Source organism: Oncorhynchus masou, chromosome 32 (genome assembly GCF_036934945.1).
Source record: "Oncorhynchus masou masou isolate Uvic2021 chromosome 32, UVic_Omas_1.1, whole genome shotgun sequence".
Taxonomy (NCBI): domain Eukaryota; kingdom Metazoa; phylum Chordata; class Actinopteri; order Salmoniformes; family Salmonidae; genus Oncorhynchus; species Oncorhynchus masou.
The window spans coordinates 33,289,916-33,409,098 of record NC_088243.1 but is presented as its reverse complement, the minus strand read 5'-3'; the positions used below and the strand labels follow the sequence as shown (position 1 = coordinate 33,409,098).

The 119,183-nt window shown below is 41.9% G+C and overlaps 5 protein-coding genes and 1 pseudogene across 7 annotated transcripts; 3 read left to right on the top strand and 3 right to left on the bottom strand.

Annotated features, from left to right (window-relative positions):
• Positions 1–12,741: 12,741 nt before the first annotated feature.
• LOC135525975 (histone deacetylase 1) lies at positions 12,742–24,706 on the bottom strand. The gene is made up of 13 exons (XM_064953964.1): positions 24,566–24,706; positions 23,782–23,894; positions 23,535–23,652; positions 23,296–23,370; positions 20,247–20,385; positions 19,956–20,097; positions 17,144–17,236; positions 16,771–17,020; positions 16,489–16,597; positions 15,200–15,330; positions 13,750–13,938; positions 13,603–13,657; positions 12,742–13,498 (listed from the first exon to the last, which is right to left on the bottom strand). The coding sequence occupies exons 1-13, from the start codon at positions 24,615–24,617 to the stop codon at positions 13,471–13,473; spliced, it is 1,494 nt and encodes a 497-aa protein (XP_064810036.1). The 5' UTR covers positions 24,618–24,706; the 3' UTR covers positions 12,742–13,470.
• A 118-nt stretch (positions 24,707–24,824) lies between these two features.
• Positions 24,825–41,506, bottom strand: LOC135525974 (proto-oncogene tyrosine-protein kinase LCK-like). The gene is made up of 12 exons (XM_064953963.1): positions 41,083–41,506; positions 38,975–39,084; positions 35,930–35,990; positions 35,729–35,819; positions 35,458–35,559; positions 35,010–35,263; positions 34,644–34,796; positions 32,887–33,066; positions 28,105–28,181; positions 26,051–26,204; positions 25,740–25,871; positions 24,825–25,521 (listed from the first exon to the last, which is right to left on the bottom strand). Exons 2-12 carry the CDS (start codon positions 39,077–39,079, stop codon positions 25,319–25,321), a joined length of 1,512 nt encoding a protein of 503 aa, XP_064810035.1. The 5' UTR covers positions 39,080–39,084; positions 41,083–41,506; the 3' UTR covers positions 24,825–25,318.
• Positions 41,507–57,402: 15,896 nt separating this feature from the next.
• Positions 57,403–62,044, bottom strand: LOC135525973 (protein FAM167A-like). The gene is made up of 2 exons (XM_064953962.1): positions 61,556–62,044; positions 57,403–60,969 (listed from the first exon to the last, which is right to left on the bottom strand). Exons 1-2 carry the CDS (start codon positions 61,922–61,924, stop codon positions 60,706–60,708), a joined length of 633 nt encoding a protein of 210 aa, XP_064810034.1. The 5' UTR covers positions 61,925–62,044; the 3' UTR covers positions 57,403–60,705.
• Positions 62,045–68,997: 6,953 nt separating this feature from the next.
• On the top strand, positions 68,998–80,817 carry LOC135527198 (myotubularin-related protein 9-like; annotated as a pseudogene).
• Positions 80,818–87,199: 6,382 nt separating this feature from the next.
• Positions 87,200–91,402, top strand: LOC135526976 (L-threonine 3-dehydrogenase, mitochondrial-like). The gene is made up of 8 exons (XM_064955645.1): positions 87,200–87,392; positions 87,909–87,951; positions 88,148–88,218; positions 88,385–88,534; positions 88,653–88,825; positions 89,325–89,415; positions 89,515–89,784; positions 90,170–91,402. Exons 1-8 carry the CDS (start codon positions 87,200–87,202, stop codon positions 90,313–90,315), a joined length of 1,137 nt encoding a protein of 378 aa, XP_064811717.1. The 3' UTR covers positions 90,316–91,402.
• Positions 91,403–94,398: 2,996 nt separating this feature from the next.
• Positions 94,399–115,326, top strand: LOC135525972 (serine/arginine repetitive matrix protein 1-like). 3 transcript variants are annotated; one of them, XM_064953960.1, is made up of 16 exons: positions 94,399–94,530; positions 96,165–96,254; positions 96,730–96,852; positions 99,898–100,068; positions 102,032–102,117; positions 102,212–102,451; positions 102,576–102,890; positions 103,021–103,265; positions 110,891–110,971; positions 111,089–111,157; positions 111,357–111,498; positions 111,628–111,708; positions 111,829–112,293; positions 113,515–113,701; positions 113,951–114,136; positions 114,373–115,326. In XM_064953960.1, exons 1-16 carry the CDS (start codon positions 94,510–94,512, stop codon positions 114,382–114,384), a joined length of 2,514 nt encoding a protein of 837 aa, XP_064810032.1. In that variant the 5' UTR covers positions 94,399–94,509; the 3' UTR covers positions 114,385–115,326. The 3 variants fall into 3 exon arrangements, with proteins under 3 accessions (XP_064810032.1, XP_064810031.1, XP_064810033.1); XM_064953959.1 differs by having other exon boundaries at positions 114,366–115,326; XM_064953961.1 differs by lacking the exons at positions 94,399–94,530; positions 96,165–96,254; positions 96,730–96,852 and adding an exon at positions 97,107–97,227 and having other exon boundaries at positions 114,366–115,326.
• Positions 115,327–119,183: the final 3,857 nt, after the last annotated feature.

Below are 119,183 nucleotides of genomic sequence, written 5' to 3'. Positions count from 1 at the left end.
TGTCCAGCTACCTAAAGAAAAAAGAAATAAAAGAAATACAGTTCTGAATGAAAAACCATTCAGTGGAAAAAAAGTTACACTAACTAAAGGATACAAGTGGAATGAATAAATAAAATCGAACCTGTCAAAACTACAAATGACCTCATCAGATCCAGGAGGGACAACACCAGGTTCCGCTGCCCAGCCCTCAGCCTCTTCACTGGGAACCTCTCCTCCATGCCAAAACTCCTGATCCCTGGTTCCTTCAGTCTAGGCCACCTATCTTCATAAATCTGTGTCTGAAAGCTGTCAGCGGCTTGGGACAACTGGAGCTTAGTGTGGACCACAAACTGGGAGTCTGTTGCTTTGGTCACCAACTTTTCAGTCTGCTGGCTCCAGACCCCATCAATGGCAGAATTCAATAGAAGCTATCTAAGAGAAGACAATACATTAAAATAAGCCTGAAACATGAATGGACTGTCAAGTCCTAGAAGATTACTATACAGCCATGATAGTATAATCACATTAAGACAAGTAAAATCATAGATACGGACCAATGAGTAAGTTCTTATTCAGAGCCTTTACACCTGGAGCCACAGCAGCTGCACACAACATCCCCACTAAGCTTCTCTCATCTGTAACAGATTGGCCACCCATTAAAGCTACATGTTATAGAATAAATCAATGCTTCCCTAGCCCATGCCCAGATACCTTGATTTGATCTTGTTGCAAGACTTAGCATCTGGAGACACCATGATTAGAGATGATCACACTGCAGTGCACATAGGTCTAGGAAGGACAGATTAATTCAGAATGGAGTCTAATGTGGACAGAGAACTTATTGTCCTATGGGCAGGCCTGGTGGACACATACCTGGAGGTGGATGAGCTGCCCTCTTTGATAGATACTGGTTTCAGATGCATTGGTCCAGAATGCTGCAAGTTCCATGCGAACATTATATTTGTAAAGAGATTAGTAAAAAAAAAAGTGTCAATTTCACAGTGTCCCCTTTATCATGATTCACAGTTCATCACATTCATAGCATGTAGACTCCAGTCTAGTGAGCTGGTGTTGAAACAAGTGTAGTGGGACTCACCTCAGACCTGAGATAGAACAATATTGTAATTAAGCAACATACAACACCCACATTACTTAAACACAAATGTAGAAGCTTTGAAACAAACCTGTGGCATGAAGGTATCGACAGTACAAAAGCAGACAGCCACCAGGTGGGAGTTCCTAGGGTTTAAGTGGAGGACATTGGAATAGGTCTCAAATCCATTGTATGTAGTATGTTATACACGTCTTGAAATCATGAAACTGTCATGACGTTGGCTTATTGGTGAGGTTTTCCCCCTTTCCTCTCTCTACTCTACAGATGTGACTCTTGGAAAGCCCTTTGTTAACATAGAGTCTGTTAACATCAAAAGATTGGTGAACAGAACCATATTTCGGTAATCCAACCAGTTGAAAATATGTGTTGGTACTTAAAGAATATGATATCAGATCAGTTGTCATCTGAAACATTATTACTGATGATAAGATGACATAAACTGTATCTTGGAAAGTCTACACATTAGTAGTTATCAGTTTCACATGGAATTGTTGTGCAATTTAAATGTTTAAATATGAAACTATTTGTGAACAGATGAAATGTAATTTTAGCTTCTAAATGAGAGAATTGGTTTTCATAAGTGAACTGGGCTCAACTCAGTGGCCCCGCCCATGTGAACAGACATTGGCTGTGAACTATGAAACACGCCCTTCTCTCCCTACTACATAAGCCCTTTACAAAAAAAATAAAATAAATTGTGTTCCCGAGGACTTGAGGACAATGGTCCATACGTTAAAAGGGCTAATATCAAAATACAGTACTAAGCCAACTTCAGCATGAGCTTAAAGTATGGCAGCTTGGTAGGAACTTTGAACTCTTATTCACTAAAGAAGTGATACCTCCTAGCCGTTGAGTGAGCAGCAGCAGCTGTAAACGTGGGCTAGGAAAGGAAAAACAAAGTATCTATTCTATCAAACACACAACGGTACTACAACGCCTCCGTTCTACCAGACATTCTTCAGAGGACAGGAAGATTTCTGTTGGGCAACACGGCCTTCCATCTACGACCAACCTATTGAAGCACAGCTCAGAGTAAATATTTCTTGCATTTTCCTTTTCCAAATGGGCGGTTATTTAGAATGCATAATATTCTGTATTTACGATAGCATAGCTTTACAAGGTCCGATCAGAGACCAAATTTCTTTGTTCCTCAGTCTTCCCGTGCTTTCATTCAAAACCCAACCCCCTTTCTTTGTGTAACCAGCTGTCATATCTGTTCCGTCCGCTAGGGACGTTTTCTTTTATGACATAATTAGTAATCAATGTATGACCCATCCGGTGTATGTGTAATTCTGTGTGATTGTTTAGGTTTTTAGTAAATAAATAATTAAACCAAATTTTGTATTGCTGATTCAACTTGTTAGCCAGGGTTTGTGAAGATAACCAAGAATTCTACGACTTCAGATGAGACTAAATAAGGTGATGATTAAGATTTGACTGCAAAAGATTGCCAGGTCTTTAAGAGTTTATTCGGAAGATAACAGCTCTATAAACATTATTTCATGGTGCCTCGACTTTCTAGTTAATTACATTTACATGATTAGTTCAATCAGGTAATATTAATTACAGAGAAATTATTTTATAGAATAGCATGTCATATCACTTAATCCGGTATAGCAAAGACACAACAACACATTTTATTGAAAAGTATAGTTGTCAGAACAGCATTTGGGATACGCTACTCACATCTCAGTTCCACACTGGGTGAGTTTATAAGTGAAGACAAATGCACTCCCATGAGCTCCCTTGCTCTGGTACCCTACACCAAACATGAACTCCTCACCACAACACCACTGATCTACCTGCAGGGTTAGCTGTGTTCCACTGCATGTTAACTGATTTCTGGGGAGATTAACACATGGAGGTAGTTCTGCACGCATGCGGAAGTTCAGCACCCCAGTGAGCCAAGAACTGTATATGGTGTCATAGGGGGATATCATTATATATGGTACTAGCAGAGAAAATCACTGCCTTGTCTTCTACAGCTAGACAAATCCCTATGGTAAATCACAGGCATACCACAACTGCTCCCATCCTGCTCTATCACAACCACACTAAGCCACTCTCCAATCTGACCTGTAGCACTGGTAAAGGCCCAGTGAATCAAGGACTCTCTGATGGCTCTATTTGTTGGCAGGTTGGCAAAGCACAGGTGTTGATAATCATTAATCAATGTGCTATCAGTAAGTGTACGCATGTGCACAGCATTTTAAGTTTGGAACCTATAAAATCAATGAGAGATGATATTTGCAAATGAATTGCTTACTGGCTGGTTGGTTACACTCAATTGTAATAATTAGTCTGATTGTGTGGTCTTTTACATTACTTCATACATACATACATACATACATACATACATACATACATACATACATACATACATACATACATACATACATACGTACATACGTACGTACATACGTACATACGTACATACGTACGTACGTACGTTGCACCATTGTTTTCCCACCAAAGAAAAGATGGCACTTCCTGAATGTGGTGTCATTGTAGGAAGGGTTATTATATTAAATGGAGAATTACAGCAAACTAACAACGTGGACAGTGATATCAGGGCCACACAGAAAATCTTAAATAAAAAATAAATACAACCGTGAAAAACGTTATTGATGAGAGAATTTAACTAGGACTATAAAATAATGAAAGATTGAATATTTTATGGCTTATTTTTTGTGGAAGTTGATGAATAACACCCAGGGTCATAGCAAAACCACCTACATCCAAAAGAGTTTAAAAAATGCATAAAATTCCCATTCAAGGTCCATATTTTTTTGTTTTTAAGGTAAAGGACACCTGACCTTATTTAAAGCTTTTTCGGAATCCATATTTACACCACATAAAAAAGTTATATTTCCTGGGGACAGAAAAGGCACAACCGCAAACTTGGAATGACTCAATTATGAATGACCCATATTCGATGAGGTTACAGCGCATACAAAACGCCACAATGGAACGTATGGATTCCAAAAATGCAGAAAATATATATTGTGGTGGCACCTTCAGAGAAGTACTTGGGGGTACGAGATTTGACTCCGGAAGAGTCACAGCGTGTGTTGAGTGGTATCTCAGGCTGTTGGCCTGAGGTAGGATCAGATAGATTTAACCCTATGGCAACATTTTGTATAAACTAAGCTGTAACTTCGAGTATGGAAACATAGTTATCACATATCTTATGTCACAAACTGTAGCTAGGCGAAGTGTAGCATCCTCATGCTGATGCACAGGCAACAATTGTCTATAATATTGACAAGATGGTCGACTGATCGCACTTAACAATGGAAATACATGTCCCCAAGGGCGAAAGGCAGGCGGGGGGAAGCGAGATCAGGTGGGAACCAATGATCTTCTGAAGAAAACATATCAATACGCTTGTAACAATCTAAGCATTATTAAACTTCTATTCACTCAAATAAGCCTCACCTATCAAAATAGCAACTAATTTTTATCTTTAATTTGACACACTCTCATTACCCCCCATACAAAAACTCCTCATTTGCAAAGGTCGCGTTCCCCTGCTCAGATGTTGCATGTATCAACCAATGGTTGAGTGCCACGTCATTGAACTGTGTCATCGACTAACGGAATGTTATAACTTACAGTACCAGTCAAAAGTTGAGGGGTTTCATTTTTACTTTTTTCTACACTGTAGAATAATAGAAGACATCAAAACTCTGAAATAACACACATGGAATCATGTAAATCAAATGTTATTAGTCACATAAGCCGAATAGAACAGGTAGACCTTACAGTGAAATGCTTACTTACGAGCCCCTAACCAACAAAGCAGTTTAAAAATAACAAAAAAATACGGATTAGAAATACAAGTAACAAGTAATTAATGAGCAGCAGTAAAATAACAATAGCTAGACTATATACAGGGGGGTACCTATCAATGTGTGGCGGAACCGGTTAGTTGAGGTAATAAGTACATGTGGGTAGAGTTATTAAAGTGACTATGCATAGATGATAACAGAGAGTTGCAGCGGCGTAAAAGAGGGGGGCGGGGGGAGGGGCAATGCAAATAATCTGGGAAGCCATTTGATTAGGTGTACAAGAGTCTTATGGCTTGGTGCTCCGGTACCTCTTGCCGTGAAGTAGCTGAGAGAACAGTCTATGATTAGGGTGGCTGGAGTCTTTGACAATTTTTAGGGCCTTCATCTGGCACCGTCTGGTATAGAGGTCCTGGATGGCAGGAAGCTTGGCCCCAGGGATGTACTGTGAAGATGCTGGAGGAATCTATATCCACAGTAAAACGAGTCCTATATTGACATAACCTGAAAGGCCGCTCAGCAAGGAAGAAGCCACTGCTCCAAAACTGCCATAAAAAAGCTAGACTACGGTTTGCAACTGCACATGGGGACAAAGATTGTACTTTTTGGAGAAATGTTCTCTGGTCTGATGAAACAAAAAATAGAACTGATTGGCCATAATGACCATCGTTATGTTTGGAAGAAAAAGGGGGAGGAATGGGCCAAAATTCACCCAACTTATTGTGGGAAGCTTGTGGAAGGCTACCCAAAACGTTTTACCCAAGTTAAGCAATTTCAAGGCAATGCTACCAAATACTAATTGAGTGTAAGTAAGCTTCTGACCCACTGGGAATGTGATGAAAGAAATAAAAGCTTAAATAAATCACTGTACTATTATTCTGACATTTCACATTCTTAAAATATAGTGGTGATCCTAACTGACCTGAGACAAGGAATTTTTACTAGGATTAAATGTCAGGAATTGTGAAAAACTGAGTTTTAATGTATTTGGCTAAGGTGTATGTAAACTTCCGACTTCAACTGTACATAGTGTGGTCTACAGCTTATCGTGAGATACTATACCTCAGGCTTGAGATTTCCTTAGATATCGTGCACCAGCTGTTATTTACAAAAATACATAGCCCGCCACCCCTTGTCTTACCAGATGTCACGGTTCTATCCTACCGGTACAGCGTATAACCAGCCAGCTGTATGTTGATAGTGTAGTCGTTCAGCCACGACTCCGTGACGCATTTGATATTACAGTTTTGAATGTCCCGTTGGTAGTTTAATCTTGCGCGTAGGTCATCTATTTTATTCTCCAACGATTGCACGTTTGCTAGCAGAATGGAAGTAAGTGGGGGTTTATTTGATCACCTACGAATTCTCAGAAGGCAGCCCACCCTTTGGCCCCTTTTTCTCCACCACCTTTTCACGCAAATCACGGGGATCTGGGCCTGTTCCCGAGAAAGCAGTATATCGTTCGCGTCGGGCTCATCAGACTCGTTAGAAGGCAACAAAAACTATTCTGCCAGTCCGTGGTGAGTAATCGCAGTCCTAATGTCCAGAGTTTATTTTTAGTCATAAGAGACGGTAGCGGCATCATTATGTACAAAATAAGTTTTCAAAAACGAGAAAAAAAAACATTGGTTGGGGACATGTAAAAACATCTACCTCCTTCGAAAGTGGCCACCCTTTGCCTTGACAGCTTTGCACACTATTGGCATTCTCTCAACCACCTGGAATGCTTTTTTGGAATGCTTTTCCAGCAGTCTTGAAGGAGTTCCCGCATTTGTTGGCTGCTTTTCCTTCCTTCTGCAGTCCAATTCATCACAAACCATCTCAATTGGGGTGAGGTCGGGTGATTGTGGAGGCAAGTTCATCTGATGCATAACTCTCCTTCTTGGTCAAATAACCCTTACACAGCCTGGAGGTTTGTTAGGTCATTGTCCTGTTGAAAAACAAATGATTGTTCCACTAAGCCCAAACCAGATGGGATGGCATATCACTGCAGAATGCTGTGATAGCCATGTTGGTTAAGTGTGCTTTGAATTCTAAATAAATCACAGACAGTGTCAGCAGCAAAGCACCCCCACACCATCACACCTCCTCCTCCATGCTTCACGGTGAGAACCATGCAAGCAGATATCATCCGTTCACCTACTCTGCGTCTCACAAAACACTGAGGTTGCAACTAAAAATCTCACATTTGGACTCATCAGACCAAAGGACAGATTTCCACCGGTCCAATGTCCATTGCTTGTGTTTCTTGGCCCAAGCAAGTCTCTTCTTATTATTGGTGTCCTTTAGTAGTGGTTTCTTTGCAGCAATTCAACCATGAAAGCCTGATTTCACAGTCTCCTCAAAACAGTTGATGTTGAGATGTGTCACTTGAACTCTCATGCATTTATTTAGGCTGCAATTTCTGAGGCTGGTAACTAATAAATGTATCCTCTGCAGCAGAGGTAACTCTGGGTTTTCCTTTCTTATGGCGGTCCCCATGAGAGCCAGTTTCATCAGTGCTTGATGGTTTTTGCGACTGCACTTGAAGAAACTTTTTAAAGTTCTCTACATTTTCCTTGACCTTCATTTCTTAAAGTAATGATGGGCTGTCGTTTCTCTTTGCTTATTTGAGCTGTTCTTGCCATTGTATGGGCATGGTCTTTTACCAAATAGAGCCATCTTCTGCATATCACCCCTACCTTGTCACAACACAACTGATTGGCTCAAATGTATTAAATTTACTTTTAAAAAGGCACACCTGTTAATTGAAATGCATTCCAGGCAACTACCTCATGAAGCTGGTTGAGAGAATGCCAAGGGTGTGCAAAGCTGTCATCAAGGCAAATGGTGGCTACTTTGAAAAATCTCATATATTTAGATTTGTTGAACACCTTTTTTGGTTACTACATGATTCCATTTGTTATTTCATAGTTTTGTTGTCTTCACAAATATTCTACAATGTTGAAAATAGTAAATAAAATAAAGAAAAACCTTTGAATGAGTAGGTGTGTCCAAACTTTTGACAGGTACTGTGTGTGTGTGTGTGTGTGTATCTATACAGTGGGGCAAAAAAAGTATTTAGTCAGCCACCAATTGTGCAAGAGGCCTGTAATTTTCATCATAGGTACACTTCAACTATGACAGACAAAATGAGAAAAAAAATCCAGAAAATCACATTGTAGGATTTTTAATGAATATAATTTGCAAATTATGGGGGAAAATAAGTATTTGGTCAATAACAAAAGTTTATCTCAACACTTTGTTATATACCCTTTGTTGGCAATGACCGAGGTCAAACGTTTTCTGTAAGTCTTCACAAGGTTTTCACACACTGTTGCTGGTATTTTGGCCCATTCCTCCATGCAGATCTCCTCTAGAACAGTGATGTTTTGGGGCTGTTGCTGGGCAACACGGACTTTCAACTCCCTCCAAAGATTTTCTATGGGGTTGAGATCTGGAGACTGGCAAGGCCACTCCAGGACCTTGAAATGCTTCTTACGAAGCCACTCCTTCATTGCCCGGGCGGTGTGTTTGGGATCATTGTCATGCTGAAAGACCCAGCCACGTTTCATCTTCAATGCCCTTGCTGATGGAAGGAGGTTTTCACTCAAAATCTCACGATACATGGCCCCATTCATTCTTTCCTTCACACGGATCAGTCGTCCTGGTCCCTTTGCAGAAAAACAGCCCCAAAGCATGATGTTTCCACCCCCATGCTTCACAGTAGGTATGGTGTTCTTTGGATGCAACTCAGCATCCTTTGTCCTCCAAACACGACGAGTTGAGTTTTTACCAAAAAGTTCTATTTTGGTTTCATCTGACCATATGACACTCTCCCAATATTCTTCTAGATCATCCAAATGCTCTCTAGCAAACTTCAGACGGGCCTGGACATGTACTGGCTTAAGCAGGGGGACACGTCTGGCACTGCAGGATTTGAGTCCCTGGCGGCGTAGTGTGTTACTGATGGCAGGCTTTGTTACTTTGGTCCCAGCTCTCTGCAGGTCATTCACTAGGTCCCCCCGTGTGGATCTGGGATTTTTGCTCACCGTTCTTGTGATCATTTTGACCCCACAGGGTGAGATCTTGCGTGGAGCCCCAGATCGAGGGAGATTATCAGTGGTCTTGTATGTCTTCCATTTCCTAATAATTGCTCCCACAGTTGATTTCTTCAAACCAAACTGCTTACCTATTGCAGATTTGGTCTTCCCAGCCTGGTGCAGGTCTACAATTTTGTTTCTGGTGTCCTTTGACAGCTCTTTGGTCTTGGCCATAGTGGAGTTTGGAGTGTGACTGTTTGAGGTTGTGGACAGGTGTATTTTATACTGATAACAAGTTCAAACAGGTGCCATTAATACAGGTAACATGTGAAGGACAGAGGAGCCTCTTAAAGAAGAAGTTACAGGTCTGTGAGAGCCAGAAATCTTGCTTGTTTGTAGGTGACCAAATACTTATTTTCCACCATAATTTGCAAATAAATTCATTAAAAATCCTACAATGTGATTTTCTGGATTTTTTTTCTCATTTTGTCTGTCGTAGTTGAAGTGTACCTATGATGAAAATTATAGGCCTCTCTCATCTTTTTAAGTGGGAGAACTTGTGTATATATAGATTAGGGTCGAATACATTTATTTCTATTGACTGATATCCTTATATGAACTGTAACTTAAAATCTTTGAAATTGTTTCAGGTTGCATTTATATTTTTGTACAGTACAAAAAATCTTGGTAAACAGGATTTATAAACTGGGTGGTTCGAGCCCTGAATGCTGATTGGCTGACAGCTGTAGTATGTCAGACCACATATCACGGTATGATTGTTTTTTGCTGTTCTAATTACATTGGTAACCAGTTTAATAGCAATAAGGCACCTTGTGGGTTTGTCGTATATGGCCAATAAACCACAGCTAAAGGGCTGTATCCAGGCACTCCGTATTGCGTATTGACTAAAAACAGCCCTTTGCCATGGTATATTGGCCATATACCACACTCCTTCGGGTCTTACTGCTTAAATACAGTACACCTGGTACATTTTTGCCTACCCGTCACAATAGCTTTTTTGTTAATTGGCCCCTGCCCTCTTGCTGATGTGGGTGCTGTTGGTGGGCAGTTTTGTGTCAGGTCTTTTGGCAACCACCTCCACTGTGGGGTTATCCATTTCCATGGTTAAGGCCGTTATGAGTGGAGGTCAGGGCCTGCTGAAGCATTACAAGGTCCCTGATGCCATTGGCTACTCTAGCATTACCAAGAAGTGCCCCTTTGATCCCACAAGGATATACGTAAGTACTTTAATAAAAGGCTAGTAGACGAGATACACTTGTGTGAATATATTGAAGTTTAAAAAATGGAAGAGCTGAATTGATTGAACAGATTCTGTAAGTAGTGAGGTTATTAGTTTACATGCAAAGGTGTCTGCATACATAGGTTCAGTTTGCACCTAGAATAACTTGGCTTGGCAAAATAAGTGAACGTCTGCGATCGCATACGCAGTGTGCGCAATTTTACATCTAAATAAGATTTTTTTTTACATGAAAATGAGTCGTCTCTCGTTGAATGACAACAAACAATTAATTAAAGAATACCATCCATAGTTCCCACTCCTACTAGTGGTACTGTTGACCAATCACCGTTGAATGGGCGTAAACTTTGGCTACTGAACTTTGACTTGCCTGAATAAAAAAATAATGTGCATGAAGAGCCAAAAGAAAACCCTGGTGAACACCAAAACATACAAAAACGTCACAAAATTGTCATACTATATGCGCAAACTGTTTCGCCTGGGAAGCATGCGACAGGCTTTACACTATTCGACTAAAATACCATACTCACACCTTTGTTCCTCACTAGTGAATTACTATTATTCTGCGGGTGCCTCTCATCTTTATGTCTGTGGTGGAAGTGCTTCTCTCAGGCCAGCTGTTTCATTACCTGCACCTCCTTCCTCCACACGTGCAGGAGACCCAGGAAGATGGCCTACCCTCCTGGCATTGACTAACTACCCTCACATGAATGAGGAGTTATCTGACCTGAAGACATGTAATAGCTCACAGAGCTAGAGCTGAAGCCTAGGTGTGAGTCTCTGGTGTGGGCTAATGCGGCCTTGAGGCGTGTGTATAATTGGTTTGTATCCAGGTCGGTCACAAAGTCCTGCCTTCACTTACAAACGACAATGCAAAACGTTTCACTGACATTGCTGATCAGAGGTGTATTCATTAGTCGGATTCCATTCATTTTAATTTGATGGTTTCCACGTGTTGCCATTCCAATCCGATAGTCCGAAGTGTTTGGCACAAGCTATACATCAACAAATAATCGGTTCTTCCATGCTCTAAAGTGAAGTCCACATAGTTCCTTCCAACTTCTTGTCTTTTTTTTTAAAGAGAGACACGACTTGAAGCACCTTTGGCAGTGATTACAGCTTCAAGTCTTCTTGGGTATGACGCTACAAGCATGGCTCACCTGTATTTGGGGAGTTTCTCCCATTCTTCTCTGCAGTTTGATGGGGAACAGAGATCCACAGCTATTTTCAGGTCTCTCTAGAGATGTTCGATCGGGATCAAGTCCGAGCCACTCAAGGACATTGAGAGTTGTCCTGAAGCCACTCCTGTGTTTTTGCTGTGTGCTTAGGGTCGTTGTCCTGTTGGAAGGTGTAACTTTGCCCCCAGTCGGAGGTCCTGAGCAGGTTTCCATCAAGGCTCTCGACTTTGCTCCATTCATCTTCCCCCTCAATCCTTTCTAGTCTCCCAGTCCCTGAAAAACATCCCCACAGCATGCTGCTGCCCCCACCATGCTTCACCGTAAAGATGGTATTGGCCAGGTGATGAGCGGTGCCTGTTTTCCTCCAGACGTGACTCTTGGCATTCAGGCCAGAGTTCAGCCTTGGTTTCATCAGGCCAGAGAATCTTTTTTTCTCATGGTCCAAGAGTTCTTTAGGCAAACTCCAACCTGGCTGTTATGTGCCTTTTACTGAGGAGTGGCTTCCGTCTGGTCACTCTACCATGAAGGCCTAATTGGTGGAGTGCTGCAGAGGTGGTTGTCCTTCTCCACAGAGGAACTCCGGAGCTCTGTCAGAATGTCCATCGGGTTATTGTTCATCTCCCTGACCAAGGCCCTTCTCCCCCGATTGGCCAGCTCTAGGTGTCTTGGTGGTTCCAAACGTCTATTTAAGAATAATGGAGGCCACTGTTCTTGGGGACCTTCAATGCTGCACATTTTTTGGTACCATTCCCCCAGATCTGTGCCTCAACACAATCCAGTCTCGGAGCTCTACGGACAATTCCGTTGACCTCATGGCTTGGTTTTTGCTCTGATATGCACCGACAACTGTGGGACCTTATATAGACAGGTGTGCCTTTCCAAATCATGTCCAATCAATTGAATTTACCACAGGTGGACTCCAAGTTATGGAAACAGGATGCACCTGAGCTCAATTTCAAGTCTCATAGCAAAGGGTCTAAATACAAAAAACAATCAAATTCTGAAAATAAGTTCTGTCATTATGCGGTATTGTGTTTGAGGAAAACTTTAATTTTAGAATAAGGCTTTAATGTATCAAAGTGAATGGGCCTGAATACTTTCCAAACGCACTGTGTATACTTTTGTATATATAGTGAATGTTAACTTAAACTACTCTGCCATGTAAAATGAGCAACAGCCATGCTGGTAACTAGCAAACTGCACCTGATGTTTTTGAGTTAACATGACATTAAAGTATATTTCTGGAGATGAATAAGACCAGTACATTTTCATTGTTTTTTTATTGGTTTCTAAAAGTAGTCAAAGATTGTGTGGTCCTTCATATTTGTATGAAGTTTACAAGAACTCCAGAAAACAAAAATCCATTTCAATTTTGCAGAATAAAATCACATCCACACAACACTGAATGTGTCCATTTTTGCTTGGCCAACTTTACTAAAAATGTTGTGGCATTACCAAAATACCTTTGAACATCCCGTTCCAAGTGAAAAATCTAGGAACGCTGTTTTCATTGAAATGTGGGGATGACATGGTTCCTAAACAGTCACTGGTACTAAACAATAACCTCTGAAAATACCAAACTACAATACATGGATGGAAGTCATTCACGATTGTTTTGTTTTATCACATACTGTTGGAGCAGCATTCTATATTGTTAATCTGGGTAATACAGAATGAATACATCTTTTGAGAAGTGGACCTAATTGTCATGCTTCAACTACATTTCCGAACGCACATAACAGTGGGACTAAATACACGAGTGGATTAAATAAATTAAATCCAAAAGATATAAAAAGCGTAATACTTCGTGCTAGGCCTTTAATATAGACTACAGAAATGTTTGAGTAAAGAGAAGCGGGATAGGTTTTCATAGGATAAAAATATTCAACAAAATGGGCCTAAGCATACAGAAAACAGTACTTACAAATAAATCACTCCATTTGAATTTCAGTCCTTGAACAGAAACATTTATATGTTCTAGAAAAGACATTTAGCCCATTCCAATTTGAAGGAGCAGGATCTGTCATTAAAATGTATAGTCCTTCAGGGATATTCTTTGTAGCAGCCAGGAAAGGTCACTGCTCTGAAAAATAAAACCGGTAGGATCGTTTTAAAGAGAGCTAGGAGCTCCTCACGGTGTCTTGGACTCCTCTTTTGGCCTGTTGGATAAACAGGGAAAATGACTTAGATTTCTTACAAACTTATTTAATGATGACTATTTGATACGACAAGTTTAAAATGCAGGTTTGAAATGTTTGCTCACCCCTTTGTGGAGGTGTCCATTTTCTCCTCATCTGGCACCTTTTCTTCTTTAACTTCTATAATAACAAAGCAACAACAAATAATCATCCTCGCATGTTCAATGGGACCATGTTATGTCTGATATAGAACGAAGTAATGATTTTGATACCTTTCTTCTCATCAGCTTTCTTTTCGTCACCTGCTTTCTTCTCCTCACCCTCTTTGTCTTCCTCAGTCTTGGTCCTCTTGGCCTTCTTGAAGCTGGCTGCATTTCTGCGTCCGCCCCCTTGACCCTCAGCCTCGTCCTCAGAGTCGGAGAACTCCTCGTCACATGCTATCCTCTTATCGTGGGCACGGACTGCACAAAAGCAGAAAACAGGAGTGTAAGCATCTCCGTGCGTGTGTGACATTAACTCACACCAACTGCATACGCCGGGCAGATTACGTATGATACTCACCAAAAATATAAACATGTAAAGTGTTGGTCCCATGTTTCATGAGATGAAATATAAATCACATTGTCTATACGCACAAATCGCCTTTCACGGATTTTGTGCACAAATGTGTTTCTCCCTTCCCTGTTAGTGAGCATTTCTCCTTTGCCAAGATAATCCCTCCACCTGACAGGTGTGGCATATCAACAAGCTGATTAAACAGCATGATCATTACACTGGTGCACCTTGTACTGGGGACAAGGCCCCACCAAAACACGCAATCGAGTCAACACAATGACACAGATGTCAAGTTGAGGGTGCATGCAATTGGCATGCTGACTGCAGGAATGTCCACATCTCTCTACTAAGCCGCCTCTAATGTAGTTTTAGAGAATTTGGTAGTACGTGCAACTGGCCTCACCACATGTAACCATGCCAACCCAGGACCCCCCATTTGGCTTCATCACCAGACCTGTGTGCGAGCGGTTTGCCGATGTCAGCATTGTGAACAGTGTCCCATGGTGGCGGTGGGGTTATAGGATGGGCAGACATAAGCTACAGACAAATACAAGACTGCATTTTATCAATAGCAATTTGAATGCACAGAGCTACGTTGACGAGATCCTGAGGCCCATTCATCCTCCCTCATCACCTCATGTTTCAGCATGATAATACACAGCCCCATGTCACAAGGATCTGTACACAATTCCTGGAAGCTGAAAATGTCATGTCACCCATTGAGCATGTTTGGGATACTTTGGGCCAACAGGTACAACAGCCTGTTCCATTCCTAACAATGTTCAGCAAATTCACACAGCCATTAGAGGTGTGGGACAACATTTCGATAGTTGATCAGGCTGATTGTGGCCTATGTGAAGGAGATTTTCACACCGCATGAGGCAAATGGTGGTCACATCAGATACTGACTGGTTCTGTGATCCACGCCCCTACCTTAAACAACAAAAAAAACAGGATATCTGTGCTCAACAGATGCAAATCCGTATTCCCAGTCATGCGAAATCCATACATTTGAGCCGAATGCATGCATTTCAATTGAAGGATTTCCTTCTATGAACTGTAAAATCTTAGAAATTGTTGCATGCGATTACATTTTTATTTGGTGTATTTGCAAACTGGGCAAAGAAGATGTTTTTGCTATGAATCATATCTCAATACAAAACTTACTGGAGATGCGTTTGTTAGGGTCTTCCTCCTCCTCGTCTCCACTGTCCTCCTGCACAGCATCTTCTGGGATGGCCTGCATCTGAACACCCGGGGCATGGGGCAGCATGCGCAGGTTCTCAAACAGACGCTGCCTGAAGGGACACACATCATTTAGTTTAATGTCACTTGTATATCTCAACACAATTATAATAGTGCCAAAAATACACTCATGACACATCAAGGATCAAATGTATAACACAAGTGCAGTAATATGACCTTTTTGGTAAGTGAAATTACCTGATTAACAAATAACTACACAACCAAAAGTATGTGGACATCTCTTCAAATTAGTGGATTCGGCCATTTCAGCCACACCCGTTGCTGACGGGTGTATAAAATCAACACAGCCATGAAATCTCCATAGACAAACATTGGCAGAAGAATGGCCTTCCTGAAGAGCTTAGTGACATTCAACGTGGCACCATCATAGGATGCCACGTCCCCAACAAGTCAGTTTGTCAAATTTCTGCCTTGCTTGTGCTGCCCCGGGCAACTGTAAGTGCCGTTATTGTGAAGTGGAAATATCTTGGAACAACTCAGTCGCGAAGTGGTAGGCCACAAGCTAACAGAACCGGACCAGAGTCCTGAAGCATGTAAAAATCTGCCCTTATTTGCAACACTCACTACCAAGGTCCAAACCGCCTCTGGAAGCATCAGCACAAGAACAGTTAGTCGGGAGCGTCGTGAAATGGGTTTCTATGGCCGAGCAGCTGCCCACAAGCATGATGCCAAGCGTCGTCTGGAGTGGTGGAAAGATCACTGCCATTGGACTCTGGAGCAGTGGAAACGTTCTCCAGAGTGATGAATCACGCTCCATCTGGCAGTCCGAAGGACAAATCTGGGTTTGGCAGATTCCAGGAGAACGCTACCTGCCCCAATTCATAGTGCCAACTGTAAAGTTTGGTGGCGGAGGAATAATGGTCTGAGCTAGGCCCCTTAGTTCCAGTCAAGGGAAATCTTAACGCTACAGCATACAATGACATTCTAGATGATTCTGTGCTTCCAACTTTGTGACAACAGTTTGAGAAAGGCCCTTTCCTGTTTCAGCATGACAATGCCCCCGTGCACAAAGCGAGGTCCACAAAGAAATGGTTTGTCGAGATTGGCCATGTAGTGTAGCTTATATAACGGTTATATCTATCTATACTAAGAACCAAACTAGAGATGTTACTTCATCATGAAGGGGAAAAAATTCTAACGATGTACAGTAGGACTAAAGAGCACAGTAAAAGGTGTGGTCAAGGACTCACTTGATCTTCTCCAGGTAGTCGTTGGTGTTCTGGTTGGTCATGTTAGAGGGGCTGATGTGCAGTTTGAAGTCCGGCCCAAAGTACTCAAAGTAATCATTGTATGGAAGCTCTGTGGAGAAACACCAATGTGTTATCAACACAGTGGGCAGTGGCATGTCTGCTTTAGCAGAACCTATCCTTAAAACACTCATGCTCCTCTGACCTGTCAAAAGCAACTGTCAAAGATAGTCACACTAGAAAGTAAAAAGTACACAAATCAGATGGTGCAGCAGGAGAGCTCACCATTGGGTATGGCGCTGTCCAGGGCCACGGCTGTCTCATAGGTCCAGCAGCGGGCCACGTTCCGGATGGTGTAGCCTCCACCACCCAGCATCAGCAGGGGCAGGTTGAAGCTCTTCATGTACTCCACACACTTAGCATGGCCTTTGATGGTGAGGTTAAAGCAGCCAAGCCTGTCTCCTGAGAGGGAGTCGGCTCCACACTGAAGAACCACTGCACTAGGCTGGTACATCTCCATCACCTTAGCCATGATCTACACACAGATATAAAAGTACACGATATTGTTGGCTAAATGGAAACAGGGTCTATCTACATGGTCTATTTGAGTTACAGGGAGGAAAGATTAAACACTAAAGAAAAGAAATGTATGACTTACAGGTTTGAATATGGCTTCGTAAGACTCGTCGTCTATACCATCTCTCAGAGGATAATTCACAGCATAGTACTTGCCCTTCCCAGCGCCAATATCCTTGAGGAGAAACAAGTCAGTCAACTACAAATGTGGACAGTTAATTGACCATTAAGATGAATGAGAACATATATTTTACAGTAACAACCTGCGGAAGAGTTACAGGGGGAGGAGACCAACGTCAACCAATAAAGCATACAGGAAACTACAAGCAACAGGCCATGAAATTGGAATTCAAAGTATCCTTTGGATGCCATTTAATAAACAATGCTTTTTGCAATGCTTAAAAAGCCAGATCAATGCCAGTGGGCTGGACAGACCAGAATATTGTGACCATTACCATGAATACAAAAGGTTCCAAAGAAACCCCCTAGGATTGAGGTCAAGAGAAATGTTTGAACATTTAATCGTGAGCTTTTTCTAAATTATTTGGCTGCTGTAACCTGGGAGCTGATTTATCTAGAGGATGAACTAAATCACGCTACAGAATGTTTTATTGATTTGTTCAGAAGTAAGGGACCATCATCATATAAGAAAGAGTACAGTTGGTGCTCGCCCATCTCCATGGATTGATGAACTGGTGAGGCTTTTTCTCAGACATATAGCGAAAGTCTTAGCAGCCAAGTCAAAATGAGAAATTGATGAACAGAATTATAGAACAGTAAGTAATTATGCAGTTAAATTGAATCGAAATAGTTATTTTACAACAATGCTTTTATTTATTGTAAAAATGCAAAAAAAAGTACGGAACATAGTTAAGGGCTTATCTAGTGTGGAGGTTGACGGAAGAATAACAACAAAACCAGTTGACATTGCTAATCATTTTGCAGATTTTTTTTTTTTACAAAGAATTTATTTACTGAGCAACAATGTAAACATAGCTTGTTTGGAAGAATGTATTGTCCAATGGATTGATGATCATATTATGAGCAACAAGATCTGCGCTTTTAGTCTGCAAACAGTGTCAGTGGAGGAGGTATTAAACCTATTGAAGTCATTACCTGATGGTAAATTTACAGGTTATGGTCTTATGGACAATTTTTTGCTTCGCTGTGCTGCTCCAAAGATTGCAGTTCCACTGAGACACATTTAAATTGGTCACTGGAAAAGGGGATGATTGCAAATGTATGGAAGCATGCGAAACGGTGTCCTATTCCGAAAGACAGCAAAGAACCCATTACTCCTGCCAATAGTCGACCAATTAGTCTACTCCCTACACTCAGTAAGATATTGGAGGGTATTGTGAGTAGACAAATATGGGAGTACATGTAAAAGAATGATCTGATTACAGCCAATCAGCATGGTTCTCTCAAAAACCATTCCACTACATTGGTTGACATGACTGACCAGTGGCTCAATGCGATGGATAATGGCAAGTTTGTGGGTGTACTATTTTTAGATTTCAGTGCAGCATTTGATTTAGTGAATCATGAAATAATTGACTAAATTAACGCATTATGGTTTTAAGGAGGTAGCATTGAATTGGGTACAGTCATATCTAACTGACAGGAAACAGTCCACCTATATCAATGGTTCATTTTCTACCCCGCATGTTAAACTGTGGAATACCGCAGGGCAGCTGCCTTGGGCCACTTCTTTATTTAAAATGTATATACCAACGACCTTCCCTATGCCTTAGCTGAAACTCAGGTACAGCAAGCGTTGGAGAATATCAGGGAGTGGGTTTACCAGAACAAACTTGTTTTAAACACCAAGAAAACCAAAGTTTTGCTGGTCTGTTCCACTAGGAAAAGGCCAAAACAGCAAATCAAAGGATACAATTAAGTTTGGGAGGAGTACAAATTGAAGAAGTGTCAGAAACCAAACTATTGGGCATGCAGCTAGACAGCTGCTTATCATGGTCGTCTCAATTTTTTTATTTTGTCTTTATTTAACTAGGCAAGTTAGTTAAGAACAAATTCTTATTTACAATGACGGCCTATGAACAGTGGGTTAACTACCTGTTCAGGGGCAGAATGACAGATTTGTACCTTGTCAGCTCGGGGGTTTGAATGCTCTAACCACTAGGCTACCCTGCCGCCCCAGTCTATAGAACAAAATGTATTAAAACAGCATGCAAAATCAGAAGGATAGCCAAATATTTACCAAGAAAAGTTCTTAAGCAAATAACACAGGCATTAATTGAGAGTCAGGTGAACTACTTTTCTGTGGTCTGGGGAAATGCATCATCAAGTGAGGTTAGGTGGCTGCAGAATGCACAGAACAAAGCAGCAAGGATTGTTTTAAGGTAGAGATATGGTTCTTCTGTTGCGGCCATGCACAATGTTCTTGGTTGGTCATCAATTGACAAGATAAATTGGATAAAAAAATGTTTATTTTATTTCATAACATACATAATTTAACAGCAAAGTTCTATTCACAACGGTATTCAGTTGGTAAGAGACAGACATTCTGTAAATATTAGGAATAGACCGTCCACCATTTATGCATTACCCAGACAGAAAAGAGAAATAGGCAAAATAACACTTCAATATATAGCAATAAAGAAATTGAATAAATTACCTGCGCAAACCAGAAACCTTTCAATATATAAATTACCATTTTAAAACCATTTAAATATAATATAGAAATGTTGAGGGACTATAGTAGATGAAGAATCAATCTTTTTTAGATTGAGTATTTATTGGGTCATTATGCATGTTTGTAATAGTGTGTTATATGTGAAAATTGGTTTGTATTATAAGTTGTATTTTAATGTTTAAGGACTCTTGGAAGAGTATGGGGACTAAAAGAGATCCAAATCAAATCTTTAACTCACCCTCAGGTCTCCGGTGCCGGGGAAGTACTCTCCATACTTGTGGAAGGACACGGTCATGACCCTGTCTGTGGTGTAAAACGCCTCCTCCACTCCATCTCCATGGTGGATATCAATGTCTATGTACAGGACTCTCTGGTGGTATCTGGGGGAGAAAAGATTCAGCAACAGAATTAATGATACTTCTAAATGTGGTGTACCTATGGGGTCCCAATGTGAAGTTACTATTTAAATTCAGTAGTCTACAATATTTCCTATGTAAACTTGATCAAGTGCTGTGGGACTGTGACTCACTTCAGTAACTCCAGAATGGCGAGCACAATGTCATTCACATAGCAGAAACCTGACGCCTCAGACTTCTTGGCGTGATGGAGTCCTCCGGCCCAGTTAATGGCAATGTCTGTCTGCTGTTTATTCAGCTTCACAGCTCCAGCTATAAACACAGGACAAGAGAAGCCAATCGGAGAATCAGAGCACATGAAACTATAGCTATATTCTGTGTTTTGTCAATTACAAGAAGAGGACAAGTAAGCCAGAAAAATATTCCAACTATCCAGGCAAAATGTGTCATCCAACACCCAATGTGCAAAAGCGATGTCAAAGCTGACATGCATACCTATATAATGAAGGTCCAAGGTGTAATGACGCCACGTAAAATTGAGCTACATGCACAACATAGCATTCCTAAACTAACCCAAAATGTCTGCTGTGTGGATCAAGCAGTCAACAAGTCAAGCAGTCATTTGAAAGAGTAACAAAATATCAGCGAGAATTCAAAATCAGCGAGACAAGGCGAAATCCATTAAAGCCAAGATAATGTAATTCATTCAACCGTTCTCTGTCGTGTGTGATGTTGGCTTTCGCCGACTGGTCAAGCAACGGTTAACACTACCAAGTGCGCTATTTTTCTGGATGTTGCCCTACTGGAGTTACAGTAATAGCGTCACTGCTATGAGCTGCACGACATGCATACTATGGAATGCCATTTGGGTCATTGCTTGTCAAAAAGATAGCACTGTCAAAGCTGTACAAAACAAGCAAACACCGGCCACGAATGATATGTTTACAAAACCGGGTAGGTAATAAAGCATAATTTGTTCGACCTCAACTTGAGGTGGCTAGCTTTAGTTTGGAACCTAGCTAGCACCAATACAACCAGTTTGAAAACAATGACCAGTAGAAACTGCAGTCATTTTCATTATTCTTAACAATGACTTAGGAATCCTTGAGTAAGTATTGTTGTTGGCTTATTGAAATTCAGTTCATGAAAATAAATAGCTAGCCAGCTACTTAACCCTGTTGCCCAAAGCTAACGTTATAAGCAGCCAGCTAGCTTAATCTGGCTAGTGAGGCTCGACCGGACTATGTGTTGTGAAAATGGCCACAATAAGGATTTGCCACAATAGCGGAATTTGCAGTTTGCCTTAAAAAAAAAGTATATGAGGCCTTCTGGGTGGCGCAGTGGTCTAAGGCACTTTGCAGTGCTAGCTGTGCACCAGAGACTCTGGGTTCGACTCCAGGCTCTGTCGCAGCCAGCCGCGACCGGGAGGCGCAAAATTGGCCTAGCGTCGTTCGGGTTAGGCCGGCAAGGATATCCTTGTCTCATCGCGCACTAGTGACTCCGGTGGCGGGGCACAGTGCATGCTGACCAGGTCGCTTAGGTGTACGGTGTTTCCTTCGACACATTGGTAGTGAAACCGATTGTTGTTTTGCTATGTTTTTGGGGAAGAACATTGTTTGCATCCATGAGCTAGCTAGCTTTTGTTTTATGACCAGCACGGTAGGTACGCATCGATGAATCGTTTTGACATATGTAATTCAAGTGATAGTGTAATAGCCATGTAAAAAAAAAAAATGTGTAAAATTATGTGATGTGCAGTCCAAATCAGGTCCTGATTGGCCAAATGCCCTCTTTTGACACGCAAAGACCCAAGCTGGGTTCCATAGGAATCCTGGTTGAGAATGAAACAGCACAGCAAGTAGGTGAAAGAAATAGGTTTTGATTATGTTTTACTGGTAATGAGGACATACGTAAATGCCAACAAAATATATTTTTGGTCAGTGTGGTGCGTGTGTAACCTTTAACTTGGCAAGTCAGTTAAGAACAAATTCTTATTTACAATGACGGCCTACCCTGGACGACGCTGGGCCAATTGTGCGCCACCCCATGGAACTCCCAATCACAGCCGGATGTGATACTGCCTGGATTCGAACCAGGGACTGTAGTGACGGCTCTTGCACTGAGTTGCAGTGCCTTAGATTGCTGCGCCCATGTGTTAACTATTTAACTGTACGAGAATGCTTAAAAGGCATTAAGTTGTAAATACTGGTTATCGGTATCAGTTTTTTTTTGGCAAAGAAAATATTGGATATCGGTCAAAAATGTAATATCGGTGCATCACTAGTTCAACACGCTCCTTTCTTTAGCCACCAATGGATCACAGTGTATCAATGTGTCCATATGGCAGAGGCTGGTGATCTCACATTAGTTTAAGTGACACTTTTAATTCAGACTTTTCTGATTAACCACGGGACAATGCTTTTGAGAAACAAACTTGGTTATTGAAATGAAACAGTTCCACGAAAATGTGCATATGAAAATCATAACTGGCACACAAATCAGTAGGAGTGGTAGGATAAACTGGAAGCTTCCCAACTTGAAACCCACACACCATCTATGATGTCTTTATAAAATAATTGCCTCCATCTTGTCATGGTCAGATTCTGGCTACTTTGAAGTAAGGTGAGACATGCCTCATAAGAAAAAAAACATTTAGGTTTCAAACAATTAAGTACGTTTTTAAAATGCATACTGCCTCCAGCTCACATTGTAAAGTGGTGGGTGACTTGGTGATATCCTGTTGGCTGCACTTGAATGGGAGGCCTGCTTCAATTACCAGGTGAGATTATTATCATTATATATTTTTTTAAATAGCCCTTTTAAATCATGCACTAAAACTGTTAACATGCAATTGCATTTATAATTGTGCAATTACTGAGTTTATAAAAAGCATGTGCAAGTCCAGCAGTAAGTGGCTGAGGAGCTGCATCAGAAAGGCTCTGTATGCTGTGCGCCTGTGATAGAGGCAATAAAGATGTGACGACAAACAATACACCCGCCAATTTAATTCCACTTAAGTATGCATATTAACCTATAGACCACTAAGGAAATGGTCATATGCATTTCCATCAACGATTGAAAGCATTATTTTGCAATTGGATATTTTTTGGCCAGCAACAGTGTTATTTAAAACAAAAAAGTAAAAAAAAAAATTGGGGCCAAAAGCTGGTACTTGCGGCTAACAGAAACCGTGCTACACATGAACATGACAGATTAACTTACCAACAGAGCCTCCTGTTGAAAGCTGGCAGAACTCAAACAAGCCATCAAACACAGGGCAATCCTCTCCAACGTTAACTGTGTGGCAATTACAGAAAATGTGTTAATTACAATCCATGACAGCAGCAAAAACAATGACAAAGCTTTACGAGATGTTTTCCCAAAGAAATCTGTGACTTTTCATGGGCTACATCTAAAATGTATAAGTATATTGAGACATGACATCTCTGCCCCAAACTCACATCTCTGCATCTGTTTGCTGTACTCTGACATGTTGTCTGGCCGAATGGAACGCAAGAACTTGATGTAGTCGTCACTGTGGTACTTGGTCATCTCCTCGCCATTGGCTTTGTGAGGTCGCTGTACAGAGCCATGGAGAAGACCAATTAATGACACCTTAAAAACCAGGCACTACATTTTCAATTGGGAACTATTGCGCATGCAGGCTTTCTGCTGCGCTTACAAATCGTTTCAAGGTTTTCAACATACGTATATCTCCATCTTTCTGTAGAGACCATAGTTCAGCAAGAGGTTGTGTGTCATGCGGATACGGTGTGGCTTCATGGGGTGGCCCTGGCCATAGTAGTAATTCCCAACATCACCTTTGAATGAAGAGAGGAAAATAGTGACCATAAGCAGACATCCAATTAATGCATCATCCTAGCTTGTTGTTCAGTACAGCATAGTCTGGCTAACGTAGCAATAAAACTTTTGCGTTGATTAATAGTAACAATTCGGACCACGACATATGCACAGCCGCAGATAATGGACGGCCACTAACGTGCAAACAATCTGGCCAATGCAACGGAACTGGGTGCATTTTTTTTTATAGAGACTCGCTATGATGGTAGCAAGCTTAATACGCCCAGGAAGTGAAATAGGTTAACGTTAACTAATAGTAGCTAACGTTGCTAGCCATCTTCGTGGTTTGTGGATTCCAATGCTTGCATAGCTAGCTAATGGGTCCTGCCAATGTGTTCTCCCTTTGTCCAAGCTAGCAAGCTAATCGACGACGTGGACAAGTAACTTGGACGTTACTACACACATTGGATGATAATGTGGTATTAGTGAACATTTTCTGAACGATCAATTTAACCTTAAGATTTTGAAAATGCCTCGCTCTTGCACAAAGGGAATCCGCACGTTTGCACATCGGAGCTAGATAACGTTAGCTAATGTTAGCTGGCTGATCTAACCACAAATTGAACCATTTGCACCAGTCTAACAAAGCACATTGTACAATTAGTCAATGTGTAGGCAAATCAGTACTTACCATCATAATAGTAGCAAACTTTTTTCTTTGTTCCTTGAGAACTCAGCGCCATTTTACCTTATTTTACAGCACAGACTACAATTAGCGAAAAGCGGCAGCTGTACTTCGGAAAACGGATGGATACAATCCGATAATTTGTAGAACGTCACTTGAACCAATCAAGTAGTAGTTTACAATGTCGAGGGGCGTTGCAAACAGATCCCGCCACAATAAGTACTGTTTTGGATTCCAGATTGGGAAACATTTTTTACTTTTGCCATTTATTTGTTTAGAGTCTTTTCTGTGTTTTATATCACTTTTTATTGCATGATCATCATCGACATCTCATATGCATTTCGGGTAAGAAGATGTATCAATGGCACCATAGATACATGAACAGAGTAGGTCTTACATTTGTGTTTTTTGTAAGGGCATCATCATCCATGGATTTATAGTCCTCAAACGCTTAGAAAAAAAATATACAAATAGAAAAATCGAAACAGTACAAATCGAACATAAAACATGAAATGACAAAGGAATGCAAAGTATATAAAAGTACAGTGGTATCTTCCCTCAGCTTAAAAAAATGTCACACTATAAATGCTTTAATTACATCCTACAAATGTTTAGGTGTGTATTGAAAGTAGATCAGGTATGGTTCTCAGATAGACAGTATCAAAAGCATATATGTTGGGACCATATCTCTCTGTGTCTTAACAGTTGGAGTTAATGTCCTTAATGACCTCTCCTCTCCATTCCCCATGTCTGTCTGTCTTATGGCTGTTCCTGGTACTGCCGCTCTGTGGCTGTGAAGAAGTCCTCCAGAACGCTTTTCAGGTACTCAAAGGTTGGCCGGTTCTCTGGGCTCTCCTTCCAGCACAGGTCCATGATGTTGTACAGACCCTCAGGGCAGTTCTCAGGTCGGGGCATCCGGTAGCCTTTCTCCAGGTTTTGGATCACCTCTGGGTTACTCATTCCTGACAGTGGGAAGAGACAAGAGATGGGGATGCAGCCTTGTTAATAATGTGGCCAATGTGTTGGGGTTTTGTGGGCAACACCTTTGTAGAGAGTATGTGATGTTTGTGGATTATACAGGTGCTATGTGGAGAATGTGTGTATGTGAAGTCTACATGCATTGCATATGAAATAGACATGTATAATATTGGATTATTGTGGCGGTGCATCAGTGAAATACCTGGATATGGGATACGGCCATACGTCACTATCTCTGTCAAGAGGATCCCAAACGACCACACATCTGACTTGATGGAAAAGGTTCCATAGTTTATAGCTTCAGGTGCTGTCCATTTTATGGGGAATTTAGCACCTGATAAGGAAAAGTGAAATGGGTTTAATTTTGGGTTCATGTTCATTTCAAAAGCACCCAATGGATTCTACATGAACACTTGGTGGGGCTATAGTATATAGAGTGCATGGCTTTGCAGAAAGCGCTTAGAACATTCAAGCACATCCATTTTTTTCTAGTTTAAAGGAAAGTCATGCTACCCTCTCTGGCTGTGTACTCGTTGTCCTCAATGAGTCTTGCGAGTCCAAAGTCAGCGATCTTACAGATGAGCTCATCAGACACCAGGATGTTTGCTGCTCGCAGGTCCCTATGGATGTAGTTCTTCTCTTCAATGTAGGCCATTCCCTCAGCCACCTGCAGGAGGCAGTACATCATAAAGAATTAATCGTACTTGTTTAAAAAATATATATATATAATTTCACCTTTATTTAACCAGGTAGGCCAGTTGAGAACAAGTTCTCATTTACAACTGCAACCTGGACAAGATAAAGCAAAGCAGTGCGACACAAACAACAACCCAGAGTTACACATGGAATAAGCAAACGTACAGTCAATAACACAATAGAAAAAAATAATGTCTATATACAGTGTGTGGAAATGGCGTGAGGAGGTAAGGCAATAAATAGGCCATAGTAGCGAAGTAATTACAATTTAGCAAATTAACACTGGAGTGATAGATGTGCAGATGATGATGTGCAAGTAGAAATACTGGTGTGTAAATAAGTAAATAAAAACAATATGGGGATGAGGTAGATAGATTGGATGGGCTATTTTACAGATGGGCTGTGTACAGCTGTATTAGTCGTATAGGGTACACATGGTATACACTGTCCAATGAAATGCTTACTTCCTTCTCGACAATGTTACAACAATAAGAAATAACAAAAGATAAGAATAGGAACATAAAGTAACTGGCTCAGTAGAATAGAATACACATTTTGGCACAAGTATAATACAGGAAGGCACAATTTATGAAGGATACATACTGTGCGTGTTCGTGTGTGTATAAGAGACAGACAGGGCAGCGGTAGATTCCTGTGACAAGGAGGTTCCCACTTCCCCAGGTCAGATCTCTGCTTCTCACCTCAGTGCTCCACACAGTTTTCACCGGCAGGTTATGAACCCCTAACAACCAGCTCTCTTTCCGGCCCACCCTAATGCCCCAGCTGTGCTATCTACATCGCTTTTGTGTGTGTCAATGTGCGTATGTGTGTGTGTGTGTGTGTGTGTGTGTGTGTGTGTGTGGTTATGCAGACATTAGTGCATATTTCAGATGTAAGAATCTCACAGATATGTGTCATGTGGCCCCGAATCCCTTGGCAGAAAACCGAGAGGTGCGCATGTGATATGAACTTCATATCATCATTACGCATCACTCTGGAAGTAAAACAAATCTTAATTTTCACTCATTAGCTCTAGGGGTCAATGTTGTTTCAGTGTTCTTACTATCGACATGCTTAGCAATGTATGGTGCTGAATGTCGTTCAGTGTTCTAGCCATTACTCAGGAACATACTTTTGCCGTAATACGTTCACAGTGCATTCATAGAGTAGGCTGTTCCTTTGCCACAGGCGGCTTTGACAGCTTTGTTAGTTGAAATAACTTTGTTAGTTGTAACCCCATTACACATCCATGTGGTTCAATGTCTCATTACTAAATGAGAGTTATATAATTTAACCACAATATTACGTTAGTGGAGCCCAATTAGATAAGATGTTGGTGTAATTAGATGTTAGATGTTCTCCCATCTTTGGCCCGATATTTGGCCCCATCTTTGGCCGTAAACTACTTCTAAGTAAGTTGTTCTTCTAGAACGAGAGGCTCAAACAGCAATACAACTGCTTTTTTGATCTTATGAAGCTTGGTGCAAGTGTGATTTAGAGTAGGCTGTAGGTTTGTTTTATTATGGAATATGCATTATGTCTCTCAGGTATCGGGATATCTGTCACTTTGATTTGTGTTACACCTATAGCATTGCACTGTGATAGGGGTGACCAACTCAGTGGTGTTGATTTGAGACAAGGTGTATAGACTTATGGTTGTTAGTAAACCTCACACAGTGGTCTCCATTGTTACCGGGAGATTATAGTTAGCCTCATAATAGCAAGAGCTGTTTCCTGTAGACGAGGGACATACAGAGAATAGAAACTGAAAGAGCGAATGGAGGGGAAAGAGTGAGAGAGAATTTTGGAGACAGACACTCGTTAAAAGTGTAGAGAGCTATTGGGATTGATGTAAAGAGCAGGGAACTTGCCTGAGAGGCCATATCTATGAGGGTGTTGATGGCTATGTTGGATCCCTCAGACGACTTGAGAAAATCTACCAGAGCGCCTGTAACAAAATGTGATCAAGTTATTAAAATTACATATGTTTTGAGTGGCATTACATCAGATCTCCTTTGTTTAATTCTAAACAGATGTTACCAGTCACCAGCACTTAATGCAATATTGATGGAGGTGGAATTATTTTAAGATACAAATACTTTTAAGTCAGAAAACTCTATGTTCAGTGAAAGGTTTTGTGAGAAAGATTAATGACACTGCCATTAAAACTACATTTAGATATGTCTCAGACATAAATAACTGGCCTTAGACCCAGAATAGATGTTTAAATTAGGAAAATAACATTCTCAGGAAGTGCGTTCACCTTCAGTCAACGTGATGCATGGCCTCTATTCGACAGGCCATGGCTCCTCCGTCTCTACATTGTGTTTGATTAAAACCGAACAATACCTCAGCCAGCCAAGGCAAGCAGCAGGAAATGCGTTAAGAAAAGAAGATTGACTCTTCCAGGAAAGAAGGGCAACAGGCTCGTGTGCTTTAGTAAAGAAGGACCCCTTTGATGTCTGTGCGCCAAAGGAACGGTATAAGCCAAGGTTGTGAGGAAAGTTAAGCATGCCACACCTGTTATTTTCCAGTTGTATTGTCTTCAATGATAAAAAACGAGTGACAAATTGAGAGGATGGGAACATCAAGCCTTCCTTTCTAGTGACAACAGAGGCAACAATTGTGTCTGTGCATGTGAATCACAAACAAAGAAACAGTTCATGTTAAGGCACTGTTGGTGCTCTACAGGCCTCTCATAGAGGACAATACAAAGGCTCTCCATTCACTGGCTCAGAGCACTTACATACTGAAGCTGTTGTTGCACCAGTGACAGAGCCTTTTCAATGTGCTTTGTTACTGTCCCTCCTAATGTCAGGTCTTGAAAAAGGCAACAACAACCTTTGATGGGAATGTGGGGTCACATTAAAAAACACGCAGGTGACATAGTAACTGTAGTCAGAGATTATGACAAAGGCTTTTGGAGAGAGCATACTGGTATGAAAATAAGTTGTTGTATTAAGCAGGGGCGTAGGCATGGGTGGGACCAGGCCCACCCACTGGGGAGCTAGGCCATCAGATATAATTCATAGCAAGCAGTGCACTGGTTTAGTTAGATTTGATTCATAAATATAACAGAACCAATGATGTATATAAACCCTGGATTGCTGCATTGTTTCACGTCAGATGGCGTCACTCATCCACAACGCTCGTCCCTAAACCATTCTTTATTGTTGGACGTGGAACTCATTTTCAAATTTGAATATTGAACATTCTAAAAATGAAAACAGTTCCTAATTCCTAATCACTGTGCTCTCGTATGACTCTCCGTCGAATAGGAATAATAACTAGCTAGTTAAATTATTACTAATGGTGTGACAGTGATTTCATAGTTTGCAATTGTGATAAAATAAAAAATAAACTGGTGGCTTTTGCCTGCACAAATTCTGTGCAAGGAAGTTGGTCGTCTGTGCAGTGATTTGATCAGCTGTGTAGCTAACTGTTGTAGCTAGCTAGCTTACTGCCTTCACGCACATAAAAAACTTGCTTAGCCTGTTTAAAATGCCCTGAAGTTGTAGAAATGCAGCCCCACAATTAAGAGGAACTGAATGTTATCAGAAATCAGTCTGTAGATAGATCAGCATGTTTCTCCACAATCTTATCGTTGGGTCTGCTGTACACAGCAGCTGACTTGGGAGGCTACTGCAATGACTCGTGGCAAGAACAGTTGCTTCATGAAAACTCATAATAATGTAAGCATTAGCACTACTAGCTACAGCAGCTTGCAAGCTAGCTTTTGTTGGAAGAAAAACATTGTATGTGGAGCACGAAGTAGGTAGCTGGTAGGTTAGCAGCATCGTTTCAGTCAAAGATGATTTCAGTGACTGGTTCAGCAAGCTAGCAAACTAATGTTAATGTTGGACAAATTTATGATAGCTTTCGTGCCCATAGTCAAACTTCAGAAATACTGCTCATTGAAGCAAAATAATCCTTAGCTAGATTTAAAATGGGGCGACTAAGACTTCCTCACCAACAAAACATACACATCATTGACATATTTATTGTTTTAGCTTAGATTAATTCAGACCATTTTGAGGCAGAAATTAGGTTCACAGCAGACGATGTCACCTAGGTAATATTTTCTAATGTTATGGCAGCCCATTGTAGCTGTAATACTTTTGATCTATCCCATTAGCCTTTGCAAGATATGCGACAGAACAGTGCGTGCAGAATCGATGCGCTATCTGATGGAAGACAATGTGGATTGCTGATGCTATGTTTTGGCCATTGAGAGGCTTTGAAGCCACCGGACATATTGGCACTCCCCAGTACAAGCAGTCCTCCATAGGAATGAATGGAATTCTATAGTAGTTTTTGCCTAAAATGACATACCCAAATCTAACTGAAGGCCCTGAAGCAAGGCTATGCATATTCTTGGCACCATTTGAAGGAAACACTTTGAAGTGTGTGGAAATGTGAAAGGAATGTAGGAGAATATAACACAATAGATTTGGTAAACGATAATACAAAGAAAAAAACAACCGTTCTTTTGTATTTTTTTTGTACCATCACCTTTGAAATGCAAGAGAAAGTCCATAATGTATTATTCCAGCCCAGGTGCAATTTAGATTTTGACCATTAGATGACAGCAGTGTATGTGAAAAGTTTTAGACTGATCCAGTGAACCATTGCATTTCTGTTCAAAATATTGTATCAAGACTGCCCAAATATGCCTAATAAAAAAATAATAATAATTTAATGTTCAAAATTGTGCACTCTCCTCAAACAATAGCATGGTATTCTTTCACTGTAAATTTGACAATGCAGTTAGATTAACAAGAGTTTAAGCTTTCTGCCAATATCAGATATGTCTACGTCCTGGGAGATTTTCTTGTTACTTAAAACCTCATGTTAATCGCATTAGCCTACATTAGCTCAACCGTCCCGTGGACGGGACACCGATCCCGAAGAAGTGCATTAAGGTGTCTGTAATAGAATACATGTGGCAAACAAATGTAGACGTTAATAAATGCATTTCTATAGCTTCCCAAATATATTTTACAATAGTGGGCGAGTGCCAAGATGGAGGCACGGTGGCTTCGACACAGTGCCCTATATCAGTCATCTCGTCTTTATATAAATTATTGAACAGAACCGATGACCTCTCATGACATTCACTATCATGGGATGGGTTGCCAAAAATAACTAACTTAAAGCCACACCCCCAATAAGCCACAAATGTGACCGCATTGAGGATATGTCACTGTGCTTCTATAGCTATATACTAGTTAAATAAAGGTCAAATAAAAAATATGCACCATGCCACTGCTTATTTTATTTCTTCATTTAGCAAACAAGACAGCTCACAATCCAGTGCCTTTGTCAGTAAACACACCTATATGTTAGCTTTAATTAGCTTAGAAAATGTAAAATTGTCTTTCAGCCTCATGGCAAAATGTGTAGAATAGAATTAGATGAGCTATAAAACTGCACATTTTCCTCTCTGCCCCAAGGCAAAATGTGTACAATTGCAGGAAGTTAGTTGCCCACCAACATTTTTGCAGGCTCACCCACCAACAAATTTCTAGCTACGCCACTGGTATTAAGACTTGTGTTTTCAATGTCAGCTAGTCTGTGTACAGGGCAGTGCACCTGTAACCATGGTGCCATTTTTTTGGTCTGGCTTTGCTTTGCTACCCTTTTACAGACAGCCTCTCTCTTTCTTGTGTGAAGAGAGAAAGAGAGTCGTCACTGGACAGTGGCTGAATAGCCTAGTCTAACTGGGGGAATAGGGGGGGCTGTGTTGCGGTCTGTCTGTGCTGACACTGGAATGGAGCCACGTGCCCATGGGGGTGGACACAGGTCCCATCACTGAACAATGAGACAGTGAATCACCACTCCCCTATTTGACGTCTCTCGTTTCCAGTCAGAACGGACTTCCCTTTGGTGTGTTGACATTAGAGGCACCGGCTTGTACGGGAAACGAGAGTTAAAGTTCACTTTTGCTGATTTGATTATTTAAATTGAGGAAAGTGCTGCAGGGTCACCAAAATAGGCTGAAAATAGCCTCCAAGAAGATCTGAAGTAGGAGATGTATGGAAAAACAAGGTTAAATTTGTACTGCGTTTCTGCAGAATGAGCATTTCACTAAATAACCGTTAAGCCAGAACTAGGAGTGTTCATCTTATAATTGAATAAGAAAACATTACATTTTAATCTTGCATCTATAATAAAACGCTTTTTTGGACCATTTAACATTGTCAGTGGACTGCAGTATGCCTGGGAAAAGGCTCTGACTCATGAAACGCATTCTGGTAAACACCCAAGCCACTCTTTTGTTATTCTCACTCTTATCAACATGCAAACCCAATAACAGTTTAACATGTTTGATCACGAAAGCCGATGACGATATCCTGGCTGAAAACACTCTTTTGTCTGCTCCAGGTGTTTCTCTAGAATCTCCCTTGATGATTCTATTTTAGCTGTTCACTCTTTCAGCGCCGGGATTGAGAGTCATCTATGTTGACAGGCACAGACATAGGCATAGGCTTGGCGAGCAGCTGTCATGGAATAGAGTACAGTAGAATAGAAGAACAACTGAATAGAATAGGATCAGGGTTATTGACCTTTTGTTTAAGGAGTTGGTCTTACCCTGAAAGACGAGCATTGACCATTGGCCTAATAACAATGTAATCCTAGACAGTGACACCCACCGTTCTCCATGAACTCTGTAATGATGTAGATGGGCTCCTGGGTAACCACGGCAAAGAGGCGGACCAGGCGCGGGTGCTGCAGCTCCTTCATCAGGTTGGCCTCGGCCAGGAAAGCAGCCATGGACATGGTGCCCACCTTCAGGTTCTTAATGGCAACCCGCCTATGGTTGTTGTACAGACCTGCAGCATGGAGGAAGGTCATTGGTGATACAGTAAATATACAGTTTACTGCAGTAATATCACAGTGATTTTACTCAGTAGTGTAGTATACAATGTGTAAGATGGAGTGATTTGAGGACACTCAAGTTTGCAGTAGGTCACAATTTGCCGAGTTATAGCATATGCTGTAATGGTGAGAATGAACTTTATTTGTTATTGAAAGCATTCTTCCCTACTTTTATCTATAACTGAAATAATTTCGAGAAAAGAAATGGTGGTTTGTTTTTTCCAAGTGGATACTTTTTGTTGTTGTCAAACAACAATCACCCCTATGATGTTGGTGTATTCAATCGCTAAGAGAAACAAATACTGTATGTTGCCAAGACCGCATGAAGGAGTGATTTGGAAAATAAAAAAGTCCCACAGCAAAGTCCCGCTTTGTGTTCACACACATGGAGCTGGACAATAGGGAAATCTCCCCCTCCACTGGAAAACTAGTGTGAAGTGATCAGATTACATCAGCAGATATTATCAAAACACTGGAGTTTATTTTTTAATGGTTGATTTTAGGGTCACAGTGGGAGGTGATAGGAAATATTGTAATATGAACTAATATAGAGAGAGCCTCTGGTGAGGCGAGAACTTCAGCCCACCATGCTCACTGGCTCTCTTGCGTAATGCAGCTAATACCTGACATCAATCTCAAACGGGCCCTACCAGCTCAAACAAGCACTGCAGTGATGGCAGTATTTAGGAAATTACACACAATGCACAACTAAAGCCTAAACTAAAGCTGTTCTGGCAGACACAGAGAGAGACAGGACCAATTGAGCAACTGGTTGCTTTATATCAGGTGCATCTATGCAAACCAACACATGCATTGGTAATCTGAAAATATCAACCACTGTGGTTGTGCATTGCCTTCAGAATGTATTCACACATTTTGTTGTATTACAGCCTGACTTTAAATTGATTTTTTTATCTCACCCATCTACACACAATACCCCATAACAACAAAGTGAAAACATGTTTTTAGACATTTTTGCACATTTATTGAAATTGTCAACAAGACAATAACCTAAATAAAACAAAATGCCAAATCTTCACTGGAGTTGCTTACCAAGACGACATTGAATGTTCCTGAATGGGCTAGTTACATTTTTGGATTTAAATCGGCTTGAAAATCTATGGCAAGACATGAAAATGGCTGTCTAGCCATGATCAACAATCAAGTTGACAGCGCTTGAAGATTTTTTTTAAAGAATAGAGGGAAAATATTGTACAATCCAGGTGTGGAAAGCTCTTAGAGATATAAAATTCTCAAAATTCTCACAGGTGTAATCGCCACTAAAAGTGTTTCTACAAAGTATTGACTCAGGTGTGTGAATACTTATGTAAATTATATATTTAATTGCTGTATTTAATTTTCAAATAAATTAGCAAACATTTCTGAAAAAATGTTTTCACTTAGTCATTGTAGGGTATTGTGTGTAGATGGGTGAGAAAACAAATCTATTTAATTAATTTGGAATTCAGGCTGTAACACAACACAATGTTGAATAAGTCAAGGGGTATGAATACTTTCTGAAGGTGCTCACCCATCCAGACTTCTCCAAACTGCCCGGCCCCGAGCCTGCGCTCCATCTTGAGGGACTCTCGGGGGATCTCCCATTCGTCCTGCCACCAGGGTTTCTGGGGCACGCGGGACTGGCACGGCTTCATCAGCCGGGTGCACAGACCGTCCGCCTCACCTGCAGACACATACAACACAGGCAGGGTTAAAGGTTGAATAACGTCAAGTTATACAGTTCACATTTTTGAGAAAGACTGTGCTATGTGCACTATGGATGGTATGATAATGGTATTTGGTACCAAGGCTTTCTGTATTGTTTGGCTGATGTATTGTGTTCTGACTGGAGTCATAGCTCCAGGAGTTCAGACAGGATGTGAGTCATAGCACGCACGTGAGTGATGCTGGACCAGCTCTTTCAGGGAGTTGAAGGATATCTTTGCGGTGATGTAGAAACCACCAGTATCCAAGTTCCGGATTCTGTAGTGCTTGACTGTGTCTCCAGTGTTGGGATCCAAGTCCCTGACAGATAAGGAGAAGGAGCCTTGGGCTGTCTCACTCTCTCTGACCATGAAGGAGCCCTGTGTATTCCCCGGAGCTAGCAGGAGCCTCATGGCATCGTTTCTGGAGAGGTTCTTGAAAAACCATCTGAAGCACAAAAACAGGCATAGAGCTTCAAACATAACCACATCCCTTTCCCTTGAAGGTGGTTGAGTATGGGGAGATGGTTTTGGTTGAGTGAGACGATGTTGGGTAATGTATGTGTGTGCTTCCTGCATGAGTTAAAGTGAAATGAAATGCAGTTATTTGAGTTTGAATTGAATTCAACTGTATTTACTTACGTCTCCATCTCCATTGAGTTCAGGGGGGCAACAAAGTTGTATGGGATGAAGCCCTTCTGACCTGTGATGAGAGACTCTGCCATGAACCACTCCGGGTCATCCCTGGACAGCAGACATAACAGCAACACTTACTCACTATCTCATACTTTTCAAGCACTGGCAATGTGTCATACTCCATCAAACAACTACACACTTTTGCACAACTACACAAATATATCACATCCTCTAAAAAGTCAATTGCATCATACAACCCTCCCATCCCTATTCTTACTTATTGAGGATTTTCAGCTTGTCTCCCTTCTCAAAGCCCAGGTCATCATTGTGGTTTGGTTCATAGCTGTATATGGCAATCACCAGGCTATCTGTACAACCATAACCAGCATGGGTGAGGAAAACATAAACAATAATGATTAGATTTGATCCACCAGCAGAAGGCACATAATTACCCACATATTCATGTATAAGAACATACCTGGTAGAGGGGAAGAGGGAGGCGTGAGATGAGAGGGGTAGGGGATCAGTTGATCTGTGTACTGATGAGACCAAAGCAGGGTCAGTAAAATAACCTGGGTTTCCACTCCTGAATTCAAAGATTCTCATTCAGTGTACAAACTATAGAAGTTCAAGTTGTTACTTGCATGAAAGCAGTAAAGAGAAAAGTCTGGGGGTTTACACTGTCATGATGGGAAATTTGACTTGAGGTAAAAACCATACATTCCTTAAAGTGAGGAACGATATTAAGAGAAGATTTTTAAAGACACCCTAGGTTTTACTTCATGTTTACTTTGTGCTGACACACTGGCCAACAACAACATAGCATTCACATGTGCTATTCTCTACTTCAAATCTACTAGTATATCTCCTGTAATTCGGAGGGAGAAAGTGAAACAGAACATTTAGTGAATGGTTACAGTCCCAATTAATTGCACACACAAAAGCCAACGTCCCCCAAATTATGTAAATTGCCAATTCCCATTGCTAGCTCCCCAGAATCATTGAGAGAGTTTGATTAAGTACAGCGGCCTATGGCCCGTGATGTGAACATGCAAAAGCGGTGAGGGAGGAGTGCCCTTCTCAAATCTAACCGTAATCTGCACTGCTCGGTCATGTTGTCAACAAGGCAGCATCGTTCAGAAACATACAACATCTCGTTTACATACAATATATGTTTGAATTCTCAAACTAGTTTTCATTGGGTCGACAGATAAAGCCTTTTTTAAAATCAAAATCAATCACTTCTGTATGTGAAAACACAGAATCCTACTTGTTACTCCACATGCTTAACCTACATGACATTTGTTTTAAGCCGACTTCGCCGTCAACCAAAACGGGGCACCTCGCTGTCAAAGTGGAATTATGTTTTTAGAAATTTGTACAAATGAATTAAAAAGGAAAAGCTGAGATGTCTTGAGTCAATAAGTATTCAACCTCTTTGTTATGGAAAACCTAAATAAGTTCAGAAGTAAACATTTGCTTAACAAGTCACATAATAAGTTGCATGGACTTACTCTGTGTGCATTAATAGTGTTTTACATGATTTTTTAATGACTACCTAATATCTGTACCCCATGCATTTTCTGTCAGTCTAGCAGTGCATTTCAAACACAGATTCAACCAGAAAGACCAGGGAGGTTTTCCAATGCCTTGCAAAGAAGGGCAGCTGTATTGGTACTGTTAAGTTATTCAATTACACTTTGGATGGTGTATCAATACACCCAGTCAGTGCAAAAATACAGTTGTACTTCCAAACTCAAATACTAACCTAAATGACAGAGTGAAAATAATAAAGAATATTAATCCTGTTTGCAATAAGTTTCTAAAGTAAAACTGCAAAAAATGTGGCAAAAAAATGTACCTTATGTCCTTAATACAAAGCGTTATGTTTGGGGCAAATCCACATAACTGAGTACCACTCTTCATATTTTCAAGCATGGTGATGGCTGCATCATGTTATGGGGATGTTTGCCATCGGCAAGGACTAGGGAGTTTTTTTTTAGGATGAAAAGAAACGGAATAGAGCTAATCATAGGCAAATCCTAGAGGAAAACCTGTCTCAGACACTGAGTGGCCTAATTACAGTTTTGACTTAAATCTTCTTGAAAATCTATGGCAAGTCTTGAAAATGGCTGTCTACCAACTTGACAGAGCTTGAAGAAAATAATAATGTGCAAGTATTGTTCATTCCAGGTGTGCAAAGCTCTTAGGGACTTACCCAGAAAGACTCACAGCAGTAATCACTGCCAAAGGTTATTCTAACGTATTGATTCAGGGGGTTGAATACTTATGTAATATTAAATTATATAAGTGTTTTTTATTTTTATATATACTGTATATATATATTTTTTACAAATGTTTGAATTTTTCTTTCACTTTGACATTACAGAGTATTTTGTGTAAATCATTGACAAAAATTCATTTTAATCCTACTTTGTAACGCAATTGTTTTGGTACAAAGTCAAGGGGTGTAAATACTTTCACAAGGCACTGTATATGTCTGATGCAGAAAGACAAGCGGCAGGTAGCCTAGCAGTTAAGGGTGTTGGGCCAGTAACCAAAAGGTTGCTGGTTCAAATCCCCGAGATGTCTAGGTGAAAAATGTGTCTATGTCCTTGAGCAAGACACTTAACCCTAATTGTTCCTCTATGTCGCCCTGGATATGGTCTGCTAGATGACTCAAATGTAAAAATGAGTTTTGATCAGTCAGGGAAATAAAAGTGCTGAGAACATGTTGGCTCACTATTTAAAAAGAAGATGGAGAACAAGCTATTGGATGAAAATTCTTTTTTTTGGAGCAGGTACAGCCAACTAGCGCTAGCTAACACGACCTAAAAAATGTATACTCAGAGAAAACTATCGATATAATATCGTCCAAAAACAATACTACGATATGATCCTGCTACCCCCCCCCCATCACTAAGTTCAAAACGAATGCTATCAATGCTAACCCGCATTAATAGAGCTCTCTCATTGTTCCGGCCAAACGCCACGCCCACAAACATCGGTTTCTTCTCCGCAATTTGACTCCTTTCCTGATCCCTCTAGAATGTGAATACATTCGGACTGTCTGATTGGTCCCAATATACAATCGGTTGGGCCAGAGCCAGCAGTGTTTTCGAAGTAAGCAATTGGCTTTGATACTCTGATTGGTTAGAGACAATCTAATTGCTGATTACTTTGTTTTCATTGCAAAGATGTTACCACAAACGACTTTCAATGATGGCAGATTCAGACTGAAGTATGTAACGAACGATAGAGCATTGAAATAATTCAGTGCGAGTCATCAGGCAACAATTCCCAAGCATTGACTTGCACTTTTAGGTAGACCGTGGTTGCACAACTTATATTCATTGATATGTCAATTAAATGCATATCGGAGATGTTTGTGTGTTGTTTTCTTTTTTGTGAGACCACGTAAAAATATCACACCCTCTTCTTCGCATTCCACACTACTTCCCCAGCCACGTCGAGACGCTATGCTGCTGTCTACACACGCAAACACACACACACACACACTCACCGGTTTAGCCGACTGGGTGGGAATCGGGCAGTTGCAGTTGTCACACAGTTCGTCTAGGTTCTCTACCCAGTCATCATCATAATCTGAACTACAGTTGCATCCCATTTTACCTGAAACATAGTCAAGAGTTTGTCAGTTTACATCACTACATAATAGAAGAAATTGATTGACAAAGTATGATTTTTTTATGTGCTTGATTGAATCAAAATAGTTGCTGATTGCCCCATACTTAGACTTGGCTCCCAAGAGAGTTGGTGAACTAGATAGCTGTAGCTTATTATATTACCTTCTTTAAAAGTGAAAAGCTGTTCAACCTCAAATCACTTGGAAATGTAAACTCAAATCAATCAAATGAAGAGTGTACATAAACAAATTAATTAACATTAATAAGCATAACTTTTTTTGCCCAGAACATGTATTTTATGTTAACATCCTGTAAACATCTAATATCCCTTAAATCCCCAGCCCTGGAAAAACAACTCAGGATGTCCTGATATGACTAAATCTTTGAAGTGAAAAAATAAAGTAATAATCTTGGCCAGACAAAAAATATGAAATTGTGTCAGGATGTTAACCTACATTATTGTTTCTGTGTAGCTTCACATCAATACACAGCAGCCAGCGGAGTTTAGCAGGATGTCAAAAATCCCCCACCGCAAATTAAAATACTCCAACACATTGGCATGTACGCCTCGTCTCATAGTAGTGTGATGAGGATCTGCATGGGACTAAGAACTAATTCATAGACTGTGCAGCTTGCTGGGATATGACAGACTTACATTGGTGACAGATACAGTGAAGAGAAATGCTTTTGATATAATTCAATGTGACCTTTTTTGTTGAGAAACGAAATTGCTAGACTTTTCACAAAGTGATCTACATTTCGTGTTATAATTATTTGTCTTCATCTGGGAATGAATCATAGTCCAGATTTGTTTTGAGAAAATGTGATTATATTTCAAATAAAACTAATCCAGTTTTAAACCATGCTCTCAGTGCGGATGGAGCGCTCTACCCCTCAGCAGTACAGTATGACCCTGTGTTCTCAGGCCCGCTCCATGCTCCAATCCCATTGGTTGGCTCACGTAACAGGGTCAGTGGGCTAGTTGGAGTCGCCGCATGTCCCGAGGGCACAAATCCGTGAGAAAATCTGACGGGTCCGGAAAAGCCTGACCCCGTTAGCAACAGTCCACCCCTACACTGGGACGGAATGGAGGAGGACGAGAAGGGTCGCTTTTGGGTGACATTTCTCCTGCCTTTGTCTGACAGGCTCTCAGAGAAAGTAATCTAAACAAAGTCAATATTTTCCATTGAGTGAATGCCCTCTTGATTTAATCTCTTAATCATATTCAGCTGCTGAGGGGCTACCCTCATCTCAAGGCCCAGTGTGTGGCTTTGGTTGGTTGGCTTTATTATCATTACATTGTGCTGCATTTGTTGAGGCATTTATGTTTCTTTCACATTAAATGCTATGTGTGGTGTGATCCACCCTGAAAGTCATTATAATGAAGGCTGGAGAAGGGTTACACAGAGGTAGACACTAAACACTGCTCTTTAGGCTATCTTATAGTGGTATGACGAACCTGTATTAATGCATTACATCAACATGATGTCCTTCCATCTGTCAAACTGCTCTGAAAATAGTAGCCCTCTTGAGCGTTTCTGCTTTCATGAAATCATCACATTTTCCAAATGCATATTATGCATACTAAATTACGTGCTATACAGATGGATACTAAATCACAAGGACCTTCGTGGTCACCAGATCCCTTCCTGACAAACAAAAACCTTAAACAATTGTCCGTCAAACTGTAATAAAAGCATAATAACCACAACAATTGCAATTACCAAACCAGATGTTAATTTTCAGCAATCTTTACCTAAATTACCTGTTACCCCCTTGTATTTTGTATTGCCTTTTAAGCTAAATGTAATTTTTTCAGTACATTAAACTTCTTCTCAATATTGACTATAGCCTAAACACTTGTTGACTGCTCATTTACTGTAAAACACAATTGTATACATTGTTGTACATCCTGATTCAAGTTACGATCTCAAAGGGAGACCATGTCAATATAGATGCATTATATAGAAAGTTTAAGACCTACCTCATTAAACTTTAAGCCTAATATAATGCTCTTCAACAGGGTGTCAGCAATGTCACTGGTCTGCAGCCAGAGCAGCTTTATCCATGACTAAGAGACCTAGTCTTCATCAAATATAAATCTTATCAAAAACAGCAACTAGAAATATAACGTTACTTTTGGAGAGAAAATAAGAAACAATAGGATGTTGAGTGAGGTTTTCAGGCCGGGAGTTTTGTATGTGAAGATCTCATCACTTACTCATGCAGTACTTTCAAAACACGCACACACACACACACATACACATGCACGCACGTCCACACACCTCAGTGGAGAGAAAGCCACCCAAAGGGCTTCCTGTCGTTGAAAGGTTGAGGGTTGTTCTGCAGTGGCTCTGACAGGTGCTACCCATGCAGCTGTGTGTTTCACAGGGAACGTTGGCCTCCTCTGTAAATGGGTCAGGACAGTACCTCTCTCCTCGTTCGTGAATACGTGTGAATGTTCCATCAGTCACAATTGGGTAGGATTGGTGAAGTAGAGTCTCAGGCAGCTGATAAGACTCCATTTTGATTCAGATCTTTGTGTCTGTGTATCGCAATGAGACTGATTACGGGGAAACCTGTGTCATCGACATTAAGTTGTAATTGCCAAATGAGTCACCCCCCCCCCCCAATTGACTATGCAGAAAAGTGCTGTCATGTTCATTTTCAAATGGAGAGTGATTCCCTGGGAGTTATTAAACCCATCAATTGTTTGGTTTGTTTAGTCTTAGGAAATCAACAATGACTCACACTCAAGGTCATTTTGTTTATTTTCTAGTCACATCATATTTTCTGTGCTCTGGTCTGGGATGACAGATGTTATTTCAAGTTATTTTGGTCAATGGTGTGGTTTATCACTGATCCACAGAAAGTCAGTTTTGATTAGTTTACTTGGTCACAAAACAATCTGAAAACGGCTTTGATTTTTCACCATTCATTTCTTGGTTGGTATGCTGACAAACATCCACACACCTACACAAACCCTCAGATGATCTCCCATAAATCATTATTTACACACCATCTCTGTGATGTGCACGACTGTGACCACAGCATGGACCTGTTCCACTGTCAAATGACAAAGGTGTAAAAGCATGTGATGAATATGAAGCTCCAGTCACATCCCCCTCTCTTGTAGGGAGTGTTGCGGACCACATAGATCTTTGTTGAGGTGGCAGGCTGCAGCTCTAGACTCTATAGCATGTACTGCCAGGAAGTCAGCCCAAACGTGTACAGGAAGTGCACTGAAGTAGGTGCAAGTGTGACTGCTACAGGAGAGATTAATACACACATTAAACCACTCAAATTAAGGAAACATCGTTTTGTAGTTTTACTTTCAAGTTCTCAGGTGACCTATGTGGCTGGCGTCTTCTCTGTGTGCCGGGTTATCAAAGAGAGAAGCAGATTAGGGCTTTCTATAAAGATGTGTGACATTGGGATCAAAATTTCAAAATGGTTTGGAAAAAAAATCTAATGATTTTCATGCAGCTCCACATTTGTGCTCAGAGGAAAAAAAGTGAATGTATGCAGATTGGAACATAACTCCACCTAGACAACAACATAGTACTAGGACTATACATCCTTTAAGCAGGGTTCCATAAGACATTGGCAAGTCAAATTCAAGGACTTTCAGGAACTTTAGAAAGCACTTCATTGTACTTTTCAAGGATCTCAATGTAATACAATTGTATTAGTTATATAATTGTACACATAGGGCCTAATATAGAACCCCCCCCCCCCAAAGAAGCATGCAAAAAGTTTCAAGAAAGTAGGCCGTTAACACAATAAGAATATTTTTTTAAATGTAGACCTTGTGAATATATTGATAATTCAAATTATTAGTACATTCTAATATGTGAGAATAATGTGGACATTGCCTGACTAAATATATTGGATGCATACATGCCGATTTTCCTGTTGCCTATGTGGCTGACGCAGGGACACATTAGCATTCATCTCACATCGCTGTTTTTATAATGAGAAAGTGATCAAAAAACAGGTAATATTTTTAATGGAAGTGTTTGTATGTAAAGCCATGTTGAAGCCAACAGATGCTGTCTTCTTCCTCATAATAAACGCACATAATTTTACCGCAACAGAGTAGCGCAATACCCTTCAACTGAAGCAGCGGGAAACAAACCAAAGTATCACCATCTCTCACAAAAACATATCACAAATTAAATCACGGTTAATTATAAGGGAGTAGGAGACTTATACAGTGGGGCAAAAAAGTATTTAGTCAGCCACCAACTGTGCAAGTTCTCCCACTTAAAAAGATGAGAGAGGCCTGTAATTTTCATCATAGGTACAAATCAACTATGACAGACAAAATGAGAAAAAGAAAATCCAGAAAATCACATTGTAGGATTTTTAATTTATTTATTTGCAAATTATGGTGGAAAATAAGTATTTGATCACCTACAAACAAGCAAGATTTCTGGCTCTCACAGACCTGTAACTTCTTCTTTAAGAGGCTCCTCTGTCCTCCACTCATTACCTGTATTAATGGCACCTGTTTGAACTTGTTATCAGTATAAAAGACACCTGTCCACAACCTCAAACAGTCACACTCCAAACTCCACTATGGCCAAGACCAAAGAGCTGTCAAAGAGCTGTCAAAAACCAGAAACAAAATTGTAGACCTGCACCAGGCTGGGAAGACTGAATCTGCAATAGGTAAGCAGCTTGGTTTGAAGAAATCAACTGGAAATGGAAGACAATACAAGACCACTGATAATCTCCTTCGATTTGGGGCTCCACGCAAGCTCTCGCCCCGTGGGGTCAAAATGATCACAAGAACGGTGAGCAAAAATCCCAGAACCACACGGGGGGACCTAGTGAATGACCTGCAGAGAGCTGGGACCAAAGTAACAAAGCCTACCATCAGTAACACACTACGCCGCCAGGGACTCAAATCCTGCAGTGCCAGACGTGTCCCCCTGCTTAAGCCAGTACATGTCCAGGCCCGTCTGAAGTTTGCTAGAGAGTATTTGGATGATCCAGAAGAAGATTGGGAGAATGTCATATGGTTAGATGAAACCAAAATATAACTTTTTGGTAAAAACTCAACTTGTCGTGTTTGGAGGACAAAGAATGCTGAGTTGCATCCAAAGAACACCATACCTACTGTGAAGCATGGGGGTGGAAACATCATGCTTTGGGGCTGTTTTTCCGCAAAGGGACCAGGACGACTGATCCGTGTAAAGGAAAGAATGAATGGGGCCATGTATCGTGAGATTTTGAGTGAAAACCTCCTTCCATCAGCAAGGGCATTGAAGATGAAACGTGGCTGGGTCTTTCAGCATGACAATGATCCCAGACACACCGTCCGGGCAACGAAGGAGTGGCTTCGTAAGAAGCATTTCAAGATCCTGGAGTGGCCTAGCCAGTCTCCAGATCTCAGCCCCATAGAAACATCTTTGGAGAGAGTTGAAAGTCCGTGTTGCCCAGCAACAGCCCCAAAACATCACTGCTCTAGAGGAGATCTGCATGGAGGAATGGGCCAAAATACCAGCAACAGTGTGTGAAAACCTTGTGAAGACTAACAGAAAACGTTTGACCTCTGTCATTGCCAACAAAGGGTATTTAACAAAGTATTGAGATAAACTTTTGTTATTGACCAAATACGTATTTACCACCATAGTTTGCAAATAAATTCATAAAAAATCCTACAACGTGATTTTCTGGATTTTTTTTCTAATTTTGTCTGTCATAGTTGAAGTGTACCTATGATGAAAATTACAGGCCTCTCATCTTTTTAAGTGGGAGAACTTGCACAATTGGTGGCTGACTAAATACTTTTTTGCCCCACTGTAAATTGTCTACAATAATTACAAGAACTTCTCAAGCACCAAATTGAGGATTTGATTTTCACGATATGCCTAATCCAGTAGCCTAATGTGTTGTTGTCATATCTAGAATAATTAATAGGAATAGAATTGGGTGTTGCGCAACAGTCTATCCTACACGATTGTGCACACTAGACTCGGTGTCCAGTCCTAGGCACAGAAACATGAACTGATTTCCTTAATAATGCTTTCTCTGTTAAATCTAATGAGACCCTGTTCTAAATCAAGCAGACAACAACATATGATCAACATCAATTTGCTGGGGATATTAGATCCAACCTGGATCCAGGCACAACTGTCTTCACCAGTGTAATGAGTGAGACACCAAAATGTCCTTGACATTTCCTCGTGAACATATTTTTTACAGCACTTTGGCTATCACCACAGCTGTTCATCACTTCACTGTCATTTGGAAAATTCCATCCTCAATCAGATGATGTGTGAAAATATCACACCTTAACTAATCAGATGGATACCAAATGCGCATTCAAAAGGTATTAAGCATACCTAGCCATGGGAAGTAGGGGTGCTGAGGGTGCTGCAGCACCCCCTGAAAAATGTGAATATTTAAAAAATCTCTCTCTCTATATATATATATATATATATATATATATATATATATATATATATATATATATATATAATAAAATAATCACAAAAGTAGTGCACTGGGCCTTTACTAGTCGTGAATAAGCAGGACCTGTTGCCAGGCCAAAAAATTTCTGAGATCTCTATACAAAAAACTTCAACAGCTAGATCCAGGATACTTACAGGGTTCAAGTTCAATGTAATTTAACTGATTACTGCTTAATATATTATATAAATGACAATTTACACTGCCATAATTGCAAGGACAGACAAGTAATGGTTTATGTCACAAGACATGATAAAGGGTTAAACATATAGGTTTTAAATCAACTCGTGAACTTGATTTAATATAGCTATGACCCCCCCCCCCCCAATATTTTAATGTAATGACATGAAAAAAATAGCCAGATTATTATCAATGACTTATCAGCAGCTGGAACAAGTTGTCCAGTGTAGGAAATCCTCACTGGTACCCTCGTTTAGAAAGACCCTCATACAGACACATCATGTACATTTTCAGTTATGAGTAGCAGTTTTCAGAAGAGTAGGAGTCATTGATTCAGTGTAAACATGTTTAATCAGGTTTATGTGGAGACAAGTAAAAGCAGAAATATCAGCCAACAGAGATTGAACTTCACTCAACTTTCAAGAGCAGTGTTCACCAACCGGTTGATCGTGATCGACTGGTCGATCTCCAAGGCATTCCTAGTTGATCGCCAAACATTTCTGTAAAAAAACAACGATAAAGCCTTGTGTTCCCATTTTTATTTCATTTTATAGGGCTGTAGGCGGTAGTTGCAACTGATTCAGCTGCCCTGCTCGCCGGGTAGTCGAACTGTCGCAATTTTTAACCATTTGATGTGTCTGAAGGCACAAACTCTGCCTTCTCGGCCAGTCCAGAGAGCAAATCAAGTGCACTGTAGACTATAGGCCTACCGCTGGCCAATCGGGTGGCTCAGATGACCGTGTCTGCAGTAATGTACTGTAGCAGGCATAAAAGAAAGCTAAGGCAAAGTTGATACTGTGAGATTTCAAAACATTTAATATAGGGCTGTCAAATGATTCAAATAATTAATCGCATTAAATTCTGTAGTTAATCGCGATTAATCACACTTTTTTTGCTCAAATTTGGTGCTAAATTAAGATATTTCAATTTTAAAAAGCAGTTTATTGAGTTATAGGACTGTAAGGACTGAAACACTAAAAATATTCTGTAGCTTTTTGGCAGCTTTCTTCTTTAGTTGCTCTCTCTCTGTTGCTTCATCAGGTTGCTGTGCAGGCCTCTCTTCCTTCAGCAAGTTGCTGACCAAAGCCCAAACCTCACCCCTCTCAGGTCTGGGAAGGCACTTCAGGTCCTTAAACCTTGGGTCGAGTGCTGTGGCGTTCTTCAGTCATGTGAGGTTGGTGTTTTCTCCACTTGCGTTTCTCCAGGTCTGTTGTGAATGTCAGCTTGAATCTTACCATTTAGACAAGGTCATCATCGGAGCTCTCCATCACCTGAAGGAGATGGCAGAAAGCAGGCAACACCACAGAGCAAGACATTTACTTATCTCCTCCCAGAAGTTCAGGCAAGTACCTGCAGTGAAAGATCATTCAAAATCACTTCAGCTTATTGTGAGAAACTTGTTATACACAGACTCTCTCGCTCCCTCTCTCACACACACACACTTTTTCACGCAAAAAATCGTATTGTAACACTAAGAGAGGTAAAATATTACCTGCAGTGCCTCCAACTTCTACAGTTTCTCCAATTCAGCTGTGGTTGGCATGGTGATGTTAGTATTCTGTTGGGCCAGAGAATCTCTGTGTTCACTGTCTGTGCAAACGGTGGTAACTTTGTTTTCAATGTTCCACTGCTTTGCTAGATCCATGAAATGCCCGGTGCACGTTTCAGCATAGTGCCTCTCTTGTCTTCATTAAGGCCAGAGCATGTGAATGCAGTTTCCAGTTTTCATCAATGTGGTGCACAGAACCCCAAGGTAGTTGTGGTTACTGGCTGAAGTCCAGTGCTCTCCCGTGAGAGCAACAGCTGTTGCATGTTTCAACTCCTCCGCTTTCATACAGCTGGGGTATTCTTGTAACGACGGTGGCTCTCGAGGGTAACTCATACGTTGAGTCGTTTGATGCTAGCCGAATGATATCCCCCAAGCATTCATTCCCCACAATGTGGACTGGCCAGCAAGACGAAGCTATTGCTTGTGTCAGCTTGCTGCTCCTTGACTTGTCCATAGGCCTCTCGCGCGCACACTCTTCTCGCTTAACCTGCCAATATTCCTCCATTGCCACTTGTAACGTTACTTGTATTGCTGGCGTCAACAGTATGTTTCGCTTGTAAATGTTAACAAAGACTCAATGTACTTTGTGATAAATCAATTCAGCCTGCAGTAGACGCAAATTACTTTGGTTTTATCCAGAGAGCCATCTGGGAGGGATTTTAAATGTAATTAGCCATTTACCAGCATTCTCCATCATTAATGCATATAATTAGCCAACGTTAGCTAGTAAGGTAATTGTCAAACTAGCCCGTTGGCTGCCAGGGCTTGAATTTGAACTATGGATGATGCAGTGGCTACCCGTCATTCAGAACAGGTAGGTCTCTTTTTGCATGTTATTTTGGCATTAATACCTGTCACATATCCAGGGTTGGGGAGTAACGGATGACATGTAATGCGTTACATGTAAGGGATTACCAAAAACCGGTAACTGTAATCCGTTACATTACTAGCAAAAATATTGGCATCAGATTACAGATACTTTCGAAAAACTAGATGATTACTTTGAGGATTACTTTTTAAAAGGTTGTTGTGAAAACGAATCTTTGACACTTCTCTGTTTTCTCAATGACATTCAAATCAGCATTGAAAAGAGGCGCACATTTAAATGTTTTCCAACCTGAGTGAGTGACCACAAATGTGTTTGATGGATCGCATGAAAAGAGCAGGAATAGGCTTTTGTAGGCTACAGTCCAAGCTATGTCTTCCAATGGTGCGACTGCTGTCGGCATCCAAAGATTATCTGACTTGCATAAACGCTTGTAGGTAAGGATGACAACACTGGTGTAACATACAGCGATACGGATGTCACTTATTATTGATATCTACATAGCGCATTGATTTGAATCACACTGCTGCTCTCTCATTTAGCTATTTGCACCTTATGGATTGTGGTTGTTGTGGATGGCTGTTCACAAATCTGAATGTGTATTTGAACACAATAATGGTTGAATTCAAGACGGTTAAGCTGCCTATCCATCATTGTTTTTGAAACCAGTGGACAGCCAGTGAAAAATGTGCTCTTGCAAAAGCTGCACAGTGCGGTTCCAAGCCTATGGAATAAAAGTGGGGCTTTTATTGCTCAATCTAATTCATGCTGATACAAGAACAATCCATAGGCCTAATGGACACATACTCAAACTTGCACACTTTTGATAGACTTAAAGGGGAACTCTGTAGTTGCTACACCCATTTTTGGACTTATAAATTATATATACAGTACCAGTCAAAAGTTTGGACACACCTACTCATTCAATGATTTTTCTTTATTTTTACTATTTTCTACATTGTAGAATAATAGTGAAGACATCAAAACTATGAAATAACACATAAGGAAAATTTAGTAACCAAAAAAGTATTAAACAAATTCAAATCTATTTCAGATTATTCAAAGTAGCCACTCTTTCTATTAATGACAGCTTTGCACACTCTTGGCATTCTCTCAACCAGCTTACATTTACATTTACATTTAAGTCATTTAGCAGACGCTCTTATCCAGAGCGACTTACAAATTGGTGAATTCACCTTCTGACATCCAGTGGAACAGCCACCTTCACCTGCAATGCTTTTCCAACAGTCTTGAAGGAGTTCCCTCATGCGGAGCACTTATTGGCTGCTTTTCCTTCACTCTGCGGTCCAACTCATCCAAACCATCTCAATTGGGTTGAGGTCAGGTGATTGTGGAGGCCAGGTCATCTGATGCTGGTTAAGTGTGCCTTGAATTCTAAATAAATCACTGACATTGTCACCAGCAAAGCAGCCCCACACCATCACACCTCCTCCTTCATGCTTCATGGTGGGAACCACACATGCAAAGATCATCCGTTCACCAATTCTGCATCTCTCAAAGTAGTGGTTTCTTTGCAGCAGTTCAACCATTAAAGCCTTATTCATGCAGTCTCCTCTGAACAGTTGATGTTGAGATGTGTATGTTACTTGAACTCTGTGAAGCATTTATTTGGACTGCAGGCTAGAAACTCTAATGAACTCATCCTCTGCAGCAGAGGAAACTCTGGGTCTTCCTTTCCTGTGGCGGTCCTCATCAGAGCCAGTTTCATCATAGCACTTGATGTTTTTTTGCGGCTGCACTTGAAGAAACTTTCAAAGTTCTTGAAATGTTCCAGATTGACTGACCTTTGCGTCTTAAAGTAATGATGGACTGTCGTTTGCTTAGTATGGACTTGGTCTTTTACCAAATAGGGCTATCTTCTGCATACCACCCCTACCATGTCACAACACAACTGATTGGCTCAAAAGCATTAAGGAAAGAAATTCCACAAATTAACTTTTAACAAGGCACACCTCCTGCTAATTGAAATGCATTCCAGGTGACTACCTCATGAAGGTGGTTGAGAGAATGCCAAGAGTGTGCAAAGCTGTCATTGCTATTTTGAAGCATCTCAAATTGATTTGTTGAGCACTTTTTTTACAACATGATTCCATATGTGTTATTTCATAGTTTTGATGTCTTCACTATTATTCTACTATGTAGAAAATAGTAAAAATAAAGAAAAACCCTTGAATGAGTGGGTGTGTCCAAACCTTTGACTGGTACTGTATATCCATTGATTCTTGAAGAAAATAACTTATAAATGCCTCATGGGCTTAGTTCAACTGTCATACTCCATGAGAACCCAAAATATAAGCTGTTTTTCTCCAATGTTTGTAAACATTGTAAATGTAAACAACCACTGTATAGCCTCATAACATGGTTAAAACTGTAATTTTGATATCATGGATGGTCAGTCCTTGCATTCATAGCTCTGTCTATTTATGTGAGAGTAGTTACATTTCTCCAGGCCCACGGCTTTTTACCAAAACAGAGGCTGGGCAACCGTTTTGTTATTGTTTCATCTGTGGATTTGCCATTTAAACAGCTGCATGTTATCAAGACATCAAAGTCCTTAGTTTTGGGTTTGTGCTCAGCTAAAAAATGTGGCTAATTTATACTAAGTCCTATTCTTGAAGATCAAGGTGCATAACATTTATTGGAATGACTGGAATTCTGATAGACTTTGTTTTTTAATGTAAAGATATCATTTAATCGTATTATATGTAGTGGAAAGTATTTGCACACACTGTATATAGATGTTTGTATTGTGTTATCGACTGTACATTTGTTTATCCCATGTGTAACTCTGTGTTGTGTTTTTTTGTCACACGGCTTTGCTTTATCTTGGCCAGGTCGCAGTTGTGAATGTTCTCAACTGGCCTACCTGGTTAAATAAAGGTGAAATAAAAAAAATATTTAAAAAAAGCAATGTGTTAGAAGAAGCCGACATAACCAACCCATAAAGTAAAATTGAACATCCATATATGGCCAGCTATGTCAACATTAACATTGATTTATCCTGTAATAGATGTAAATGTTATAGATGTTGTTCAATTGTTGTCGTCTAATGCCTCTTAAGGGGAAAGTAATCTAAAAGTAACGGAATGTAATCAGATTACATTACTGAGTTTGGGTAATCGAAAAGTTACGTGACTGATCACAATTTTGTACAGGTAACTAGTAACTATAACAGATTACATTTAGAAAGTAACCTACCCAACCCTGCACTTATCAGTTTGCAAACAATGTAAAAATATATATAATTGAGTTAATAAAGCCACATACAAACATGGTCTCATTTTTGCTTTCTTGAGTAAGGCAGCTCCAAAATGCAGGTGTTTCGGCCTAGCTCAGTGCTTTCCGTGGAGGTGGGACAGCCAGCGGAAAATAGGGGTTGGTAATGTTCTCTAGTTGTACCATGATTGGCTCAGTGATCTGTCATGGGAACACTACGTCAATGCAAAATCTACAGGTAGTCCATTGGGTGCTGCCATAGAGTTACATTAGAAGTGCCCATCCATGAAGGCTCAAGGTCATTGGCCACAGATAAAATGACGTCAAGTCACGTTATATCTACCGTAGCTTTGATTGGACTGATCATGTCAACGTCATACTTTCAAAATGTTAAGGTCTTCATCATGAATCAAGACGACAATCTACTGGCAAATCCTTTTCCATCCTTGTCATATGAAGAGAAATTATGAAGAGAAATTATAGATAAAACGTATCGGTGCTCATCGGCCATTGGACAATAACATTACACAACAAGTTGGAAATCGCAAATTCAACAATGAGGGGTTTGGAAGGAATCAGTGGCTAACTGGAACCAATATATACAAGCAGTTAGGAAAGCAAAGGCTAGCTTTTTCAAACGGAAATTTCCATCCTGCAGCACAAACTCCAAAAAGTTCTGGGACACTAAAGTCCATGGAGAGTAAGAGCACCTCCTCCCAGCTACCCACTGCACTGAGGCTAAGAAACAGTGTCACCACCGATAAATCAATTTCAATTAGCATTTTTCTACGGCTGGCCATGCTTTCCACCTGGCCACCCCTACCCTGGTCAACAGCCCTGCACCCCCACAGCAACTTTCACAAGCCTCCTCCATTTCTCCTTCACCCAAATCCAGATAGCGGATGTTTTGAAAGAGCTGCAAAATCTGGACCCTACAAATCAGCAGGACTAGACCATCTGGACCCTCTCATTCTAACCTCTCTTTCGTATCGTCTCAGATTCCCAAAGATTGGAAAGCTGCCGCGGTCATCCCCCTCTTCAAAGGGGGAGACACTCTAGACCCAAACTGCTACAGACCTATATCTATCCTACCCTGCCCTTCTAAGGTCTTCGAAAGCCAAGTTCACAAACAGATCACCGACCATTTAGAATCCCACCGTAACTTCTCAACTATGCTTATCATTTATCGCCCTCCAGGTTCCCTCGGAGAGTTCATCAATGAGCTTGATGCCTTGATAAGCTCCTTTCCTGAGGACGGCTCACCTCTCACAGTCCTGGGCGACTTTAACCTCCCCACGTCTACCTTTGACTCATTCCTCTCTGCCTCCTTCTTTCCACTCCTCTCCTCTTTTGACCTCACCCTCTCACCTTCCCCCCCTACTCACAAGGCAGGCAATACGCTCGACCTCATCTTTACTAGATGCTGTTCTTCCACTAACCTCATTGCAACTCCCCTCCAAGTCTCCGACCACTACCTTGTATCCTTTTCCCTCTCGCTCTCATCCAACACTTCCCACACTGCCCCTACTCGGATGGTATTGCGCCGTCCCAACCTTCGCTCTCTCTCCCCCGCTACTCTCTCCTCTTCCATCCTATCATCTCTTCCCTCTGCTCATACCTTCTCCAACCTATCTCCTGATTCTGCCTCCTCAACCCTCCTCTCTTCCCTTTCTGCATCCTTTGACTCTCTATGTCCCCTATCCTCCAGGCCGGCTCGGTCCTCCCCTCCCGCTCCGTGGCTCGATGACTCACTGCGAGCTCACAGAACAGAGCTCCGGGCAGCCGAGCGGAAATGGAGGAAAACTCGCCTCCCTGCGGACCTGGCATCCTTTCACTCCCTCCTCTCTACATTTTCCTCCTCTGTCTCTGCTGCTAAAGCCACTTTCTACCACTCTAAATTCCAAGCATCTGCCTCTAACCCTAGGAAGCTCTTTGCCACCTTCTCCTCCCTCCTGAATCCTCCCCCCTCCCCCCCCTCCTCCCTCTCTGCAGATGACTTCGTCAACCATTTTGAAAAGAAGGTCGACGACATCCGATCCTCGTTGCTAAGTCAAACGACACCGCTGGTTCTGCTCACACTGCCCTACCCTGTACTCTGACCTCTTTCTCCCCTCTCTCTCCAGATGAAATCTCGCTTCTTGTGACGGCCGGCCGCCCAACAACCTGCCCGCTTGACCCTATCCCCTCCTCTCTTCTCCAGACCATTTCCGGAGACCTTCTCCCTTACCTCACCTCGCTCATCAACTCATCCCTGACCGCTGGCTACGTCCCTTCCGTCTTCAAGAGAGCGAGAGTTGCACCCCTTCTGAAAAAACCTACACTCGATCCCTCCGATGTCAACAACTACAGACCAGTATCCCTTCTTTCTTTTCTCTCCAAAACTCTTGAACGTGCCGTCCTTGGCCAGCTCTCCCGCTATCTCTCTCAGAATGACCTTCTTGATCCAAATCAGTCAGGTTTCAAGACTAGTCATTCAACTGAGACTGCTCTTCTCTGTATCACGGAGGCGCTCCGCACTGCTAAAGCTAACTCTCTCTCCTCTGCTCTCATCCTTCTAGACCTATCGGCTGCCTTCGAAATACTGTGAACCATCAGATCCTCCTCTCCACCCTCTCCGAGTTGGGCATCTCCGGCGCGGCCCACGCTTGGATTGCGTCCTACCTGACAGGTCGCTCCTACCAGGTGGCGTGGCGAGAATCTGTCTCCCGCCACGCGCTCTCACCACTGGTGTCCCCCAGGGCTCTGTTCTAGGCCCTCTCCTATTCTCGCTATACACCAAGTCACTTGGCTCTGTCATAACCTCACATGGTCTCTCCTATCATTGCTATGCAGACGACACACAATTAATCTTCTCCTTTCCCCCTTCTGATGACCAGGTGGCGAATCGCATCTCTGCATGTCTGGCAGACATATCAGTGTGGATGACGGATCACCACCTCAAGCTGAACCTCGGCAAGACGGAGCTGCTCTTCCTCCCGGGGAAGGACTGCCCGTTCCATGATCTCGCCATCACGGTTGACAACTCCATTGTGTCCTCCTCCCAGAGCGCTAAGAACCTTGGCGTGATCCTGGACAACACCCTGTCGTTCTCAACCAACATCATGGCGGTGGCCCGTTCCTGTAGGTTCATGCTCTACAACATCCGCAGAGTACGACCCTGCCTCACACAGGAAGCGGCGCAGGTCCTAATCCAGGCACTTGTCATCTCCCGTCTGGATTACTGCAACTCGCTGTTGGCTGGGCTCCCTGCCTGTGCCATTAAACCCCTACAACTCATCCAGAACGCCGCAGCCCGTCTGGTGTTCAACCTTCCCAAGTTCTCTCACGTCACCCCGCTCCTCCGCTCTCTCCACTGGCTTCCAGTTGAAGCTCGCATCCGCTACAAGACCATGGTGCTTGCCTACGGAGCTGTGAGGGGAACGGCACCGCAGTACCTCCAGGCTCTGATCAGGCCCTACACCCAAGCAAGGGCACTGCGTTCATCCACCTCTGGCCTGCTCGCCTCCCTACCACTGAGGAAGTACAGTTCCCGCTCAGCCCAGTCAAAACTGTTCGCTGCTCTGGCCCCCCAATGGTGGAACAAACTCCCTCACGACGCCAGGACAGCGGAGTCAATCACCACCTTCCGGAGACACCTGAAACCCCACCTCTTCAAGGAATACCTAGGATAGGATAAGTAATCCTTCTCACCCCCCCCCCCCTTAATGATTTAGATGCACTATTGTAAAGTGGCTGTTCCACTGGATGTCAGAAGGTGAATTCACCAATTTGTAAGTCGCTCTGGATAAGAGCGTCTGCTAAATGACTTAAATGTAATGTAATGTAATGCAATCTGGTTTCCGAGCTGGTCATGGGTGCACCTCAGCCACGCTCAAGGTCCTAAACGATATCATAACCTCCATCGATAAGAAACAATACTGTGCAGCTGTATTCATAGACCTGGCCAAAGCTTTCGACTCTGTCAATCACCACATTCTTATCAACAGACTCAACAGCCTTCATTTCTCAAATGACTGCCTCGCCTGGTTCACCAACTACTTCTCAGACAGAGTTCAGTGTGTCAAATCAGAGGGCCTGTTGTCCGGACCTCTGGCAGTCGCTATGGGGGTGCCACAGGGTTCAATTCTCAGGTCAACTCTTTTCTCTGTATACATCAATGATGTCGCTCTTGCTGCTGGTGATTCTCTGATCCACCTCTACGCAGACAATGCCATTCTGTATACTTCTGGCCTTTCTTTGGACACTGTGTTAACAAACCTCCAAACGAGCTTCAGTGCCATACAACACTCCTTCCATGGCCTCCAACTGCTCTTAAATGCAAGTAAAACTAAATGCATGCTCTTCAACCGATCGCTACCAGCATCTGCCCGCCCATCCAGCATCACTACTCTGGACGGTTCTGACTTAGAATATGTGGACATCTACTAATACCTAGGTGTCTGGTTAGACTGTAAACTCTCCTTCCAGACTCACTTTAAGCATCTCCAATCCAAAATTAAATCTAGAATCGGCTTCCTATTTCGCAACAAAGCATCCTTCACTCATGCAGCAAAACATACCCTTGTAAAACTAACTATCCTACCGATCCTTGACATCGGCAATGTCATTTACAAAATAGCCTCCAACACTCTACTCAGCAAATTGGATGCAGTCTATCACAGTGCCATCCGTTTTGTCACCAAAGCCCCTTATACTACCCACCACTGCCAGGTTGCAGTTGTAAATGAGAACTTATTCTCAACTAGCCGACCTGGAAAAATAAAGGTGAAATAAAAAATCAAATAAATAAAAACTGCAAGCATTGCAAAGCAATCACTGGGTTTAAGGGTCTCTTTTCCAGACTTAAAGGATAAACATTCAGCATGATGGGCCAGAAAAGGTTGAATACATTTGCTTGTTCAAAACAACTGGAAACTCGGAACTGGGAAATATTAGACTTCAGAGAGTTCAAGACAACTGGGAACTAAAAAAAAAAAAAAAAAAACGAGCTCCAACTGGGAAAATACGTTTTGAATGGTCATCCAACTCGGAATTCCAAGTCGGGAACTCGAGTTCCGATCCTGAAGATCACTGTCGTCATGATTCAACCCTGTTTTTTCCCCCAGAGTTCCCAGTTGTCTTGAAAGCACCATAAATCCAGAGAATGCCAGACTTTAATGAAAAAGTTTGATGACAAAATTTGCCCACGAAGGACCGCCGCACCAACTTCCTGTTCAAGTGAGTACAGCACAACAAGGTGAGTCCAAAAATGTATTGTATGCTGCTGCATAAATTATGTAATATGCCAGGGAGATATGTATATTGTATCCAAGAAAGTAATACTAAGTGCATGTTGTGTAGTAAGCTGTTCGTAGCCCATGTGCCTCTCCCTAATAACATGGTCCCTTTCACACTCCTAACTTCGCCTACTGTTCTGACTTGGTGGTGCACATGTAGCCTATAGGTTGTTTTAGAGAAATGTCATCATCGAATATTGTAAGAGCTTTCATTGTCTGCTTATATGCCCCCTTTATTTATCCTACGGTTCAGAGTTGTTGTACGGGGAGAATATTGTAAGAACGGCCCATGTTCTGAATTCTGTCGCTGTACATTTCAAAAGTGCTGAGCAAATAGTTATATTGACTACGTCCGTCCTAGCATGCTCATTAATGTCTTAATCAAACTGACTGGTTTCCTTTTATCCGCTCATTGTTCCCTTAAGCCATAGTTTGTACATCTCAATTGTCAGTGGAAACCACATTTGTTTAAGCAGGTCAGCCATATCAGTTACGTTTTTTAAAACGGCAGTAAATGAGGCTGAATGAACTGTTTTGATGATAGCCAGGTGTAGCAGTGGCTGAAAAGAAGGCCCTAACACTTTGTGAGCACCGTGTGTCACCGTTATAGTGCAATTAATGTACTGTTTAGGGTTGTGTTGTGGCTTTGCTGGAAGGCATCTAAAACCATTTTTGCAGTTTTCCCCGCCAAGATTTGCATGCTAAAATTGCCACTGTATGGATGGTTCAAGGGGTCAAACTACGAAAATGCACAAATGGTGTGAATTTTTTTAATGACATTACAAATGTAAGCATTAAACACATTATTAATGCATTAACTTTGACAGCCCTAGTTTAAAACCATGACAAGAGAGACTGTCAATGAATACAACAAAGAGATGCTGTTTTTATGAGTTAGCTCATGTTTAAAGTTCTTACTCAGTACTGTCAACACTTTGTATTCAACATTTGTATAAGCCATAAAATGAGCGTTCTTCCTATTTCCACTCCGTGCTAAATAAAAATAAAAAGGGAATTATTTGTATGCTTACTCAGCTGTGCTTCACAAGTAATACAACAACAGGTCTATTACTGGTGTGATCATATAGCCAGGTTTTCTCCAGATGTTACGCTTGGAATTCAGGCCAAATAGTTCCATCTTGATTTCATCAGACCAGAGAATCTTGTTTCTCATGGTCTGAGAGTGGATAACTCCAAGCGGGCTGTCAAGTGCTTTTACTGAGTGGCTTCTGTCTGGCCACTCTACCATAAAGGCCTGATTGGTGGAGTGCTGCAAAAATTATTGTCTTACTGGTAGGTTCTCCCATCTCCACAGAGGAACTCTGGAGCTCTGTCAGAGTGATCATCGGGTTCTTGGTCACCTCCATGATCAAGGCCCTTCTCCCCCGATTGCTCAATTTTGCTGGCAGTCAGCTCTGGGAAGAGTCTTGGTGGTTCCAAACTTCTTCCATTTAAGAATGGAGGCCACTGTGGTCTTGGGGGCCTTCAATACTTCAGAAAAGCTTTGCTAAACTTCCCCAGATCTGTGCCTCAACACAATCCAGTCTCTGAGCTCTAGGGACAATTTCTTCGACCTCGTGGCTTGGTTTTTGCGCTGACAAGCACCTTCAACTGTGTGACATTATATAGACAGGGTTGTGCCTTTCCAAATCATGTTCAATCAATTGAATTTCGCACAGGTGGACTCCAATCAAGTTCTTGAAACACCTCAATGATGATCAATGGAAACAGGATGCACCTGAATACCTGTGTAAATTAGGTATGTTGTTTGTTTTTTTTAATACCTTTGCAAACATATCTAAAAACATCTTTTTGCTTTGTCATTATGGGTGTTGTGTGTAGATTGATGAGGGTTTTTTATTTAATTTAATCCATTTTAGAATAAAGCTGTAATGTAACAAAAATGTGTAAAAAGAAAAGGGGTCTGAATACTTTACAAATGCACTGTATATCCTATAATTAATTACAATGGTTCCATTTGGCCTAGTTATTAGTTATCTCTTGCTCTCACGTCATTCATGAGGTAATCTCAGTGTAAACTAGTATGTCATATCTACCCATTTTGTAGAATAATTGATGACATCTTGACATCTTTATGAATTCATCCATTTATGCTGTACCCCTTAGGGCAGGGATCATCAACTAGATTCAACCGCAAGCAGATATTTTCTTGAGAGGAAGGTATGGGGGCCGGAATAAAATTACTAATAATTTGTAGCCTGCAAATTGAACGCAAGAAGCACAAACAGATGTAATACTTGACTAAAACGTAATATTTTCAAACCTTTGCATATGATCACGTGTCTGTCTATTATGGGTGGAAATACTTGGGAACAGATTTCCCAAATTAAAATCACTTGGAGCTGATTTCCTGTTTTTTTTTTACAGTTCATGTGCAACAATGGGAAAAAAATGTATTTTTTATGGCTCAAAACTTGGGGGCGCAAATAAAATAACCAGTTGGGGAACCCTGCCTTCGGAGTCGTTCTGATAGGATCAGCTTACACCACGGAATGTTTAAGAGACAAACGCCTGATGTAGTTGAAAGAGGAAACTGCGCATTGAAGGTATTTCAGGATGTGAAAGGTTATAGCTGACTGAGCACTCACTGAGGTCTCGCATAATGACTCCGGTCATTTACCCTGTTCTAACCTTTAACTAGGTAAGTCAGTTAAGAACAAATTCTCATTTACAACGACGGCCTACCTTAATGGACAGACAGACAACAATTTTCTTTCTCAAGTGTATTTTCAAGTTTGTTGCAATTTTTTGTGCATTTAAACAAATACATTGAAAAACAAACATCATGAAAACCGCTCTAGTCTGCCTCTAGTCATTTCCCTCATACATTAAATGGATGGCCTTGAGATATTCCTGCATTAGTAAAGTAGAACTCAGTACGTAATCATTAAAAAGCACTTACAAATCTACATTTTGCTTTGTGTATATTCAGCAAACATTTTGTAACATTGATTAACACCCACTAAATCCTGTTCAACATTCACTCCCTCAAATTTCCCCCCAAAATACTTTCAGTTTCTCCTCTCTCTTCCTGAGAACAATATATTTAAAATACATCTAAAACTTTGATACAGTTTTTTACTTGGACAACATTGCAGTAGGACAAGCCTATAATCTACTGTAAAACATAATGACAGCACATTGGGCTGTGGTCTGTCTACAACATCTGGATCATCTAAAGGACAATAAAATGCATGGAGTACTACATAAGGCATTGCCTCCAATAATGTCCTATCACGGAAGCCATGACCCCATGGAGGTCCTTGCTATTTTTGGTCTCAGAAGAAGAGGTGACAGAATGCTGGAATGTGACCTACAGCTTCCTGTGAAGTGTGGACTGGGACTCTGCCAATGCAGAGGGGAGAGAAATGCTTCCCTTTGGGCTGTCAAATGTCCCTGGGGGTGTGACTAGAGTTAAGGTGTCTGTATGAAGAGATACATACTTCCTCCTGGGTTGTGATTAAAGTATGGGACTCGTGTTAATGAGTGTTAGCGCTGTGACCATTTTTTCTTTGTCTGAAGAAAGACAATTCCCCTGTGCAACGCTCAAGAGACATCTCTAGTTACAGTACCACCATGGCAGTCAGGCCTATTCTGTATGTCAGTGGGTCATCATAACTAATTATCTGAATACAGTGCAATTGATCTGACACCATGGCAATCCAAACTCAAACCATATCCATTCCAGAGCCACACCTCATCACTAGCTTCCCTGTCCATCTACTCTGACCTATCAGTCTACACATTCCCTGAGGTGCATTGGAAAGGTGCAGCTTTGCTATGGGTGTATGCCGTGCGCCTACAGGGCTCTACTATGGAGGCCTGTGTCTCTCTCACGTCAGGACTAGGGCACGGATCAGAGGAGTCATTTCCATTTCCTCCCACTTGGCTAATTACAGTCTGCACGCTCTGCCAGCCATTCTTCTTCCCTCTCATGTCATAACAGAAACCTGTGCAGTGGAAAACCCCCGATTACCCTGCATAGATTAGATAGAGGCTTTAATACAGTAAATCAAGCCTCGCAGGGTGGTATATGTTTCAACAGAGGGAGAAGCGTCGGGAGTTGATGTTCATCTTGGTGAGGCCAAGGTGTTTGAGGGGGGTGGACAGAGCAAAGGCAGCCTTCATGGGGATGTCACAGAGCAGGTCGGACTCCTCGCCACACTCCTCCAGCTCGTAGGTGGCGTCGTCCAGCATCTCCTTGTGGCGGTGACACACCTGCTCCACCTTCAGCCGGTGGATCTCCACACGCAGACGGATCAGCTGGCGCGCCAGACGGTTATCCTGGAACCGCATCTCCCTCTGTATGACAAGGAAGGGAAAGAGAGAGGGAAGAGATTAGCAATCAAATATCAATTCAAGCGCTCAATCCCTTGGATTAGGTTTTCGTTATTGATGTGTAAAGACACCAATACATGATCTGTGTAAAAACAAAAAGTGCATTTCTATTTTGGGATTTTTCAGCTCTGAAATTAACAAGGTCCCTGTGGTTTTAGTGTGTTTGCATTGTTTTGGATGGAAAGATAGCACAAAGTCATGCTGTAATCAGAGCTCAACCTGAAAACAGGTTTATTTTTCATAGATGTCTCCATCACATGACACTGGTAGCTGGCACATAGACTCTGCACTATGGCACACTTGCTTCATGAGGATGCACAAACCAGGCAAACCAAACCAGTGAAACTACCTACCTGGTAATTATGTTTGCCAAATAGTCTCATTGTGTCCTATTCAAATCGACTTGAGTGTTTTCATTGTATATCTGATTCTAAAGGACGTTATGCAGAAATATTGCAGCCTTATTAATTTCTAACATGTCCAAGTAAATATAACTGAGTCAGAGTTGGAGAAAAAGAGACAATATCTGCATTAAAATAAGTGCACTCACCAGCTCTTTTCTAAGAAAATCTAACGCATCATCAATGGTATCGAAGCCACAGATGTTGCGGATGGTTAGATCGGAGTTCTCATCCCGCATAATTTCAGGCAAAAACACATATTTCTCTGCAGTCTCTTGACTATTATCTAAACCATTTGGGTTCTCCTTCCAAGGTCGGCTCTGCAAGCGCTCCTGCCATTCAAGGTAGGATGGTCTGCGGGTTTGTAACTTTAGTTTTTCGGTAAGGACTTTCACATTGTTCAAATCCTCAGCGTTTCCCTCTGTATCTCCTTCGCAGTTGTCCTCGCCTCCCAGCTCCTTGAAGTCCATTGCAAGTGCACTAGACGTTTTAAATGGATCTGCGTAAAAAGTCATCATAGAGGCTGCAAAAACTTTTGAATGAGTTATTCTCAGCGCAGGATATGTCCCTTGAGTGTTCAGTCAGTGGGCTTGCCAGTGGATTGGAGTGCACTGGTGTTCCTTACTTTATTTATAGAGTGATAAGGATAAACAAAAGTTACCGCCCCTTATTGAGCGAGGCTGCGAGGGAGAAGAGGTGTAGGCCATGCAAGTGTGCAGCCTCCCTCAAGTATTCATGTGACCACACGTTGGTGAAATAAAGAGTTAGCGGTGTCTACTTATGGCAGCACTCAGGTGCAACTTTTAACATTGGAATGCAAGGATTTGATTTGACATGGCAATGGTTCAAAGGCTTTAAAAAATCCTACTCGAAAATGGCAATGGGATAAAAGGGACATTGATTTATCCATATCTCTGAAACTTGTGAAGTTAAGATGACACCTAGATATATTTTGTATTTACATGGAATGTTTATAATTAAAATATTTTTTATTTGATTCGATTTGAATTATTTTGGTGTTACCAATTCATTTTTATTCGGACAGGTACAGTAGCTATTCATACACATTATGTATCAGTGCATGATCCTGACTGGAACAGCTGACAAACTGTGGTTGTCTTACCGAGCTTGTATGTCGCTCTGGATAAGTGTCTGCTGAATGCAAACGTTAACTCCTCAGAAATAGGATTGGAATGTTTTCATTTAGGGCAATGCCTCCATCTAGTGGTGATGGTCTAACACACGGGGAATCAATTCGACTTGCTCAATTATCAGATGGAAATATGGATGGGCTAGCAAGCAGCTTGCTGCAGGTTTTACACTATATGTGAGTGTAAATATCTACTCTCTGCCACCTACTGTTTGACCTTCAGATGATCCATTTTCTATCAAAGACTAGGTCAACACACTGGGAATGAGAATGGTATTCACAAATGTTGACCAATACAGTGGCTTGCTTTGGATTGGTGACCTGAAGTTACTAGATGAGTAATGTAAACTAACTAGTCTGGGATGGTTCAACAACAGCTTGAAAGAGACAGCAGATTTCACTCATAAAATCTAGTATGATTTTTATACATACTCAACTCCAATGGTCGAATTAAGCAATAAGGCCCAAGGGGGTGTGGTACATGGCCAATATACCAGGGCTAAGAGCTGTTCTTAGGCTGTTCTTCGGCACAGCTCTTTCTAGAGCAACAACTTGAAGATCACTGACGTCATGATTCAACCTTGTTTTTTTCAGAGTTTGCAGTTGTCTTGAAAGCACCATTAATCCAAATAATGCCTGACTTTGATGATAAAATTGGCCCACGAAGGACTGCTGTGCCACCTTCCTATTCAAGTGAGCACACCAAGGTGAGTACAAAAATGTCTTGTATGCTGCTGCATAAATTATGTAATATGCCTGGGAGATACAGTTGAAGTAGAAGTAGATGTCCTAACCGACTTGCCAAAACTATAGTTTGTTAACAAGAAATTTGTGGAGTGGTTAAAAAACAAGTTTAATGACTCCAACCTAAGTGTATGTAAACTTTCGACTTCAACTGTAGATACACCTGTTCTGAAAGGCCCAAGAGTCTGCAACACCACTAAGCAAGGGGCACCACCAAGCAAGCTTCACCATGAAGACCAAGGAGCTCTCCAAACAGGTTAAGGACAAAGTTGTGGAGAAGTACAGATCATGGTTGGGTTATACAAAAATATCCGAAACTTTGAACATCCCACAGAGCACCATTAAATCCTTTATTAAAGAATTTAAGGAATATGGCACCACAACAAACCTGACAAGAGAGGTCCTCCCACCAAAACTCACGTACCAGGAAAGAGGGCATTAATCAGAGAGGCATCAAAGTGACCAAGGAATTAGCCTGAAGGAGCAGCAAAGCTCCACAGTGGAGATTGGAGTATCTGTCCATAGTACCCCTTTAAGTCATACACTCCACAGAGCTGGGCTTTACGGAAGAGTGTCCAGAAAAAAAGCCATTGCTTAAAGAAAATAATAAGCAAACATATGGAAGAAGGTATTATGTTCAGATGATACAAAAATGTAGCATTTTGGCCATCAAGGAAAACGTTGGCACAAACCCAACACCTCTCACCCCCCTAAGAATACCATCCCAGATATTTTAGACTGGGACAGAGGTTCACCTTCCAGCAGGACAATGACCCTAAGCATACTGCTAAAGCAACACTCGAGTGGTTTAAGGGGAAACATTTAAAATTCTTGGAATGGCCTAGTCGAAACCCAGACCTCAATCCAATTGAGAATCTGTGGTATGACTTATATATTGCTGTACACCAGCAGGAACCCATCCAACTTGAAGGAGCTGGAGTAGTTTTGCATTGAAGAATGGGCAACGAATCCCAGTGGCTAGATGGGCCAAGCGTATAGAGACATATCCCAAGAGACTTGCAGCTGTAATTGCTGCAAAAGGTGGTTCTACAAAGTATTGACTTTGGGTGGGTGAATAGTTATGCACGCTCAAGTTTTCTGTTTTTTTGTTTTATTTCTTGTTTGTTTCGCAATAAAAAATATTCTGAATCTTTAAAGTGGTAAGGCGTGTTGTGTACATTAAATGATACAAAACCACAAAAAAAAAATTTTAATACCAGGTTGTAAGGCAACAAAATAGGAAAAATTCCAAGGGGGGTGAATACTTTCGCAAGGCACTGTGAAAAAGAGTCCCCCAAATGTCACGGTATAATTGGTACTCTTACCTTGCTTCAAAGTAGCCTAGCCAAAATCTGACCATAGAAACATTTAGGGAATTACTTTATAGGCCTAAAGACTTCCTCGTGTCATTTCTCTCCTGTTCTATTGGTTTCATATCAACTTTCTTTCTTTGCCCAGAAGCCAAAGGCATAATCCTAGTCTTATTAGCAACCTATCCTAGTTGTTATGTCTTCAGATTTCCATAATAATCTATATTAAGCATTTGGCTGACCAGTGGGCAAAGGCTGGGCACCTACGAAGATGGGTCGGCCCAGGTTTCTGATTAGCTGAGCTGAGGTGGCGTGAATTAACATTCAAAGTAAAGCACACATAAATCAAAGAGAGCGAGACCTGCTCTGACTCTCCGTCAGTCACTAAGTCAGAACAGAAAAACAGAAGGGTATAGTACCGAAAAAGTTAGACAAAAAAGGGCTTTTGAGGCCGAAGCTGCTAAATTTGTGAAATGAACCGACTTACTTGCTAAAAGGTCTGGTTCAGCAGGTCCTAGTGCTGTGTCTGTGAGAAATGACAGATCAGCTACTGTGGCGCAGAAATGGCAGATCAGCTACTGTGGTGCAGAAATGACAGATCAGCTGCTGTGGTGCAGAAATGGCAGATCAGCTGCTGTGGTGCAGAAATGGCAGATCAGCTGCTGTGGTGCAGAAATGGCAGATCAGCTGCTGTGGTGCAGAAATGGCAGATCAGCTGCTGTGGTGCAGAAATGGCAGATTAGCTGCTGTGGTGCAGAAATGGCAGATCGGCTACTGTGGTGCAGAAATGGCAGATTAGCTGCTGTTGTGCAGAAATGACAGATCAGCTGCTGTGGTGCAGAAATGACAGATCAGCTGCTGTGGTGCAGTCAAGGTATAGGAAGAAAACAGAGAAGACACACTCATGCACACTGACACAGATCATGTAGCCTACTGCTGCCAGCTAGGCCTCATATTTTAGCTGTGTATTGTATGAAATATATTTCATACCTACTATAGGCTAATTAGGGAAATGGGGGATTTGGGAGAACATTTATACAATAGGCTACTACTTGCAATTTAGCCCGAACAAGTCGCTAAATTGGCTTTTATAACAATAAGGCAATAGCCGTCTAATAGACATTTATACAGTGCTATATAAACATATTTTTCTTAACTGCATTGTTGGTTAAGGGCTTGTAAGTCAGCATTTCATGTTAAGGTCTACTACACCTGTTGATATTTGGTGCATGTGACAAATAACATTTTATTTTATTTGATTACAGTAAAGGTCAATTCGCGGACTGTGTGTATTTGAATTGTTTTATAAATGTTTAGAAGCTTCTGAATCACTCTCTTCAGCCCAGGAATTGTGTTTATACACTGTAGTAATGAGTGACTGTGGTGTCAGATTACATTACATCACATCACCACAGCCACTGAAGGGTGGAAAGTCCCACCTATCTCCTGCTTATTTCACTTGCTGAAAGGCTTGTCACTTCTTGGCAGAAGGTTACACATAACCTTTGCGCACTGCACTGTCAAATGAAGCACAACGCTGGAAATCTATCCTCACCCACATAAACTAGTCCCGGCTTTGTTCTATGACAAATCATTAGTAAAGTCGTTTTGCAGTCCCTAATCTAAAGTGAGTACTATTTATACTTTTTAAATAGTTTATAAATGTTTTGAGTGACTGGTTCAATTTCTCGCCAGTCACTCACCAGGCATGCCATTGGTAGACATTCATACAGTACCTGGTAAATGAACAAGCACACAACACAGGAGGTTTTAGTAAATATACAGTACCAGTTAAAAGTTTGGACACACCTAGTCATTCAAGGGTTTTTCTTTATTTTTTACTATTTTCTATATTGTAGAATAATAGTGAAGACATCAACACTATGAAATAACACACATGTAATCATGTAGTAACCAAAAGTGTTAAACAAAGATTCTTCAAAGTAGCCACACTCTTTGCATTTTCTAACACAGCAAAACTAGGGCCAGTAGGACCTGTCTGGTTGATTTAGATGTCAAGAAAGTGGAGCCAAGCATTATTATGGACAGACCTCTTCCCATTTTAGAAACCATTGAGTCTATATGTTTTGACCATGACCGCTTGCTATCTAGGGTTACACCCAGCAGGTTAGGGTTAGGGTTGAGTGAGTGATTTGTCCCAAAAACGATACTTTTAGTTTTTGAGATATTTAGCACCAGCCTATTTAGCACCAGCCTTTTGCTAGTTACGCATTCTAAAACGACCTGCGCTACAGACATATCGGTCCGCTAATACAGGACTAGTAAAGGCGTTTTTAATTTGGAATTTTCTGGTGGTGCTGCAGCACCCTCCAAACCCTTACTTCCCATGGCTATGCGTAAGTGGGGTGAGGCCAATAGGTGCCTGCTTGTTCATGAAAGTATAGCCAGTGGTGGAAAAAGTACTAATTTGTCATACTTGAGTAAAAGTAAAAATACCTTAATAGAAAATGACTCAAGTAAAAGTGAAAGTCACCCAGTAAAATACTACTTTAGTAAAAGTCTAAAAGTATTTGGTTTTAAAATATACTTAAGTATCAAAAGTAAATGGAATTGCTAAAATGTACTTAATTATCAAAAGTAAAAGTATAAACCATTTCAAATTCCTTATGTAAAGCAAATCAGACGGCATCATTTTCTTTTTTTGTCTTTTTATTGACGGAAAGCCAGGGGCACATTCCAACACTCAGACATCATTTACAAACAAAGCATTTGTGTTGAGTGAGTCCGCCAGATCAGAGGCAGTAGGGATGACCAGGGATGTTCTCTTGAATTGGACTATTTTCCTGTCAAAATGTTCTGGGTGTCCAGGGAAAATGTATGGAGTAAAAAGTACATTCTTTTCTTTAGGAATGTAGCGCAGTAAAAGTAAAAGTTGTCAAACATATGACTAGTAAAGTACAGATACCCCCAAAAACTACTGAAGTAGTAGTTTTTACTAAAGTACTTTACACCACTGAGTATAGCCTACCAATGTCACCAACATTCAAAGTTGGATTGATGGACCATATAGCCTAGAATACAGAACTGCTGCCATATTGCTTAAACCCCATATTTCAATGTGCTGACAGCCAATTGACATATTGCGCATAGGTCTACTAATAGTTACTAATCAAGTTTAACCTGTTAACATTTTTCCCATCCTATACACAGGGCCGGATTACCACATTTGGGGCCCTGGGGCACTGACTCCGGGGCCATTCTATTTAAAAAAAAAATAGAAGAAAACAATATTGCAGAGAGAAATATATGCAGTTATATAATGCTATTTCTACACATTCTTTCATGAGGCTTAGAGAAAATGTTGCAGTTTAAAAGCAAATGTCCTGCATTTCTACACATTTTCCAATCTAATCCCGCAATTCTTCATATTTATCAAAAATAAATAAATTGGAGGGGGTTGGCGGCCCCTTGGGGGTTGGGGGCTCCAGGGCACGTGCCCTGCCTGTCTGTTCTGTAATATGGCCCTGCCTACAATCACTCAGTGAATGTTGGGTCAGGGTTTCTGGTTATGCATGCATGACTGTAAGTCGCTTTGGATAAAAGCGTCTGCTAAACGGAATATATTATTATTACTGTTGCTGTTATTATTATTATTATTATTATTATTAAGTTTGCTGTTGATAAGGATGTCTCACTAACCAAAGCCCCCTCCTAACTCTCTCTCCCTCCCTGCCCATTATGGAAAACCTATTGGCCTCTTCTCTAGTACAGGCCAGAGACAAAGGATTTACATAATTGTGAGATACCTTGTGTGTGAGTCTGGATGTGTTTTTTGTGTTTTGCACTATGCTGCTTTCCATGTCCGTAGTACTGTGCGAAAGGAACAGAGGATTCTTAATGTTTTCCTCCACATGCTTTTTGTCATGAACTGCAAAGAATTGAGGACTTTCAGCATTCATTTGCAGCCGTGATGAATCTGGTTCGGAGGTGTACTGCAGACAAAGAGTTGTAATGGAGGGGAAATGTAGGTATCACATACTGTTACTTAGAGAAACTCCAAGACTTTATTTTTCAGCCCAGATCATAGAACCCTGAGGGGTAGTGTTGAGTGTAAAGTGTAGGGTGAGACAGGCCCTTATGATGGTGTGTGTGTGTTTCATATAAAACGCCATCCGGGTACTCTGGAACAATCACCCTCAAGTGTAAGGTACTGTGTGTTCTCTAGCTGGACATTGAGGTACACTAGCAGGGTGGTAGAATACACACAGGCTCTACATACACACCGTGCATTTTATTTAGGCTAGTTAGTGACTTTTTGTCATTCATACATATCCCCCTCCTCTCTCGCTCGCTCCACCCCCCCCCCTCTCTCTCTCTCTTGCTCTCGCTCTCTGTGGTCTCTCTCTTCTCTGGTAAGTGTGTCCGATATGTATCCATTTTTCTACAGATCATTTAAACTCAGTCTCCAGGACCAGTTGGGTGTCTCATCGCCTCCACAGGCCTACGCTCAAATGGAGGAGCTAGTAAGTGCCACACACACACACACACACACACACACACACACACATACATATATATCCCGTCGCTGTTGCATTAAATCTAAAATCAGAGATAATCATCACAGACTAGAATCCAGGTCTTCACATGTGACAGGAAAACAGAGCGCTGGGATCAGGAAGTCTACAGAGGGGGTTGGGAACAGAGCAACATGCCTATGGGTCACTGGGCAGTGGCAATGGAAGGGTCAAGATTCAGATCAATTCATCCTGCTGAGACCACAATACCAGCTCTGCAGCCTAGTACATGTGGTTTCACTTACTACATTATTACTGTGTAGTGTATACAGTACATGTGGGAAACAACATGAATCCCTGCTAAGCTATATAGTCAGCTTCCTGTGAAACCCTTGACATGGTACATTTAGGCTACTGTAGTTCTAAAACATATGATATCCTGGGGATCACTATGTCAAGACAACCTAACAGACTCAGTGTAGGCACTGTTAGAAGAAATCATATTATTTCAAACCAAAAAGGGTTCAATGGCTCGCTTCATATATGGCCCTCAAAAGGTTGTGTATATATAGAACCACAAATCACCCTCATTGTTTAACAGTGAACTATATGTATCTGTGTTGTTGTGTCTTCCAACTTTCATCTCCCCCTGCAGCAGGATAGGTAGAGACTGAGTCATGTGAACAGAGACTACACTGTGTGTCTTAATAACCTTTATTTAACTAGGCAGCTAAGAACAACTTCTTATTTACAATGACGGCCTTCTTATTTACAAACCCTCCCCTAACCCAGACGACGCTGGGTCAATTGTGCACCACTCCATGGAACTCCCGATCACGGTTGCGGTACAGCCCGGGATCGAACCAGGGTCTGTAGTGACGCCTCTAGCACTGAGATGTAGTGCCTTAAACCGCTGCGCCACTCGGGAGCCCACACATGAACACACACATAAATGGAGTTGCAGTCACACACAGATACATTCATGTAACTACAATGCCATACTTTTGTCTGTAGATGGCATCTACGGTATCAAATAGCAAAATTGTGTTTCCCAGGTCATCATGTGCAGTAGCCGGACCCTGACGGGAGCCAATAGGAAGCGCTGTAGGGAGGATGCGCTCCTCCTCCAGTCAGTAATTTACAGCTCTGGGCTGGGTTACATCGTTGACACCCGTTCCAAGCAATATGCTCAGCAGACCAGGATGACAGAGGGCAGGTTGGAGTCCAGATCTAGCTACAGCTGTTGGAAGAGACTGCACTGCCAACTGGAAAGGTGTCTGTGTTTGCCTGTTGTGTGTGAGTTCTTTTATGTGTTTGTGGCTACGTATGTCTAACGTAGTTGCCAGGCTGTTTCTGCTTTAGCCAACTCTTTTTTTTGTCATGCCAAACAATGCCACATTTGTTTGGCTGAATAGCTCTATGCCTATTGACTGAATAGTTGTATGTGTGTATCCCCAGGAGAAAGGTGCCCCAGGAGTCTGATTAAGCTGGTGGAGGCCTGTGGGGATCACTCCCACAGTGTGGACTGCTTACTGAGCAAGCTGGAGAACTCCCAGTTCTTCCATGGCCTGCATACTCACCCATTGAGCATGTTTGGGATCCTCTGAAAACGATGTGTACGACAGCGCGTTCCAGTTCCCACCAATATCCAGCAACTTCCCACAGCCATTGATGAGGAGTTGGACAACATTCCACAGGCCACAATCAACAGCCTGATCAACTCTATGCGAAGGAGATGTGTTGCGATGCATGAGGCAAATGGTGGTCACACCACATACTGACTGGTTTTCTGTATTCCCAGTCATGTGAAATCCATAGATTAGGGCCTGATTAATATATTTCAATTGACTGATTTCCTTATATGAACTGTAACTCAGTAAAATATTTGTAATTGTTGTGTTTATATTTTTGTTCAGTGTATGTTATGTAACCCTCTATGGTGCTCTGTGGCTGTGTCCAGGGATGGCCACACTGTTCTAGTCCATGGTTCAAAGGTCACAGACACCACCCTTCTGCTGAGCTCTTTGGCCCAACTCATCCTGGACCTAAATACACGCACACTGGCCGGCTTCCTGTGTGTGTATGTGTAGCGATTTTCTTCCAACTCCTCCTCTGACGAAGAGGTGGAACAAGGATCGGACCAAAATGCAGCGTGGTTAGTTAGATACATCTTTAATGTAGATGAACAATACAAAACAACAAACGAAACCGAAACAGCCCTATCTTTTTATTTTTTTATTTTTTTATAAAAAATAATTTATTACCTTCAATACCATTCATTCTTTACAACTCATAATTTACATACATACTCAAATAATGGTATTTTAATTAAACTAATTAAACTAAACATAAACCCCAAACAAAACCTCAGGGGAGCATCTTCCCTCCCCGTCACCCTACAAAATACATTTCCCTATCTCCCCGTCCCTAATCTATCCTCTTACAAATCTAAATGACACCCAGCCCTAAACCCCCCTTCCACCTCTCCCGAGCAGCATGCCTCCCCCACTTCCTCTCCTCCCTCTTCATCCTCCCCCTCAAATCTCCTTCCACCCTCCTCACTATCCCTTCCACGCCCCAAACTCTCCCTGTCTTCACCATGTTCTGCCTTGCTTCCCACAGCCCCCGTTTAAAGAGACTCATGAGAAGCCAGAGCAGAAACCTGTCCCTATCCGTCCCTCTCGCTCTCCTTACACCCCTCTCTAACCTGGCCCACGTCAAAACAAAATCCCCCTTTACCAAACCTAACAACACCCGTGCCCTAGCCCATACTACTCCGGCAAAGGCACAGTCCCAAAAGACATGGCGCACAGTCTCCTCCCTGCCACAAGAGGATCTTGGACAGGTGGGGGATTGCACCAAACTATACCGGTACAAGATGGAACGTACCGGCAAACACTTATGAAGGCTCAGCCAATTCAGGTCCTTGAGCCTGTTGTCCAGACCCCGCGCCTGCACTCCCTCCCAGACCACTTCCGAGATGCCCACTACAGGAGCCGGACTCCCTGCCTTTCTGACCTCCTCGTACAGGTGCCTATGATCTAAACCTACTCGGGCAACTTCAACCTCAGGGTGCGCACGCAGCCACTTGGCCGCATGACCAAAGTGCCACGGCAGCTGTTCCGCCCGAGGACCCGTGTTAGACCACACCATTATGCTTCTCGCCTGATACGAGAAAAATACCCGCAGGAGGTAACCGGACGGGTGTATCACCGGCTCAGCAAGCTCCGTTAACCTCTTACATCTATGGGGGCGCGATTTCATTATTGGATAAAAAAACGTGCCTGTTTTAAGCGCAATATTTTGTCACAAAAAGATGCTCGACTATGCATATAATTGGTAGCTTTCGAAAGAAAACACTCTGACGTGTCCAGAACTACCAAGATATTTAATGTGCGTGCCCTAGAACGTGAGCTTCAGGCAAAACCAAGATGAGACGGCATCCAGGAAATGAGCAGGATTTTTGATGCTCTGTTTTCCATTGTCTCCTTATATGGCTGTGAATGCAAGAGGAGTGAGTCAACCCTTTCTGTCGTTTCCCCAAGGTGTCTGCAGCATTGTGACGTATTTGTAGGCAGATCATTGGAAGATTGACCATAAGAGACCACATTTACCAGGTGTCCGCCCGGTGTCCTGCGCCGAAATTGGTGCGCAAAAGTCAGCTGCCAGTATTTTTCCATGCGATTCAGAGAGGAAAGCAAGCTTCCACGAACGATATATCAATGAAGAGATATGTGAAAAAACACCTTGAGGATTGATTACAAACAACGTTTGCCATGTTTCGGTCGATATTATGTAGTTAATTCGGAAAAAGTTTTACGTTGTAGGTGACTGAATTTTCGGTTCGTTTCGGTAGCCAGATGCAATGTAGAAAACGGAACGATTTCTCCTACACACAGACGCTTTCAGGAAAAACTGCGCATTTGGTATGTAACTGAGAGTCTCCTCATTGAAAACATCAGAAGCTCTTCAAAGGTAAATTATTTTATTTATTTGGTTATCTGGTTTTTGTGAAAATGTTGCGTGCTAAATGCTACTCAAAATGCTATGCTAGCTTTGCATACTCTTACACAAATTAGTCAATTTCTATGGTTCAAAAGCATATTTTGAAAATCTGAGATGACAGTGTTGTTAAGAAAAGGCTAAGCTTGAGAGCATTATTTTCATTTTATTTGCGATTTTCAGAAATCGTTAACGTTGCGTTATGCTAATGAGCCTGAGGCTTTAGTCACGATCCCGGATCCGGGATGGGGAGTTCCAAGAGGTTTTAACAAGAAAGAAACAAAAATTGTGTCCAGCTTGAGGGGGAAATGTGGTACCCCCCTACCTCCCTCCCCGATGGGACAGATCATGCGTGCCCTGGCGACCCACTCGCACCTGCCACTCCACATAAACTGAAACACAAGCCTCACTAGAGGCCTGCTCAGACAAGCCGGCAATGGGTAGATGTATGCCAAATACAAAAGAGACGGCAACACATCCACCTTTAGGACCAGGACTTTGCCCATAAAAGACAAATACCTAGCTTTCCACATTGCTAGCTTCCTCTGTACCACTGCGATACGCATGTTCCAGTTTAGCGTCGCTGAGCCGGAGGTCTCAAAATGGACCCCGAGAATCCTCAGGGCCCCCTCACAGAGAGATAACCCCCCCAGGCACATCCGTTCTACCGCGCCATCTTCCGAAAAACTTGACGGAAGACTTTGCATGGTTCAGAACTGCTCCCGACGCTCGGGTGAAATCCCCAAAGATGGCAAGGGACCTTGTCAGGCACGAGTCCTTGCACAACAGCAAGGAAGTGTCGTCGGCGTACTGCGTCATCTTAACACGCAGCCCACCACTTCCAGGGATCAGCAAACCTTCCACCCCTGTGTCTGCCCTAATGGCAGCCCCCAGAGGCTCCATGTACAGAACGAAGAGGAGAGCCGAGAGTGGGCACCCCTGCCTGACCCCAGACGAGAGGTCAAAAACGTCACCCAAGTGACTATTTACACTAACTCGGCACCCCGCTCCGACCTATAATGTACGAATCCATCCTATAAACTTCTCCCCAAATCCTAATCGACCTAACACTCTGAATAAAAAGGATCTATTCACGCGATCGAAGGCTTTTGCCTGATCTAGCGCTGCTCCCATAAAAGGCAGTCCTCTATCTTCAACCCAAGCGATGGAGTCCCTGATTAACTGTAGGTTCCATCTAATAGAGCGGCCCTCTACCCCGCACGTCTGATCCTCATGAACGACGTAGGGAAGGGCTGTGCACAACCGGTCTGCTAAAACCTTTGCAAGTAGCTTGTAATCTACACACAGCATGGTCAACGGCCGCCAGTTGCCAAGGTCTGTTACTTCCCCCTTCTTATATAAAAGTGACAGCACACCAACAGCCATTGATCCCCCCGGGACCCCCGTCTCAAGGATGGCCTTCAAGACTTCGAGGACCACTGGTCCAAGTATACCCCAAAACTTGAGATAAAACTCAGCCGGCAGCCCATCCATCCCAGGCACCTTCCTTTTTCCCATCCTCCTAAGAGCGCTCTCAACCTCTTCTAGTGAAATCTGGGCCTCCATCACTTCTCTAATGTCCTCCGGCAATCGCCTGGACAAGTGTTCTAAAAACACATTTCCCTGCTCTACATCTATTTCCCTTTCCTTAAATAAACCTCGGAAATGATCAGTTGTCACCCTGACCATAACCTCTGGTTCTCTAACTATACTACCATTTTCTTCCCTAACACCATGCATTACCTTCCTACTCTGTCTTGCCCTAACCAACTTAAAGAACATAGCAGAACAAGTCTCATTATGTTCTAAAAAGCCACTATGCGCACGCTCCAGGAAAGCTCGAGCCTTCCGCTCCTGCAACTCCCTGAGCTGCGCCTTTAGGGTTGCGGATCTCTCCCAGTCAAACGACCCGCCGAGGTTGCCTGCCTCGTATTCGAGTTCAATTAACCTTTGGATATGATCCACCTCCCTCCTCTCCTCCCTTTTTTTCCTCTTGCAATACCCTATTATAAAAGCCCTAATCCTCACCTTAACTAATTCCCACCACTCTAACACCCCCTCGCACATGGACCGGAGGCCCTCAAGCCTCCTAAAGAAACCATAAAACCCGTCAACAAAAGCCTGCTCCTCCAGCACATCCCGATCTAGCTTCCAGTACCCCCTACCAAAGAGGCAGACTGGCGACCCCACCTGCAGGAGCACCCCGTCGTGATCCGAAAAGAAAACAGGCAACAGCCGCCAAGACAAATTACCCAAAGACCTGGGTACAAAAATATAGTCGAGCCTCCGCTCAACCCCCCTGGAGTTACGCCATGTAGGACCGTCCATTTTCGGAGTAGTGTGCAGACCACCATCTACCAGACCATGGCAAGCCATTAGCCTGGCAATGGCGCCTGCACTGCTATCCCCCCTCTTCCTAAATCTGTATTAAAATCCCCCCCTATCACTAATTTCCTATTTGTGACACACAGGGGCATCAGACAGTCCACCATCTCCCTCCTGTCTGCCACCACCTGTGGCCCATACACCACCACTAATCTAAATTTGCAATCCCTTATCGTGACATCCGCCCCTATAACCCTCCCCTGCATTACCACAAAAGAATCACCCGATGCTCCCCTGCTCCATATCTACCGGTGAGAACATCATCCGTAATCCCGACATCCCCCCCCCTTCCTCCATCACACCATCCCAGGATGCAGGGATGGGTCTACCCCCACCCTGGGTCTACCCCCACAATCCTCCCCCTCCCCAGTGTTGCAGCTGGTTTGGAAAAATTTTTGGGAGGCTGAGTCCCCAAACAAAAAACTCCCCACCTCCTCCTGTACCCAGTCCTGAGTCTTGTTAGGTGTGTCCTAACCCACACGAGGTTGAGGGCCTGGGGAAACCAGCAGCAACCCAGAGGTTTCTCCCACCCCCATCACTCTCTTGGCCATCCCCTCCCCCTCACTGTCGGCCAATCGCACCCTCCTCTTCATTCTCTTCTTTGGTGATGGCGGCAGTGGAGAGATACCACCCTCCCCCCCTGCCAGCTCCTCCACCATACCCCTCATCTCTTCCACCAGGGCACTTTCCCCCCAGTCCACTTGCTCTTCCACCGTCTCCTTCTCCACCACTCCTCCCTCGCTTTCTTCTCTCTCATGCTCCTCCACTCGGTTGCCTTCTTCCGCCTCTTTTCCTGGTTCTCCTACTTCCGTGCCTTCCGTTTCCTTCTCTCTTCCATCCGCCGCTTCTTGCTCCTCTTCCTTCCTTGTGGCCTTCCCCTCTGGACTTGTACTCTTGTCATGAGGCGTGCTTCCTTCCCCTCCTCTTCTTCCCCCATCCCCATCCCCCGCTCCTTCTCCCCCCCCAGCCGCAGACGCATATGACCTCTGACGGGCCGGGCACCCCCGCCACAGGTGTGCTGACGAGCCACACCCATGGCATGTCTTAGGCTTGACACAATCCCTCGCCTCGTGATCCTCAGATCCACAAAATCTGCATTTTCTCATGCTGCATGAGGCGAAAATGTGTCCGTAGGCCATACAGCCCCTGCAAAATGGGGGCTGACGTGCATAAAACAACATCCCCCTGTCAGCCCCAAGGGAGAACATAGCAGGAGGATGGAGGTAGCCGCCATGTCCCTTTGGGTCCTCCCTGAGGAGGGCCTGGAAGCCTCTCCTCCCATTCCAAAACCCAAGGGAGTCTTTGAGGTGCCTAGCTGAGGAGACGTTATCCATGTATCTCCCCAGAAAAGCCCTCACCTCTTCGTCCTTAACGTAAGGGTTGTAAATGTTGACAGTTACAACCCTAAAGTTATTCTTCGCCAGGCTTGTTATTTCGTAGTGGCACATCGGCCTCTCACCTCCCACTGCTCTTGCCCTTCTCAGGATATCATCGTGTTTTTCTTCTGTATATAGCGCGACGTCGTATGCTCCCTCCAACGAGTTGCCTTGGAAACAAAACACGTCCTTCACCGTCAGCTTTAGAATCCCCATCAATATTATCCTTCCAAAAGATTCCCGTCCTAAAGGCTCCAACTCCTTTTCCTTCCAAGCAAACCGAATCGTGTTGGCCAGCCCAATCCCAGGGACCGACCGTGTTGATGTATTTAGCACCATCTCCGCAAGGAGAATGGCGCTCGTTCTCTTCTCTTCTCTTCCAAAACAAGTAAAAAGAAAAACCAAAGTGACCGAGCCTATCTGGTGAAACCACACAGAGACAGGAACAATCACCCACCAACACACAGTGAAACCCAGGCTACCTAAATATGGTTCCCAATCAGAGACAATGACTAACACCTGCCTCTGATTGAGAACCATATCAGGCCAGACATAGAACTAGACAAACAAGACATCCAACATAGAATGCCCACTCAGATCACACCCTGACCAACCAAAACATAGAAACATACAATTAAACTATGGTCAGGGTGTGACAGTATGTGTGTAAGGTTGGCCATGCGGTAGGATTATAACAGTGAAGAGGCAACAGCAGATATTGACTTCTCTTTCCCAGAGTGAGCCTTTTTATATGTAGATGGAGAAAATAGACTGGCGAAAACTTTGTTTACAACAAAACAAAAAAAACAGTGGTTGATGATCAAAGACAATCTGAATCAAAATATGTGGAACTCTATCAAAGAAAAACCCAGGTGTCAAGTATAGCTTTAAACCTGGAGGCATGCTGACCTGATCCCTGCCTCTCTCAAACAATTAAGTAGCAGGATTCTTATACCCACAATGCATCCACCAATGGGAATACATTTCACACAATGATTAATTAACAATCAAATCAAATTGTATTTGTTACATGCATCGTGAACAACTATTCAACCAAACAATTTAGCAGTCTTGTGGATTGGGGGCAGACTTGATGCATTGGTACTGCTTTCCGTGCGGTAGCAGAGAGAACAGTCTATGACTTGGTGTCTGGAATCTTTGACAATTTTTAGGGCCTTCCTCTGACACCGCCTAGTGTAGAGGTCATGTATGGCAGGGAGCTCAGCCCCAGCAAACAGGCAGAGCGTCAATACACGATTAAGATCGAATCCTACTACACCGGCTCTGACACTCATCAGACGTGGCAGGCCTTGAAAACTATACTGAACAAAAATATTAAGTGTTGGTGCCATATTTCATGAGCTGAAATAAAAGATCCCAGAAATGTTCCCTATGCACAAAAAGCGTATTTCTCAACAACAAAGTGCACACATTTGTTTACATTCCTGTTAGTGAGCATTTCTCTTTTGCCAAGATAATCCATACACCTGACAGGTGTGTCCCATCAAGAAGGTGATTAAACAGCATGGTCATTACACAGGTGCACCTTGTGCTGGAGATAATAAAAGGCCACTAAAATGTGCAGTTTTGTCACACAATACAATGCCAGAGATGTGTCAAGTTTTGAGGGAGCGTGCAATTGGTATGCTGACTGCAGGAATGTCCACCAGAGCTGTTGCCAGAGAATTTAATATTAATTTACCTACCATAAGCTGCCACCAACTTCATTTTAGAATTTGGCAGTAGGTCCAACTGGCCTAAAAACCACGTGTAACCACGCCAGCCCAGGACCACCACATCTAGCTTCTTCACCTGTGGGATCATCTGAGACCAGCCACCCGGACAGCTGATGAAACTGAGGAGTATTTATGTCTGTAATAAAGCCCTTTTGTGGGGGAAAACGTATTCTGATTGGCTGAGCCTGGCTCCCCAGTAGGCCTATGCCCTCCCAGACACGCCCATGGCTGCGCCCTTGCCCAGCAATGTGAAATCCATAGATAGGCCCTAATGAATTTATTTCAATTTACTCTTTGAAATTGTTGTATGTTGCGTTTAGATTTTTGTTCAGTATATCACAGATTACGAATGGAAACCCAGCCGCTGCCCAGTGATGCAAGCCTACCAGTCGAGCTCAATACCAAATATGTTCACTTCGAGGCAAACAACACTGAACCATGCATGAGAGCATCAGCTGTTACGAACAACTATGTGATCACACTCTCTATAGCCGATGTGAGTAAGACCTTTAAACAGGTTAACATTTGCAAGGCCGCAGGTCCAGACAGATTACCAGGATGTATACTCAGAATCAAGGGCAACCATTACAATATACACCTGTTCATATTATAAACATAAATGTTTTTCCATAGTGCACACACTTCAATAAAGATTCTACACAATGCTTTAAGCATAAATACAACCAGGGATATAAACATGTACTGTACGTAAGAAACTATGCGCTCAAACACGCCCCATTTCTCCGTCAATTCTCAGACCAGGAAATTAACAGATAACCCTCTTCAATTAATGAGGAAAACAAGGTAAGCAGCTCCATTTCTTAAGCTTAACCCACATGATTTAATAGTCAAACAGGAATATATCAGTTGTACTTCCTGATCATAAATACATGAGTTACATACTGGGTGTAATGGCTTTCTTCCTGGGAAGGAGAGGACCAAAGCGCAGCGAGTGTTCATCTTATTTAATAAATAAATACAAACACTTCAAATTACCAAACAATAAATGTGAAAACCAAAACAGTCCTGTGTGGTGACACAAACACAGACAGGGAAACAATCACCCACAAAACAACAGTGAAACCCAGGCTACCTAAGTATGATTCTCAATCAGAGACAACTAACGACACCTGCCTCTGATTGAGAACCATACAAAGCCGAACACAGAAAAACAACCTAGAAACACAAAACATAGAATGCCCACCCAACTCACGTCCTGACCAACTAAAACAAACAATTAACACAATAACTAGGGTCAGAGCGTGACACTGAGCAATGCACAACAATGGGTTTTGAGCGCACAAACCTATTGACAGCGTGCGACCATAAACTCTCATGTCTACTCTCGTTAGCAACAATCAAGAGGACATCTCTACCCCACATTATTATCAATAAAGAAATGTGCTTCTCATCATCCGTAAATCATCGTCAGTGTCTGGTAATTCATAATTTCTTTAGATCAAGTGATGGAGCTCATGGGACGATCAGCAGCATCCAGTGTTGATGATGCTGCTGGACTGTGTGTGGCAGCTGGCCCGGCAGTTCCCCATGGCCGCGGGCTTCTCTGAGCCTCTGCTGCTGCAGCTGGCCAATGAGGTCTACGCTTCAGACTATGGCACCTTCCTCTGCAACAGCGATCAGGAGAGTTGAGACGTGTGACACCTGGATTCATCCGTTGTCCAGACTCCTTATATCCACAGTCCTTGTCCAAGAATATAGTCTATCCACACTAAATCTGCATCTGTCTGTACCTTTCCACTTGCTCTTCATCTGTCTCTCTCTATTGTTAGGTGTGCTGCAGGGGCGAAGGAGAGAACCCACTGTCTGTTCCAGTCCCTCCTGAGGCCCTGGGCGAGGGAGCACTACTCTACCCCCTGTATGAGCCTACTGAGCTGGTCATCTGGCCCTCCTTCGAGCCACAGTCCCTGCAGCTCTGGAGAGGTGAGTTACAGTACTACAGGCAGATCTGGGGCTGCTCTCCCCTTCAGCAGCCCTCTGACATACGCTGAATGTTGGATGGGTGAATCTAAATAGCTATTACATGAAGAGTATTTACTAAAACAGTTAATCGATAAGTAATACGCACCAAAAAATATTGCATTATTCCCGAAGAACATGTCTTTTTCTGGATGTGTCTTAAGGTCTGCTCCTGCGGTGGACCCAACATGCTTTTCACCTGAGGGAACACCGGGAGATATGGAACCTTGTCATTGAGTGCCGTGAGGAAAGTTGAAAACATTGATGAAGAGAGGACAACAATACAGTGACACACAGAGACACTGGAGGCTCATCCTGGTTGATTGACTGTTGAGGGAGAGAATAAATCTACTTTTATTGCAAGAGATTGCTTCTCCTATGGACATCAAATTGCATCGCATACTGTGAAAGTTCCTCATTGTTAAAAATGTTTCTCTCATGATGACACATATCTACTCTAACTACCTTTTTAATACTGTTTTCACTGCAAGTCCAGATTTTGTTTTCTAGAATTAAGAGATCAGGGAAAATGTAATGTATATTATTGTTGACAATCAAACATTTCACAAGATGAATTCAAACAATTTCATAGCTTATTTCGTGCAGGACTAATGTGATGTCCTTTTAACCTTAGCCTAGTACTATGATGCATTTCAGGACAAAACACATATACATAAGAAAACTTTTGGAACACCTAGTCATGTTGCTTACCGTATCAGGCTACCTACAACACATACAGTACCAGTCAAATGTGTGGACACACCTACTCATTCAAGGTTTTTAAAAATATATTTTTACTATTATCTACAATGTAGAATAATAGTGAAGACATCAAACTATGAAATAACACATATGGAATCATGTAGTAACCAAAAATGTTCTAAACAAATATAAATATATTTTATATTTGAGATTCTTCAAATAGCCACTCTTTGCCTTGAGGACAGCTTGCACACTCTTGGCATTCTCTCAACCAGCTTCACCTGGAATGCTTTTCAACAGTCTTGAAGGAGTTCCCACATGTGCCGAGCACTTGTTGGCTGCTTTCCTTCACTCTGTGGTCCAACTCATCCCAAACCATCTCAATTTGGTTGTGGTAGGGGGATTGTGGAGGCCAGGTGATCTGATGCAGCACTCCATCACTCTCCTTCTTGGTAAAATATCCCTTACACAACCTGGAGGTGTGTTGGGTCATTTGTCCTGTTGAAAAACAAATGATAGTCCCACTTAGCCCAAACCAGATGGGATGGCGTATCGCTGCAAAATGTTGTGGTAGCCATGCTGGTTAAGTGTGCCTTGTATTCTAAATAAATCACAGACATTGTCACCAGCAAAGCACCCTCACACCATAACACCTCCTCCTCCATGCTTTTTGGTGGGAAATAGTACATACGGAGAATATCAGTTCATCCACACTGCGTCTCACCAAGACACGGTGGTTGGAACCAAACATCTCCCATTTGGACTCCAGACCAAAGGACAAATTTCCACTGGTCTAATGTCCATTGCTCGTGTTTCTTGGCCCAAGCAAGTCTCTTCCTCTTATGGTGTCCATTAGTATTTTAACATTTTAATTTCACCTTTATTTAACCAGGTAGACCAGTTAAGAACAAGTTCTCATTTACAACTCCGACCTGGCCAAGATAAAGCAAAGCAGTGCGACACAAACAACAACACAGAGTTACACAAGCGTACAGTCAATAACACAATAGGAAAAAAAATCATGTCTATATACAGTGTGTGCAAATGGCATGAGGTAAGGCAATAAATAGGCCATAGTAGCAAAGTAATTAAATTTTAGAAAATTAACACTGGAGTTAAAGATGACCAGATGGTGATGTGCAAGTAGAAATACTGGTGTGCAAAAGAGCAGAAAAGTAAATAAAAACAATATGGGGATGAGGTAGGTAGATTGGGTGGGCTATTTACAGATGGGCTATGTAAAGCTGCAGCGATCGGTTAGCTGCTCGGATAGCTGATGTTTAAAGTTATTGAGGGAAATATAAGCCTCCAGCTTCAGCGATTTTTGCAATTCGTTCCAGTCATTGGCAGCAGAGAACTGGAAGGAAAGGCGGCCAAAAAGGTGTTGGCTTTGGGGATGACCAGTGAGACATACCTGCTGGAGCGCGTGCTACGGGTGGGTGTTATCCCAATGGTTTCTTTGCAGCAAAATCGACCATGAAAGCCTGATACACACAGTCTCCTCTGAACAGTTGATGTTGAGATGTGTCTGTTACTTGAACTCTGTGAAGCATTTATTTGGGCTGCAATTTCTGAGGCTGGTAACTAAATCAAATCAAATCAAATCAAATTTATTTATATAGCCCTTCGTACATCAGCTGATATCTCAAAGTGCTGTACAGAAACCCAGCCTAAAACCCCAAACAGCAAGCAATGCAGGTGTAGAAGCACGGTGGCTAGGAAAAACTCCCTAGAAAAGCCAAAACCTAGGAAGAAACCTAGAGAGGAACCAGGCTATGTGGGGTGGCCAGTCCTCTTCTGGCTGTGCCGGGTAGAGATTATAACAGAACATGGCCAAGATGTTCAAATGTTCATAAATGACCAGCATGGTCGAATAATAATAAGGCAGAACAGTTGAAACTGGAGCAGCAGCACGGCCAGGTGGACTGGGGACAGCAAGGAGTCATCCTGTCAAGTAGTCCTGGGGCATGGTCCTAGGGCTCAGGTCAGTTGAAACTGGAGCAGCAGCACGGCCAGGTGGACTGGGGACAGCAAGGAGTCATCCTGTCAAGTAGTCCTGGGGCATGGTCCTAGGGCTCAGGTCAGTTGAAACTGGAGCAGCAGCACGGCCAGGTGGACTGGGGACAGCAAGGAGTCATCATGTCAGGTAGTCCTGGGGCATGGTCCTAGGGCTCAGGTCCTCCGAGAGAGAGAAGGAGAGAATTAGAGAACGCACATTTAGATTCACACAGGACACCGAATTGGACAGGAGAAGTACTCCAGATATAACAAACTGACCCCAGCCCCCGACACATAAACTACTGCAGCATAAATACTGGAGGCTGAGACAGGAGGGGTCAGGAGACACTGTGGCCCCACCCGAGGACACCCCCGGACAGGGCCAAACAGGAAGGATATAACCCCACCCACTTTGCCAAAGCACAGCCCCCACACCACTGGAGGGATATCTTCAACCACCAACTTACCATCCTGAGACAAAGCTGAGTATAGCCCGCAAAGATCTCCGCCACGGCACAACCCAAGGGGGGGCGCCAACCCAGACAGGATGACCACATCAGTGAATCAACCCACTCAGGTGACGCACCCCCTCCAGGGACGGCATGAGAGAGCCCCAGCAAGCCAGTGACTCAGCCCCTGTAATAGGGTTAGAGGCAGAGAATCCCAGTGGAAAGAGGGGAACCGGCCAGGCAGAGACAGCAAGGGTGGTTCGTTGCTCCAGAGCCTTTCCGTTCACCTTCCCACTCCTGGGCCAGACTACACTCAATCATATGACCCACTGAAGAGATGAGTCTTCAGTAAAGACTTAAAGGTTGAGACCGAGTTTGCGTCTCTGACATGGGTAGGCAGACCGTTCCATAAAAATGGAGCTCTATAGGAGAAAGCCCTGCCTCCAGCTGTTTGCTTAGAAATTCTAGGGACAATTAGGAGGCCTGCGTCTTGTGACCGTAGCGTACGTGTAGGTATGTACGGCAGGACCAAATCAGAGAGATAGGTAGGAGCAAGCCCATGCAATGCTTTGTAGGTTAGCAGTAAAACCTTGAAATCAGCCCTTGCTTTGACAGGAAGCCAGTGTAGGGAGGCTAGCACTGGAGTAATATGATCAAATTTTTTGGTTCTAGTCAGGATTCTAGCAGCCGTATTTAGCACTAACTGAAGTTTATTTAGTGCTTTATCCGGGTAGCCGGAAAGTAGAGCATTGCAGTAGTCTAACCTAGAAGTGACAAAAGCATGGATTAATTTTTCTGCATCATTTTTGGACAGAAAGTTTCTGATTTTTGCAATGTTACGTAGATGGAAAAAAGCTGTCCTTGAAATGGTCTTGATATGTTCTTCAAAAGAGAGATCAGGGTCCAGAGTAACGCCGAGGTCCTTCACAGTTTTATTTGAGATGACTGTACAACCATTAAGATTAATTGTCAGATTCAACAGAAGATCTCTTTGTTTCTTGGGACCTAGAACAAGCATCTCTGTTTTATCCGAGTTTAAAAGTAGAAAGTTTGCTGCCATCCACTTCCTTATGTCTGAAACACATGCTTCTAGCGAGGGCAATTTTGGGGCTTCACCATGTTTCATTGAAATGTACAGCTGTGTATCATCCGCATAGCAGTGAAAGTTAACATTATGTTTTCGAATAACATCCCCAAGAGGTAAAATATATAGTGAAAACAACAGCGGTCCTAAAACGGAACCTTGAGGAACACCGAAATTTACAGTTGATTTGTCAGAGGACAAACCATCCACAGAGACAAACTGATATCTTTCCGACAGATAAGATCTAAACCAGGCCAGAACTTGTCCGTGTAGACCAATTTGGGTTTCCAATCTCTCCAAAAGAATGTGGTGAACTGTGATGAACTTATCCTCTGCAGCAGAGGTAACTCTGGGTCTGCCATTCCTGTGGCGGTCCTCGTGAGAGCCAGTTTCATCATAGGGCTTGATGGTTTTTGCGAGTGCAAAAGAAACTATCAAAGTACTTGAAATGTTCTGTATAGACTGACCTTCATGTCTTAAAGTAATGATGGACTGTCATTTCTCTTTGCTTTTTTGAGCTGTTCTTGCCATAATATGGTCTTTTACCAAATAGGGCGATCTTTTGACCGGTATTGTATCTTATTGTTTTTGTTAATAAATTGTTTCTGTATTCTGATTTGGTTGGTTGATGTGTGTTTCTGTTGGGTTTTAAAGACAGGAATCAGAGGTCCTCTTCACAGCATTTGACTCATACACAACACACTACACCTGAGGTGACATATATTACACCAAACTGTAGTAAGTAGCATAATGCTTGTTGTCACTTGTCAAATATATTTTTGATCCCTTCTCTGACTCTGAAGTAAGCCTCTACGCTCCAGTCCTGCTCAAGCCAAACTCAGCTAAACATTTCTACACAATACAAATCCACTGTGAGCAGCGAGTCAGCATGTTTGCCCACATGTATTGCCTTGCAGGCTGGATATTGTAGTCCTTTACAATTGAGTCACGCCCTCTTGCGCTCTTACATCACAACAAGGAAAACCACATATCCCAGCATGACTTTCATCAGCCGTTTATCTAGTTTTACCCAATGGATGCTTGGTGCGCTTAATCCGTGACCAATCGGAGGGTAATCTTTTAATTCTAACAGTTAACTACCATGAAAACCGTTTTACCAGCGCAATTTTCATAAATGCGTTTTGTTACATATCGTGAAACGCGATTGTGTGATCTGTAAAGTCTTCAGTTTGGGCAACAAGTGGTTGGCACGAACAGAGACTGATTGCAGGTTTTTGTCAGCACACAGGTAATATGTTGTTTTGTATCCATTTTACTTCTGAAAGATAACGCGTGGTGTTTCAGTCAATATGAACTGTATAAAATTGATGTTTTAAATGGGCTAAACAACAATGTTACATAACTAACCTACTCATTGTTGTATGGATGTGTAACTGAAAAACAGCTTCTATCTCAAGGCTGACTGTTAAATAGGCATCACTAGCTGGCCTCCATCCAGTACCCTGCCCTGAATTTACAGGCAGGGTACCACCCGGTTACTCACCCCTGCACTTTCGAGGCTGCTGCCATATGTACATAGACATGGAAAACTCGTCACTTTAATAATGTTTACATACGGTTTAACCAATCTCAAATGTATATACTGTACTCTAATCGAGGCCATCCTATTCAACTAATGCTGTACATTTACTATTCTATCCACGTATTCTTCAGATATACTACATATTCTATCCACACAGACACACACACATATATGCACATATATGCTACTCGCTGTATATTTATCTGCATAGTCACTTCACCTCCACCTACATGTACAAATTACCTCAACTAATCTGTGCCCCCGCACACTGACTCGGTACCGGTTCCCCATGTATATAGCCTCGTTATTGTTATTCTTAATGTGTTACTTTTATTATTACTTTTTATCATTACGTTTTATTTTAGTCTACTTGGTAAATAATTTCTTAACTATTCTCAAACTGCACTGCTGGGTTAAGCAATTCACAGTAAAGTCTACACTTGTTGTATTTGGCGCATGTGACAAATACAGTTTGATTTGATATTTATACACACTCTGGACTCCTACATTGCTCGTCCTAATATTTCTATATTTCTTAATTCCATTCTTTTACTTTTAGATTAATGTGTATTGCTGTGTATTGTTAGATATTACTGCACTGTTGGAGCAAGGAACACAAGCATTTCGCTAAAACTGCAATACCATCTGCTAACGTTACATATGTGTATTCAACCAATAAAATTTGATTTGATTTTTCCATTGCACTGTTCAAATTGTAATTTTTTAATTAATCCATAGAATGAACCGTGACTATGGCCTAAATGGTGTCATTCCTACTGAGTGAGATTGATTTGCCGGATGAAATAGATAACATAGCCTGTTGTCTTTGATCCATCTTGTTCCACAGGATCAACAGCTCCACATGCTACTGTGTATGCGGTTCTGTATGCCCTCCGCGGCAGCTCTATTCGGATCGTTGTGCCATGGCTGTCGCAGCCGGGCGCGTAGTTTGTCATTCCGGGGCTGTAGTTGGTCGCCCCGACAGAACAGCCGGTGGAACAGTCAGGATTCAATTGACCTACCTACTGCAGAGAACCCACGAATTCTCATCACAGGTTAACTATTTTTTATTATCTCAAGTAGCAAATAACACTTTATGGTCCATAGTCCATAGATAGACCCTATAGGATGTATATGTGTTTATGAAATTGAGTCAAATCTGTTCCGTTTTTTATACACGCATAGGCATGCTGTTATTCTCTTTGTCATTTCCAGTTGTTTTCACTGTTCAGTAAGTGGCCATCCTCTTTCCTTAGTACAATAGGCTGTGAGTAGACTGGGGACAAAAAGGCCCCAGCAAGTGAGCATGGGCAGAATAATGGCCTGAGGCCAGTTTTTGTCTGTACATAAAGCTTTGGTGAAAACAAAAACGGTTGCAGCCTGGTTTAAGCAGAATATGACAAAACATCCAGCCCTACTTTTTTCTGAAATTGCACATAAGAAACACATTTTCACCATATATTCTCTGAGACCTTTTAGCAAATACAAATTAACAATTGAGATGGTGTTGTTTCATGAATGCTTATGAGTTCTGCATTGTATTATGCATTATTTTCCTCTTCGTGGTTAAGGAGGCCTTGGCCAGTTAGGTGTGGGGCTTGCAGAAATCCTGAGGTAAGAAAAAAACTAAAGAGCAATCTTTTCTTCAATGCTGATTTCTTCGATGTTGATAGCCTGAATATTCCCCAAGTTGTCAAATTCTCACTTAACATCTAGTTTACCTTCTGGGGTTGGGCTCCTATCCAATTCAATTCCGTAAATTCCAGGAATGAACTGAAATGTCATATATTAATTGAATATCAATGTGTAGGAAACAGTACGGAACAGAAAACGTTATCCTATCGGATATTAAAAAGGCTCCACCAGAAGTGTACAGAAGTGGTAAGTTTTCTTAGTTGGCACGATCAGCAATTCTCTATTGATCTCAATGTCCATGCACATCTCCATACTGCGCTTCTCAAATCCTCTTCTTTTCTGCAGAAAATAACATGTTCCCTGCCTTGAAGGGGCAATCCGTAGTGTGTCAATCTCTTCTCCTCTCCCTCAGGCCCGTTTGTGTATGCTGACGTGTTGGACTATAAGAACCTCAGAGAATTGGTGGTGAATAACCGCATCACCTGGCTGGTGCATTACAGCGCTCTACTCAGTGTTGTAGGAGAGGCCAATGTGGCCCTGGCACGCAAGATCAATATCACAGGTCTGCTCCAAATTCACACACACACGCTACCACAGTATCCAGGGCAATATCACTGTATCCCTTTTTGCAAGGTTTGTATGTTTTTGTCTAAAGCTTCACTCCTTGCTGTTCTTTCTAGGCCTTCATAATGTGCTGGACCTGGCTCTGGAGAGCTGCTTACGTCTCTTTGTCCCTAGCACCATCGGAGCTTTTGGCCCTTCTTCTCCCCGTGACCCTGCACCTGACCTGTGTGTCCAGAGGCCTCACACCATTTATGGGGTGTCCAAAGTGCACGCCGAACTGATGGGGGAGGTGTGACCTGTTATGTTCACACATACAAATATACACACATCAACACACAAACAGTCATAGATGCAGTCGTAATCCGACCACATTGCTGTCAAATGCACACTCTTGCACACACACAACCTGCCGGTCCTCTGTTAAAGCGAGAGCACACAACCTGCCGGTCCTCTCTTAAAGCGAGAGCACACAACCTGCCGGTCCTCTCTTAAAGCGAGAGCACACAACCTGCCGGTCCTCTCTTAAAGCGAGAGCACACAACCTGCCGGTCCTCTGTTAAAGCAAGAGCACACAACCTGCCGGTCCTCTCTTAAAGCGAGAGCACACAACCTGCCGGTCCTCTCTTAAAGCGAGAGCACACAACCTGCCGGTCCTCTGTTAAAGCGAGAGAGTTTTCAAATGTAGATTTTTCAGAGAGAGTAAGTCAATTAATTAACATAGTGCAGATTAAGTTAAATATGCTTTTGCTGGTTATTTGCTTTGATTGTGTTAAATCTCTCTCTGTTAGTATCTTCATCACAAGTATGGACTGGACTTCCGCTGCCTACGCTATCCTGGCATCATCTCAGCTAACACACAAACTGGGGGAGGAACAACAGGTAACCCATATTTATCATATAATCATTTATTGAGGTACTAATGCCATAGGGATATATTCCAATACATTCTGTGTACTTTTTTGCTCTCCTTTCCCATAGACTATGCTGTACAGATTTTTCACGATGCACTCAGCACAGGTCACCACGAGTGCTATTTACGCGCTGACACACGTCTGCCCATGATGCACATTGGTGACTGCCACCGTGCAACTGTGGAGTTCATGCATGCCCCGGAATGCCAACTGTCGCTGCGCACGTACAACATCGCTGCCATGAGCTTCACCCCCGAGGAAGTTTCCACGGAAATACGCAAGCACCTGCCCCACCTCAAGGTCACCTATAACCCTGACTCTGTCCGCCAGACCATTGGTATGTTCATTGTTCACCTTATTGGTGTGTGTCTGACTGTCTGTGGAGTGTTTTTAATTGTTATTGAACCTCAAGATGTGTGATTTGAATTAAGCCATAGCAGAAGTATATGGAATGTTTTCTCCTTCATAGTGTATAGGCTAGAGTAGATATACATTGTATTTTTGTAGTAGTATTAAATATTGTAAGCCTTACATGTCAGCCTTTCTCTCATCCTTGACCTCCTACAGCATTGCTATTTCAAATCGAATCAAATCTAATTTTATTTTATTTGCTCTGGGTTTGCTTCACACGGTCCCCAGTCATGAATGACGTCATCATTGGGTCTTATGAAAGTTGTGATGTGTAAAATAACTATTGACCATGATTGTCCCCTGGTGTGTAGCGGATAGCTGGCCAGTGAGGTTTGATGACTCCAATGCACAGAGAGACTGGGGCTGGAAGTCGACCTATGGGCTTGAGGAGCTTGTCTCAGACATGCTAAGCTCCATCCATGACAAGAAGACCAACACCGGACTGCCAGACAGCTAGCAGGCCCCACTCTCAGAGACTGACCTGCCAATCACTATTCCCTTAAATCCACTTCATTCTGGGTCTGCCTATCACAACAGACCCTCTTTAACCTTAGCATAATTTCCAAACCAGGAACCTTTTGTATGTCAGGAATATTCTACCAATAAACCAGGGACTATTTTCAAACCAGGAGTCTTCAGCCAGAACCACTCAACTTGCCACGACAGTGGACACTGAAACCACACACACACACACATGGTAGGCAGCACACGCTCTCATAATAGCAGCCTTACTCATTACAGTCAATCATTCTCTTTTGTTGTGACTTTCTTCAGTTTCTGTTGTTTTAATTGTGATAGAGATCATTTAAGTATCATAGCAGGTTTAACATAAGCCTCAAACCTCTGGGGGAAATAGACTTCAGGCAAATTATTTTACATATAGTTAAGTCAAATCAAATTATATTTGTCCCATGCGCTGAATACAACAACGTTACAGTGAAATGCTTACTTACAAGCCCTTAACCAACAATGCAGTTTTAAGAAAAATAAGTGTTAAGTAAAAAATAGATAAGTAAAAAAAAATGAAAATAAAAGGTACAAATTATTAAACAGCAGCAGTAAAATAACAATAGCGAGCCTATATTCAGAGGGTACCTGTACAGAGTCAATGTGTGGGGGCACCATTTAGTCAAGGTAATTGAGGTAATATGTACATGTAGGTAGAGTACCCCTACCATCAGTTTACCGTATCTTAAGGGGTTGGCTTTCATTTCCCTCTTGGCCTGCTGCATTAGGGTAGTATAGAGGGCACAGTGAAATGACACAGCAGCAGTGAGAGATATAGGGAAACCTATCAGGCATAATGGATGCAGAAGAAACAGAAAATCCACAATGTTTATAGAAAGGCCTGCCTTTACAGCACAACTTCAGAAGATGTTAAAATATCTTCATATTTCTTTACAGGCACAGTGTTATTTTGGGTACAAATGGGTACCAAATAAATTCAGAATTGAAGCCTTGTTTTTAATTAAAGACTTATTAGAAATATATTTGTGGGTAATGAACAAAATTGCAGTGTACTTTCGATCAGGAATGGAATAAATCTCTTAATTTGCTCATTCTGTTTTGCTATTTGCTGTTGGGGGACTGATTTATTATGGCAGTATTCTAGGCTACTAATCGGTAGGCCTACTGTGTGTTGATGAACAGACCTTGGCCTACAAGCATTTCGCTACTTCTGCAATAACATCTGCTGAATATGTGTATGTGAGCAATAACATTTGATTTGATCATTCAATAATTTTGAATTTCATCATAGGGTTTCATAACTCCAGCAATATTTTGAGCTACAATCCAAAGACAACGTTGGTGCAAAATATATCACATTTCATTAGGTTTGATTGATACATAACATACAGTTGATTACTAGAATGTAACATTGAAATAGAAAGTTGCTTACAGTATCAGGCTACCGACAACACATACAGTACCAGTCAAAAGTGTGGACACACCTGTTCATTCAAGGTTTTTTTTCTTTATTTTCTACTATTTTCTACCTTGTAGAATAATAGGGAAGACATCAAAACTATGAAATAACACATATGGAATTATGGAGTAACCAAAAAAGTGCTAAATAAATCAAAATATATTTTAAATTTGAGATTCTTCAAAGTAGCCACCCTTTGCCTTGATGACAGCTTTGCACACTCTTGGCATTCTTTCAACCAGCATTGGGGAAGGTATTGGTATGTGTTAATTGTAGGGGTGCCCATGTGGCTGGGGATCCGACAAGTCCTGTGCGAGAGAGGCAGTTTGAGGTTTCCAGGGTAAGAGTAGTGCAGAAATTGTCATATGCTGAGGCAGTGAAGAAAGTCGAGGAAGATGGGTCAAGGGGGAAGGATCCTTGACCCTGTACAGAGGGGTAAACCAACAAGTGATATATGTTTCAGTTAAGATTAGATTTTTTTGCATTTATAGCAATGGTTATCAACTGTCCTGCAAGGATGGAACGTAAGTCGCAGAGAATTGAGGTGGTGGTGGCAGCTGCAGAGAGGTATTTGGGTGTGCGAGATTTTGCGTCAGAAGAGTTGCAGGGTGTGTTGAGTGGTGGTGTTCCAGGCTTTCAGGCTGTTGGCCTGAAGTAGAACTAAATAGATTCAAATAGTGGAGTAGGGTGGTGTTTATTTTTTTATTTTATTATTATAATATATTTTTTTGTGAGTGTAGTTAGATGGTAGGTTATTTGTTTATTTATTTTTCAAGCAACGTATAAGGGAGTTAAACTCCAGTCTAGTAGGTGGCGGCAATGCAATATTTATTGGATGTCAACAGCCGTTAAACCTTATCGATGAAGAAGAACCTGCTTTTATTATTATTTTAATTAACTACTAATCAATACACAAAGTACATGGAACACAAGTATATATAAAGAATATACAAAGGACAATTGGGCTAGGGGGTACAATCTCACATTACACATGGACCTTAAGGGACATATACAAACATTTACAATTCTAATAGCTTTTTTGTTGGTAGAGTATTTAATTGTCTTAAAATACAGTTTAAAAAAAAATTATAAGGTGATAAATCGTGGTGTTTTGGTTGTAAATTTACATTTGTTAATATGAAATTTGGCCAAAAGAATAATGAAATGAATTACATAAAATTGTTTCAACTTATTTCTATTGTTGGTAAAACATCCAAACAGTGCATCTCTCCATAATAGTGTAAAGTCTTCATAAACATATTCCATTATAAATCTACTGATTTTTTTTGCCACAGTTTCCTTACATGAATATAATGCCCAAAAATATGCAACACTGTTTCTGGGTGGTCATTACCAAAGGTACGGTTTGAATTGATGTTTTTCTTAAACTTCTTCATATGGTGGTTGACAGGATAATATTTATGAATAATTTAAAAATACATGTCCTTAATTTTGTTAATAAATAGGTATGTGTGTGGCAACATCCAAACTTTTTTTTCAACAGATAGTGTCAATAAAATCATTCTAATAAGGCATGACATGATACAACATCCTGTTGAAACAAGGCTCATATAGCTTTATTGTTGTTGAATGGACCAAAAAAAAAAATCTTTCCTACTGATGAGTCAACATGGTTAATCGTAGGCAGGTCCTGAGGGTCAGGTCTTGACACGTTCCTGAATAATAAAGCAACACCTGAGGGAATGGCATGTAAAACAATTGAAAAATCTTTAGGTGTTACAGGGATCTTGTAAAGTGATAAGAATTTCTTATAATTCAGTAAAAGACCCTCTGCATTTACAAGTTGGCTCACCAATAGGATATTATTTCGGAAACAATATTCTAAAAACAAATAATTATTTTTACACAATATATCCCGTTTATTCCATATATAATATCTGTGTGGAGAAAGATTATGCTTAGAAATTAAGGACCATGACAAGAAAACCTTCTGATGAAAAACACTGGAACTTTGTCAATATTATAACTGCAAATCAACATGAAGTAAAGGCCACCAAAAGTAGAGAAGACATGATGAGGAATAAAGTTCCACATAGAAGTGTGTCTTCTTAGGAATTGTTTTATCCAATTGATCTTAAAGGTATTATATATGGTAGTAAAGTCCAGAAAATCCACCCTACCATACTCATAAGTGTTCATTACAACAGTTTTCCTAATGTAATGTGTACTGTTTCTCCACAGAAAGTTGAAAATGATCTGGTCTATCACTTTGCTTATTTTATCGTCAAGATATAAAGATAGAGCGGCATATGCTAGCCTACAGATACCTTCAGCCTTTGTTATTAGGACTCTTCCTTTTAAATATAAGTCCCCCTGTAGCCATTGATTAAGCTTCTTCTCTGGGTTTTTAATAAGAGGGTTAACATTTTGTAAGCCTCTAGACTGAAATCACGGCCGGTTGTGATATAGCCGGGGATCGAACCCGGGTCTGTAGTGACGCCTCTAGCACTGTGATGCAGACCAGATGCGTTGGAAAAGGATTCAAATCACATTAATGGTTATGGGAATCTGACTAGCGTCTTTCAGAAAAAGTGTAGAAGAACCTGTTGTTCTCGTCATCGCTGCTTCCGTTCTGCTGAGAAGGAGGAGTCCTGTCGCGCGCTGTATCTTGGGGTTTTGTTAGCAGGTCGTGGACAGCGCTGTGAGCACGTCTTTCTCCAGACTCCACCAACACCCGCTTTTACATCTTTCTCAACGTATAACATGGACGCGGGTTTCTTCCGCGTAAGATATTTCAAGTTATACTATTACTCGTTAAATTATGTTCCAAATGTATACTATATTCGTTTGTATTTGTAAGTATGTGCCATTGTAGACGGACGAGCTCGTGCGCCATTCCGCTGCAATGAGGAGCTAATGTAAAGATGGCGGCTGCAAGTTATCCAGCTAACTGTTAGCAAACTAGCTTAGCTATAGATATGTTGGGTTGAAGCTAGCCGATAAATTGTGCGTATGTTGTGTGTTCCCATTTTCAAATGATTGTGATTACTGATGTAGTTAAGGGTGATAACTACAATAATGTGTTACCTAGTATAAGACTTGGTTGCAAAATGGGTTTGTATAATTCTAGCCATACTACTGTAACGTTAGTCGGGCTGAGCATGTTACTGTACTCGTACTCGGGCCTTAACGCACATCGAGATTAACACTAACGTTAGCTAGCAACAAACTGACGTTTATTCTCCATAATAAGTGATCATATTAGGGACTTAATTTCCACATAATTTACTTGTATATGTGTCACATGTTTCTAAAGTCGGCTATCTAACGTTATGTTTAACTGTTGTGACGTAGCTTAACATTAGCTGACGTTCTCTTACATCGAGACGGAATTGAGTGTTGCTGGTGGCGCGATTTAACGTTACTGCGAAAAACGAGTCACCGTCAGTAGATATTTGTAAGAATGTCAATTCTGAACGTTTACCTGTAAATGTTTGTCCAGTACAACTGCTATCCTTCAGCGCGATGGTGAAAGTCATACTCTTTAAATAAAACATTAAGATACAATTACCGTCTTTTCACTAATTTAACACAAATTAGTAAAAAGTCTGTATTAAAGTATGAATTTCAGCACCCCGCTTATGAACCGCAGTTGTACAAAACAAACAGGTACAGGAAAGCCATTGACCGATGGTGACTCAATGAGTACGGTTAACGTTACATGCACACAATAATGCGATTATTGTGGATAGTCAGATTAATATAATATTTTTTTAAACGTTACCATACTTAACAAGAAGAACTGATTCCCAAACAAACCTCTTTACATGAACACTTCTGAAATCAAGCTACCTGATGGCACACTGTTAAATGCAGAAAATTGCCACTCAAAATAAACGTTATACCACAGTGACCAGGTTATTTTTGGGAAGTATATATGATTGAGTTTGGACATAGAAATAGTCTCCACATACAAACTTTATAAGAGTCATCCATTGTTCAAACTCCCTAAACTTGTGCTAAAGAGGCAGGCTTGCACAACTTGTGCTGTGCACAGATGAATTACACTGCTGGAGTGCTGAATATAAGGTGTTTACATGTCCTAATAATTTGAGATTGCTCAGAAAACCAGCTGTTTAAATGGGTGTATCCTTACTTCGATTTTGACTGTATGCCAGTTTATGATGAGCAAAGTATGTTTACATGACTTGCATAATCTGCCTACTGCCATAATCAGTTTGCTATAGAATTATTCCTGTGCATGTACACGTAGCGCAATGTTGTTGCTAGCAAATCGCGCGACTACTCTGCCTCGATATAAAAAACGGAGTTTAGCGTTCATCAGCTAAGTGTCTGCGGCATGGACAAGAACAAACATTTATTGTAATAGTTGATACAGATGTTTCTGTTTCTTACAGGGCACAAGTGCAGAACAGGACAATCGCTTCAGCAACAAGCAGAAGAAACTTCTAAAGCAACTGAAATTTGCAGAATGTCTGGAAAAGAAGGTAAAAATAACACTCATCAAAGCACATCTTTTAATTGAATTGAAATGCCCCCACAAGTAAATATGGTAATAGCCATAACTAATATATTGCCTAATTTGGTTTAAAGGGATGCCCTTTACCTACTTCCCCAGAGTCAGATGAACTGGTGGATGCCATTTTTAAGTCTGCATGCAGTTTGAAGGAAGTTGCTAAATAGCGCTGGCACAATGACTGAAAGTCTATGGGTATCCATGCTAACAGATACCCATAGACTTCCAGTCATTGCACTATTACTAGTTAGCATTGGCTCACGAAACTACCTCAAACTTACTTCATACTAGAATCTGAGACATAAAAATGGAATCCACAAGTTCATCTGACTCTGGAGAAGTAGATAAAGGGGCTCATTGTCAAAATCTCTACATATCCCTTTAAGTGTGCAATGGGTTGAAGTTAGGAATGTGTTTGAATGTCTTCCTGGTTCTTCCTCACCTAGGTGGATATGACCAAGGTGAACCTGGAGGTCGTCAAACCTTGGATCACTCAGCGAGTGACAGAGATCCTGGGGTTCGAGGATGACGTCGTCATAGAATTTATATTTAACCAGCTGGAAGAAAAGGTAATACTATTGACTCCAATTCCTTCCTGTTCTTGTATGTACATCAGATGTTATTTGTTAACTTAATACAAGGCAAAGAGAGGTTGATTTAATCAAGTGTATTGATAAGACACAATATAAATGCAGATGGGGGAAAGAGCGACCACCGGTGTCCAATATACATCATTTGAATGACCCAAAGTTTTTGCTGTGATATGTGACAGTGCCTTTGTGCCACAGTTTTCTAATGATGATGTGATTTATGATTCAAAAGGCCTGAACCAATATGGATGTTATACCTTGCATCAGAAGTATAGCACCAACACCTTATTAGCTCTCTGCTGAGCCCAAAGTGTCACTGAGCCCAACTCTCCCTGATGCAGTGTGTGGTTTGAGGTGAGTTATGTTCAGGGATCAACATGCTAGTGATAGAAACACTTGGACAATGCCATTTTCTCCATATACTTTTGAATCGCACCGCTAGTTTTTCTTTATCTCCTCTAGCCTGTCTTTGGATGATGAAAAAAATTGACTAATAATACAGTTGAACTTTAAACTATTGGTCCTCATTTAATTAGTTTATATTAAAATGTCATCCGTAGTATCTTCAATCTGGGCTGTGGCAAAACGGTGCTTTAAACATTATTACCTAGCCCATTAAATGATTTTTGAATACTACAATGCACATGGACCCTGTTCTGCATAAATAAATCCGTGCACGAAATGTCCAAAGTTGTTTCCACATTGTTACATTGTCATTTGCTCCTCCTTGAAATTTGCCCTCAAGTTGGGAAATCTCATCGCATGGTTAAAATTATACTCGTGCATTCTACCCCCCCCCCAGCTTAACTAGCATTTGGCCTATAAAACATGACTTCAAGTGGAAATTACGTATAATTAACTGGATGAAACCCCAGAGGAAATGTTCAAGGGTATTGATAAACAGCAGTTTTTTTTAAATGAACAAATGACTCCCAACAACCCTAGGATGCTTTATATTCATACAAAGGTGTTGCTGGAATCCTGTAAGTTCTCTTACTATCTGTTTTAGTGAACCTAGCCTAATACTGGGAGGGAAAATAACATTCAGCTACCTCTTACCGAATTGATTTCTGTGCTGTTATCTTTTGAGGGGTGGGTTTTTAAGCAAAATGCTTTAACCTCTCTAGGCTAGATGGGACGCTACCGTCCCACCTGACCAACATCCAGGGAAAGTGCAGGGCGCCAAATTCAAACTACAGAATTGTAAATATTTAACATTCTTGAAAATACACATGCAATATGTCAAAATAAAGCTTAACTTCTTGTTAATCCAGCCACAGTGTCAGATTTCAAAAGGCTTTACCGGCGAAAGCAAACCATACTATTATCTGAGGACAGCACTCCATCAAACACAATCGTATTTCATGCCGCCAGGCGCGACACACAACTCAGAAATAACGATATAATTCATGCCTTACCTTTGAAGAGCTTCTTCTGTTGGCACTCCAATATGTCCCATAAACATCACAAATTGTCCTTTTGTTCGATTAATTCCAAAATGTCCATTTATTTGGTGTGTTTGATCCAGAAAAACACCGGTTTCAACTCGCGCAACATGACTACAAAATATCTAATAAGTTACCGGTCATCTTTGTCCAAACATTTCAAACAACTTTCCTAATACAACTATGTATTTTTTTAACGTAAATAATCAATGCAATTTAAGACGGGATAAACTGTGTTCAATATCGAATGAAAACAAAGTGGAGCGAGCTTTCAGGTTGCGTGCCCCAACCACATCAGTACACTAGACTCGACCCTCGTTCTAAACAGCCCTACTTCTTAAATTCTCAAAGGAAAAACCTCAACCAATTTCTAACGACTGTTGACACACAGTGGAAGCGATGGGAACTGCAAGCCAGTGCCTTAGAAATCTAGATCCACATAGAAAACACATTGAAAAAGCGTGACCTAAAAAAAATCTGGATGGTTTGTCCTTGGAGTTTCGTCTGCCAAATAAGTTCTGTTATACTCAGACATCATTCAAAACAGTTTTAGAAACTAAAGTGTTTTCTATCTAAATCTACTAATAATATGCATATCCTAGCTTCTGGGCCTGAGTAACAGGACGTTTACTTTGGGCACTCTTTTCATCCGGACGTGACAATACCGCCCCCTAGCCTAGAGAGGTTAACAGCACAGTAATGATAAGAAAAGTCCTAAATCGTCATTGTTAGTGAGGTAAAGGGGTATCTAACTTTAATTCTTGACCTACATGTTGAAATAAAACCCCTTTCAAATGTCTTGTGCACTCATTATTGCTTGTTCGTCTCTTGCAATTTAGATAAATGATATAACAATAAACTCAAGGTGGTTGAGTCTCAAGCACTAGGGAGTCGGAAGCAAGCCAAGGGAGCGTCTCTTTCTGCAGGAGACTCGGGCGCTCCATACCCACTGATCCTGCGGGACACGCTGAGGACACCGGGACTGTACTCGCAGTGTTGGGTTTTGATGCACTCTGTTTTGTGGATATCTGTTAATCTCTCAAAGAGTAGACTGGGGAGACCGAGAACAACAGGGCGGGGTAACTAGTGGGAAGACTGGCAGGGAAAGATATCTGATAGAAAATAACTATCATAATTGATGAAAATGTTAGTGATGGGTGGGGGATTTATTTTTCAGAATATTTGAAGGAAACTGCCTTAATGCATGCAGTGGGGGTGCTTATACATGGATGATCTAGTTTTGTCTCCCCTCAGATATTCTCAGTTTCAGGTTTCAATTACCTAACTAATGGGGTGGCGATAACATTTTTGATTTGCACAATTTTATCACAGCCTCAAGTCAACAGAACAAAGTTTGTTGCCATGAAGCAGTCTGTGTTGGGGCACAGGGGTCATACTGTAGCTATTGTTTTCTTATGAGGATGGCTGCTATTATTTAGCAGGCAGGTGTAGCTTAGTGAGGAAACCAAAGGGGGGGGGCAGTCGCCTGAGCGAGACCCCCCCTTTCACTCTTGTGAGTTCTCCCTCCTTGTTAAATTGGTGTGTTGTCTTTCTCTCTCCCCTGGTGTGTGTGTTGCAGCACCCGGACAGTAAGATGATGCAGATCAACCTGACTGGCTTCTTGAATGGGAAGAATGCCCGAGAGTTCATGAGGGACCTGTGGCCTCTGCTGCTCAGCGCTCAGGACAACATCGCCGGTATCCCCTCCGCCTTCCTAGAGCAGAAGAAAGAGGAGATCAAACAGAGACAGGTAAGCAACCAGACACAATCACAACCTTGTCAGGCATGTGTATTTGTATTAGGACTGAACGATTTAGACACGTGATCATTTTTGCAAGATATTGACATTTTCTAACACTGGTTATACTTATTTCATAGTTAAAACAAGTGTCGGGGTAGAGAACATCACTTCTAAAATGAGATCATATGAATACATTCTGTGCTAACTAAACACAACTAAATGAGACAAATATTTTCCAACATGGTTGATAGATAGGATCATTACACCAACACTACCGTTCAAAGGTTTGGGGTCACTTAGAAATGTCCTTGTTTTTGAAAGAAAGCACATATTTGGTCAATTTTAAAGGAACCTAAAATTGATCAGACATACAGTGTAGACATTGTTAATGTTGTGGTTGACCATTGTAGCTGGAAACGGGTGATTTTGAATGGAATATCTACGTAGGCGTACAGAGGCCCATTATCAGCAACATCACTCGTGTGTGCCAATGGCACGCTATGTTAGCTAATCCAAGTTTATCATTTTAAAAGGCTAATTGATCATTTTAAACCCCCTTTGCAATCATGTTAGCACAGCTGAAAACTGTTCTGATTAAAGAAGCGATAAAACTGGCCTTTAGACTTGTTTAGTATCTGGAGCATCAGCATTTGTGGGTTCGATTACAGGCTCAAAATGGCCAGAAACAAAGAGCTTTCCTCTTAAGCACACAATGCACTAAGGTATCCACCCACGGTGCTTAGCATTTTGTCCAGCTAGCAGCAGGTAACTTGGTCACGGAAATCAGAAAAGCAATCAAATTAAATTGTTTACCTTTGATGAGCTTCGGATGTTTTCACTCACGGGACTCCCAGTTAGACAGCCAATGTTCCTTTTTTCCCAAAATATAATTTTTGTAGGCGAAATGGCTCCGTTTGTTCTTCACGTTTGGCTGAGAAATCGCCCGGAAATTGCAGTCACGAAAACGCCGAAAAATATTTCAAATTATCTCCATAATATCGACAGAAACATGGCAAACGTTGTTTATAATCAATCCTCAAGGTGTTTTTCAAATATCTATTCGATAATATATCCCCCGGGACAATTGTTTTTTTAGTAGGACCGATTGGAATAATGGCTACCTCTGTATTTTACGCGAGAATCACTCTGGGAGCCATCAGGTGACCAGTTGCGCAATGTAGCGGATTACGGGTATTCTTCAACATAAATGCGTGAAACTACGTCCCAATGCTTTAGACACATTGGGGAATACGGAGAAAAAGTAATCTGGTTGATAGCCCATTCACTGCTCAATAAGGACGCATTGGAACGCAGAGCTTTCAAAAGATGAGTCACTTCCGGATTGGATTTTTCTCAGGCTTTCGCCTGCAATATCAGTTCTGTTAGTCACAGACAATATTTTTACAGTTTTGGAAACTTTAGTGTTTTCTATCCTAAGCTGTCAATTGTATGCATATTCTAGCATCTTGTCCTGACAAAATATCCCGTTTACTACGGGAACGTTATTTTTCCAAAAATGAAAATACTGCTGCCTAGTCACAAGGTTAAAGCATATGGATGTCCGGTAAGTTAAAGTCTTGCCGGCAGCCAAATTTTCCTACCGAAAACCCTGGTCTACGGGGGGCTGTGTTCTTTTCGTTAGCACTAGCAGCACTCGTGTTTCCAAACACATTTTGGAGGGGAAGCACTTTCTCTCCTCACCTGCAGCTAACTGCATGCTTTAAGGGGACACTTAAAGATTGACCAGCATGTGTGAGAGTGAGCGCAAGCTTGTGATTGGTCAGCATCCTCTGCGTGTGAACGGAGTCTAGCGCATCTCATTGGAGGAGGCACCATAGTCTAATTTTTGTTTTATCAGAGAATCTCAGCTTCATGCGAGATTGCAATTTTGAATGGATTTCGATTTAATCGTGCAGCCCTAATTTGTGCAGTGTTTTACTGCTTTGACCTCGCATGCTGTTGTCTGTTGCAGATTGAGCAAGAGAAGCTCGCTTCTCTGAAGAAGATTGATGATGAGAAGAAGGAAAAGGAAAACAGAGAAAGGGAGAGCCCCAGAAGGTGAGAATCGCAATAAATAAAAGCACTTGGAAGTCGACCTCAATCAAAATGTAAGAGTTCATATGGCATTGGCTTTTATGTTGTTGTGGTACAGGAGGAAGTCAAGGTCACAGTCTCCACGGCGACGATCTCCAGTGAAGAGGGAGAGGAAGCGCAGTCACTCCCGCTCACCGAGGCGTAAGCCAAGTCCCAGCAGCACCCCTCCACCACCAGCCCCAGCTGTCACCCTTGTCAGTGTTACCCTGCCCCAGAGCACTGAGGAGCCCCAGCCTGAGCCAGACACCTCAGAGAGCACCATACCTGAGCCAGTCATTCAGGAGGCCTCCTCCACCAGGTAAGGGAAAGGTTTGGGCACCGACTGTATCTGGAAATATGCAGGGAGGGGATTTGTCCGGATTGTTGATTCCATTCTTTACTTCAAAATGTAATCTAATTTGTAGTATGTTTTAATTTTCCAGTGATGTGGTAAAGCCGGACACTGTGGTTGTGGTACCTGACTCTGTGACTGAGGTCAAAGAACCCTCCCCAGATAAGGCTCCTAAAAAGGAGAGGCCCAAGCCCAGGGAAAGGGAGAAGGACGGCAGGAGAGACAGGCCCCACCACCGTTCTCGCTCCCATTCCCGCTCCCGCAGACGGCCCAGATCACGCTCCAGGTCTTACTCCCCCCGGCGGAGGCCGAGCCCCAGGAGACGGTTGTCCCCTCGTCGTAGGAGCCCCCCCAGACGTGGCCCCCCAGGCCCCAGACACAGGCGCAGTCGCTCCCCTGTCCGCAGGTGAGTGGCGGGCCATAGAAGTGTAGCAGAAGTGCCTGTCACTGAAGCTGTCATTAACAGCCTTTCGGAATTAACTAGCTACCTTACCAAACAGCAGTTGTGGTTGATTTGTTCTGTTTGTATCCCATAGACGGCGCTCTCGCTCCCCATCATCCTCTGGGAGCAGCTCCACGTCTCACTCACCTCATAAGAAGGCAATGAAGAGAACGTCAACCACACCACCCAGAAAACAGCCCCGCGGCCATGCAGCTGACCCCTCCCTCAGCCCCTCCAGGAGAAGAGCCCCCAATGGCAGCCCCTCTGGGAAGACACAACGCTCTGCCTCCCCGCGGGCCAGAAAGGGCCGGGCCTCAGCCTCCCCATCCAGATCAGCTGGTATGTTAGCTCTACTTACTTTTCTCCATTCCATAATACACAAAATTATAATTGCAACATGTGAAATGTTAGTCCCATGTTTCATGGGATGAAGTAAAAGATCCAAAAATGTTTCCATATGCACAAAAAGCTTATTTAAAATGTTGTGTACAAATTAGTTTACATCCCTGTTTGTGAGCATTTCTCCTTTGCCAAGATAATCCATCCAACTGACAGCTGTGGCATATCAGGAAGATGATTATACAGCATGGTCATTACACAAAGGCCATTCTAAAATGTGCAGGTTTGTCACATTACACAATGCTACAGATGTTTCAAGTTTAGAGGGAGCCTGCAATTGGTATGCTGAATGATAAAATCTCCACCGGGTTTGTTGCTACATAATTTAATGTTAATTTCTCTACCATAAGCCGCCTCCAATGTCATTTTAGAGAATTTGGCAGTACCTCCAACCGTCCTCACAACTGCAGACCACGTGTAACCGCCAGCCCAGGACCTTCACATGCGGGATTGTCTGAGACCAGACTGAGACCAATTGTTGAAACTATGGCTTTGCACAACCATAGCATTTCTGCACAAACTGTCAGAAAACATGGGTGGGTTTGTGACCATAGGCGACGTTGTTGCTGGTCTGGTAAGGACCTGCCTTACAACAGGCCTACGAGCCCTCAGTCAAGCCTCACTCAGCCTATTGCGGACAGTCAATCCCACTGATGGAGGGATTGTGCGTTCCTGATGTAACTCCGGCAGTTGTTGCCATCCTATACCTGTCCTGCAGGTGTGATGTTCGGATGTACCGATCCTGTGCAAGTGTTACACGTGGTCTGCCACGGCGACCATGAATTGTTTATGGTTCATTGAACAAGCATGGGAAACAGTGTTTAAACCCTTTACATTGAAGATCTGTAAAGTTATTTGGATTTATTGTCTTTGAAAGACGGGGTCCTGAAAAAGGGACGTATTTATTTAGACGGATTTCCTTATGAACTAACTTGGAAGTCTATGAAATTGTTGCGTGTTTTTTTTGTGTAAATGTAATTACGGTGCCTGCAGGAAGTATTCATACCCCTTGACTTATTCCACATTTTGTTGTTATAGCCTGAATTCTAAATAGATTTAAATGTTTTTCACCTATCTACACACAATAACCCGTAATGACAAAGTGAAAACGTGTTTTTATCAAATTATCAAATTATAATACATATCACACCCCTGAGTCCATACCCTGTATAAACACCTTTGGCAGTGATTAAAGCAGTGAGTCTTTTTGGTTAAATCTCAGAACTTTGCACACCTGGATTGTACAGTATTTGCTAATTAATTTTGTACATTTTTCAAGCTCTGTCAAGTCGATTATCATTGCTAGACAGCCGTTTTCAAGTCTTGCCATAGATTTAAGCTGATTTTTAAGTCCGAACTGTAACTTTGCCGCTCAGGAACATTCAATGTCGTCTTGATATTTGACTCCAGTGGCTTTGGGCATGTGTTTTAGGTTATTGTTCTGCTGAAAGGTGGATTTGTCTCGCAGTGTCTGTTGGAAAGCAGACAAACTGTTTTTCCTCAAGGATTTTGCCTCGGCGTATAGCTGTGTTCTGTTTCTGAAATGCTTAAAAATAGTTATTGCTGATTTAATAAGAATACCCTAACAATGCAGCCACCACCATGCTTTAAAATATAAAGTGGTACTCGGTGATGTGTTAGTTTTGTAATAAGGACAAAAAGTTAATTTCTTTGCTACATTTTTTGCAGTGTTACTTAACCTCTCTGGGATTGTTCGGGACGCTAGCTTCCCACCTCGCCAACAGCCAGTGAAATTGCAGGGCGATAAATTCAAAACAACAGAAATCGCATAATTAAAATTCCTCAACCATACAAGTATTTTACACCATTTTAAAGATGCACTTCTCGTTAATCCAACCAGTGTCTGATTTCAAAAAGGCTTTTCGGCGAAAGCAACTAGTCACAAAGCATTCAGCCATTTTCCAACCAAAGAGGTGTCACAAAAAGCAGAAATATAGATAAAATTAATCACTAACCTTTGACGATCTTACAGATGACACTCCCAGGACTCAATGTTACACAGTACATGGATGTTTTGTTCGATCAAGTTCATATTTATATCCAAAAACCTCAGTTTACATTGGCGCCATGTTCAGAAATGCCTCCAAAACATCTGGAGAAATTGCAGAGACATCAAATAACAGAAATACTACTCATAAACTTTGAAAGATGCATGAGTTCTGTTATACTCAGACATCATTCAAACAGTTTTAGAAACTTCAGTGTTTTCTATCCAATACTACTAATAATATGCATATATTTGCATCTGGGACAGAGTAGCAGGCAGTTTATTCTGGGCACCTTATTCATCCAAGCTACCCTTGTCACCAAGAAGTTAAGCGCCTTGTTGCGAACAGGATGCATGTTTTGGAATATTTCTATTCTGTACAGGCTTTCTCCTTTTCACTTTATCATTTTAGGTTAGTGTTGTGGAGTAACTACAATGTTGTTCATCCATCCTCAGATCACAGCCATTAAACTGTAACTGTTTTAAAATCACCCTTGGCCACATGGTGAAATCCCTGAGCAATTTCCTTCCTCTCCGGCAAATGAGTTAGGAAGGACACCTGTATGACTCACCCAAAGCCAAATTAATAACTTCACCATGCTCAAAGGGATATTCAGTTTCTGCATTTTTATTTTTATACATCTACCACTCGGTGCCCTTTGCAAGGCATTGAAAAACCTCCCTGGTCTTTGTTTGAATCTGTGCTTGAAATCCACTAATTGATTGAGGGACCTTACAGATAATTGGATATGTAGGAAAGAGCGATTGAGCAGTCATTCAAGAATAATGTTAACCCATTATTGAACATGTAATGAGTCCATGTAACTTTATTATGCAATTTGTTAAGCACATTTTTACTCATGAACGTTAGGCTTGCCATAACAAAGGGATTGAATACTTGACATTATGGGTTTTTTATAGATCAGAGACATCTACACTTTAATCCATTTTAAATAGTCTGCAGCACAACATTTGGAGAAAGTGAAGAGTTTTTTGAATACCTTCTGAAGGCACTGTATGCCCCCTTCTCTTTGATCCTTTCCCTCATGTGTATTAAAGCTGCAATATGTAACTTTTGGGTGACCAGACCAAATTCACATAGAAATGTGAGTTTTTGCCAGTGGGGGAAAACGCACCCATTTGTCATACTTGAGTAAAGATAACCTTAATAGAAAATGACTCAAGTAAAAGTCACCCAGTAAAATACTACTTGAGTAAGTCTAAAAGTATTTGGTTTTAAATGTACTTAAGTATCAAAAGTATAAATAATTTTGTTTTTAACTTCTTGCGTCGAGCAATCCTGTATCCGGGAGCGTAACTATTCATGAAAATCGCAAATGAAATGAAAAAAATATATTCACTCACAAGCTTAGCCTTTTCTTAACAACACTGTCATCTCAGATTTTCAAAATATGCTTTTCAACCATAGCTACACAAGCATTTGTGTAAGAGTATTGATAGCTAGCATAGCATTAGCCTAGCATTCAGCAGTCAACATTTTCACAAAAACAAGAAAAGCGTTAAATAAAATCTTTTTATGTGTAGGAGAAATCGCTCCGTTTTGTTCATCACGTTTGGCTAAGAAAAAAAACAGAAAATTCAGTCATTACAAAGCCAAACTTTTTCCCAAAATTAACTCCATAATATCGACAAACATGGAAAACGTTGTTTAGAATCAATCCTCAGGGTGTTTTTCACATATCTATTTGATGATAAATAATTCGTGGCAGTTGACTTTCTCCTCTGAAGCAAATGGTAAAATGCACGCAGCTGGAGATTACGCAATAATTCGACGGATGACACCAAGCGGGCACCTGGTAAATGTAGTCTCTTATGGTCAATCTTCCAATGATATGCCTACAAATACGTCACAATGCTGCAGACACCTTGGGGGAAACGACAGAAAGTGTAGGCTCATTCCTGGCGCATTCACATTCATATAAGGAGACATTGGAACACAGCGCCTTCAAAATCTGGCCCATTTCCTGTTTGAAATGTCATCTTGGTTTCGCCTGTAGCATCAGTTCTGTGGCACTCACAGATAATATCTTTGCAGTTTTGGAAACGTCAGTTTTCTTTCCAAAGCTGTCAATTATATGCATAGTCAAGTATCTTTTCGTGACAAAATATCTTGTTTAAAATGGGAACGTTTTTTTTATCCAAAAACTAAGAGCGCCCCCCATATCGAAGAAGTTAAAATGTACAGATTGCCAAGATCAGAGTCAGTAGGGATGACCATGTGTTTTCTTTAACTTCTTGAAACTCCCCAACCCGGATCCGGGTTTGTGACTAAAGCCTCAGGCTCATTAGCATAACGCAACGTTAACGATTTCTGAAAATCGCAAATAAAATGAAAATAATTTTTCTGCTCTCAAGCTTAGCCTTTTCTTAACAACACTGTCATCTCAGATTTTCAAAATATGCTTTTGAACCATAGAAATTGACTTTGTGTAAGAGTATGCAAAGCTAGCATAGCATTTTGTGTAGCATGTAGCACGCAACATTTTCACAAAAACCAGATAACCAAATAAATAAAATCATTTACCTTTGAAGAGCTTCTGATGTTTTCAATGAGGAGACTCTCAGTCACATACCAAATGCGCAGTGTTTCCTGAAAGCGTCTGTGTGTAGGAGAAATCGTTCCGTTTTCTACATTGCGTCTGGCTACCGAAACGAACCGAAAATGCAGTCACCTACAACGTAAAACTTTTCCCGGATTAACTACATAATATCGACCGAAACATGGCAAACGTTGTTTGGAATCAGTCCTCGAGGTGTTTTTTCACATATCTCTTCATTGACATGCAGTTCGTGGAAGCTTGCTTTACTCTCTGTATCGTTTGGAAAAATACTGGCAGGTGACTTTTGCGCACCAATTTCGGCGCAGGACACCGGGCGGACACGTGGTAAATGTGGTCTGTTATGGTCAAGCTTCCAATGATCTGCCTACAAATACGTCACAATGCTGCAGACACCTTGGGAAACGACAGAAAGGGCAGACTTACTCCTCTCGCGTTCACAGCCATATAAGGAGACCATTGAAAACAGAGCCTCAAAAATCCTTGTCATTTCCTGGATGCCATCTCATCTTGGTTTTGCCTGAAGCTCACGTTATAGGGCACGCACAGAGAAGATCTTTGTATTTCTGGACACGTCAGAGTGTTTTCTTTCGAACGGTAGCAATTATATGCATAGTCGAGCATCTTTTTGTGACAAAATATCTTGTTTAAAACGGGAACGTTTTTCATCCAAAAATGAAATAGCGCCCCCATAGATGTAAGAGGTTAAGTGTGTGAATTGGAACATTTTCCTGTCTTGCTAAGCATTTAATATGTCATGAGTACTTTTGGCTGTCAGGGAAATTATTTTATTTAGGAATGTGGTAAGTAAAAGTATAAATAAAGTACAGATTAGAGGTCGACCGATTTATGATTTTTCAACGCCGATACCAATTATTGGAGGACCAAAAAAACCGGGGGGGAAATGTATTTAATAATGACAATTACAACAATACTGAATGAACACTTATTTTAACTTAATATAATACATCAATAAAATCAATTTAGCCGCAAGTAGATAATGAAACATGGTCAGTTTGGTTTAAATAATGCAAAACAGTGTTGGAGAAGAAAGTAAAAGTGCAATATGTGCTATGTAAGAAAGCTAATGTTTTAGTTCCTTGCTCAGAACATGAGAACATATGAAAGCTGGTGGTTCCTTTTAACATGAGTCTTCAATAGTCCCAGGTAAGAAGTTTTAGGTTGTAGGAATTATAGGACTATTTCCCTCTATACCATTTGTATTTCATTTACCTTTGACTATTGGATGTTCTTATAGGCACTTTAGTATTGCCAGTGTAACAGTATAGCCTCCGTCCCTCTCCTCATGCTAACTAGCCAGCCATTTCACTTCGGTCACACCAGCCTCATCTTGGGAGTTGATAGGTTTGATAGGTTTGATGTCATAAACAGCGCAATGCTTGACGCACAACGAAGAGCTGCTGGCAAAACACACAAGTGCTGTTTGACTGAATGTTTACGCGCCTGCTTCTGCCTACCACCGCTCAGTCAGATACTTAGATACTTCTATGCTCAGTCAGATACTTAGATACTTCTATGCTCAGTCAGATTGTATGCAACACATGACATGCTAGGTAATATCATCAATGTGTAGTTAACTAGTGATTATGATTGATTGTTTTTTATAAGATACGTTTAATGCTAGCTAGCAACTTACCTTGGCTTACTGCATTTACGTAACAGGCAGTCTCCTTGTGGAGTGCAACGAGAGAGGCAGGTTGTTATTGCGTTGGACTAGTTAACTGTAAGGTTGCAAGATTGGGACCCCCGAGCTAATAAGGTGAAAATCTGTCATTCTGCCCCTGAACGAGGCAGTTAACCCACCGTTCGTTCCTAGGCCGTCATTGAAAATAATGTGTTCTTAACTGACTTGCCTAGTTAAATAAAGGTGCCCAAAAATACCAATTTCCGATTATTATGAAAACTTGAAATCGTCCCTAATTAATCGGCCATTCCGATTTAATCGGTCGACCTCTACTACAGGTACCCCCAAAAATTACTTGAAGTAAAAAGAACTTTAAGGTATTACTTAAGTAGTTTACTCCACTGGTTATTGCTGTGTCATTCTCATTGAAAGCAAGTCTAAGAAGCGGTATATATGTTCTATGTGCGCCAATTCTATGTCAAGTTTGAGTCTTTTACGTTCAGTTTTGTACACCAGCTGAAAATGCTGTTTTTTTTATATTGAAAATATATTTTACAGCAGTTCAGATGGTTCAATAATTCTCTACACTATACGTGCTTGTTTTGTCACAACCTGAAATTAGGCGAACTATTCAAATTTTAGCAACCAGGAAATGGCGGTGCGATTTCTACATAGTGCAGCTTTAAACAGTTTCCGGGTGGATATTCTATCTTTTGTTGTTTTTTTTTTCCATTCGTCCACTGTTGATACAGTCCCAGTGTTGTGCATGTCAAGTTTTCAAGATATTGGCATTTGGCATTATGATGACGTGACAGTTTAAAATTTTTTTTTTTTTTTTTTAAGAGTATCTTTAACTTGACTGCAGACATGCAAAACATTTTGGGACTGTATCAACAATGGTCTGTAATGAACTGAGCCCTATCCAACTTCCTCACCTTTCAAACATGGGACTCACTCACCTCATAGTGACCGTCTTGTCACATGATCAGTCAGTGGGAGTGTGATACACAACCATTCCTGGATGCTCTTTTAGAGGAAGGGTTTATGTCTATACAATCAGTGACCTGGAAACTGTTTACATTACTTAATCTCAAATCCCTGGATAACTATTCCTAGGCAGGCCTGGTTATAGAAGTGGGACACTTTGTGAGACCTTACTGGCAGGCCATGGCTAATGGAAACTGATGAATCATAAACCTCTTTTCAGGCTGCAGCAATCATCCTCTTCAAGCATGATGTCACTCCTACTACTAGTGTTATACAAGCGTTTGTATTTGTGAATGAGTGTTCTTGCTGGAAAGATTCTGGCAACTAAAACAGTTTTGATTTTCAGGGTCAAAGAAGAAACCAGGAACGAGGAACGATTCACCGTCCCCTGTTCCGAAACCCAGGCAGTCTGAGGCATCAGAGTCAGGTTTGTTTGCCTTCTAGTGCCTGTGTGTCTCGGTCTGGTGTGATGCACTGTGGGTGGATGATTGTTTTTAGTGGTTTTCTATAGCTCTGAATGGGGACTCACTGCTTTGCATTTCAGAGGGGGCTACAGCCGATTCTGTGCAGCAGCGACGTCAGTATCGCAGGCAGAATCGGGAAACGTCTTCAGGTTACAAGCGTTTTTATTTTGTGTTCCTCACCTCACCCCATCTTTTTTCTAACCCACTCTGTGTCCGTCTCGTCTTTCATCTTGTGGGTCTTGAAGCTGTGCCCTAAGCCCCACCTAGGTGGGGTTTTTCCCCCTTTGAAACATCCACATGTTGCTACTGGGAAATGACGTGTGCTGTTTTCTTTCGGATTGGTAACAGAGGCTGGATCATCATCATCTTCAGAAGGTGAGGGGTCCAAGAGGCCAGGCAGGGGGCCAGTGGCGAGGAACGGGGATGTCAGGCGGCGACGCAGTCACTCGCCCTCCTCCCCCAGGAGACGACACCGGGACGGCTCCCCCAGGTTAGCTACGTACAGTTCTCTAATGCAGTCATGATTATAGATTTTAGACGTTTTTCCCATACCAACAAGACACACACACTGTCTGTCCCACATGCATTCCTCATGTAAGTCTTTGTTTTCCCTCTACAGAAAAAGACGCTCCCCTTCCCCCGGAGGACGCAGATCTCCCCCAAGGCGTCGCAGATCTCCCTCTCCTCCTCCTAGGCGCAGGTAAAAGACTTGATGCCTTCTTGTTTTAGGTTCCCTCATTACTGAGAATTCTCCAGAATTCAGTGCACCACACCTGAGATTCAAAAAATAACTTCTCATATGTCCTCTCTGTTTCCCCAGGTCTCCCTCTCCACCACCTCGCAGACGCTCCCCCTCCCCCAGACGGTACTCTCCACCCATCCAGCGGCGATACAGCCCCACACCTTTGGGCCCACAGAAAAGAAGGCTGTCAGGGTCTCCCTCTCCCAAACGCCTATCCCCGGTGCCCAAGCGCCGTCCCTCCAGGTCCCCTAAGCGCAGGAGTCCCCCTCCCCAAAAGAGACGCACACCTCCCTCATCCACCTCTCCCCCCAGACACAGGAGAAGCCCCATGCTCCCATCCAACCGACCAGGCCGGGACACTCGCTCACCCCCCCTTGCTCACAGTAACCGCCTGTCCCCTTCCCCTGCCAACCGTGGCCGAACCAGTCCTCAGGGGCGCTTTGACACCTCTCCACCTGGCCAGAGGCGCCAGGTGTCCCCCTCACACGGCAACAGGGCGATCCGCAGGGTGTCCCGGACACCAGAGCCCCGCAAGAACCAGAGGTAAGCAGCCTCTAATTGGCCTTATTAACGCAATAGCTTCTGCTGCACATCAATAACTCCCACCACTATTAGATGTACGCTGAGTGTACAAAACATTAGGAACACTTTTCTAACATTGAGCTGAACCCCCTTTTGTCCTCAACATACTCAATTTGTTGGGGCATGGACTCCACAAGGTGTTGAAAGCTTTCCACAGGTATACTGGCCCATGTTGACTCCAATGCTTTTCCATAGTTGTCAAGTTGGCTGGATGTGCTTTGGTTCATGGACCATTCTTGATACACACGTGAAACTGTTGAGCATGAAAAACCCAGCAGCGTTGAAGTTCTTGACACACTCAAAACCGGTGCGCCTCACACCCACCATGCTCCGTTCAAAGGCATTTAATTAGTTTTTCAAGAAAGCTTTACGGAAAAAGCAAACCATGCAATAATCTGAGTACGGCTCTCAGACAAACAAATGCAGATATCTGCCATGTTGGAGTCAACAGAAGTCAGAAATATCATTATACATGTTCACTTACCCTTTGATCTTCATCAGAATGCACTTCCAGGAATCCCAGTTCCACAATAAATGTTTGATTTGTTTGATAATGTCCATTTATGTCCAAATGGCTACTTTTGTTAGCGCATTTGGTAAACAAATCAAAACTCAAAGTGCATTCACTAGTTGCAGACAATGTCAGAAAGTTCCGTTACAGACCGTAGAAACTTGTCAAATGATGTATGGAATTAATCTTTAGGATGTTTTTAACGAATTTTCAATAATATTCCAACCAGAGAATTCCTTTGTCTTCAGGAAAGCAAAGGAACGGGAGATATCTCATGTGGAATGCGTGTGACCAGCGATTGACTGCTGGCAGCCCTCTGACTCATTCCCCTCTCATTCAGCCCCCTTCATAGTAGAAGCCTCAAACAAGTTTCAAAAGACTTGACATATCGTGCAAGCCTTAGGAAGTACAACATGACCAATATAGTCTACTCTGGGCACCTTATTCATCCAAGCTACTCAATACTGCCCCCCCCCAACCATAAGAAGTTAACTTGTCTCCTCCCCTTCATCTACACTGGTTTTTAAGTGGATTTAACAAGTGACATCAAAAAGGATCATAGCTTTCACCTGGTTAGTTTGTCATGGAAAGAGCAGGTGTTCCTAATGTTTGTACATTCAGTGTACGTTCCAGATATATCACACCTCTTCTCTCCGGTTTCTCCTTATCAGAGCCTCTCAGAGCCCCCAGCCGATGAGGAGAGTGTCATCAAGGTCACCGTCTGGTTCCCCTAAACCAGGAGCCCTGAAACGGCCAGCTTCAGGCTCCCCTTCTCCAGGCCACTCAGCCAGTGGATCCCCACCTGCACCCCCGGCTAAAAAGGCCAGCAGCGGCTCTGGCAGCCCTTCTCCAAACAAGGTGAGTTTTTAAAGCTGCTGTTTGTTAATAGTACGATGTGAGATTAAACATTTTGTTTGACTCAACTAAGTGGCTAGATAGAGGGGAGTTCACCTGTGAGTAAAAGCTGGTGTGTGTTTCATAACTTTTTGCAAGACTGTGAAGAGGTTTAACCAATGAAGGTCATCATGCCCTCTGCTTGGCCCTTCTCACTAAATGCCAGCGAAATACTTACTCACTCGTGGTATTGCTTTGTAATCCCCTTCTCAGAATTCTGACACTGAGCCTGGAGGAAAGAAAAACAAGAAGAAGAAGAAGGAAAAGAAGCACAAGAAGGAGAAGAAACATAAGAAGCACAAGAAACACAAGAAGGAGAAGTGTGATGTGCCGGTTGCTGCTGGGGATGACCAGGAGAACCAGGGGATGGAGGGCGATGCAGCCTCCAACCCAAAAAAGGTGAAGTCTACTCTTCTGATTTACTGAGGGGTTTTAGCATGCTTCACATATCATCTAAGCAGTTCATTCAAGATTAACAAAGTCAGACAAGGTTGTAGAAGTTGACTTGTGCACCATCAGCTAATGTATTCCTTTATTCTATTACTATGATGAAGCATGCTGCAGCATCCTACCACCTACCTTGCAACGTAACCGAAATATGATATAATTAATGCTACCTTTCCTTAAGGAATCAGACAGTGAAGTAGAAGAGTGTCTGGACGACCTGGAGAAGCACCTGAGAGAGAAGGCACTGCGTTCCATGAGGAAAGCTGGAAAGCTGTCCCCTCCACTGTCCTGAGAAGTCCGGTCACTCCCCTCCCTTTTTCTCCTCCCCTTTTCTCCTTTCCTGATTTTCCATTCCCTTTGTTTAGAATTTTTTGTTAACCTTGTTCAGCTTTAGAATGTACAAATTGTTTATTCTTTAGTTTCTGTTTTCTTTTTACGGGTTTGGTAATCTATTGAAATATATTTTTTATCAAGAGCTTGATATGTCACACGAGATCTCCCAATTAATATTATTTTCTAATATTTTACCCAATGTGTGTTATTGCTTATATCCAAACTGTAAAACTATCTTTGTTGGACCCCTTAATTTTCAAGATAAGATCAGGGATGGGAACGGTTTCATTATGATGCTTGCATTGAACAAGTTTCTCATACTAGGACATTCAAAAGATTTGACTTTGGGAATTTAGGATTGCATGTGCAGCTAGCGTGTCTCTGCTCTGATGTGCATGAAATGGACTGTAAAAAGCAAATACACAGATCAAAGCTGTCACTTTTCCCTTTTGTCAGCAGGCATTGTATGGTATTGCTATGCTATTTGCTCTCTAAAATGGGGAATGAATCCAAGCAGTCTATTTCCCCTTTTTGTTATGTAATAGAGGTGTTTGGCCTTCCATAAAATTCTGTCTTAGAAAAAGTCTACACAAGTTTAAAAAGAACTGGATTTTTCATGAGGATTCTGACCTCACCAGAGAGCTGGGGTTTGATTTCCCACATGGGTTGATATGCAGTCATACTTTGAGTTCACACTGGTCCACTCTTGTTTTGAGCTATTCATTTTTGTGGGACTGCTATTTGACTTGTATTTAAAAACTCCTGCTCTTGTCATCCTTTCAGAATTAAAAGATTTTTTTATATTAAAACTCTAAAGTGATTATGTTGTATATTCTAAATTCATGGTTAAGGCCTCTCAGAAAACAGGGTTGGCCACTTAAAAGAAATCTTAGATATAAAGTCACATGTTTTTAGAGGACCTACGTGGGTCTGATACAAGTTCCCACTGACATTTTCGCTTAAATTGATCTGTGGACACCGTAGATCAAAATGGCTTGCATTGAGCGATAGACCTGGTTCCCACTGACACGCTAGTCTATTTTTTTTTTTTTTTGGCTTAGGATGCCAAATCTGAAACCAGCTGGGATGTCCACAGATCGATGGAATGTCCCTCCTACCATTTTCATTCGCTCTTCCGACAGTCCAACTCCTGGCTGAACCCTACGTCACAGCAACTGACAAAGCACATGCCTGCAATCCTTACATTGTAGCGCAGCAGGAGAGAATTTCATCACTAGCACATTGAGATTGATTAATAGCCATTCATCTAAATATTTTTTTTTTTTTTTAGCAGAAACACTTTCATAGATGGACAAGATTTGTATGAAATTGAAGTTGAGTTCCTAATGAGTTCTGGAAGCCAAGCTAGAGCTCAGATGTTAACAGCTGTGCTGGCAGATGTTTTGATCAAGGACCCTTTTGAAAATATGCACATATTCTCTAACTCTAAACAAACATGTATTTTACAGTTATAAGGAGCGTGAACTCTTAGTATGGTTTTACACTTTTTAAATATAGCATAATCAAATTATGTCATTTTAAGCCTTATAGTTTTGTTGAATATGAAATGCGTTTATTTTTATACAGTTTAAGTCAAGTTTACATACTTACGTTGGAGTCATTTCAACACGTTTTTCAACCACTCCAAACTACTTTTTAAAAAACTATAGTTTTGGCAAGTTGGTTAGGACATTACTTTGCATGACACAAGTAGACAGATTATTTCACATTCACTGTATCACAATTCCAGTGGGTCAGAAGTTTGCATACACTAAGTTGACTGCCTTTAAACCGGTTGGAAAATTCCAGAAAATGTCATGGCTTTAGACGCTTCTGATAGGCTAATTGACATCATTTGAGTCAATTGGAGGTGTACCTGTGGATGTATTTAAAGGCATACCTTCAAACTCAATGTCTCTTTGCTTGACATCATGGGAAAATCAAAAGAAATCAGCCAAGACCTCATGAGAAAAAAAGAGTAGACTTCCACAAGTCTGGTGCATCCTTGAGATTAATTTCCAAACGCCTGAAGGTACCACGTTCATCTGTACAAACAATAGTACGCAAGTATAAACACTATGGGACCACACAGCCGTCCTACCGCTCAGGAAGGAGAAGCGTTCTGTCTCCTAGAGATGAACGTACTTTGGTGCAAATCAATAACGGCAAAGGACATTGAAGATGCTGGAGGAAAGGGGTACAAAAGTATCTATATCCACAGTAAAACGAGTCCTATATCGACATAACCTGAAAGGCCGCTCAGCAAGGAAGAAGCCACTGTTCCAAAAACGCCATTAAAAAAAGCCAGAATACGGTTTGCAACTGCACATGGGGACAAAGATCATACTTTTTGGAGAAATGTCCTCTGGTCTGATGAAACAAAAATAGAACTGTTTGGCCATAATGACCATCGCTAGGTTTGGAGGAAAAAGGGGGAGGCTTGCAAGCCAAAGAACACCACCCCAACTGTGAAGCACAGGGGTGGCAGCATCATGTTGTGGGGGTGCTTTGCTGCAGGAGGGACTGGTGCACTTCACAAAATAGATGGCATCATGAGGGAGGAAAATGATGAGATGTTATCCACAAGACATCAGTCAGGTAGTTAAAGGCTTGGTCGGAAATGGATCTTCCAAATGGACGATAACCCCAAGCATACTTCCAATGTTGTGGCAAAATGGCTTAAGGACAACAAAGTCAAGGTATTGGAGTGGCCATCACAAAGCCCTGACCTCAATCCTATAGAGAATTTGTGAGCAGAACTGAAAAGGCGTGTGCGAGCAAGGAGGCCAACAAACCTGACTCCGTTACACCAGCTCTGTAAGGAGGAATGGGCCAAAATTCAACTTATTGTGGGAAGCTTGTGGAAGGCTACCCAAAACATTTGACCCAACTTACCAAATACTCATTGAGTGTATGTAAACTTCTGACCCACTGGGAATGTGATGGAAGAAATAAAAGCTGAAATAACAAATTCTCTACTATTATTCTGACATTTCACATTCTTAAAATAAATTGGTGATCCGAACTGACCCAAGACAGGGAATTTTTACTCTGATTAAATGTCAGCAATTGTGAACTTAAGTTCAAATGTATTTGGCTAAGGTGTATTTAAACTTCCAACTTCAACTGTATGTACTGTGTACTTCAGCTCGTGTCCTCAAGTGACTACACATCATTTACATTACATTTAGCATTTTAGAACTATTTTTACCAGAAAGGTGAGATTTGAACCTTTCTTGGAGTATGCCGCATTACTAGTTAATGTTTATGGTACCCTCGTGATAATTACTTTCGGGCATTGCATAGATAACAATTATGTATTTTATATGTAAATTTGAATTGTGCAGCATGAAATTATAGTAGGGGTACTGAGTGGTGTGCATTGCTAATACAGTGGGGCAAAAAAGTATTTAGTCAGCCACCAATTGTGCAAGCTCTCCCACTTAAAAAGATGAGAGGCCTGTAATTTTCATCATAGGTACACTTCAACTATGAAATGAGAAAAGTATTTAAGTATTTGGTCACCTACAAACAAGCAAGATTTCTGGCTCTCACAGACCTGTAACTTCTTCTTTAAGAGGCTCCTCTGTCCTCCACTTGTTACCTGTATTAATGGCACCTGTTTGAACTTGTTATCAGTATAAAAGACACCTGCCCACAACCTCAAACAGTCACACTCCAAACTCCACTATGGCCAAGACCAAAGAGCTGTCAAAGGACACCAGAAACAAAATTGTAGACCTGCACCAGGCTGGGAAGACTGAATCTGCAATAGGTAAGCAGCTTGGTTTGAAGAAATCAACTGTGGGAGCAATTATTAGGAAATGGAAGACATACAAGACCACTGATAATTTCCCTCGATCTGGGGCTCCACGCAGGATCTCACCCCGTGGGGTCAAAATGATCACAAGAACGGTGAGCAAAAATTCCAGAACCACACGGGGGGGACCTAGTGAATGACCTGCAGAGAGCTGGGACCAAATTAACAAAGCCTGCCATCAGTAACACACTACGCCGCCAGGGACTCAAATCCTGCAGTGCCAGACGTGTCCCCCTGCTTAAGCCAGTACATGTCCAGGCCCATCTGAAGTTTGCTAGAGAGCATTTGGATGATCCAGAAGAAGATTGGGAGAATGTCATATGGTCAGATGAAACCAAAATATAACTTTTTGGTAAAAACTCAACTTGTCGTCTTTGGAGGACAAAGAATGCTGAGTTGCATCCAAAGAACACCATACCTACTGTGAAGCATGGGGGCGGAAACATCATGCTTTGGGGCTGTTTTTCTGCAAAGGGACCAGGACGACTGATCCGTGTAAAGGAAAGAATGAATGGGGCCTTGTATCGTGAGAATTTGCATGAAAACCTCCTCCCATCAGCAAGGGCATTGAAGATGAAATGTGGCTGGGTCTTTCAGCATGACAATGATCCCAAACACACCGCCCGGGCAACGAAGGAGTGGCTTCGTAAGAAGCATTTCAAGGTCCTGGAGTGGCCGAGCCAGTCTCCAGATCTCAACCCCATAGAAAATCTTTGGAGGGAGTTGAAAGTCTGTGTTGCCCAGCAACAGCCCCAAAACATCACTGCTCTAGAGGAGATCTGCATGGAGGAATGGTCCAAAATACCAGCAACCGTGTGTGAAAACCTTGTGAAGACTTACAGAAAA

What these genes read in the sequence shown, in the direction of transcription:
- LOC135525975 (XM_064953964.1), bottom strand. Translation starts at nt 24,617, where the DNA reads ATGGCGCTGAGTTCTCAAGGAACAAAGAAAAAAGTTTGCTACTATTAT. An exon ending in CAGCAAACAGATGCAGAGAT is followed by an intron (nt 23,371 to 23,534) that starts GTGAGTTTGGGG and finishes ATTGCCACACAG; the next exon opens with TTAACGTTGGAGAGGATTGC. An exon ending in TTCAACAGGAGGCTCTGTTG is followed by an intron (nt 20,386 to 23,295) that starts GTAAGTTAATCT and finishes CTGTGTTTATAG; the next exon opens with CTGGAGCTGTGAAGCTGAAT.
- LOC135525974 (XM_064953963.1), bottom strand. Translation starts at nt 39,079, where the DNA reads ATGGGATGCAACTGTAGTTCAGATTATGATGATGACTGGGTAGAGAAC. An exon ending in AACTCAATGGAGATGGAGAC is followed by an intron (nt 35,264 to 35,457) that starts GTAAGTAAATAC and finishes TTTGTGCTTCAG; the next exon opens with ATGGTTTTTCAAGAACCTCT. An exon ending in GCTGGTCCAGCATCACTCAC is followed by an intron (nt 34,797 to 35,009) that starts GTGCGTGCTATG and finishes ATGTGTCTGCAG; the next exon opens with GTGAGGCGGACGGTCTGTGC.
- LOC135525973 (XM_064953962.1), bottom strand. Translation starts at nt 61,924, where the DNA reads ATGATGACTTTTTACGCAGATCCATTTAAAACGTCTAGTGCACTTGCA. An exon ending in ATTTTCTTAGAAAAGAGCTG is followed by an intron (nt 60,970 to 61,555) that starts GTGAGTGCACTT and finishes CTTGTCATACAG; the next exon opens with AGGGAGATGCGGTTCCAGGA.
- LOC135526976 (XM_064955645.1), top strand. Translation starts at nt 87,200, where the DNA reads ATGCTACTGTGTATGCGGTTCTGTATGCCCTCCGCGGCAGCTCTATTC. An exon ending in ACGCCGAACTGATGGGGGAG is followed by an intron (nt 88,826 to 89,324) that starts GTGTGACCTGTT and finishes TCTCTCTGTTAG; the next exon opens with TATCTTCATCACAAGTATGG. An exon ending in CTCTGTCCGCCAGACCATTG is followed by an intron (nt 89,785 to 90,169) that starts GTATGTTCATTG and finishes CCTGGTGTGTAG; the next exon opens with CGGATAGCTGGCCAGTGAGG.
- LOC135525972 (XM_064953959.1), top strand. Translation starts at nt 94,510, where the DNA reads ATGGACGCGGGTTTCTTCCGC. An exon ending in GTCTGAGGCATCAGAGTCAG is followed by an intron (nt 110,972 to 111,088) that starts GTTTGTTTGCCT and finishes TTTGCATTTCAG; the next exon opens with AGGGGGCTACAGCCGATTCT. An exon ending in CAGCCTCCAACCCAAAAAAG is followed by an intron (nt 114,137 to 114,365) that starts GTGAAGTCTACT and finishes CCTTTCCTTAAG; the next exon opens with GAATCAGACAGTGAAGTAGA.